We start from the raw sequence: 144179 nt of genomic DNA on the forward strand, positions 1-144179 counted from the left end.
AGCAGCACCCATAGAAGTGACGGATGAGGAAGTGGGAGAGACAGGGGTGGAGATTCACTTGGGGCAACGCCATTATCCAAGAGGCTGGGTTCTATAGCCTCTCTCTGTAAATATTGAATAAAAAAGGATGGTAGGAAACCTTCCCTTGTTTTATACTTTCCTGGGCAACCAGCCGGGAGCCGCTGTCAACATCCTGACAGCAAGCTTGTGCTCTTTAGAGGAAAAGCAGGATATAAGTAATAAATAATATAAAATAATGAATAATGGGATCCATATATATATATATATATATATATATATATATATATATATATATACACCCTTGTTTTAAATCTCAGTCTGCAGAAGTTGTAAGGAAACAGAACCACTTGTAGTGATTTGGATATGTTTGTGGAGTGGGAAGAAACCCAACGAAAGACACCACAAGGTGTTTCAATGCTAAACGTCCAGGATGTGAGAAGGGAATGCTGAGAAGAAGCCAAGGCAAACCAGAGCCCTGAATGGCGCTCAACGCCTGGCAACTACGGACAGAGGAGGAATCCTTTTATAAACGATACGATACAATACGATACAATATCTTTATTGTCATTGTCCCTTGCGGAACAATGAAATTGAAAAACTACATAAAACTACATAAAAACTACATAAAACTACCACAAAACTACATAAAACTACATAAAAGCTACATAAAACATTCAAAAACCCCTAAAAAACTCTAAAACCCCATTTTAAAATACACTATACTACAGAGACCCCTTATGCTGCATTTAGAACCAGAATTGCATTAGTGTAGAAACTGTTTTTCAGGCGGCAAGTCCTGGCCTTTATAACCCTATACCTTCTTCCAGAAGGCAGAAGCTGAAAGAGATCATTTCCGGGGTGCGTACTATCCTGCGCTATCTCTGCCGCTTTCTTATGGCACCTGGCAGCATAGATTTGATCTAAGGTGGGAAGAGTGCCCCCAATAATTCTCTCTGCAGTCTTTACAACCCTGGATAGCATTGTTTTTTCCTTGGCCATGCAGCTCCCAAACCACACACACAGACCATAAGTTAGTACGCTCTCCACAGTGCAATGAGAGAATGCCATCAACAGGTCCTTTGAGAGACTGTTTTTCCAGAGGATTCTCAGAAAATATAACCTCTGCTGTGCTCTCTTCACCAGGTCTTTGCTGTTCTCTCCCCATGTTATACCATGTTTATACTCAGAATTTGGCTGCTGGATATGTGCTAGGCATTGCATGGCGTTCCAACCCAATCGAGCTTTGCTTACATCAGACTTTCTCCTACATCAAGAGCACACTTGCCTCTGAGATGCATGATCTTTAAAACAAAAGCCTGTTTGATTACATGCAAAACTGTATACAAAAAGGTTTATCATATGCAAGATGCATATAAAAGAGTCAAACCCGGTGCAGTATGTTTCCTCAGCAAAAATGCCTTACATGCATACTTTTTGAAAACCTGGACATATATCCCATAATATATGTATTATAATGTGTATAATAATGCATGCAATATATAAAAGAATGTTTGTGCTTTTAGCAGAACTGGGGGAGAGGGAAGGAAGCTCACCTCACTGAGATTAAGGAAAGAGATGGAAATGAGGAATATTGATCAACACCAATATTTTCAGATTAGAATAAGAAAATGACCACATTAAATTCTTTTGATGAGTAAGCAGTGATTTGGCACAAAGCGTTGTACGTTTGTCAATCATGAGATTTTTTTTATGCTTGGCTCTCATTCATGCGCAAAAGATTATTGCTAGAGTAGATAACATTCAATATACCTACTGTAGCTGCTGCCCAGTGCTCATTCACAAAACATTCATGCTTCAAACACACATCCCCACTCCTGGAATCTGGAAGTGCAGCACCTCCACAACCATGGCCACAACCCCTCAGTCAGATCACCCCTTTATTTTATTAGAACATTCTGAAGCCCTCCACTCTGAAGTGCAAAAGGGCTTTGGACAGAAAAGCAACATTTTTTAAAAAACAGCAACACAACACAATAAAAGCAAATAATTGTTTTAAGAAACAAAGTTAACAAGATACACTGCAATCAACAGCAGTGTCTGCTCAACAGTTGTGGGCCTTTTTTTTGTTAGACTGCAAGTCAAGAGCAGTTGTAAACTTCATCGGGAAAGTCATTCCACGCTGTGGAATCCACAGCCTTGGAGCAATTGCAGGGAAGGTCTTAATCCTTGCTGCACACAGATGTCCTTATGGAGGAGGGACTACTGGGCAGAACATAAATAGAGACAAGACTTTATGGAGTCTCCACCCCAGAAAAGCTCTCCTGGCCCTAGGGATGGACAATGTCCATTTTAGTTTCTCTCAGCTTCTCACTTTTTTCAACCTTAGTTTCAGTTTCCACATTTCCACATCAGATTTCGATTTTTAAAAAAGAGAGAGAGAAGTCCTCATGAAAATTCATCGGCTTTTCAGAGTTAAATTATCTCAATATAACTTTTTTTGGGGGGGGACGCGGGTGGCACTGTGGGTTAAACCACAGAGCCTAGGACTTGCTGATCAGAAGATCGTCAGTTCGAATCCCCGCGATGGGCTGAGCTCCCGTTGCTCGGTCCCTGCTCCTGCCAACCTAGCAGTTTGAAAGCACATCAAAGTGCAAGTAGATAAATAGGTACCACTCCGACGGGAAGGTAAATGGCGTTTCCGTGCGCTGCTCTGGTTTCACCAGAAGCAGCTTAGTCATGCTGGCCACATGACCTGGAAGCTGTCTGCGGATAAACGGCGGCTCCCTCGGCCAATAAAGCGAGATGAGCACCGCAACCCCAGAGTCGGTCACGACTGGACCTAATGGTCAGGGGTCCCTTTACCTAACTTATTTTTGCATGCAATTTTGCCTAATGTACACATTTTCGCAAAGCAGTTTTCTCTAATACAGGCAACAACCATAGCACATGTATATTGCTATGGAAGTGGCAGGAAAAGGAGGCGGAACAGGGGCGGGGCAAAATGGGGGCGCGACTGCCTTCAGTACATGATTGACAGCCCGTATTTGGCTTCGAGGTTCACAAGTTGCTCCGATCTTCCTTAAGCATTTAAACTTCCACATTAGGACATTCGGCTGCCATCCCTTTTCTTAGGAACTGAAATTATATGTCCACTCTGTTGCAACCCCGTGTCCATTGTGAGAGTTTCCCATTATCTGACCCCCATTATATCAGGCAATTAGCATAGCATTGCTGCAAAGGCCTCCTTCATTTGTGGTTTCGTTTTGCCGACTTCTGTTTTTCTTCTTTGGGAGGCTGCATAAAAAAAGGAAGAGGGTGTGCAGCGCTCTGTGGTTTAGTACGCGAGTTCTTCTCTGTGGCGAAACTCGGTTTCCATAGCACCAGCATGCTAAAGGCATCGACCCACTCTGTGCTAAAACCACAACTTCTCCAGGGTAGTCGCGAGCTTCCTGATTCAAACCCTGTGCTACAAACTCAGAGCATTTATGTTACCTACGTTTGCTTGTACCTCAGATGACAGTAAGTTGCCCTGTCAGGCCCAGATGAATAAGAGTGGATCCACATACTGGTTTTTATTAAAACCAGGCCTATGTTGTTGTGTGTGTGTTTCTGGTGTCTGGTGTGTGTGTGTGTGTGTGTGTGTGTGTGTGTGTGTTGCCTAGCCTGTAAAAGAAACTTCTCTTCCCCTCTCTGGTTGTTTCCTCCAGAGCTCAATGGGAACTGGCCTTTAGTCTTGCCTGGGGTAGGAAGCCATAGCTGCTGTTTTGTTCTTCATAAATACATACAATTATTGGCGTTTTCCTGACTCCTGGTGCTTCCTGTCTCGCCAGAGTGATGCAAGCTCTAGTTATGTCCTGCTTGGACTACTGCAATGTGCTCTACGTGGGGCTACCTTTGAAGGTGATCCGGAAACTACAACTAATCCAGAATGCGGCAGCTAGACTGATCACTGGGAGTGGCCACCGAGACCATATAACACTGAAGGATCTTCATTGGTTCCCAGTACGTTTCTGAGCACAATTCAAAGTGTTGGCACTGACCTTTAAAGCCCTTAATGGCCTTGGACCAGTATACCTGAAGGAGTGTCTCCACCCCCATCGTCCAGCCCAGACACTGAGGTCCAGCTCCGAGGGCCTGCTGGTGGTTCCCTCACTGTGGGAAGTGAGGTTACAGGGAGCCAGGCAGAGGGCCTTCTCGGTAGTGGCACCCGCCCTGTGGAATGCCGTTCCATCAGATGTCAAGGAAATAAGCAACTATCTGACTTTTAGAAGACATCTGAAGGCAGCCCTGTTTAGGGATGTTTTTAACGTGTGATGTTTCATCCTGTTTTAATATTCTGTTGGAATATTCTGTTGGTCCCAGAGCTAATCCCCAGCATCTTAAGGTAGGGCTGGGAACTCCCCCTGTCTGAAACCCTGGTAATCCCTATCATCCTAGGTAGAAAAGTTTCCCCAATCCCTGGGCTAGACTGTTGGCCTAGGACTGGGAAGAACAGCATTTAAATCCCCAATCAGCCACACTGGGTGCTCTAAGGCCAGTCACCAATCTAAACTAGCGTCACTTGACATGGGCTGCATGCACACACCATTCATTTAAGGCACATGGCTTCCCCCTAAGACTTTTGGGAACTGTGGTTTGTTAAGGTACTGGGAATCACAGTTCTGTGAGGGTTAAATGACTGTTCTTGGGGTTCTTTAAATTATCTCTTTGAATGTATGTTGCATATTCAGCTAGTGTGAGATTAAAATTGAAGGGTGTGAGAGAATTATGTACATTGCCTCCAAACGCTTTGAAGGAAGAATGTAATTAAGCGCTGTGGGTTAAACCACAGAGCCTAGGACTTGCTGAACAGAAGGTCAGCGGTTCGAATCCCTGCGACGGGGTGAGCTCCCGTTGCTCAGTCCCTGCTCCTGCCAACCTAGCAGTTTGAAAGCACGTCCAAGTGCAAGTAGATAAATAGGTACCACTCCGGTGGGAAGGTAAACGGCGTTTCCGTGCGCTGCTCTGGTTCACCAGAAGCGGCTTAGTCATGCTGGCCACATGACCCGGAAGCTGTATGCCGACTCCCTCGGCCAATAAAGCGAGATGAGCGCCGCAACCCCAGAGTTGGCCACGACTGGACCTAATGGTCAGGGGTCCCTTTACCTTTTTATATTTTAATACTTAAAAGAAGGGTGGTAATATTACAGGATGGAATCTCTCTCTCTCTGTCTCTCTCTCTCACACACACACACACCCAGACACACACACACACACACCCATTATGAAACATTTTCTTTGCTGTGTGAGTGAACTTTAACCACACCATAATTAAATTTTGGTAGAGCCACTTGGAATCAGATAAAATGCTTTGTGGTCCAGATCTGGTCTCTGTGTTGCTAATGGACTGCCCCTGATTCAACAGGCAGTACAGCTTCTTTAATTTATCATTGTCTGTGCAGTAAAAAAAGTGGAGAGGAGGAGTCAGATGGGGGACACATGGCAGTCTTCATTCTGAACAGACAATTCAGACTTATCATTGCTGTTCTGCAACAGCAACGCCGTTACAATGCAAATCCTCTCCCTGCTGTAATCCTTTGAAGGCTCTGAAATGTCCAAAGCAGCCAAGGAATGATCTCAGCGGCAATAAAGATACCATTACAGCAAGGTTCGTACAAGAACTTTGTTTTCCAACAAGCTGTCACTCGGGATCCCACCATTTCTTGTTCCGAGCTTAATGGAACCTTCAGCAGCCCTTGCTGTCTCTGCATCTGATTCCCAGCCATCGTGTCACCAGCAAACAGGGCTCTCTAAACCACATTGCCAGTCTTATCTGTTTATCATGACCCAGATTTCTGAAGAAAGTACCTAACCTTTGCTGGCTGATAGATATCTAGCACCTGCTCATTCATACAAAGGCACAGTGATGGGGTTAGAGGAAAGATATCATTTTACCCTCTTGCAAACATCCTAGGTTTCTCAGCCACAGCAAACCAAGTGCAGCAAATTTATGGGTTTTGCCTTAAAATACATAAATGGCAGACCCTCCAAGTGCCCCTATTTTCCAGGGACATCCTTGATTTAGAGAAGCCGTCCCAGTTTCTGATTTCATCCTGGAAAGTCCCGCTTTTCCTTAGGATGTCCCTATTTTCATCGTAGAAATGTTGGAAGGTATGGAATTATCCCATCCCCTGAAGGCAATCCTATATTGGGAAGTTGTTGTTTTTTAATGTTTAATATTTTATTATGTTTTTATATATGTTTGGAAGCCGCCCAGAGCGGCTGGGGCAACCCTGTGAGATGTGTGGGGAATAAATAGTAAAATTGTCATTATGGAATGGGATGTCCCTATTTTCATTGGAGAATTGTTGGAGGGTATGAAATGGGCATGAACCAGTCAAAGCAAATCATTTCTACTTCTCATGGATTTCATTGAGACAAGTAGTAAAGGGACCCCTGACCATTAGGTCCAGTCGTGACCGACTCTGGGGTTGTGGCACTCATCTCACTTTATTGGCCAAGGGAGCCGGCGTACAGCTTCCGGGTCATGTGGCCAGCAGGACTAAGCCGCTTCTGGAGAACCAGAGCAGCGCACAGAAACACCATTTACCTTCCCGCCGGAGCGGTACCTATTTATCTACTTGCACTTGGACATGCTTTTCAACTGCTAGGTTGGCAGGAGCAGGGACCGAGCAACGGGAGCTCACCCCGTCGTAGGGATTCGAACCGCCAACCTTCTGATCGGCAAGTCCTAGGCTCTGTGGTTTAACCCACAGTGCCACCCGCATCCCTGAGACAAGTAAGCATGTGTATAATAGCATACCTTCCAATATTTCTCCAATGAAAATAGGGACATCCTATTCAACAACAACAACAACTTTATTTTTTATACCCCGCCCATGTGGCTGGGTTGCCCTGGCCACTCTGGGCAGCTTCCAACATATATAAAAACATAATAAAACATTAAAGTTTTTTAAAAGAAACTTCACTATACAGGGCTGCCTTCAGAGGTCTTCTAACAGTTGTATAATTACTTATCTTCTTGGCTCAGGGGTCACATAACTCCATACCCTCCAACATTTCCTACCCACCAATACTTTTCCTAAGGAAAAATCAGATACTCCGGGATCAAATCAGAAACCAGGAAAGCTTCCAGGGACTGTCCCTGGAAAATAGGGATTCTTGGAGGGTCCGTAATAGTGTGTGTAAATATTTCTCATTGCAATTAATGGGACATTGTTCCATAAAGAGATACAGATATCTACAGTCACAAAAATTATTTTGAAAAAAAAAAAAACTTTTTCTAAAACTTACTGTAGCTACTAGTTCAATCATATATATATAAGCTCAACTGATAAAAAGCACAATTAACAAGAAGAAAAAGCACACTCCCTTAAGAATCTTATCCAATGAGTTGCATTTTATTTATTTCCAGTGCTTTTTTTCTGGGGGGATGCAGGGGTACGCATATCCCTAAACATTTTGCGAATCTAAGTTTGGCCTCATTGAAGAGCAGTATTTCAATATGAGTAGGAAAATCAGAGTACCCCTAAACATTTTTTTTTGGGGGGGGAGCACTGTTTATTTCCATACTTTGGCCTGAAAGACTGCAGCAGGCGAGGGAAAATAAAAGGTTGCTTTTTTAAAGCCTACTTAGGTACAGAGTCTGTAAGAGTGGCCGAGTCTTTGAACGTCAGCTGTGGACTTTAAAAAGCCTATACTTTAGGCCCCAGATAAAGCCTTCGGGCAATAGCTGGGAGAACATGTGATTACATGCTCCAGTTACCCTCCTGTCTCAGAGACAGCATTGAGGTACATGAGCTAGGGAATTCACCAGACCTGTAAACATCTTCCCTGACCTTGACAACAAGCTATTTCAGAGGTGTACAGTGGCATTTCAGTTATTACCGGTGAGACAGGGAGAGAGAGAGAGAAAGAGAGCAAACTAGTACAAGGAAGAGGACATCAGTGCTATTTGTTTTATCAACAAAACAAACCTCGGTTTGTAGCTACAAAGCTAAATGTTTGGCAGTAGCGCTAGCGGTAAGACTGCCAAGAAAATAAACCCTGATAAAATGCTACCATAAAACAGCAAAGGAACATCTGTGGAGGACTAAAGTTTTTTCCTGACTATCCTTAGCAGGTAAATCTATATATATTTATATATTAAATGGTATTCACTTCTTTACAAATTCTCGTCTTAATGGACTTGCGATGCTTCTCTTCATTAAAGCTGAGGAGGTTTGACTGCAGGCAACTCTGATTCAAGGGAACAGCTTCAAGCAAATCTTTCTCGTGTTAGTTCCCAGTAAGAATGTGTGGGAACATTCGGTGAAGAGCGCTTTGCTCTTAAAGGGCAGGCCTGCAGAGCTGAGGAGCTGCTATATGCAATGCCTCCTCCAGGAAATGATAAAACTCTTGCTTTTCCTGTTTGCTCAGCGCTGGAAAAAACCAGGGGGTGGGGAGGTTGTTAAACACCCAGCAGGCCATACAGGTGCCCTGGGGCTGCATTCTGATGTGGAGTTTATTGGGTTAGTTTTGCTGATGGTAATGCTAGCACTTCTGTCCTGATCCCTAATGTCCCTTCTACAGTGGTACCTCAGGTTAAGTACAGTGGTACCTCAGGTTACATACGCTTCAGGTTACATACGCTTCAGGTTACAGACTCCGCTAACCCAGAAATAGTGCTTCAGGTTAAGAACTTTGCTTCAGGATGAGAACAAAAATCATGCTCGGGCGGCACGATATGCCTGGTACCTCAGGTTAAGTACATAATTCGTTCCAGAGGTCTGTACTTAACCTGAAACTGTTCTTAACCTGAAGCACCACTTTAGCTAATGGGGCCTCCTGCTGCCGCCGCACCACTGGAGCACGATTTCTGTTCTCATCCTGAGCAAAGTTCTTAACACGAGGTACTATTTCTGGGTTAGCGGAGTCTCTAACCTGAAGCATATGTAACCCGAGGTACCACTGTACACTGCGTGTGTGACATCCTGATGTCGCACACCTGAGCATGTCAGAGCATTGCACCTCCCTCCCTAAGCTGGGAAGAAGCTTCCAGGGCTTTGGGAAGGAGGCACGAAGGGAATATTATGGGGACTATCCTAATTCTCCTAGTTCACGGACTGCACACCACCGCCAGTAATCTGTTGTGTTACAGAACAATGGCTTTTAGATCAGTATAGAAACGTGTGCCAGTATATCACCCCAAATTTGAAAACACTGCAATTTTCTGAGTTGATGGGGTTGCAAACACGTCCCCCCCCCCCCCGCCCCTGGAAACAACGCAGAAATGAGTGATAAACTATCACTAAATTTTCAGAAGCGGCTGTCATGTTGCGTGAAAGATTGCACAAAATGCAGAAATTATCAGGTATGGAAATGTAAAGGAAAAGGTATTTTCCAAATGCAGCCTGCCTTTGCCTTTGTTGCCTTTATGTATTTATTTAATTCATTTACATATTTGCAATTTACGCTTTCATAAAAAATATATATCCTGGTGGTCTGTAACATAAAAGGATGAAATCGGCAAAAAATTATCCAGGAAATCTTACTTTAAGAAATCAATAAAACGTCAATAAATACGGATTCATTAAAAAGAGAAAAGTTATGTTGCAAGGCCTTTTCTGAATGATATGGTTTTCCAAAAAGTTGTATGGAGAAAGGGACAATAGAGGTTGCTGCTGAACCTCTATTGGCAGGGAGTTCCACAGGCCTTCTCACCAATGTTGAACACTCCACTCCCTCGTCTGTCTATTTTGGTCCTGGTATTCGGCTGGGTGTTCTGGGTGCTGATGGGGAATGCCATCAAAAGCCAGTACAAAACAATTAAAAAGCAGACAAGCAAATGGCTTCAAGTTAAATAACTGTAATCAAACAAATATTTCAATTCAGTGCCAGGCACAGAGCAATTTGAAGTATCTTTCCTGAAGGATAAAAAGGTAAAGGTAAAGGTACCCCTGCCCGTACGGGCCAGTCTTGACAGACTCTAGGGTTGTGCGCCCATCTCACTCAAGAGGCCGGGGGCCAGCGCTGTCCGGAGACACTTCCGGGTCACGTGGCCAGCGTGACATCGCTGCTCTGGTGAGCCAGAGCCGCACACGGAAACACCGTTTACCTTCCCGCCAGTAAGCGGTCCCTATTTATCTACTTGCACCCGTGGGTGCTTTCAAACTGCTAGGTTGGCAGGCGCTGGGACCGAACAGCGGGAGCGCACCCAACCGCGGGGATTCGAACCGCCGACCTTTCGATCGGCAAGCCCTAGTCACTGAGGCTTTAACCCACAGCGCCACCCACATAGCTTTATTACCTGCCTATATATTTCCTTTTCCAACTCCACAAGTAAGAGGGTTAGCAGTATGGACAACAGTGTAGCCAATGTTATTGTCTAAATCCCATTCATTTCAATGGGTTGGCTATGCCTTCTTTCTTTGAAATCAGTGGACCTTACAAGTGCTTAACTTTGGTTGGATCGCCCCCCCCTTCTTCTTCTTCTTCTTCTTCTTCTTCTTCTTCTTCTTCTTCTTCTTCTTCTTCGCTCAAAATTGAGAGAAGGAACAACCAAAAAATTGCCAAAGGGGCCCAGTCCCTACTCCTACTGAGATGAGTCACCTTGAGAGTTAGCCTCTTCCTCTGCCGATTAAGCTTACTAAAGAGGACAATCAAGCATTACTCAAACTTTTTAAGTTTTCAGGAAGATATTTTAAATTTTCAGTTGTCTGTTCTGCAAAGCTCTGGCCTTGCTTTGCAGAAGGAGGAGGCGGAGGAGAAGGAGAAGAAAGAATTCCATTGGCACGTCACCAGTTCACAAACCACTTTGCAGCTTTTGCAAATAGTTCCCGCCTGAGCACAGTACAAGGAAGTCCTGCTCCGCTGCCCAGATGTAAATAAACAGGGGAAGGGTTATGCATTTCGGTAAAAAGCAATGGGGGGGGGGGAATATATCACCTGCAGGTGGGTTCTATAATCATTTAGACAACAGAAGATACACACGCATTCTTACAGCTTACTTAGATTACTGTAGATATGAAATGAAAATAATATTTGGTTAAAATATAAAGTGGGACACTTTAAAAAAAAATGAAATGAGGAGCTCAAATGGAGGAATATTTCATTTTCACTGAACACTGCACTGAAGAAACAACTGTAGTTTCATATGTGTGTATGTGGTTCTTCGCATGTGAACTGGTTTTGTTTCCTGACACATGACTTCTAGCTCAAACGGCGAAGGGCTGCCGGATGTGGCTATGTTAATTTTATCTGCCGCTTGCAGACCCTACGCAATTGTAAAGAGCATGTGTCAGCTTGCAGTCCTTAGCAAGCCGTTGTCTCATTCCCACATTCTGCTGCTTGTAAGCTCACAAATGAATAAATATCTTTGACACTGAGGCGGGTAAATTGCTGCAGTGTGCCAGCACTTTAAGGTTTCATGAGAAGGGTGTCCAGGAATGAAACAGCCTGAAGCTTACTTGCCATTCATGCCATGTGATGGTTGGTATAAACACAATGGAAGTCCTCATCAATTGCACCTTCTCAACCCCAGTCCATGCAATGAAATACATAGTTCTTGTTAGAAGTGCAACACCAGAGATATGTAACTTAACAGTTAATTTTGAATGTGTTCAAGTCAACTAGCTAAGAGCAGAATGGCTGCTGCTTAGCAACCACGCTGAGTGGCGTGATGCTTACTGAAGTGGCACATGCCCTGATTGGCTGCGTAGTTCTGTATGTTCCCCTCTGTATGTTCGGCTGAATGACTTCCTGCTACGTACAAGGCCTGAAGTAAGAAAGACAAAACCTCTGTGTTCCTTTCACCTCAAATGATATACTGTTTTTGTTCAATTTACCCAATAATGTATAATCAGGTTCTTTTCTCTCTGGACTCCACCAAGTGACCATGCTAACAATTCTGACTATGTATAGTTCCTCCCTAACACGATTACCATTTTTATGGCAACCTGATACAGAAAGTAAAAAAAGCAAAGAGGAGGGGGGAGAGGAAGCAAAAGAAAATGTGGAAATAATGGGTGATTTTTTGGGTTCCTGGGGGCTCTAGGCATGATAAAGCAACAACTCAGGCATGCCATCAAGCTGCAAGAAAGCCCAATACAGTGGTACCTCTGGTTATGAATGCTTCTGGTTACGAATGCTTTGGGTTACGAGCTCCGCTAACCCGGAAGTAGCTGCTCCTGGTTGCGAACTTTGCCCCAGGATGTGAATGGAAATCGTGCGCTGGAGGTGCATGCGCATTGGGAGGCCCCATTAGCGAAAGTACGCCTCAGGATAAGAACAGTTTCAGCTTAAGAATGGACTTCCAGAACGAATTAAGTTCGTAACCAGAGCTGTCACTGTACTAAAATCTAAAGGGGAAGCTTTTGAAAACTGGGAAAGAAAGACAGTTTAGTTAAAGCTAAATGTTACCATTTAGGAGGGTTTATATGATGGTTTACACTGCATTTCAAGCAGAATGTGAGGGGTATTTTATAATACTATCATGAACAACTTCAGGATGTGACATAGGCCCATTTTCACAAATGGGAGCTGAGATGGAAAACCTGTTTATTGATGGTACCACTTCATATTCTAAGTGGGAGCTCACATGATTGAATCTTCCAGCATTTCAAAACAAACAAAGCTGTCACAGGTTTCATAAGTTGTATGAAATAAATAAAATAAATTCAACTAGGTGGTCTTAGAGAGACAGCTTTCTCTCAGTCTGAGCCCAGATCTTCAATATGACCCCCTTAGAGGAGTTGATGTAGCATTACAAATAAAACACTTCATGTTGTGAAGCCATTATATAAAATACTGTATTCATTTAAGTTCTCGCATGGCTTAGTTAACAAACAAATTGGCTCCCAAACGCTGAAAACCTGGAAGTAAATGTTCTGGTTTTTGAACGTTTTTCAGAAGCCAAACATCCAACACAGCTTCCACTTGAGTGCAGGAATGGATTACATTCGAGAACCAAGGTACCACTGTATTTTATCATTATCGTGGGATGATCACACAGTTCTGACCCTTGACAGTTCTCTAATCTGTCGCAGGAAGGATGTGCTAAGAAAGGAGGAACTTCTAGGTCAGAGATCATTCTATAGTCCCTCCCTAATATAGTTGTACCTCTGGTTATGTACTTAATTTGTTCCAGAGGCCCGTTCTTAACCTGAAACCGTTCTTAACCTAAGGCACCACTTTAGCTAATGGGGCCTCCTGCTGCCGCCGCGCCACCGGTGCACAATTTCTGTTCTCATCCTGAGGTAAAGTTATTAAACCGAGGTACTACTTCCGAGTTAGCGGAGTCTATAACCCAAAGTGTTTGTAACCCGAGGTACCACTGTATCATGGCATGTGGGTGTCCCTCTTTCTAAACATTGCAGTTACTGCTTATCTGCTGAAATACTCCATCTGTGGAGACTTGCATTACACTTCAAATATAAAGGCAAATCTACTTAATTCATACTTTCTGAAACACTCTGTGAAGCAGACTTAGAAATTTGCACTTTTATAAATTTCGCAGTGCAGATCAAGTAATGTGCACACGGAAGCATATGCTAAGTTGAACTGTGCATTAAAAATCATGTATTAGTGAAAGTTAATATACACAATTGCATTATATTAGGGAAAATAGAAATATTCGGGGAAATATGCAATGTTGCGTACAAAATGTGTATATTCAGAAATTTCAGTGGATGAATTTTCATGAGGATTTATTTTTTAAAAAATCACAAAGGGATGTGGAAATCTGATCGGAACTAAAGATGGGGGGGACCCCAGAAAATTAAAAGAAGCAAAAATCGACAGATTTGTCCTTCCTTGCTGAAGATGTACCTTTTACACCTGAGAGAAAAAGAGAGATTTTAGGACCAACCCTATTCTTCTGGTTGCAAATTGCTTTCACTGTTTTAAATAATGTGTTTTTATGTACTGTTGTTACCTGCTCTGGGACCCTATACTTAAGGGTGGGTAAGAAATCTAAACAACAATATTTTTTGTGGGTAAAAAAAATAAATTACATTTGGTGCAAGTACTTGATCAAAGCTTCATGGGCAGCAGCAGAAAATGACTGCCACAGACAACAAAAGCACTAACATCACAGAGGCTGAGGCACTGTAGTTAAAGCAAGTGGGCCAAAGTTAGCAGTGCCCTGAAAATCAGGAACCTGAGGTGGAGCCATGTTGCAGAAAGCTGAGGAGGAAGTAGGGCCCAAACGAAACTGAGCATAGGACAGCAGAAACTTGGTGCTATTTTCAGAAAGGGAAGTTTACAAAACTGAAGACTGGAGCCCAGGTAGGGAACAGGGCATAGGTATGTTATATATAGATTCTATACAGAAATATTTTGCCGGTTGTTGCTTCTACTGTCAATACAACGCTACTCACAATACCGTGAGCCTATTCTAAGGGGTCGGTGAGGGGGGAAACAATATGAGTTGGCCCACTAACCCTTTGGTTGAAAGCTTCCAGAAGCTTCTTTAGTGCCATGATTCTCACACTCTTTTGGTATGGACCCACAAGCCTAAATTTACTTCGTGTGATGACCCATCGGATTTTAGTCACATGAATTTTGGGCCTTAGGTCTTCTCTCCCGCCAACCACTGGAGAACGTTCTCTGGTTTTTAAAAGCTAAGGCTCGAGCCTTTCTGAGATTCGGTTACAAGTGGCAACACAGCTTTATAATAGGCCAACAAAACAAATAGTTTTAAGAGGCATTCATCCTACCGGTTTAAGATTATAGGCAATAATTATTTGGGGTTTACTTGTGACCTACAGGTTGGGAAACACTTTTTTGGGGGGGAGGAAATGGTTTTTTGCTAGCAGCTGTGGTGGGGATTGGGTCTGACTGGTTACCTGGAATATTTTTCCACTTACCCCAGGTGACCAGGAAAGTGACTAATTGCTTACCTGCCATATAGTTAACCCACTCAAATATGAAATATGGGCTTTTTTCAGTGGGTTGTTATTAGTGCAGTATTATGTACACTGTAGAGGGACGCGGGTGGCGCTGTGGGTTGAAGCACAGAGCCTAGGACTTGCCGATCAGGTGGTCAGCGGTTCGAAACCCCGCAACAGGACGAGCTCCCATGGTTAAGTCCCTGCTTCTGCCCACCTAGCAGTTCAAAAACACGTCAAAGTGCAAGTAGATAAATAGGTACCGCTCTGGCGGGAAGGTAAACAGTGTTTCCGTGCGCTGCTCTGGTTCGCCAGAAGCAGCTTAGTCATGCTGGCCACATGACCCGGAAGCTGTACGCCGGCTCTCTCGGCCAATAAAGCGAGATGAGCGCCGCAACCCCAGAGTCGGTCACAACTGGACCTAATGGTCAGGGGTCCCTTTACCTTTACCTATGTACCCTGTATCCCTGAGGTTATTACTGGTCGGATGGGGGCAGGAGATCCATTTGGGGCATGGCATATCGTGGTCTGCTTGAATAGATGAATAGTGCAGGGCAGAGACTTTGGAGCACAATGTGATGATAGTGGCTACTTTCCGGGGCTGCAAAAATTTCCAAAGCCTAGATTTAGTACAGAAATGTCTGCCCTTAGTACTGGATAAATATATGACAATAAGGGAAGTGTGATATTCATTGGGCTGTCACCATGTTATATTAAAATAGGGGACATGGTTGAGCTGTGACAGTTCATCATTTTCTATGGAATGGTGGGTTCTTTTAAATTATGGACATCTCTTAATACAGGGGGTCAGGCTGACAAAAAGGGAGACATTAGCACACCAAGCAGAAATGTGAGCGCTAAAATGGTTTCGTAATACCCAGTGCAATTCGTTTCTTCTTTAAAAATTCAAAGTAGCACCCTCAGCCACGAATGAGTCATTCTTTTGCATTTTAAAAATCTTAAAATGAGGACCCTTCGATGTAAAAATCACACTAGTCAGAGTGCCCTAATATGTGGGCCACTCTACTGTCAAATTAGTTACTAGGCAAAAATATCTACGGAAGGTCTACTATTGTTTGGCTCTTGGTGATATCGTTCTAGTGCAGACTTTGGCAAAGTGGCAGTAGTTTTATTTCAGGAGAAGATGGGAAAGACTGGGCTTTCCCCATCTTCTCTTTGGAACGTTCAGAAACAGGAAGGAAGGGAAAAGAACAGGAAGTAGCATGACGTTAAAGCAGGAACAGGAAGCTCACTAGTTTGTAAGTGGGACTCTTTCGGGTTGCATTCAGTCAGATTCACCTGATTCAATGCTCTTATCCCATGCAAAAACCAAAAGAAACCCCTGCTTTACTATGGGCCAAATGATTTATGCAAGTCATAACTCTGTAAGGGAATTCCACAACTTAGGGGCTGCCACGGAGGATGCCATCTCCTGGGCCGCCACCACCCCAAATTCCTGAGGAAGGTGGAACTACCAAGAGGGTCCCCTCTACCATTCATAAAACCTAGGGAAGAAAGCCACTTCCGCAATCAAACAAGGAGGTGGGGTTGCAGGCGTCACGGCCCTTCCCCACAGTCACAGGGGCTGGCTCCAGCCCCGCAATACCTAGGGAATCCCCGCCTGTGTCATACCCCGGACCAGCCAATCGGCTGGCTCCGGGTGCTGGGCCTCGGCTATTTAAACCTGCCGAGGCTCCTCCTCTTTTCCTCCGCTGCTGCAGCTGACCCGGTTATCCTGCCTAGCCCACCCCCTTTTTAGGTTAGGTTTCTGACGTTGCTATGAACTCTGGTTGGTCGCCGTCAAGGGGCCTGGTAGGAATTTTCCCAAATGGCAGATTGGCTCCAGCCATTTGCCTACCTCGTAGCAAACCGTCACAACTCTTCGGTATTGGCGGTTAGGCATTGGTAGGGGTACTGTCCTATTGTTATGCAAATGAAGGGGGAAGGAGCACCATCACCTTCCCCCCAGGTGAGAGTAGTCCAGTAAAGGATTCCGGGGGCCCTGGCCTTGTCCTAAGCCTTGGGAGGTGTGGGCCCACGGCATGCCCCCACGCGGTGACGCCCGAGGGAGGACCTAGTTGACGTGCCTCAGCAGGACCCCTCCCTCTGGTGATTAACCCTTCCAGCCTCTAGCCGGTTAGTAGTTAGGACCAGTGCCTAAGCCAATACCGCTCAATTCCTGTAATCAATAAAGTTGTGGCCTAATTCGACCCATTAACCTGAATTATGGTGTCCTGTGTCTTTATTTCCTCGGGGGGGGGGGGGGAACTCGCCATGCAAGGTGGTCTTTCCGATATTTTGGGCTTAATTTATTTAGGCTTTAAACCCTAGTGTGAACTAGATGTTAGGGAGAAGGGTTCTAGGAAGATATCGGGGGGGGGGGACTATGCTAATTAGGACCAGGGAAACGAAGCGAGCAGTCGTGGACAACGGAGCATTGTCACATAGGCCAGATTACAGAAATACAGGTGTTCTTTTCCTGACAAACGTATGGCAAGTTGAAAAGCTAAAACCGATAGTGATGATAAGAAAGATGGAGTCAATCCAAGCCATTCAGCTAAGTAGTGTAGATACAGTAGTTTTCTAAGGTCAGCACTGCTTTGGAATGTTATGTAAAGCCCCCCACACCCTTGCACATTGTGCTTTCTCGATGTGGTTGAGGTGAAGGGTCTGGGAAGATCAGTCAGGCATGGGATGCAAAATGTTAAGTATGCCTCCTGTAAAAATAGATAGATAACACCCTTGTATCCCATCAATGACTAGACACAACTGATGGAGGCAGGCTGCTGCATCCACACTATGTCACTGAAAGCACATTTCCCCTCAAGGAATCCTGGGAACTCCAGGTTACGTTTCTCTGGGAAGCTAAAATCCTCAGCACCATTACCAAATGACATTTCCCATGATTCTTTGGGAGTGGGTGGAGATGTGCTTTGAAAGCATGGGGTGAATATAGCCAATATGACAATTGTCAAAGAAACATATGTTATCTTGAAGAATCATTTCTGAAAGTGCTCTGCTCATGGAAACAGAAGTGAGAGTACATCTGTGGGAGTTCTAGGCAGCATACGCGCCATCCATTTAAATCACATTCTCCCCTCCAAAACAAGAATAATGGGAGCAGTAGTTTGTTAAGGGTGCTGGGAATTGTAGTACTGTGAGGGGCAAACTACTTGAACCAGGATTCTGTGATTTAAATGTGCTTTGAATGACATAAGTCACTTCTCCATCTGATCCTTGTACATGATAGTGATCAAATATTATAACATTGATTTTTAAAAAATATTTGCTTATAAAAAGCAACACTGCAATATCTTATCATAGAATTATAAAGCTTTATTTTCTGTATTGCTTAATTTTTGCTGGCACTATATAGATAAATTTATTCACTTATCTATTTATTTTTGGATTGATTAGATCTATACCTGGGCAGATAATGAAGATTCTCCCTTGCATGGACTAGATGACCCCGGGGTCCCTTTTAACTGTACAATTCTGTGATTCTATTATATACTGTACAATAGAGCATATACTGAATCACTACCAGAGCAATCTTGAAGTCAACAATTAATCATGAAAAGAAGACAAATGGAGCTTCAGCATTTTTATTCCTTTTCTTTATTGTTTAAGAATAAAGACCTCCTGACTCTTGTAGCACTGTCTGTATCGATGTAAATGAATTTCCTGATTCTAATGCAAAGTTCCAGTGGGTTTGATATGTCCTCTGCTGCACTCAAAAGGGATGTCTGGGCCATTTTTCATTACTCAGTAAAACTGCCAACTTCTGTACCTTGAAAACAACACAATGTACATACCTCGTATAAATTCATGAAACAAGAACCATTCCTCATTAGACTGTGTGACTGGTTGACCTGAATGTCCAAAACACTCCTTTTTCCTACAAAGCCACTCCGTCTTTCCTATTGTCCATTTCAATATAAAATCATTAGATCCCCACTGCCTTGCACATATATGCTAAATCCCATTTCCTTATTTAAAATGTTGACACATTGTGGAGTCTATTGTGCCATGACTCTCTGTCAGGACAGCAGCACTTCTCCTTCTGCGGTGCTCATCTCAAATAGCCTGAGAAGTTTACAGGAAGTGCATTAAAGGACTCTGAAGCTGGGAAGCCCACAAAGAATGACCTCATCCGAGCTCAGCAGATACTCAGCAAGTCTAAAACCACAAAGGCCTAACCTTATGGAGGCTGAGCTGGACTCAAATATGTCTTGATGCACTTACAGTCAGTTAAGACTTAACCAGCTCGAAACAACCAAGTGCGATCTATGCAATCAGTAGGCTGAGAAAAGCAAAGGAAGAAACTAAAAGACCTAGAGCTCAGAGGAAGCTATGAAGCTGTGAGTCTCCTGTGATACTATAATTAACTGCCTGGTAGCAACTTGCCCTTGGAGGAACTGAGATTACCAAACCAATCATGTGATAAGTATAGAGGGAATGCAGTTTCTCAGCAGTTGCAATAATGGGTGGCTCCACCACACTTGCTGGCTGTACAAAATTGCCTCCAATGATCACACAAAGTACAGGGTTTTCTGGCTATGAGACATTATTTGATTATGCCCTCCTTGAGTCCGGGCATGCAAGTTGTTAGAGACGCAGCAGTCACACACCGTAACACCAGGTGTATTCAGGCCCTGCTGAACTAGCGACGGAGGAGAAATTTCATTCAGGTGAATCTGCCAAATCTGCGCTTTTTGAAACAGTTTGTGAACCAAAGCACAGCCATGCCTTGAAATTTGTACTTCTCCGAATTTGGCAGTGTGCTTCTCCAGCCGAGCCGTTGTGCATAAAAATGCATATATTTGTGAAAATAGCTGCATACAAAAGTGTTTTTATGAGGAGAAATTAGCTGGTGAATTTTCACGGGGATTTTTTTTTAACCCACTAATTGTTACAGAATGTGAGGAACTGAAATTATGACTGAGAAAATGTGAAATTTGGGGGACCAAAACTGACGGATTAGTGCACCCCACGGGAGCATCAGGGACTGAGCATCCTGGACAAAACACATGAGGATTGTTGGGGAAGGTTTGCAGGCATATCCCTAGCTTCCATCCACTAGATGCTGGTACCTAAAGACAGCTTTACACACAGTTTGGCCTAGTTCTCCATATCCCCACATATGGCTGGGTGGAAAGGAAAATCTAAAGAGACAGTCACTGGTCTCTTCTGGCATACTCCATCCAAAATGACTGTCTATTCCTTGCTTTCTATGGCCCCTTTGGACATTATCCATGCCATGCTAATCCTACGCTGAAACCAAAGGGAACAATTTTCAAATTTTGGTTTTTCAAGTGGGCTCTTGCTTCTTACAAAAGATCAGACCAAACTTGGAAGAGCCCTAAACAGAGAGCATGACACCATATCCTTCTGTGCTTCAATTTATTGACGACCCAACCAATCTCCTTCCCTCTAATTACTTCAAAACACACTTCACTACTGAGGTCCATCAAAATACAAACACCCAGAAACAGCATAATTAATATCTGTGTTCTTCTTCCAAACCCATCTTGGTAGGAGCAAATTGTGTTCCCAGCATAAATTTCCCTAATAACATTTTGCTTTGTGATCCATCTAGTTCATTTAATGAACTTTAGTTGCTATAGGTAATACAGAACGTGGCTTTGATCGGCTGCCCTTCTCTCCTCACCTACCAGTTCTTCGGATGTTAGTTTGGTTTTTTTCCTTTCCCCTCCACCATTTGTCAAATAAAGCATATTTCAAAGGCGATTTTAAAAATTGCTCTGCAGAATCTTTTTGTGAGAGTTTTTTTTGGGTTTTTTTTTTGAAAAAGAGAAGAATTCATGCCCCCTACATACAATAAAAGATATGGCTGACGCTAATAACTTTCTCTGTAGAGTTGTGAATGAGGAGCAAAAGGATTATAAGTCTTTGAATCTACAAAATAGAAGCCAAGCAAGCATTCCAACCGAGGACATGTTGACACAGAGGGAATAATGGCAACCACAGAACATTGAAAGAGGGAATTATCAAAAGGAAAGCTAGAAAATAGCTCCTTTTTCAGTATAACATTATGTACATTGTGGACTGGTCTGAAACACTCACAGCTAGTTTTTTTTTATATTAAAAAAAAATCCTGATACCCGGGGCTGCAATTGGCTTTTATTTCAAAGACTGGAGGAAATGTCTGAAAATAGATAAATGGTTTAGCAGTTCTTGAAAGACCAGCAAGCATGACCTGTTTGCAAGGGTTCTGTTTTATTGATATATGCAGTTGGAACTCAGCAGACGGCACCTCTCGCTAGAAATTTATTATCCAGCTGTGCTTTCCCGTTTGTACCTTATGACCGCCTTTTCTCTTGGACTCAGAAAACCCCTTTAAAGTTAATAAACAGGATGATTTTTTAAAATGATATGGAAATCTGCGAGAGACACAGGAAATCTGTCTGCATCTCCCCAACGCCACACTGCCCTCCTCCACATTTGCAAACAGTGTTGGTTTTTTCCTGGGGGGGACGCAGGGGTACGCATACCCCTAAACATTTTGCTAATCTTTGTACTTTTGTTCATTTACTGTATTTATTTTTCCCAATTTGAAATATAAAATGGTGGGGTTTTTTATTGACTTAAGAAAATTATACAGACAGCAAAAAACAGACAGCCTAAATTAACATTGCCTTCTACCAATAAGAAATAATAATAACTATTACAATAATGAAAATACTAAAAATACATTCACTTTCCCTTTTGAACTTCTATTCTGGTTACAATAAATTACTATTCAATAAGAATCTATTATATCCTTTGCTGTACCATATATTATTTTATTTCCCAAATTCAACCTAACCCTCCCCTCCTCTTGAGCCAAAATGAGAGTACCCCTAAACGTGTTTTAAAGAAAAAAAGCACTAGTTGCACATATAAAATTCCTAAAGTCAGAAAGGGCGGCTTTCCCATCATTTAATATCTGTATCTATATAGATATATACACATATACTCACACCTTCTAGCAATTCCATATTTTGCTATTCCTGAGTTTTGCACCACTGCACAAAGACGTGTGACTTTGGCGTTGAAATTTGTATATTAAAAATTCCAGCCATATGCTAATTCCCCTTATTTAAGGGAAGCAAAATGGCTGAAAGTCAAATAATTCTGCTGCACACCAGAGGCAAATGCAGTAAATGCAGCTCTTACCATCATAAACCCTGACAATGGTGGAGATAAGAAGGGCATTTGGTTTACTCCTTGTGATGTCATCGGGTGGTTAAGTCTGTAATCCTGTGCCCATGTACATGGGAGTAAACCCCATTGAACTGAATGGGACTCACTGGGTGAGAAGGCATGTGGAGGATTCTGCTGTAATAAAAAATGGGTGTTGGAAGTGCAAAACTTAAGCAGTGTGTACTACTTATATCAGCATCTTAAAAAGCAGAGACATCACCTTGCCAACAAAGGTCCGTATAGTTAAAGCCATGGTTTTCCCAGTAGTGATGTATGGAAGTGAGAGCTGGACCATAAAGAAGGCTGATCGCCGAAGAATTGATGCTTTTGAATTATGGTGCTGGAGGAGACTCTTGAGAGTCCCATGGACTGCAAGATCTTACACATCCATTCTGAAGGAAATCAGCCCTGAGTGTTCACTGGAAGGACAGATCCTGAAGCTGAGGCTCCAATACTTTGGCCACCTCATGAGAAGAGAAGACTCCCTGGACAAGACCCTGATGTTGGGAAAGATGGAGGGCACAAGGAGAAGGGGACGACAGAGGATGAGATGGTTGGATAGTGTTCTCGAAGCTACCAGCATGAGTTTGACCAAACTGCGGGTGGCAGTGGAAGACAGGAGTGCCTGGCGTGCTCTGGTCCATGGGGTCACGAAGAGTCGGACACAACTAAACGACTAAACAACAACAACAACTACTACTTGTATATATTCTGTTCAAGTGTGTGTGTATGCGCGCGCATGTTAACCATAAGATGGAACATTTCAGACATTTCAGCCTGTGCACCACAACCAAATTAAAGGAGGGGGCCACCAGGGAAGGAGCCAGACCACCAAGGAAACCTTTTAACATCCCTAGACCAGAGCAGGTATCATGCAGGGCCCCACAAATTCTAGAGGAACTGAAAGCCAGCCATTGACTCTAGGGGTTAGTCAGGCTCAGCCAACAGCAGCCAATGAAGTGGCATGGATGCAGCCCAATTGCTTTCCAAGACACTGGGTTGCTGGAGCTTACCAAGAGGGCATGGGGAGGGGCAAGGAAGGTGATGGACTCTCCTTCATTGGAGGTTTTTAGGCAGGGGCGGGATGGCCACCTGTCATGGATGCTTTTGTTGAGATTCCTGCATTGGACTAGATGAGCCTCAGGGTCTCTTCCAGCTCTACAATTCTGTTATTCTATGAGGAGCTTTGCCCAGTGCAGTGCATGTCAGCTGAGCCAATCCAATGCTCCCGCTTTCAGCTTTCTCTCTTCATGCTCCACAGAGGCAAAGTGTTGGGTATCTCAGTGATGCACCTATGGATCAGGAGGTGAGATACCAAGAGCAGAGGTGGCAGCAGTGTGTTAGTTACAACTGCTCCCCTCTAGTGCCTGATGCTGAATTGCATTACAATACACAGCCTGACAGGGACGCGAGTGGCTCTGTGGGTTAAACCACTGAGCCAAGGACTTGCCGATCAGAAGGTCAGCGGTTCGAATCCCCGCGACGGGGTGAACTCCCATTGTTTGGTCCCTGCTCCTGCCAACCTAGCAGTTTGGAAGCACGTCAAAGTGCAAGTAGATAAATAGGTACTGCTCCGGTGGGAAGGTAAACGGCGTTTCCGTGCGCTGCTCTGGTTCGCCAAAGCGGCTTAGTCATGCTGGCCACATGACCCAGAAGCTGTACACCGGCTCCCTCGGCCAATAAAGTGAGATGAGCACCGCAACCCCAGATTCGGCCACGACTGGACCTAATGGTCAGGGGTCCCTTTACCCTTTACTTTACACACCCCGACACCATTTTGAAAGATCACTTTCTTCCTTCTGCTTTTGAAAAATACATTCTTTTGGTGGAATCTGCTAGAAATATTAGTCAGAACTACATTCCCGGTCACTATTAGTGGCTATATTTGTGGCCCTCTGATCATGAGGTACTGTTTTGCTGTATTTGTGGCCCTCAGATTATTCCTGATGTCTGTTTTACTCAGCATCCTGAACAATGAAGTTTCTTTCCCACTATTTCCTGTGGGACAAATGGCCTCATCTTCTCCCTGACATAGCTCTTGTTCTCTGGTTCTCTTTCCCCCTTATTCTCTCTTGTTCTCTCTCTCACACACACACACTTTACAGAAACTAGGTATGATATATAAATATTATTGCACCAGGCTCTATAGCTGCTTCAATAGTTCTCAAGTATGCAAGCCATGAAACACAGCAAAGGGGAAGGAAATTATGCTCGACTTCCGTTTCTTCACACACACTGCTCTTGCATCCCCCTTACCAAGGTAACCACCAATGTGGCTCGAAGGACTCTTCATCCTTTTACTGTAAACGTTCAAAAGTTCAGATCCTGATTTTCGGCTTTCCATTGGCATCTGAGTGGCCATTGTGAGAACTGGCTTTCAGACTAGATGGGTTCTTGGACCGACCCAGCAGGCTCATACCATATTCTTATTTGAGGCCATGCCCTACTCACCCCCCTTGCCAGCCCCCTCCACCTTCCCCCTATTTACCCTCAAGTGTTTCCCCTTCCCACCCTGTGTGACAGCTAAGCTCGCTTTTCACCTCCCCAAGCCCATTTCCGAAGCCTCTTCTCTCGTCTATTCTACAGCCATGTTTTCGCTTTCAAGCCCGTGCCCGTGCCTCTGACTCACCTTCCACACAAACCACCCTCATGGAAACCTACATGTTCCTCCTCTCACAGATTGCAACTGCTAAGCAACGGTTTCACCTTCTGTCCAGTTGTCAAGCCACCATCCCCTCCTGTTCTTCAGATCCTTTCGTGCCCCTGGTTTCCCTCTTCAACCCCCATCCCAGTGCCTCCTGCTTCCTCCTTTTCCACAACCCCCTTTGCACTCACATTTTCACCTTCGCTCCTTCCCTCCCCCTCCGCCTGCTTTCAGCTGTCCCTTGTGCACAGACCACCTGGTTTCCATGCCTTTTCAGCTCTCCTATTCTTCAGCCCCCTTTGCACACACACACACACACACACCATGCTGATGTATGCAACATCATTTAAGATGAATACACTTTTGAGAGAAAGCATGGCAGTTGGCTTGTTCAGTTAGAGAAGGTGGAGTTCAATTAATGGACATGGTGCACGTATGTGTGCTTAGTTGTTAACAAAACATCTCTTCTAAATTACTACACTGAAGCTAGAACTTCGGGTTGAATACAAAACATGGTAACAGGAATTAAATACATTCTGGGAAGGCACTATGGACTATTTGGGGGCTCTTATCTCTCACACATGAGGCAGCTGCAGAATGAAAGGGAAAAGTTTAAAACAGTCATTTCAGTGTGCCCCCTTTCTTGCTGTACTCAAACAAGAACAGAAGTGTGAATAAGGTGAGAAGAGAGTAATACAGAGACAAAAATTGTGGCTTTAAACACCTTAAAGGTTTGAGATAAGCAGGGGTGGAGAGACAGCGAGGAACTGTTTTTTAAAAAACAAAACACAAACCAGTTTTAACAAGGAGAAAAGCAGAGATGGGTACAATGGGACTGGCAAACGATCAGTGTGTATTCTGCTGTATGTGTGTGAGTGCGAGTGTGTGTACATGAGATATACAGAGGTATCTCACCTCCTCAATTAACTCCCTTTCCTCCATCCACACAGTGCATAGAGCTCTATGGCTGCTTCAATAGTTCTCAAGTATGCAGGCTTTTCCCAGTTCCCCTCTCACTGTATTTGGCAATTGTCACTTCTTCCCATGTCAGCCCCTGCTCATTCTCTGCTCCAGCCTCTGACATTGTTTCAAATCACCACTTTTAAAATAGTAATTCATTTATAGTAGTAATTATTATAAATGTTTTCACCCACTCTGTTTAACCAACCCTCCCCTCATCCAAGAAAGCAAAATAGAAGGAAAGAACACAGGGCAGAATAAGTTCAGAGAGTGAGCAACTAATCTTGATTGCATTTGATTCACTTTAATTTCCAAAAAGAATTGTGGATTGACAATAAATCTCTGGCACGACCTGAAATATCTTTGATGAGGCCCAGGGAGATGTAGAATTTGTTTTACTTTCATTCAAGGATTCTGGAGATATTATCCACATTTACGCATGGATTTGGGGTGTTCTAGTACCCCGAAGTCCAGCCCAGAATGACCTCCACCAGCTTATACTGTATTCTTCTTCAATCTTCTTGGTGAATTAGAGAGTGGTGTTTGGCTCCACGAAAAATGGAAACTTTTTTCACCCCACGTAAGGGAATGTGGCACATTATTTACATAACGAAAGAAACTGGTCTGACCATGGTGTAAATTCCTCCCCTTCTGGGGACTTTAATCTTAACAGCTATAAATTCGGAGAGGTGGATGGGATTGGTTGATGCATTAAAAAAGAAAGAGAGAGGGGTTCACGAGTCTTAGCAGAACATACAAAAAGCCCTGCTGGATCAAGCCAAGGACAGATCTGGTCTAGCATCCGGTTCCCACAATGCCAAGAAGACACTTCTGAGAAGCCAGTAAGCAGGACCTCAGTGCAGAACCTCTTTCCCTACTTCTGATTCTTGGCAGCAGAGTCTTAGACAGAGGCCTGCTGCTTTGGACAGTGGAAGAAGAATGTGGTTATCATGACCAGTGGCCATTGAAAGCCTTATCGTCCATGAATTTGTCCAATCCTTGCTTAAAGATAAAGTTGGTGGTCAGTGCTACATCTTGGACTCCACAGTGTGAAGAACAGGCACAGCCTCACTGGTGCACCTCAACCATAACAACACTCTATCTGTGCAGCACCCACAAGATTCTGCAACTGTGTAGCATTTTCCTTCTTTTTTTAAGGGGTTAATGGGTCTCAGCAGAATACCTCGGGTTAAGTACTTAATTCGTTCCCGAGGTCCGTTCTTAACCTGAAACTGTTCTTAACCTGAAACACCACTTTAGCTAATGGGGCCTCCTGCTGCTGCCACACCGCCGGAGCACGATTTCTGTTCTCATCCTGAAGCAAAGTTATTAACCTGAAGCACTATTTCTGGATTAGTGGAGTCTGTAACCTGAAGCGTATGTAACGTGAGGTACCACTCTACATGACCAACCCTTCAGTTATGCAAAAGCCACATTCCCACAACCAAAGGCAAAGCGACAAGACATCTACTGAACAAAACAAATTAGTGATCTGCTCAACGAAAGTTTATCTACTTAACTAAGTAAACAGGATGCGGAACATCCTTTATTATATAATGAACGTGTCTAAGTGTTAAAGAAATGAACAGTGCAGAAACAATGTATAAGTTCCGGGGGCAGGGAAGGGGCATGAACAATTTTACTTTCATATATGGGACTGGACAAATTGGGAGGTTCGGGAAGGAATCCAGACTACACACAGGATGACGAAGTATGGATTTGCTCATCACTAATTGTGCATAGTTAAGTGGCTATTAAAACTGGTGGATGGGCATGGAGGATGGCGAATGATCTAGCATTGTAGCTCGATGCCTACCTCTCTTCCCCAAACTTTCTGTTCATTTCCCCCTCACAGCTCTTCCCGCCACACACACACACACCTCCATAGTCCTAACTGTTCCATCTATTCAAGGCACATCTTCTCAAACCTCACCTTCTGGATGCAGCTTCTAGAGCTGCGAACATGCTGGGTCCACCTTGCCACTTTTGGGAAAGGGTTACAATGCTAGACCACACAGTGGCCAGGAAGCCTTCATTCTCCCCTCCCGAGAGAGAGAGAGCAAAGGAAGGAGGAGAGTACAGAAACAAGAGAATGCCATGCATTCACACTTAGGTTCCTACTTAGGTTTGCAGCCTACATCAGGGAGATTCCTTAAAGGATCATTAAAGTGTTTGTGAATGTAGGCATGCTTTTGGTGTTACTTTCCATCTCTGGAAACAGTTGTGTCAAGCCCTTTTCTAAAAATAAAACCAATTTTCCACAGCACCTTTGTATATTTTCCTTGTGGCTTTGTCAGGAAGAGAAAGTGAGGTAGCTGTCTTTGCCTTCTCCACTTCCGCCATATTTGTTGGGTTTGGAACACAGCGTGGAGAGAGAGAAATGCAATTGGACAAGGTGAAATGACTCAGTGAAGGGCACAATACTTCTTTACCTCCCTTCCCTTCCCCTGCATCACCTCTGCCACCCTAAGCACACAGAGCTTTGTGTGCTGTGTAGATGGAGGACAGAGAGTTATTTGAGGAAGTGAGATACCTCTGTAGGCCTCACTCGCGCACATACACAGATACACACTGATCATTTGCCAGTCCCATTGTGCTAAACCTGAAGCATATCAAAGTGTTTGAAGTGAGGTGCTGGCTGATATAGCTATATGTATACCAGCCCCTCCACGTGTCCCTATTTTCCAGGAACAGTTCTAGATATTTAGGAGCCATCCCAGTTTCTCATTTGATCCCAGAATGTCCTTTGATCCCTTAGGGTGTCTCTATTTCCATCGGAGAAATGTTAGAGGGGATGGAGTCATGCGATCCCCTGAACCAAGGAGATAAGTAACTATACAACCTTTAGAAGGCATCTGAAGGCAGCCCTGTATTGGGCCTTTTTTAAGGTTTAAGGTTTTATTATGTTTTTATATATGTCGGAAGCTGCCCACAGTGCCTGGGGCAACCCAGTCAGATGGGTGAGGTATAAGCAACAAAATTGTGATTATTATGGAATAGGAGGTCCCTGTGTTCATCGGTGAAATGCTGGAGAGTATGATATACATGGCGGTAAAGGGACCCCTGACCATTAGGTCCAGTCGTGACCGACTCTGGGGTTGTGGTGCTCATCTCGCTTTATTGGCCGAGGGAGCCGGCGTACAGCTTCCAGGTCATGTGGCCAGCATGACTAAGCCGCTTCTGGCGAACCAGAGCAGCACACAGAAACGCTGTTTACCTTCCCGCCGGAGCAGTACCTATTCATCTACTTGCACTTTGATGTGCTTTTGAACTGCTAGGTGAACAGAAGCAGGGACCAAGCAACGGGAGCTCACCCTGTCACGGGGATTCGAACCACCGACCTTCTGATCGGCAAGTGGTTTAACCCACAGCGTCACCCACGTGTTTGCAAATGTCCTCTTGATATACCCACCCTAATTTGTTGGCAGAGTTGTTGGCAGCACCCTTTCACCAAAGCTCTCCAAGGAGAGGAGGAATTTTCCAACGGCTTATTCCCCCCACTTTCTTCTTCCTTTGCTGCTGCTTCAATTGGCAACAGCAGCGACATTTTGGGCGGCCTAGTCTACCATTGTGCATTTTTTCCAAGGCCCCTGATCTCACGTTGCTCTGAGGCTTGGTGAGGGGTGGTGAGCTGGGAAATGGCAGCTGCCACAAAACAAATGGTGGAAAATACCTCGAGAAAATTGGCAGATGGAAGAGTAGAAGTATCTCTTTTTCTTCTATTTCTACTTGTCTGCTTTTTCTTCTTATTTAGTTTTTGATATTTTTAATTAATGTTCAATAATATTACTTGTACGTATGATTTGAGTGGCATGATATGAAGGTACAGAGAGAAGACTGATAGAAGATATCTGTGTGAGAGACAAAATAGAGTGGTATGTCTCAGGGTATGAGGCTGAGAAAGATGGGAGCTGTCCCAGGTGGGAGCTAGGAAGATGGGGATCTCAGTGAATTGAAGATTAAGATAGGAGGCTGATAGAATATAAAATTGTGTGTTTGTGTAGGTGCGTTTCTTTTTTTCCTTCCCTGCCCCACTCTCTCTTCGTTTTATTATTTCCCTCTCTTTAGATATTACCTTTGTTTGGGTTTTTATTGTATTATATGTTGGAAACCTTTAATAAAATTGAGTTTAAAAAGAGAAAATACTGCAAAACGGACTTCTTTTTTCTAGTTGGGGAAGTGGGAGGAGGGAGATAAATCTCAGAATTTTTCTCAGGGCAGAGTCGGGGGATTGAGCTCAGCACTAATATATGATTTAGCTGAGTAATTTAGCCTGCAGTCCTAACCCCTCTTCTCTGGATGAGCTTCTACAGAATTCAGTAGGGCAATCCTCTTAGTAGACCTAGTTAGGATTGAGCTGTACATCTGCAATCCTATGCACACTGGGCTGGGAATAAGCCCTTGTGAGCGCTGTCGTGTTTACTTCTGAGTAAACACACATAGGGTTCTGCCGTGCCAATAATTTCACACACAAGCCTCTTTTACATGAAGCTGTCTGACTGCCTGGGAAGAGGTACGAAGGGCGTTATTTTTAGAGAATAAAACACACACACAGTCCCTGAAAAAAAGGCAGGTTGACCTGCTTAAGAACAAGCACACTAGGTAAAAATATCCCCTTCAAAAAAGGACTGGTAACAAAGGGGGAAAGTTACCTTCTTATCTGCTTCACAGTTGTGAAATAATGTAATGCTCTTTCAGCGCCGCAACATTTCCTAAATCTTGGTAACTCTTAGGATTTCTATAGCAACAATTAGTTAGGATAGCACATGCCCCAGGCATCTACCTCATGCAGGCAAAGGAGATGAAAATCTGTCTTTTGAAGAAAACTATTGTCGCACACTCTCCCTTCCAGCCCCCTTCTATGCCTTCTCTGTTAGACATTGCATAAAGTAACAAAAGAGGTGAGTTGCCGAGACAGAACCTAGCCTACTCTTTCTAAAGAAAGGAGAACAGCAGTCAACTGTAGGAAGTCAGTTATAAAAATGAAGAACAGCCACAAAAAAAATTCACAAGAAAAGAATCCTGTTCTTTAGCAGCTTGGTGTGTGTTTTTTATCATATGCAAGAGTTACCTACCATTTGCCTCTATTTATTGCTCTTTTAATTTTTAAAAAAGGGAGGAAATGTATGCGCATAAATCGAAGTGAGCACCCTAACTGAGAATGGGCATCCTAAGTCTGAACTTCCATTTTGCATAAATGCTCAGAGGAATAAATACCGAGTATGAAAACGGTGACAAACCATTCCCCCCCCCCCCCACATTTGGTCTTTACACTATTGGGGATTTAAAAAATAAAATAAAAATGAGAACCTTTGTTTTAAATGGATGCTGGTTCAGAGACCGCTGTAAGATTTGACAGAGACGCAACATTTTAAAACCCAGAAAATCTAAAACATACTGCGACTGACAGCTTCGGAAAGATAAAGCATTCTTTCTTTGTTGATAAAGGGAAAGCTGTTGCTCTGTATAGTCATGAGCACAAATGGCAGAACCTCTTTAGTGTCTGTATGTTTTTAATATGCATATGAAGCAAAAAAACACTAAATTCCACTGTGTTTGGCAGTAGCTGCTGGACAGAACTGGGCAAAGTCTTTTCCCCATAATGTTAACTTTGGGGGCAGAGGGTAGACACGGACTTACTTACCGGGGAGAATCAATAGGCAGAAATGCCGTGCTTAACCCTTCCTCTCCCTTGCAAACTGCCTTTCCCCCCACAGCTAAGCTTCAAAACTGGAAGTGAACCACACTGGGGTGGGTGAGTAGGTGGGGGAAACCAGATTCAGGAAAACCAGCAGATTGTTTGCATTCTGTGCCCACTCACTGTCACTTCCCTACAAGTTGCCTTCTTGAGTTTCATTATATTAGCAAAATGCAGAATCAGGCCCATGTGTACTAATTTCCACCAGTGTTTATTGTAATCTCAGACTTAGAATTAATAATAATAATAATAATAATAATAATAATAATAATAATAATATCTTTATTGTCATTGCCCCCTTCGGGGACAACGAAATTACTTGGCTACTCCATAAAAACACTAATTAAAAAATATAGTAAAATACAGCAAAGGAGATTTGATGACTTTCAAAGTCCGGGCTTCCCATTCAGGGCCGAGATTGCTCTGGAGAAGAAGCTGTTCTTAAGGTAATTAGTTTCTGGGCCCTATTCAAACTGCTGGTTTTGACCTCTAAAGCCTTAGGTGGCTCAGGACCACGATACCTCAAGGATTGCCTCTTCCCATATGAAGCAAACCAGACCCTGTGATCATCATCTGAGGCCCTTCTTCATGTGCCTCCTCAGAGAGAGGTCCAGAGGGTGGCAACAGGAGAACGGGCCTTTTCTGCAGTGGCTCCCCATTTGCAGAATGCTCTCCCCAGGGAAGTTCAGCTGGCACCTTCACTATACAACTTTAGGCAAAAATGCTCCTCTTCAACCAGGCCTTGGGCTGATTAATATTCTATGTCTTTTTAATTGTGTTTGTGTGTGGGGGGGTGCTATTGGTTTGCTTTGTTTTTGCTCGTTTTTATTATGTAGTTCGTTTTGTATTTTTATGCTGCAAACCGTCCTGAGGTCTTCGGGTGAAGGGCGGTATATAAATTTATTTACTAATAATAATACATCTCTACTACTTCCCTGCCATATATTTTGTGGTAAGCTGTGCAGGTATTTCCTAAATATCGATATCTTTTGCCCCAGCAGAAATATCACAGTCCCTTCAGGTTAGGGGGGGGCAGGTGGCCTTCTAGATGTTGAGAGACTCTGAGGTCCAGCGCCGAGGGCCTTCTGGTGGTTCCCTCACTGCGATAAGTGAGGTTACAGGGAACTAGGCAGAGGGCCTTCTCGGTGGTGGCGCCCGCCCTGTGGAACGCCCTCCCAGCAGATGTCAAGGAAATAAGCAACTATCTGACTTTTAGAAGACATTTGAAGGCAGCCCTGTTTAAGGAAGTTTTAATGTTTTATTCTGTTTTTAATCTGTTGTGAGCCGCCCAGAGTGGTTGGGGAAACCCAGCCAGATGGGTGGGGTATAAATAACAAATGATGATGATGATGATGTCCCAGCCAACATAGTCAGTGATGCAGGGATGGTGGAAATTGTAGTCCAGCAACATCTGGACAACCATGAGTGGAAGAGAAAGCAATTTTGTCTCCCTTACTGGCCATTGGCTCACCAACTATGGAGGCTGAAGCATCCCCAAAGAATCACAACTCCACTGGGATTTCTGAAAGCGAAGAATAGTTTCGACATCCCCAATTATTGCAAGGCCCCTGTTGTCAAGACTAAACTATGCACTCAGCAGCAACCCTGGTCTGGAAACCTGGGCTACCATTTTTCTGCTGCAAAGCAGAGCACCGTTTCCAGGGGAGACACTTAATACGTACTCCCCCTCCCCCATTGCTTTCCTCTTGCAAGCCCATCCATCAGGTAGGCATCTCCGCAGCGAAAATTCCCCAGTGCATGTTTATTTACTTCTTCTGAATCACCCTGGGGTATTTTTGCATGGAAGACCTTAACCATCCATTAATAAAGTAGGCGAAAGAGACTGTTACTTGAACCTTGCAAATCATGACGACCTCCAACAGCTTTGCAGCAAAGAAGCAGTGCCCTGGGTTCCAGATCTCCGTTTACAAATAATTTGGTGCAGCGGAAAGGGACTAGGTAGCAAGTAATGTCGAGAGAGGTAGGGTGCATGGAGGAGCCCGAAAGGTGGGAAATAAGCAGCACAGGGAATATAAAGGGAGTGGGGGTTCTGTTTTGGAAAGGCACAAGGCGAAAGGTCATAAATGGAGAAAGAGGGTGCAAGACATGTCAATGACTACGAAGCTGATGACTGAATGAGGTTCCTTGAGCTCTGGGCAGCAGTACTGTTAGGACCCGACTTCAGGACAGAGGTAATCATAGCTTAGTGGAAAAGCACATCGTTCGTTAATTCATTCCAGAGGTCCGTTCTTAACCTGAAACTGTTCTTAACCTGAGGTACCACTTTAGCTAATGGGGCCTCCTGCTGCCGCCGCGCGATTTCTGTTCTCACCCTGAAGCAAAGTTCTTAACCCGAGGTACTATTTCTGGTTTAGCGGAGTCTGTAACCTGAAGCGTCTGTAACCCGAGGTACCACTGTACTGAGCTAGATGGATGAGTGGTTTGCCTTGGGATAAGGCAGCTTACTATGGTCCTAAGTCCAGGGCCCCACTCAGCAGAATAAGCAGGAGTCATCCTCCCGCCCCGACCGGCACACACATAAATGCAGAATGATTTTATTACCACCATCTGAAGCACACTGTCATCTAAAAAGGGGGGACATTAAAACAATTAAATCCAGGGACTCAAATTACCTAACTGGACCACTGGCTCTGGGAATCTGTAATTATATCCAATACCGCACACCTACAATCTGATAGTATCAGTTGAACACATTAAAAAAGAAACTTCGATGCAGTAGAGCTTGAAATTTGAGGAACTGAATACAGGATCTGAGATCAGGGAGTGGCTCAGAAGTTAATGGAGAAGTCCATTTTAAAGGGGAGGAGAGATAAACCCAGCTGTAATATCATTGCTTTAGAAAGTCTGAGAAAATGAAAAGAAGGTGTTTCCTTATGTAACGTTAAAGCGCAATCCTGTTGAGTCGTATGTATTATTTGAAAGAAGTGACTTGGTTCTGCAATCCTAAGCATTCTTTATAAAGTTGTCCCAGTTCTAAGCATTTTCAGACTTGAGTGCTAAATGCATCTATTTATTTTTTTAGATAAAAAACTATATATTGAGGCTGCAATCGTATACCCACACACCCGGGTGCAAATCTCATTTAACTCAGTGGGACTTCTGAAATGTGAAGCATTTCAGAATTTGCATCATGGGGAATCCTTGCTCGCCACGTTCAAAAGGAGTGTTGCCTTGATTCATTGTGACTATTTTCACAACGCAGACAACCCAAACTCCAAATGAAGAGGGACACTTAATATCACTACTTGGTTGACTACCCAAGATTCAGGATGGAGGGGAATCTGGCAATGAAAAACCAAACAGCGTGTTTGAGATTACCATTGCGCAGGTTATCTTAAAGCAGCCATTTTCCAATAGCTAACTCCTAACAAACTATTTCTGTGTTGAATTGTTAACCCAAGTAACTGCAGAGGATTCTGTGAACCTACTACAGGAGCTGTCACTAAGTGCTGGACAGACCTGAAGGTCTTGTATCAATTACTCCATCTCAACTGAGTGTGAGGCAGAAACTTCTTCCTACCCAGTGGTAATGATGACTACGTCACCATTCAGATAAATTAATTTGCTGTAACTGATATTCTTAAGATTCTGACACACCTCAGTCATCGTAGGCACTCAGACATATGAGATCCACAGACCTAAGACGTTAGACCCAATCCTTAGATCTTGTCAAGATGGGTTTAGGATAGTTCTTTATATAATTATAATAATAATAATAATAATAATAATAATAATAATAATAATAATAATAATAATAATAATTTATTATTTATACCCCACCCATCTGGCTGGGTTTCCCCAGCCACTCTGGGCGGCTTCCAACTGAATATTAAAAACAATACAGCATCAGGCATTAAAAACTTCCCTAAAGAGGGCTGCCTTCAGTTGTCTTTTAAAAGTAAAATAGTTGTTTATTGCCTTGACATCTGCTGGGAGGGTGTTCCACAGGGCAGGCGCCACTACCGAGAAGGCCCTCTGCCTGGTTCCCTGTAACCTTACTTCTCGCAATGAGGGTACCGCCAGAAGGCCCTCGGCGCTGGATCTCAGTGCCCGGGCTGAACGATGGGGGTGGAGACGCTCCTTCAGGTATACAGGACCAAGGCCGTTTAGGGCTTTAAAGGTCAGCACCAACACTTTGAATTGTGCTCGGAAACGTACTGGGAGCCACGTTTCCACGATAAGCAAAGTGAACAAACAAGTATCTGCCACCTACCTGAGTCCTGTCCATCCACAACGAGGGCCAAGCCAAACGCCAAGAGTTTAAGCCACAAAAACATGGTTACATCCAGGGCTCATGTGTATCCTCACAAAACAGCATGTGTGTGTCAGTCTCTGGAAAGCAAAATAATGGTTATCGCCCTGTGCAAAATGACTTGCCAAGGTCCAAATCAAATGTAGAATAGGCTATGCGCACGTACATTGCAATGCGTCCTTATCATTCAGGGAGCAGCTTCCTCTGAAACCCAGAGACTAAGCACACACACACACACACTTCACAGCAAAGTGATGTCACAGACAATTTTTGCCGACTTCTCTAAAACCACTCTTCTCTCTTTTTCTCTCTTGACTTCAGTTTCCAGGAAGTCAGAGGTTTTTCTGAGGCTGTTGCACTTGTTGCGACTTCCTGGTTGAAAAGCAGATGCCACCAGAATTTCTGAGGAACTGAGACGGGTTTCTCTGTCAAATGCTGAAAGAGTTAAAATGCTCGTGGCTGTGGAGAACGTCCCACCCCTACAACGATGTCGGGTAATGTTAAGAAAATTGCATGCCAGTATGCTTAACTGATGAGGCCACCGTTGATCATAGCTAATATCTCAAGTGTTCGTTGCTTTAAAACAGACCTGGAGAAGTCCCAGATGATGCAAAACGTTCTCCTTCTCCAAAAATGGCTTCCCTTAAGGTTTGATCCGTTGAAGTGTGAGTGCCACACCTGCACACAGAGGGATGGCCATCAAGAAGAAGAAGAGTTTGGATTTGATATCCCGCCTTTCACTCCCTTTAAGGAGTCTCAAAGCGGCTAACATTCTCCTTTCCCTTCCTCCCCCACAACAAACACTCAGTGAGGTGAGTGGGGCTGAGAGACTTCAGAGAAGTGTGACTGGCCCAAGGTCACCCAGCAGCTGCAGGTGGAGGAGCGGAGACGCGAACCCGGTTCCCCAGATTACGAGACTATCGCTCTTAACCACTACACCACACTGGCACAGTGTACTTCCTCCACCATGGAGGCCACTATGGGGATTGGAAGGTCCATGTGTATCTGCCATATCATGATACAACCTTCCCTCTGCCTAGGTACAATTGTCTTATAGTGCAATCTTATATATGCATTTTGGCTGGTAGGCATGGAACTGTAGCCTTAAGCTTGGAGAATGTGTACCCAGCCTGAATGGGGAAGGCTGAATGGGGGTACAGAGAAGGCAAATATAGACCTCTCATCACCATAATGACCCATTGACCCAGCCTGCACGTAACACTAAGCCAAACTATGGCTAAAGGTAAAAAGGTAAAGGACCGCTGGACGGTTAAGTCCAGTCAAAGGCGCCTATGGGGTTACGGGGCTCACCTCGCTTTCAGGATGAGGGAGCTGGTGTTTGTCCACAGACAGCTTTCCGGATCATCTGGCCAGCATGACTAAACCGCTTCTGGCACAACAGAACACTGTGACAGAAATCAGAGCAAATGGAAACGCCATTTACCTTCCCGCCACAGTAGTACCTATTTATCTACTTGCACTGGCGTGCTTTTGTACTGCTAGGTTGGCAGGAGCTGGGACAGAGCAACGGGAGCTCACGCTGTCATGGGGATTCAAACAGCCGACCTTCTGATTGGCAAGCCCAAGATGCTCAGTGGTTTAGACCATAGCGCCACCCGCGTCTAAACATGAATGAGCAAGTGTAACCAGAGCTACCCAGAGTGAAGCCAGCCCTAACCCTAAGAAAAAAATATTGACTAGTTTCTGGTTTGTTTGGAGTGAGACAAACAGTGAGTCTGGGTGCATATATGTAATGCTAACCCAAAACGTGGCTGAGCTCTGAGAGGTTTGGCAGCAACAGACTGGTGAGGAATGAAGCAACTGATTTTCACACTTGCTTGCCCAAACCCTTGCTCATCCATTCTTAGCCACAGTTTGGTTTAGTGTTGTGAGCAAACCTAGCCACTAGGCCATCAAAATGTGGTGAAGGAATTTGAGGTTTATTGCTTGTAAGCCACCTTGGGATTCATTTGAATGAAAAGCATTAAAGCAACCAAGTGTTTTTCCAAGAAGAAAATGCAGACATATGGTATTGTAAATGAGGTATAATCCAAACAGGAGGGTTTTTTTGTGTATGAAGCATCCTAGGAACATATGTAAATAAATTGATAGATTTCTGTCAGACAGACAAAGGAAGGTGCCATTTGATACACAAAATTATATAGAATCAGAATTTCAGTGGTGGTACCCTCTGTGGTAAAGGTAAAGGGACCCCTGACCATTAGATCCAGTCATGGCCGACTCTGGGGTTGCAGTGCTCATCTCACTTTACTGGCCGAGGGAGCCGGCATACAGCTTCCGGGTCATGTGGCTAGCATGACTAAGCCACTGCTGGCGAACCAGAGCAGCGCACGGAAACGCCGTTTACCTTCCCGCTGGAGCGGTACCTATTTATCTACTTGCACTTTGATGTGCTTTTGAACTGCTAGGTTGGCAGGAGCTGGAACCGAGCAACGGGAGCTCACCCTGTTGTGCGGATTCGAACCGCCGACCTTCTGATCAGCAAGTCCTAGGCTCTGTGGTTTAACACACAGCGCCACCCGCGCCCCTACCCTCTGTGGTTGATGTCGATGTCACCAAATCTACCCTCTGTGGTAGATGTCACCAAATCAAACAGCACTTTTCTCGCCTTTCTTCCAGACACCTACCCAGATCATGAGATTCTTACAGTGTTTAGCACACCCATAGCATTGAGTTGAGTCACAACCAGGGTTGCAAATCCAGGACAGTGTATGGTTTGCAGTCCTCATTTGGACAGCAGGTGCAAACTGTAGTTTGCAGCTTCAGAAGCTATTGCAAACTGTGGTTTGTGGATGGGATCCAACTAAGTTGAGAGCCAGTGTGGTGTAGTGGTTAAGAGCAGTAGTCTCGTAATCTGGTGAACCGGGTTCGCTTCCGTGCTCCTCCACATGCAGCTGCTGGGTGACCTTGGGCCAGTCACACTTCTCTGAAGTCTCTCAGCCCCACTCACCTCACAGAGTGTTTGTTGTGGGGAAGGAAGGGAAAGGAGATTGTTAGCCGCTTTGAGACTCCTGAAGGGGAGTGAAAGGCGGGATATCAAATCCAAACTCTTCTTCTTCTCCTCTAAGTTGTTGTTTGCATGACACAAGGTTCACTTCCACCATGGGATTGCCCCCTCTCCTTCCCCTATCCCCCATCCCCTAAATCTCATTCCCAGTGCACATAGCCCACTTGCAGCTACACTGAATTCCACCCCATGGTTTGGCCTTTGAAGCAATCCTTAACACCCACCTGGGGGTTGTGGGACCTGTAGAGGGAGTGGAACATCAACATCTCCCTGCTGACTTGAAATGGTGGCGCTTAGCTAGGGAAGAGCTACAGTGGTACCTCAGGTTACATACGCTTCAGGTTACAGACACTTCAGGTTACAGACTCCGCTAACCCAGAAATAGTGCCTCAGGTTAAGAACTTTGCTTCAGGATGAGAACAGAAATCGTGCGGCGGCGGCGCAGCAGCAGCGGGAGGCCCCATTAGCTAAAGTGGTGCTTCAGGTTAAGAACAGTTTCAGGTTAAGTACAGACCTCCAGAACGAATTAAATACTTAACTCGAGGTACCACTGTATATGAAAAGTTATCCCTCACACTTGACAGAGTTGGCTCACCCACATTTAGTTATGCATCCCTCATCAGGGTTCCCTACTGAGGATCTGTTGTGTTAAATTGAAGATGGCCCAGTTCATTCAGCCTTGTGTCTTGCTTTCACATTTCCCTGTGTGGTTGCGACAGATACTTCCAGACTCCACTTTTTGTTTGCTTTTCAACAATTCCTATGAATTTTTACGAGTTTATTCAGCCAACAAATTGTCCACATTGGCATGTTCGGTGGCAGTTATTGTGTACGCATAGCAACTTTATGAGTTTAGAGCATGTTGTTTATTTTCTAATCTGGAATTTTCATTTCCTTTTTTTGCATTCAAAGCATCTTCTTGTAAAAGTCACAGAAAGTAACTCAGGAAGGATGGAAACGAAACTTCAGACTCTCTGGAGTTCATCCTAAACCAACCACATTCTCCTGAACAAACCCTAAAGTTCTGTAAACCAAATTTATGGAAGTACCTTCCAAGCATCATTCAAGAGGGCAAGGCTGCATTTCTATCCACACTTACTGGGCAGTAAATCCCAATGAACTGTATTCGTCAGTAGACATGTATAGGATCACACAGTTAAATGATGGAATGGTGGAAAACTTCTCCAGTCTCCCTCCCTCCCTCCTTCCTTCCTCGCCTCCAGTTGTCAGGTGCATCAGGAAAAAGTAGATTGCTCCTTGATGCTGTCAACTATTCTGTAGTTGACACATCTCCTGCATTTCTTCGGTGGATGTGTGTGAACAAGCTCACTACAAGAGATTACAAGCTTCCACATGCACACATTTCTTCAGCCAGCAAGTGAAACTTGAAGAACAGTATATGTCCATGCTGATTTGTTCCACCCAGAATGCTCTTTGTGGCTGCCTGGAAAGAAATCATATGTTTATTTATATTTATATTATTTATTTTAAATTTATTTATTTGGTTTTTCAGATTAAAAATTTACAGTCACATATCCAACATACAACATAAAAATGAGATTCCAGGGAATCTCTTGGACTTCCCTCCTCCCCTTTGTGGGTCCTATTCTTAATCAGTTCCGCCTGCATCTTTTATGGCCATCCTAATCTTTCACCTCTCCATTGTGTCCAAAATTCACCCTTAAGCTACAAGTGACATTCCAATCCTACTAACGATTTTAACTGTTTACAATGGTCTGTAAGATAAGTTATAAATTTTTCCCATTCCTTGTTAAAATTTTGGTCTTCCTGATTTCTGATTCTTCCAGTCATTTTAGCCATTTTGGCATAATCCAGGCATAGGCAAACTCGGCCCTCCAGATGTTTTGGGACTACAACTCCCATCATCCCTAGCGAACAGGACCAGTGGTCGGGGATGATGGGAGTTGTAGTCCCAAAACATCTGGAGGGCTGAGTTTGCCTATGCTTGGCATAATCCATCAACTTGATCTGCCATTCTTCTCTGGTAGGGACTTTTTCTTCTTTCCACCTCTGGGCCAATAACATCCACGCAGCCATGGTCACATACATAAATAGTCTTTTCTGCTCTCTTAGGATTTCGACACCTGGAATTCCTTAAAGGAAGCCTTCAGGTTTTTTAAGAAAGGCTATTTTAAACATTTTTTTCCAACTCATTATATATCATTTCCCAAAATTCTTTTACTACCTTGCATTTCCAACACATATGATAAAAGGTGTCTTCTTTTTCCTTACATTTCCAGCACATTTATTTATATTTAGCTCTGAGCAATGATTCATCCCAAATCTGGTGATCCTTGGCTCCTACCAGATCAGTTCAAAAGCTGCTCCACTGCCACCTCTCAACCACCAGTCTGCTTCCATGTTGGCTCAAGTAATCCATCAGATGTAAGTCAGGTTGCTATCATTCCAAAGGGGGAAGGGGCACAGCTCAGCAGTAACGCACCTGCATTGGGTTCAGTCCCATGTGTCTCCAGCTAGGCTAGGAATGTCAGCCAGTGTGGAAAATACTGAGCTAGGTGTACCAATGGTCTGACCTGGGGCTAATCTACACTGGTTAGATACCGTATTTTTCCGTGTATAAGACGAGCTTTTTTGACCCAAAATGAGGTTCAAAATTTAGGCTCATTTTATACACAGGTAGTGCTGAGGGGTGACGCATGAATGGTTTTTTGGCACAAGCCCGAGATTGTAAGCTGTGATTGGCCGCTTGATTTGTGATTGGTGGCTGCTAGTGGCGATTGGGAAGCTGGTAGGTGGTTTCCGTTTGCCAGCAGCCACCAATCACACTTCCGCTTGCTGCGACAAGTGCAGCTGTCTATTGGCTGCCACAGCGGCAAATAGGAGGGCCAATAGTGGCGATCAGGCAGCTGCGACGTGAGCGGTTGTGTGCTGCGTTCCGGCGGGTGAGCAATTTTCAGCATTCCCGCCAAATAATCCTCCCCAAAAGCTCCACCCCCTTATTTTCTAAATTTTGAGGCCCCCAAAATAGGGGGCATCTTACAGATGGAAAAATACGGTATAACATCAAAAATATATTATGAAAATGTGACACCAGAGGCCGCTGTAGAGCAGTGATCCACCATCAATGGGGAATTACATTGAGAGCTATATTACGTTTGGCATTTTCTTAAAGCATTTTTTCAGTTCAGTGTAGATCCAGCCTTTGTGTGAGGCAGATTCCGATGTTCCACCCTGAATCCTCTTTCTAAGACACACCGAGAGAAGACAGCTGCGGAAAGATGGGGAAATATCTTAGAAGAGAAGGCAAGGAGAGGAGATGGACGGGCCCATAAGGGTCTGGAAACCAAGCCTTACAAGGAATGGTTGAAGGAGTTGGGTATGTTGAGCATGGGAAAGAGGAGAGTGAGAAGAGGTATGATAGCCATCTTCAAATATCTTGAGGGCTGTCACAAGGAAGATGGAGCAAGCTTGTTTTCTCCTGCTCGAGACTAGGATCCAAAACAATGGTTTCAATTTCCAAGAACTGAGATTCTGACTAAACATCAGGAAAAAAACTTTCTGGCAGTAAGAGCTGTTTGACAGTGGAGTGGACTCCCTCAGGGGGTTGTGGGCTCTCCTTCCTTGGAGGTTTTTAAGTAGAGGTTAGATGGCCATGGGACTCTTGAGAGATCCCATGGACTGCAAGAAGATCAAACCTATCCATTCTGAAGGAAATCAGCCCTGAGTGCTCACTGGAAGGACAGATCCTGAAGCTGAGGCTCCAATACTTTGGCCACCTCATGAGAAGAGAAGACTCTCTGGAAAAGACCCTGATTGTACTAACGCCGTTGAAAGAAGTTATGAACAACATTTTAAAAGAAAGAGACATCCCAGAAACTTGGAAAGAAGCATTTATTACATTTTTACCAAAACAGGACTCAGACTTAACCCAAGTTAAAAATTATAGACCGATATCATTATTGAACACAGACTATAAAATATTTGCAGGAATACTTGCGAAAAGATTGAAAAGAATATTACAAGATTATATTCATAAAGACCAAGCTGGTTTCCTTCCAGGCAGGCAGATGAAAGATAACATAAGAAATGTAATTAATATAATAGAATATCTGTCTGTCAGGATTGATAAACAAGCCATGATGATGTTTGTGGATGCCGAAAAGGCATTTGATAATATAGCTTGGGATTTTATGTTGAGAAATTTAGAATATATGGAAATTGGTGAAGAGTTCTTCAATGGAATTAAGGCAATTTATACAGAACAGAGAGCAAAACTGATAATAAACAATGTTATTACAGAAGAACTGAAAATCTCTAAAGGAACAAGACAGGGATGTCCACTTTCACCATTACTATTTATAACGGTGTTAGAAGTCCTTCTGAATTCTATAAGACAAAATGAAAATATAAAAGGGGTAACGATAGGACAAAATGAATATAAAATTAAAGCGTTTGCAGATGACCTGGTAGTAACAATAGAAGAGCCAACAACGACGGCCAAAGAAGTTATAGAGGAAATGGATAAGTTTGGAGAAGTGGCAGGCTTCAAGTTAAATAAGAAAAAAACCAAAATGATTGTTAAAAATATGGATCAAAGTGCAATCGAAACAATGCAACAACAAATTGAGATAGAGGCAGTTAAAAAGGTGAAATATTTGGGAATATGGTTAACTCCAAAAAACATTGACTTATTCCAAAATAACTATGTACCAGTGTGGAATGCAATTAAAAAGGACCTGGAAGTGTGGGGAAGAATGAAATTCTCATTCTGGGGAAGAATTTCTATAATTAAAATGAACGTGTTGCCAAGAATGTTGTTTCTGTTCCAGACTATCCCCATAATTAAGGGGATTAGTCTATTTAAAGAATGGCAAAGAACGATCTCAAGATATATATGGCAGGGCAAAAAGCCGAGAATACAATTTAAACTTTTGACAGATACAAGACAAAGAGGAGGCTTTGCCCTGCCTGATTTGAAGTTATACTATGAGGCGTCATGTCTTTGCTGGTTGAAAGAATGGATAAAACTAGAGAACAAGGAACTGTTAGATTTAGAAGGATATGATAATAGATTTGGTTGGCACGCGTATCTGTGGAAAGATAAGAAAAAAGTGCATAAAGGTTTTGGTGACCACATTTTCCGGGGGCCATTAATTGAAGTTTGGGATAGGTATAAAAACCTACTGGAATCTAAAGTACCACACTGGTTATCACCATTAGAGGTTATGAGTGTTAAGAGAACCAATATGAGAGGTGATTGGGCAACATATAATCAACTATTAGCGAAAGAAGGAGGAAAATGGAAAGTGAAACCATATGAACAAGTCAAAAAGTATGTATATGATTGGTTGCACTACTATCAGGTAAATGAAATGTTTAGGAAAGATGTAAGAGAATGGGGCTATGCAGACAAAGATTCAACATTCCAGACAGAAATAGTAAACAAGGAGGGTAAAACTCTGTCAAAAATGTATAATTTGCTGCTAGAATGGAATTTAAAAGATGAAGAAGTAAAATCGGTTATGATTCACTGGGCCAGAGATTTTGGTTATAACTTACAGTTGGAAGAGTGGGAAAAACTATGGAAGGAGAATTTAAAATTTACTGCTTGTATGGCACTGAAAGAGAATGTGATGAAAATGTTTTACAGGTGGTACATTACACCGGTAAAATTGGCAAAAATGTATAAGACCTGTAATAAGTGTTGGAAATGTAAAGAAAAAGAGGGTTCCTTTTACCATATGTGGTGGGAATGTAAGAGAGTGAAAGATTTCTGGGAAATGATATACAATGAGTTGAAGAAGATTCTGAAATACACTTTTATAAAGAAACCAGAGATCTTTCTGTTAGGTATTTTGGGAAAGGACATTAAGAGAAAAGACAGTAAATTTTTCCAATACGCAGTGACAGCAGCAAGAGTACTACTGGCACAAAGATGGAAACAACAAGAAATACCGACAATAGAAGATTGGAGGTCCAAGTTGTTAGACTATGCTGAACTGGATAAAATGACTGGAAAGATTAGATACTTAAGAGACCAAAAGTTTACAGAAAACTGGGGGAAGTTTGTTAAGTATCTGGAGAACATAAGTGATGGCCAAATAACGCTAGAAGGTTTTAAAAGAGCACTGTGAATATATGAGAGACATTGTCAAAAGGAAGGTGAGGGGAAAAGTTGGACAATGACAGTGGTTAAAAAAAGAAAGGCGGAAATTAATAATGGCTATGAAAGATTTACGGAAAAGCTGAAGGAAGTCCAAAAATCAAAGACTAAGAAATCAAAATGTGAAATGTGAAAATAATGTATGTTTTGTTTGTTTTATTTTGTTGTAAATTAATAAAAATTATTTAAAAAAAAAAAAAAGACCCTGATGTTGGGAACGATGGAGGGCACAAGGAGAAGGAGACGACAGCGAACAAGATGGTTGGACAGTGTTCTCAAAGCTACCAGCATGAGTTTGACCAAACTGCGGGAGGCAGTGGAAGACAGTGCCTGGTCCATGGGGTCACGAAGAGTCGGACACGACTAAACGACTAAACAACAACAACAAACAGGTGGCCATCTGTCAGGGATGCTTTAGCTGAGATTCCTGCATTGCAGGGGACTAGATGGCCCTTGTGGTCCCTTCCAACGATTCTGTAAGGAACTCTTGCCTGGAAAGATATTCTTTGACATGCAGTGCTCATGCCTCGTTGTCAACAACCCTCTAAGATTCTTTCTTTCCTTACTGCCCACACTTGTTCAAGGGCATAGCTGACAAGCAAGGGTAGCCGTGCCCCAGATGCCATTTCCTTTCTGCAGAAATCCTTCCCGTAATAAAATTACAGCCACCGAGGTTGCATTTCCCTTTGAATTTCACTTGGGGGGAAGGAACAGATCTCTGATGCGTTCGGCAAAAGGAACGGCTGCCTTGAACAGTGAGGAAGCAGAAGATGCCAAGTTCGCGCACTCTTTGCTGTCAAGTTAGATAGATTTTGGCTCCTAGTGGTTGCCAAGGGAACCCTTCTCTACATATGAAAATGCACTGGAAATTTGTGTGTCGCCTCGCTAACAATGCCTCCCACACAAAACTTAAGAGGGCTAAGACAACAGAGGTCATCGCAGGTGAGATTTTAAGAGACAAAGAAATTGTACGCTCCGAATGAGTGGGGGAGATAAGGCTTTCGATTGACTAAATCCATCCTAAAGAAAGAGACATGGGTGCAATGGAAAGTAAACATAAAAAACAGAGGGGGGGGGGAAAGACACACAGAAATGAGAAACAATTCAAGGAACTAATGAGAGGGGAGCTGAAAAGAAGTGGTATTGCACACCAGTTCCAGATTTTGGGGGGCTCCTAGCAAGATACCCTTAGCGAGCTTTCCTCCTCTCCTGCTGCCTACTTCCCTGTCCTCCCACTCTGTGCAAGGGATGGCAGCAAAATTCAGTTCAGTTTGCACTTAAAGGCAAACCTGCCTTCTATGCACTTTTCAAAACGGTACACAATTTGCAACCAAGTATGTGTACCAAAAAAATGAAGGTCTTGGGAAAAGGTGTACACAAAAGCATCCATTAGTGAAAACAATATTTAAAAATGCATTATATCGGAGAAAGCTGCTTTGGAAACACATATATATTAGGCATAAGTGCGCACAAACAATGTGTGTGTTGGAATAAATAAAGAGTGTGGCGGTGGGCCCTCTGTAGAAGTGTGGGGCTCACTAGATGCCTTAAAGTGCTTATAGTGGTACCTCAGGTTAAGAACTTAATTCGTTCTGGAGGTCCGTCCTTAACCTGAAACTGTTCTTAACTTGAGGTACCAATTTAGCTAATGGGGCCTCCCGCTGCTGCCGCGCCGCCGCCGCACGATTTCTGTACTCATCCTGAAGCAAAGTTCTTAACCCGAGGTACTACTTCCGGGTTAGTGGAGTCTGTAACCTGAGGCATCTGTAACCAAAGGTACCACTGTACTTCTTTCTTTTTTCCGTTTTATATGCTTTATTGAAATTAAAGAAAAGTATGGTGTGGGTTACGCTGTGGTCTAAACCACAGAGCCTAGGGCTTGCTGACCAGAAGGTCAGCAGTTTGAATCCCCACGACAGGGTGAGCTCCAGTTGCTTGGTCCCAGCTCCTGCCCACCTAGCGGTTCAAAGCATGCAGTGCAAGTAGATAAATAGGTACCGCTCCGGCGAGAAGGTAAATAGCGTTTCTGTGCACTGCTCTGGTTTGCCAGAAGAGGCTTAGTCATGCTGGCCACATGACCTGGAAGCTGTACACCAGCTCCCTCAGCCAGTAAAGCGAGATGAGCGTCGCAACCCGAGTCGTCCATGATTGGATCTAATGGTCAGGGGTCTTTTTACCTTTTTATAACAAACAAATGTATGAAAAATCCAAGTGAAAATACAAAAGAATATTGATATTTGCTCATTCATATCACCATAGATTCTTGTTAAAATTCCTATGACTTCCAATTCATTGCAATCAATATTCTTGCTGCTACTGTCACATACAAGAATATTTCTTTCGCATTTTTATGGTATGTCTGGGCCCAGATCCCAAGGAGGAAAGCCTCCGTGTGTGTTTTTTAGAAATGATACTTTGGTCATTTTTTAAAGTTCATCATAAATAACATTCCAGAATTCCTTAATTTTCTTGCAGGTCCACCACATGTGTAGCATGGGACCTTCCGCTTCCCCACACCTCCAACATTTACTTGAAACATTTTTGTACATTTTAGATAATTTTAGTGGTGTTAGGTACCATCAAAATTGCATCTTCATAAAGTTTTCTTTTAGGGTATAACATGCAGTAAATTTCATATGAAATGAAATGAAAAATACAGCGCTTATTTCTGACACTAGCTCTGTTTGTATCCTTGGACAAAGAATGGGAGGGATGCTCTAAAGGGTACAGACAGAAAACAGGATACGTACAAAGAAAAATAACCCCCAACCCGGAAAGAATTCTCATTCAGAACAAAGCTGTACATGGACCTGGCGTATATCCGCATGCTAAATGTCATAACCATCAATATATTTTGTTATAAAAGTGTTTGTAGCACTTTGGCAAGGTCTTAGGCAGACAGACAGATCTCCCTGCCCACCAAGGGGATAACAATTTCACCATTAGGGATAACAAGAGATGTTGGGAATGAAAGGAAGAAGAGAAGAAGAAGAAAGAAGAAGAAGAAGAAGAAGAAGAAGAAGAAGAAGAAGAAGAAGAAGAGAAGAGTTTGGATTTGATATCCCGCCTTTCACTCCCCTTCAGGAGTCTCAAAGCGGCTAACATTCTCCTTTCCCTTCCTCCCCCACAACAAACACTCTGTGAGGTGAGTGGGGCTGAGAGACTTCAGAGAAGTGTGACTGGCCCAAGGTGACTGGAAGAGGGAAGAGTAACAAATGGAGAGATGAAAGGGGCAAGGGAGCCAAGGAGATAGAATCAAGAAGCGTAGAAGGGATCACAGTGGTCTTCTAATCTAACCTTCTGAAACTTTTGCCCAACGTGGGGCTCAAACGCCTGACTCTCAAATTAAGTCTCACACAGAGTTACAGAAGCAGGGTTTGTTAGAGGGGGGAACGTGCAGTATTTCCTGTGATGGCAAAGTTTAGAAGGTGCTGTAACAGGAATCTGAGGCGTGAAGCCAATGAACTTTACACGTCTCTTTGCTACTGTTTCTACAACTGATCTCAAAAGAGTTTGCAACTGACATTGAAGCATCCAATAAAACAATCCAGAATAAAACATTACTCAAAAGTAAAGCATGCAGTCAAAGCAACATAATCAAAATTAAACATTGCAAAATTGGTCAACGACGTAATGCACTTTTACAAACCCTCCGACGTTCCACAGAAGAAAAATGAGAATAATAATGGCTAACATGGCATTCCAAACAACAACATTTACCATTTAAAAAACAACGTTGCACACATGTGAAAGAGGTGATGAAAAGTATCAACAATTTGTATAATATTAAAGCTGTGCTGTAGTACATTATATGGGGGGGGTTAACATAAAAATGGCAGCAGATTTTGAAACCCACTATTGCTCTTCAACTCCAGCTTGCATCCTCAAGTGGTTTATCTCTTTGTGCAGCTCCAATATGTCCTCATGCAAAGAATGATAGACTTGTAGAGTTGTAAGGGATCCCAAGGGTCATCTAGGCCAACCCCCTGCAACACATGAAAAAACTCGGTAACATTGGTAACCTTCACCACTGCTATACAATTAAAGGTGGTAATTTATTTATTTTAATGATAAGGGTACATCTGTGGTCATTTCTCACTTACATGTTTAATTCATTTTCCTCTCTATGCCCAATACGATTGCCTGGGCTTCTTACAGATGTGCACATCTGGCTTTCTGTTAGAGGTTCTGTCTGCTCAGCCACATCCATCGTCATGTTCTGTGGCCCATAGTTTTCATAATCTAGAAATAAGTCAAAATACTTAGTATGGAGCAGTCTTATTTATTTATGTTTATTTCATAAAATGTATATGCCGCTTGGTTGTAGAAATAAAAAATAAATTCTCAAGGCAGTTTCCAAAAAGAATAAAAGAAATTAAACACAAATAATTAAAACATTCAAAAGATAATTAAAATCAATGATAAACTAAAGACAGATTAAAGCAATCTGCAAATGTGGGTAGGCTTGTCTAAAGAAAAATGTTTTCAGCAGCCACTAAAGAGTCCAGTGAAGGCGCTTGCTTATGTCAATAGGCAGGGTTTGAAAAATCAATTTCATACAAATACAAAACAAGTATTAAATGGCATCTGTAACAATGGGTGGACCTACACTCGTTGTTTATAACGTTAAAGAGGCGTTATTAAAATGTGGCACAAGGGGGTGCTGCAGAGCAGTGAGCCATCGGCAATGGGAAACAGCAGTGAGCCTTATATAACATTATATTTAATAACGTTTTACAGGTCAATGTGAAACGCTGACAAAGAAGTCCATAAAAGAGCATACTGCCCAATCAAAATCTTTCAAATTACATTAAAGCAATTCAGATTACTAAAATCAGTACCACAATAAAAGTGATCAAACGTAGAATCAGGAAGACAGAACCTTAAAGGTAAAGGTAAAGGTACCCCTGCCCTTACGGGCCAGTCTTGACAGACTCTAGGGTTGTGCGCCCATCTCACTCAAGAGGCCGGGGTCCAGCGCTGTCCGGAGACACTTCCGGGTCACGTGGCCAGCGTGACATCGCTGCTCTGGCGAGCCAGAGCTGCACACGGAAACGCCGTTTACCTTCCCGCTAGTAAGCGGTCCCTATTTATCTACTTGCCCCTGGGGGTGCTTTCGAACTGCTAGGTTGGCAGGCGCTGGGACCGAACAACGGGAGCGCACCCCGCTGTGGGGATTCGAACCGCCGACCTTTCAATGGGCAAGCCCTAGGCGCTGAGGCTTTTACCCACAGCGCCACCCGCGTCCCTAAGAACCTTAAGTTGCACTAAAAGCTTAGTGAAGAGGGTGGAGTCTCAGCAGCTCTTCTTGAAGCTTAAGAGTGAAGTCAGTGGCATATTAGCCACTTGGCAGCACAGAAGTAGCTATGGGAGGTTCATCAGGCCAATTCCCTGATTCTCCAATGCCTGCATGGGTCTGTGAGGAACGTTTTTACCTTAGCATGCTTCAGGGTTCAGTACTGCTACCAAGGCATTGTCATGAGCTAGGCAGAAATATCAATTAAATACTTGCCCTTGCCAGAAGTAGGAGAATACCAACCTCTGTTAAGAGGTTGCATAGGTCCATCTTGATCCCTGTAAGAAACATAAACAGTTATGAAGGATGAGAGCAATGCTCCATGTTACTGAAGCTTCCTGCAACCAAATTCTAGGTATCTCCAGCCAGGTTGACGAGCGAGATCGACAGGCTCATCTCTGGTTTGGTCCTTTGTTGGAAACAGTGTCCTTAAATATCCTTAAATCGCTTAAATGTCCACGAAAACCCAGACATATTGGCTAATTTTTCTTTTAAATATGGCAACCCTACTATCAGCCAACTTTAGCATGAGAAGGAATCAGGAGGAGGCAAAGGGTTCACCTGGCCTCTAGCAGCGCCACTGCAGTTTACAGAGAGCGAGAGGGGTGAGGTGGCAGAGAGGAGCTTCCGTACGACTGAGCTGTAATGGCTCTCCTCCTCATCGTATCTTCAGAATCCATCAACCTCTGCTCCAATGGTGATTAACTACCTAAGCCTTTAATGAGACTTCAGGCATGCTCCCATTACGCAGAGTACCCGGACAGCAGCAGAAGAGCCAGAAATATGTGCTACATTGCTACGTTTATTTCTAACTGCGCAGGACAGAAAAGAATATGCGTCTGCTCTCTGTGAGAGACAGAGAACAACAAGAACAAAGAAACAGGAAACCAGTAACTTCAACATCCGTTTCCCGTCCCCCGTGAGACTTCCTACAGTCTGGAATGTAAACAGAGTCTTGTGACTCCAAAAATGCACAGTGGCATAACATAAATCTAACAATTGCCACAATGCAGATGCACTGGTTGTGCCCAACTGGTTTCACCAGTGCATTTGCACAGCCTTGACCTCCCTGGTAAGCTGCAGTGATGGTGCTGATGGGAGGCCATGAATGTCTTGATGTCCTTCCTCTCCAACCACTCCCAGGAGGAATTTTCACTTCTCTTTATCTTACTTTACACTTGGTTCCCTATAGTTATCACTGGAGAAGTAAGCAACCAACAGACCATGGTCAAAGGAAGCCACTGTGGAGCAGGGGTTAGATGGGTTGGATTGGGACCCTCGGAGAACAGCGCTCAAATTCCTACTCAGTCATGAAACGCTCTCTCTCAGTCTAAGTCACCTCGTAGGGCTGTTGCAAGATTTTAGAAGGGTGATTCCAGGGAATCGGCTCCGTTCCTCCCAGCAGTAGATAAGCAGAACAAAGGAAAAGGAGTCTTCTTACCAGTTAGAAACTTTAATCACAGCAAGAGAACAAAGAACATCTCCTAGACATGGCAGAGCTCCCAATTAAGTTATCCACCTCCTGCCCTCTATTAATCTACGTCACTTTTAGGTCTTGTAATCTGAGTTTGTACCCTCTGTGCTTTCTGTTCTGCCACTTTCTGGGCTCTCCGTGACTTTGGAGAAGGGAGGGTGAATGCTTTCCAGAAACTGTGAGTCTGTTAACAGTGCTTCTTCTCCTAGCTGTTCCCAATCCAGTATTTCCCAGCTTCTGCCTTCTGAACTATGTCCCTCTGCAAACCACTTCTCCAAATCTATACTGTCCTCCTGCCCCTGGGAAGATTCAGGATCTGGAGCAGGATCAGGGGGAGGGGGAGGGGGAGGGGGAGGTTTCCACCATTCCTCCTCAGTGCAGCCCTCCTCAGCATGCTCCCTGACAGGTGAGAGGAAAACTGCTGAGAACTCCTTGGAGCAAAGTTGGGATATAAATGTAACAGGGAAAGAAAGAAAGAAATCCCACACCATCACACATGATAGCAAATGAATTGTATCTTAGCCTATGCCTAAGAATAAAAATTAGGGGCGTGAGTGGGGCTGTGGGTTAAACCACAGAGCCTAGGACTTGCCAATCAGAAGGTCGGCGGTTCGAATCCCCGGGACGGGGTGACCTCCCGTTGCTCGGTCCCTGCTCCTGCCAACCTAGCAGTTTGAAAGCATGTCAAAGTGCAAGTAGCTAAATAGGTACCACTCCGGCGGGAAGGTAAACGGCATTTCCGTGCACTGCTCTGGTTCGCCAGAAACGGCTTAGTCATGCTGGCCACATGACCCGGAAGCTGTATGCCGGCTCCCTCGGCCAATAAACCGAGATGAGCGCCACAACCCCAGAGTCGGCCACGACTGGACCTAATGGTCAGGGGTCCCTTTAACTTTTAAGGAAAAAAAAATGTTGCGGTGTTCTCATCTAATTGCATATACTTAAGAGACGAAAGGAAGGGAAATAACCTGACCTTGAATTTTTTATGATAAGGTTGTGGATTTTATGCAGAAGAAGGAGCAAAGCCACGGACTTCCCAGTAATGAGGAATGCCAAACACGTCACTAGGTTTCCATAATTATTTACAACATCTAAAAAGAAGAGAGGGAGAGACAAGCTATGTTGAAAAGATTTTAGAAAATGTTAGCAGAAGTTAGTTCTGGCACATCTCTTCACTTTGCTTTCTGCATGTCATGTCATTTCTTACTCTGTGTTTTAACCTGTAAATTAGGTTAATCAGCAAATTAAAAGAAGCAGTTGAAACTTTAGCTTACGTCTTGTTCTTATTGGGTCAGAGATCACAGGGTCTGAGGAATATTTCCCATTGTAGAAAATAACCTGATAAACAGAAAGAACAGGGAATGCTGTTATTTTATTAGTCCAAAATGTATCACCACAAACAGTGTTGCAGACCTTCCAAACAGTTTTCCACCTAAACCAAAGAAGTGATATCATAAAGAGAGCTATAGTGGTACCTTGGGTTACGAACTTAATTCGTCCCGGAGGTCCGTTCTTAACCCGAAACCGTTCTTAACCTGAGGTGTGCTTTCGCTAATGGGGCCTCCCACTGCTGCCACGCCACCGGCACACGATTTCCATTCTCATCCTGGGGCAAAGTTCTCAACTCAAGGTACTACTTCCAGGTTAGTGGAGTTTGTAACCTGAAGTGTTTGTAACCCGAAGCGTTTGTAACCCGAGGTACCACTGTACTTTTAAACAAATGTAGGACGGTAAATACTTTGGCCACCTCATGAGAAGAAAAGACTTCCTGGAAAAGACCCTGATATTGGGAAAGATGGAGAGCACAAGGAGAAGGGGACGACAGAGGACGAGATGGTTGGACAGTGTTCTCGAAGCTACCAGCATGAGTTTTGCCAAACTGCAGGAGGCAGTGGAAGACAGAAGTGCCTGGCATGCTCTGGTCCATGGGGTCACGAAGAGTCGGACACGACTAAACGACTAAACAACAACAACAGGACGGTAAGGAGGTCCAGCAGTAGGTGGAGCCACTTTGAATGGCAGGCAGAGCAAACTAATTCTCGTTTTGTCTCCATGTTCATTTCTGCTGAGTTCTACAAGAGACAAAACTGAGACTCAAGAGCTGACTGGGGGCAGACTGAGGTTGATGGGGCAGTGCTCCACTTGTGCTCATAGACCAGCCTCTACTGCTTCTACTTGTGGGTTAGGTAATAATGGAAAATGTTGAAGGGGAAATAAAGTCATTTTGTTTAGTTGTTTATTTCTTACAACGGGATGTGTAGTTGGAGAAGGCTAAGGGATCCAAGAAAACAGGCATTCAGGTGGGTGAGTTTGGTGAAACTAGAGCCACCCTAATGCATAGCTGTCAACGTTTTCCTTTTTTTAAGGGAAATTCCCTTATTCCAAATAGGAATCCTCGCAAGAAAAGGGAAAAGTTGACAGCTATGCCCTAATGGGTTCTACTGAAGTACCATGTCTTTTTCTAAGGCCAGGAAGAATATGGCAGCTCCAGAACAACTGGTACGCATTGTGCCTCAAATTTTTGCCCTACTGACTTTAGAGGCAAAGGAGGTAATCTCAAGGAGATACAATTGGCCATTCAGTAAATCCCTAGATGAATCTTATGCTCCACGATTCATCCCGCAGGGGAGATCAGAAAGAAGATGGAAATCTGTGTGCATTCAGCCAATCTTTTTATGAGAGAGGCTGCTCTAGAGAAAAGTTGCCCGAAAAATCTGCCTGGAAATTAATAGAAGAGCACATCATTCTGTTTAAGAAATACTCATTCAGATACAGCTAATGGTCCAGGGGTGGACCAGAACAAAGCCTGCTCCACTCCAGTCCACTCTCTGACTTCTTCCAGGTCCAAAAGGACCTGCATATTGGCGATCACACGTCACTTGGACACACCTAAAATGGTCGTTGCCTGTAAGGTAAAGGTAAAGGGACCCCTGACCATCAGGTCCAGTTGTGACTGACTCTGGGGTTGCGGTGCTCATCTCACTTTATTGGCCGAGGGAGCCGGCGTACAGCTTCCGGGTCATGTGGCCAGCATGACTAAGCCGCTTCTGGCGAACCAGAGCAGCGTACGGAAACACCGTTTACCTTCCCGCCGGAGCGGTACCTATTTATCAACTTGCACTTTGACGTGCTTTCGAACTGCTAGGTTGGCAGGAGCAGGGACCAAGCAATGGGAGCTCACCCCGTTGCGTGGATTCAAACCTCCGACCTTCCGATTGGCAAGTCCTAGGCTCTGTGGTTTAACCCACAGTGCCACCCACGTCCCAGGTCGTTGCCTGTAGCTGACTGTAAAAGTTAGAATTAAGCAATTTACCTTAAACTGGTATGTTGTCGAATGACAGAGGTTTATAACTTCAAAGTAACATCTTTCGTTAGCTTTAATCATGGTCTCCGTGCCTAAGAAGTACAAATGATATTCTTCTTGAGGACCATTTATTTGTTCTGGCTCCCTGCACTTGATCTTAACAGCACTGATTTCTTGGTTTAATGGGTCGACTTGCAGTTCTCTCACTGGTGTTGGCTCTGTTTAAAAGAGAAATGGTTGATATTCATAGTCTGCATGCTAAAGCTTTTAGATCTCATGAATACATTAATAAAAAAATCAGTGTGGGCTCTGAAACACTAGGTTTTTAGTTTTATTTTCTTCTGAAAAAGATTGCTTTGCAGAATCTTTCATCCCTGTTTGCTGTGTGAGGGTGGGTAACCCTCCTTTGAAATCTCAGGACCCAGACCTCTTAGACTTGGAGGAATATGATAATCAACGGGGATAGCACACGTACTTAGCCTATGGGAAAGCAAAAGTTCACAGGAACTTTTCAAACTATTAGGAAATCCCTAATGACGGTTTGGGAGAGAGAGAATTTTCTCTCTGAGAGAGAATTTTCTTAAAATGCAGCATCGGTGGTATTTAACACCCTGGAAATTGTCCAAGATGTTCAAAAATGTCCCCAATAATTGCTGGAGGTGTAAAGAAAATCCAGGTACTTTATTCCATATGTGGTGGCAGTGTAAAGAAATCAAGGTGTTTTGGGAGGATGTCCACATAGAACTGGAAAAAATGTTAAAAATATATTTTAATAGGAAACCAGAAGCTTTCCTTTTGGGAACCACAGACTTGGATATTCCTAAAAAGGCTAAAGAGATCTTCTTATATGCTACAGTCACAGCAAGAGTTCTCATTGCAGCAAATTGGAAAAGTGATAAAGTTCCATCAATATTAGAATGGATTAAAAAAAACGACTGAATATGCGGAATTAGATAGCACATCAGAAAAGATGAAAAATAAACCAAAACAGGTATTTCTCTCAAAATGGAAAGTTTTTAAAATATACTTGAAAAATAATAGTAGTAGTTTAAGGTCATACGCAGCATTCAAATAATTTCAGTAGCAGTGTTAAAAATGTGGTAAAACCAATGAATGGATTAAGGGATATTGAAATTGAACAAAACTCGTTATGCAGTGGCAGCAAACAATTAATACAGATTCTGTAATAAGGAATAGACGGGAAAACTGGCACATAGAAAAAGACCACTTTTATTTTATGTATTTAATGTTTTGAAGGTTATTAGTTGATGTATTAATTCTCTTTTTTTCTTTGGTGGTTATGGAATTTATTTTCTTTTTCTGTATGGTGTGTTAATGTGAACGGTAACAATAAAAAAAATTAAAAAGAAAAAGAAAAGAAATCTCTGGAATCAGTAAAGGATTAGGGTTTAACAGTGGCGGACCAAAGCTGTTGAGCTTTTCTTAGGGGAGCCCGCAGCACCTGAGATACCCAGCAACCGCCATGCGGCCCTCCAGCTCCTCTGCCACTCAGAATCCCACCCCTGATGCCTAGCAGTGATCGTGCCACCCTACAAACCCCTTTGCCGCCCTACAGGACACACCCATGCCTAGCTACACTATTGGGATTTAAGAAAACCTCTCTTTTTCCCAGGTGCAGCAAAGGGTGAAAATAACACAGCCCAGCTTCCCCAAGAGATCGCTCAAAATATAAGCCATCCAGGGAACAGAAGGGCAGAGAGATAAGTGATTAAAGAAACAAAAGACTATGCCAAGCAGCAGAGGGGCAAAGCCTCTCCCCGGGCCCTGGTCTTCGTTAGTAACAGGCCTACAGTTTACCTGAAGAGGGTGAGAGAAAAATCTTTGGAGTCTAGGAGTGGCAAGATGGAGGAAGCAGAGTCAGAGACTATCTGAGTTTGACTCCAACATGGCGGCCATGGCAGAGACAGGACCCTCTTGGGAGCTGCATGCTCTGAACTTCCCCCTATGTAGGTTCTATTTCTAGAACAATATCAGCTTCATATATTTTGATTCATCAGCCTGTTACATCCTGTATTCACATCAAGCTACAATTCTCTTTTAAAATCTGCACAATAATTTTCTTAGGAATAAAAATGCAGTATGGTGTCATTCTGGTTGCTTCCTCAAATAATATCCAATGCCCATCAGGGTCAGCTTCAAAGATCACTATCATTGGGTACCTACTGATGCCCATGCTCAGCAGATCAACAACTACCAGTTTCCTCGGTCCTGTATACCTGAAGGAGCATCTCCACCCCCATTGTTCAGCCCAGACACTGAGATCCAGCGTCGAGGGCCTTCTGGCGGTTCCCTCATTGTGAGAAGTGAGGTTACAGGGAACCAGACAGAGGGCCTTCTCGGTAGTGGCGCCCGCCCTGTGGAACACCCTCTCTTCAAATGTGAAGGAAATAAGCAGCTATCCTATCTTTAAAAGACATCTGAAGGCAGCCCTGTTTAGGGAAGTTTTTAATATTTAATGCTGTACTGTTTTAACACTTGATTGGGAGCAGCCCAGAGTGGCTGGGGAAACTCAGCCAGATGGGCAGGGTATAAATAATAAATTATTATTATTATTATATATTCCAGAAGTCTGGGATTTGCTACTCCTCTTTCTTGTTGTATCTGCCTGCTAGGGATAGAGGGGGAATTGGTTCAGCCTGCTCTTTGCTACTGAGTGAACCAATTCAATGGTCCCAAACTTGCTTTCGGATCAGAATGCAACTTCCAATCTGACAGTGGGCATCACCCGATTTTGCAATGCACTCCCAGAGTGCAAACAGGTCACATGAAATGAAGTATTGTTGTGGTTAGGTATAAAAGACATGCTTCTTGGGAAACCATGTTGTAAAGCCTTGAAAAAATATGGACTCTGGGGAAATATGTGCCATAATGTAGATTATTTAAATGGTAACCTTTCAGGCATTCTTTGAAAAAAAAATCCACGCGAAATGGGTGGGATGGACTTATGATCGAGTGCCAGTGAAAATGTCCTCTGAGTGAAAGTGTAGTGACAGGAGTAAGGAGAAAGAGCAGGAGACTCTGCTTGTGGCTCCCTTTGGACTACCATGCAGTTTTGTCTCAGATCAGGAAGGCCATAAATTAAACAGTGGGGAGAAGAAGGTGGACCCAGCTGGAGAAGGGGCCCACAATGGACATCTTACCCAGGGGCCTCCAAACTTGGATCAGGCACTCCTGCCCAGATTATAATCTGTCACGGTAATACATTAAATCCTATTTGTATGCTTTTATTTATATGGGCACAAAGATACCCTTCATCGTTGTAAAAGTTTAGTTTCTGGGATGAAGGCAAGTTCATAAGTGACTAAGCATCATGTTGTCATACTCACTTCCATAATCTGTTGTTAGCTGTTTGCTGCCAGTTTTCACATGTTTGCCATTAAACCATATTTCTGATGAACAATTGTAGTTCTTGTTGGGTGATAAACCTGTCTCTGTACAACCATTCTGCTCTTCAGTGGTCTGAAAATTCTCACCTATAAGAAATTTCGAAACATCATTGCTCCGTACTCCAGGCATCCAGAAGCATCTATGCCATGGATGGGGAATCTTTTGCCCTCAAGACTCCCAACATCCCTTACCATTGGCTGTGCTGCTTGGGGCTTTTGGGAGATGAGTCCAAGAAGATATGGAGGGTCATGAAGGTTAGCTCTGATTGACAAAAAATCAAGAACATGCTACCCACTTTCTTGCTTCTTTCCCCTGACCTCACCTCCACGTGAGCTGCTATTTGACTGTAGCTATGTGTTTTAGGTCCACCCTAGCAAGCAGTTCTTTGGCACCATCCATATCAATGTTTCACACAAAATATTGCACCCTTGTTATCTACAGTAATCAAACCTGGAGAAACTATCAACAACTTGTGATTTTTTAGGGACTTGAAACCACTCGTGTACAGTAAGAAACTTCTGGACAGCAGGAGGTATTTCTTCTTACTATTTCATTAAGGTGAGAGAGAGGGGGGGGGGGAGAGAGAGAGAGAGAGAGAGAGAGAGAGAGAGAGAGAGAGAGAGAGAGAGACTCATACCTTTACCAGACTTGTTTGCCTTTCCACCTCTCTATACTTAATTCTAAATACGTTCATACACAGGACAGAAAAGCAAAGGTCCCCAATAAAGTGCATTTAATTCTCCAGCCAATAAAGACAGAAATTCAAAACTTCTAAAATCTCCTACCATTAGGAACACAGTAACACAAATATCTTAAATGGCAACGATGCTTATCATATCCACGATTGTTCCAAGATAAAGTCACACTGGTGTTACTTTTCTGTGGTTCTTCCAGTTTCCACTTATGGGTTTCTTCCAAATAAAGAAAAAGGAGAAAAATATCACAATGACATTCTGTTCAGTATTTCTTTTTTAGTTTTAAAAGCATGCTGGATAATATATTGCTTAATGGGTTGCATCATTTTACCCCAAATGAGTACCTAACACAGTTTTCAGTGTTCATCTATTCATTTTGAATTAGCGTACTTTTATGTGTTAGATGACTATGAGATACGATGGAAGGAGAAATAAAAACATTGCTTAGCTTTAAAAGCCTGTTGATGAGAGAAATCTAGTGAATTATCAATCATCTAGACTTGAATCAAGAGCACTGGGCACAAATCAGCCACAGTTGAGCATTTTAAAATCCTAATAGATTTCAAAAGGTTTAAAATTCCCTGCTGAGATCTATGGGATTTAGTGGTGCTTGTGGGTTATTTGTCCAGCACTTACTGTATTTTTCGTTCTATAAGACGCACCAGACCACAAGACGCACCTGGTTTTTGGAGTGGGAAAACAAGGAAAAAAATATTCTGAATCTCAGAGGCCAGAACAGCAAGAGGGATCGTTGTGCAGTGAAAGCAGCAATCCCTCTTGCTGTTCTGGCTTCTGGGATAGCTGCGCAGCCTGCATTTGCTCCATAAGACGCACACACATTTCCCTTTACTTTTTAGGAGGGGAAAAGTAAGTCTTACAGAGCAAAAAATACGGTAATTCTAATCATTACAGCATCATTCTAGAATCACTACAGTCCTTCACCTCTCGCCAGCTTCATGCATTCACTTAGTTGGCATTGCTCATGACTCAAGGGGCACAACTGCTTGCTGTTTTCAATATAAAACCAATACAAATCTGAACACAATAACTTGAAAGAAAATCTCTTCAATTTTGGTGGTGCATGACAACGACGTTTCCGATTATTAGTTGCACATTCTTTTATTCTAAATAGCATAGAGAAGCCATCAGAGTTACTATGCGATTAACAGTGGTTGGAAACCATAAAAAAAACAGAAAACCAGTATATTAGCTGACAGCAAAAAATTTAAAACTGACTTCCCGCACCCTCTCTAGCCCTCTGACATACATTCTCCCAATAGCTTAGCACTGGGGGGGGGGGGACACAGCTCATCAGAGTGGCTGAAAAACAAGAAGGCAGATTTTGCTTAAATAAATGAGAAGTATCTGATCTTACCAGGGGGGACATGAACTGATAATGTTAAATCATCACATCCATTAAAAGATGCTACTATCTTGTATTCGTCACATTCTTGAAGTCCAGCAAGTGTGCTTTGGTCCTTGTCCCAAGTACAGTGGGCATTCTCACAGCTAACATTTTGCAGCTCTGGCTTCTTCGTAACTTTAAGTTCTGCAGTGGCACCCTGTGAATTGTACTCATAACGAACCACTGAAATGGATCTACGACCTAAGAGAACAAATCAATGTTAAAAAGCTTGTTGCACTGGAACGTTTTAAAAACAAGCAAACCGCAAACAATGTTTAATGTGCATTAACAGTTTAAAGAGAGGCACAGTATGTGCACTACAGGTGAGACAAATTGTCCTTCTGCTGATCACTTAGATCTGCAGTTGCCTGTTTTCCTTCAGTTCATACTGGTAATATTTCAGTTCATTAACCAGATCTGCCCAACCTGTGTGACTCACCAAGCCAAGCACAGCTCATCAGCAATATATATAGTGGCCCATCAGAACACCTTGGCATCAGGCTGGGGTGGTGGTGGAATGTGATTGGGTGGAGCATACAGTGGAGGCTCGGGTTGTGAACGTGATCCATGTGGGAAGCACATTCGCAACCTGCAGCGCTGCGTGTGTGCACATGCGGGTTGCAATTCGGCACTTCTGCACATGATTTAGCGCTTCTGCTGTTGTTTATTGCCTTGACATTTGCTGGAAGGGCGTTCCACAGGGCAGGCGCCACTACCGAGAAGGCCCTCTCAGCAAGGGAACCTCCAGAAGGCCCTCGGTGCTGGACCTCAGTGTCCGGGCTGGATGATGGGGGTGGAGACGCTCCTTCAGGTATACAGGACTGAGGTCGTTTTGGGCTTTAAAGGTCAGCACCAACACTTTGAATTGTGCTCGGAAATGTACTGGGAACCAATGAAGATTTTTCAGGACCGGTGTTATGTGGTCTCGGTGGCCACTCCCAGTCACCAGTCTAGCTGCCGCATTCTGGATTAATTGCAGTTTCCGAGTCACCTTCAAAGGTAGCCCCACGTAGAGCGCATTGCAGTAGTCCAAGCGGGACAAAGTTGGTTTGCATTTCTAATCAGAAGCCAAAAGCTGCATTTCAGCTGGATGAAGATCTTGTTAAAGTTCATTGTATTTCACAAGTTGGATGTATTCTATAAATAGCAGACCCATTGAAATGAATAGGTATGATTAACAGTGCAATCCTAACATAGCTGTCAACTTTTCCCTTTTCTTGCGAGGAATCCTATTCAGAATAAGGGAATTGCCGTTTAAAAAAAGGGAAACTTTGACAGCTATGTATCCTAACTGTGTCTATTGAGACACAGGTACTACTGAATTCAATGGCACATACTCCCAGGTAAGTGAGGTGAGAATTGCAGCCCGCTATTGTTTTTGTTTGTTACTATGGGATGTATGTTTGTGTTTATATATTGTAAGCTGCCCTGTAATTAAGGGCAGTACGAACTTTAATAACAAATAAAAGCAAATAATGCTAGGTTTGTTCATTTCAGTGGGTATACTTCTGAATATGACTTAGTTGAATACAACTCCTATGCTATCGCTGTCAGCTGCTCCTAAAATATTTATTATTATTATTATTATTATTATTATTATTATTATTATTATTTATTATTTATACCCCGCCTATCTGGCTGGGTTTCCCCAGCCGCTCTGGGCAGCTTCCAGCAGAATATTAAAATACAATGATTCTTCAAATAGTAAAAGCTTCCCTAAACAGGGCTGCCTTCAAATGTCTTCTAAAAGTCCGATAGTCGTTTATGTCCTTGACATCTGATGGGAGGGTGTTCCACAGGCTGGGTGCCACTACTGAGAAGGCCCTCTGCCTGGTTCCCTGTAACTTGTCTTCTCACAATGAGGGAACCGCCAGTAGACCCTCAGCATATTGATTATGTCATGTTCCACTGCTTTTGGGGTGATATATATAAATATGTGGATATGTGGATCAACACAGCTCCTGAGTAACCGGGGGAGAAACTTAATAAAATTAATAAAATTAGAGTCACATTCGATCTTCAAGGAAACAATAAACTTACTGCAGTCCATGGGAGGACCGTGCACACCTTTAATCGAAGAACCCTTAGACATCGGAGGCAAAGGTGGCCCTGAAATTACATTCGCAACATCCTTTAGTGCCCTTGAATGCAGCCATGAAGCTCTGAATTCATTTAAAGTAACTAGGAGCTGAGGAGTCTAGAGGAGCTGGTGTGCCTTGCCTGACCACCCAGAGTAGCAGAAGAAGGGTCTGTGAAACTCACACAATTTTTGCACACACACCCCGGGCCAACCCGACCAATTGCTAAGTCAACCCCTGGTTATCAACATCATGCCCTAACCAACTGAGCTATACAGTGATTTTCAAACATCCAATTCCCAACAAACTCTTTCCACACATAAGTATTTGTTCAGGAAGAGAGAGGGTTCTGTGGTCCTGTCTATTGGTGCTCTCAATTTAAAAGAGTGCTGGCCAGACCTGAAGGCCTTATCTCAATTATTCCACCCCAACTGAATATGGTCCAGAAATTGTTTCCCACCCACTGGTAACGATGAATATTTTACCCTTAAAAGAATTACTGGTGCTCTTCTTTTCAGGAAAAACCCTCACTAAGATTTTGACACACCTCAGACCTAAAATTTCAGACCCAACCCTTAGATCTTTTCTAAGTGATTTGGGCACTGTAAGAAAAAGGACACTGTTTTATAAGCTGATTTTTTATAAAAGTATTGAAGAGAAAATTATCATTCAATGTTACACACAGACAATTTATATACTGCTTAATGCCAATAAAGGCTGCAAAGTGTTTTACAAAATATAAAAACCAATCAGAAACTCATAAAGATATAAACATCCATAATTAAATACACAATACAGCAATCTCATTAATGTATTAAAACCTAGTTAAAATTCCCTATGGTCCCTATAGAAATTAATTTTATTAGCTTGGGCCCAATTCCCTGGTCATTTTGAATTTTGATTCTGTCTTCTGTGGTATTAGTTACTCCTCCCAGTTTTGTTTCAACTACAAATTTCATGAGCATCCCCTCAATTCCTTCAACCAAGTCATTTATAAAGACGTTGAACAACAGCGGGCCATGTCTGAACCCTGCGGCACCCCACTTGTCACTTTTTTCCAGGGTGGCAAAGGAACCATTAATGAGTACTCTTTGGGTTCAGTCAATCAACCAGCTACAAATCCATCTAACCATTACCTCGTTCAACCCGCACTTTACCATCTTCCTTGAGAGAATATCATGGGGAGCTTTGTCGAAAGCCTTCCTGTAATCAGCAATTCTCTGATCCACCAAGTTTGTAATTCCATCAAAAAAAAGAAATCAGATTGGTCTGGCAGGATTTATTTTTGAGAAACCCATGCTGGGTCTTAGTAATCACAGCATCCTTTTCTAAATGCTCACAGACTGATGTTGAATTATCTGTTCTAGGACCTTCCCTGGTATTGATGTCAAGGTCACTGGCTGGTACTTACCTGGGTATTTGACGTAACCTGCCTGGACCCAGCCTGTAGGGAATTACAGTACAGCAATACAACAATCTCATTAAAATATAACCATCCATAATTAAAATACATATGTAACATCAGACCTTTTGTTCTATGGTTGATTGATTCTTTTTCATGGTATTTGAATATAAATACAGATTACAATACATTACACTGAATACTGTTGACTCAGAACTTGTTGTGTATGGCGAGGGTCAGGTTCAGAGATTGTGCATAAAGCTGAAATCGTGTATATCTGGAAGAATCCTGGAAACACTCACGCCTGGCACAACCATCTGTATCCTTCTAGAGATGGCATGTTTAGTGGTGCCCTACCCACACCAAGCATGGCAGAAAGTCTTAAAGCTGCTGACATTTTTCAAAGGCTACTACCATCATGGGCAGTCCTGTTCTGATTTTTCCAGCGTGTGTGTTCACCAGATAAAAATCCCTGAAATCAGTGTTCCAAGCTTCGGCAGGCAGACGTAAAAGGCCAAGCTACTAGCTAACTCATGGCCGCATTGGGTCTCCAAAGGATCCCAACTCCTGTTTGATGGAAGTGAAGAATGGTTTTGGTGTCCCTGGTTGTTGCAGGGTCTTTGGGGCCAACAGTATGCTCAGCAACGACATTCGTCTGGAAACCTAGGCTATCATTTGTTTGCTCCACAGTGGAGCAAGGTATGGTTTCCAGGGGAGAGGAATCAGATGGAGATTTAATTTTTTTCACACCTAATGACTTGAAAGCCCATCCTTCAGGTAGGCTTATTGCCCCTACTAGAATTCCCCAACACCTGCTTGTTTCATCAAACTTTTTTTAACTTCTTGTGAATCATAGAATCACAGAATTGTAGAGTTGGGGGGTACCACAAGGGCCATCTAGTATAACTTACTGCAATGCTGAGATCTCACCAAAGCATACCTGACAGATGGCCATCCAACCTCAGCCTTAAAACCTCCAAGGAAGGAGAGTCTGCAACCTCCTGAGGGAGACCGTTCCCCTGTCAAATATCACTTACTGTCAGAAAGTTTTCCCTGATGAATAGTCATAATCTCCTTTCTTGGAGCTTCAAGCCATTAGTTTGAGTCCTACCTCAGTGGCGGAGCTTCATGCTCCAGCACCGAAGGGCGGAGAGCAGGCAGGGGCGGGGCTCCTGTGAGTCCCATGGGCGTGGTGCTCATCCTGGGGGCGTGGTGTGCTGCCCATAGGGGCATAGCACCCAGCACAGACGGGGGGAGCCATGATGGCACCTCGCCAGGATCACTCTGCCGGGGGCGGTGCGCTCCCCCCGCACACCTCTTCCTTTGCCAGTGTCCTACCTTCCAGAGCAGGAGAAAACAAGCTTGCTCCACCTTGCTCCACCTTCCATGTGACAGCCCTTGAGATATTTGAAGATGGCTATCATATCTCCTCTCAGTCTCCTCTTTTCCAGGCTAAACATACCCAATTCCTTCAAGCACTCCTCATAAGGCTTATTTCCCAGACCCTTGACCATCTTGGTAGCTCTCCCCTGCACACCTTCCAGCTTGTCAACATCCTTCTTAAATTGAAGTGCCAAGAACTGGACACAGTATACCAGGTGTGGTCTGACCAAGGCCGAACAGAGTGGTACTCCAACCTCATCTGGACACTATAGGTCTATTGCTAGAGCCTGGAATAGCAGTCACTCTTTTTTCTGCTGCATCACGCTGTTGACTCATGCTAAGCTTGTGGTCCACCAAGACCCTTAGACTTTTTTCACAGGTACTGATAGTAAGCCAAATGTCACCCATCCTATACTTGTGCATCTGGTTCTTCCAGCCTCAGTGCAGAAGCTAGTTGAAATTCCTTATTGTACTTATAGAAATTCATTTTGTTAGCTTGTGCCCAATTCCCTAGTCATTTTGAATTTTGATTCTGTCTTCTGTGGTATTAGCTACCCCTCCCAGTTTTGTTTCAACTACAAATTTCATGAGCATCCCCTCAATTCCTTCAACCAAGTCATTTATAAAGACGTTGAACAACAGCGGGCCATGTCTGAACCCTGCGGCACCCCACTTGTCACTTTTTTCCAGGGTGGCAAAGGAACCATTAATGAGTACTCTTTGGGTTCAGTCAATCAACCAGCTACAAATCCATCTAACCATTACCTCGTTCAACCCGCACTTTACCAGCTTCCTTGAGAGAATATCATGGGGGACTTTGCTAAAACCCTTACAGAAATCAGCATTTCTCTGATCCACCAAGTTTGTAATTCCATCAAAAAAAAAGAAGTCTGCCATGACTTATTTTTGAGAAACCCATGCTGGGTCTTCATAATCACAGCATCCTTTTCTAAATGCTCATGACTGACTGTTGAATTATCTGTTCTAGGACCTTCCCTGGTATTGATGTCAAGGTCACTTACCTAGCTCTTCGTAGTCGGGGTTAAGATTTGTCTGGACCCAGTCTGTAGGGAATTACAGTACAGCAATACAACAATCTCATTAAAATATAACCATCCATAATTAAAATACATGTATAACATCAGACTTTTTGTTCTGTGGCTGATTGATTCTTTTTCATGGTATTTGAACATAAATAGAGCTTACTATACATTGCATTGAATACTGTTGACTCAGAACTGGGGAGGGGGTTCAGAGTTCAGGTTCAGAGATTGTGCATGAAGCTGAAGTCGTGTATATCTGGAAGAATCCTGGAAACACTCACGCCTGGCACAACCATCCGTATCCTTCTGGAGGTGGCGTGTTGCGTGGTGCCCTACCCACACCAAGCATGGCAGAAAGCCTTAAAACTGGTGGCATTTTTCAAAGGCTACTACCATCATGGGCAGTCCTGTTTGGATTTTTCCAGAGTGTGTGTTCACCAGATAAAAATCCCTGAAATCAGTGTTCCAAGCTTCACCTGGCAGAGGTAAAAGGCCAAGCTACTAGTTAACTCATGGCAGCACTGGGTCTCCAAAGGATCTCCAATTCCAGTGGGATTGCTGGAAGTGAAGGATGGTTTGGGTGTTCCTGGACTTATTTTTGAGAAATCCATGCTGGGTCTTAGTAATCACAGCATCCTTTTCTAAATACTCGTGACTGACTGTTGAATTATCTGTTCTAGGACCTTCCCTGGTATTGATGCCAAGGTCACTGGCTGGTACTTACCTGGGTCTTCGAAGTCGGGCTCAAGATTTGTCTGGACCCAGTCTGTAGGGAATTGCAGTACAGCAATACAACAATCTCATAAAAAATATAACCATCCATAATTAAAATACATATATAACATCAGACCTTTTGTTCTATGGCTGATTGATTCTTTTTCATGGTATTTGAACATAAATAGAGCTTACTATACATTGTATTGAATACTGTTGACTCATAACTTGGGGGGGTCAGGTTCAGAGATTGTGTATAAAGCTAAAATTGTGTATAGCTGGACCCCCCCCCCCAACCTGGCACAACCATCCGTCTCCTTCTGGAGATGGCACACTGAATGGTGGCCTACCCTCACCAAGCATGACAGAAAGCCTTAAAGGTCACTGGCTGGTACTTACCTGGGTCTTCAAGGTTGGGGTCAACATTTGTCTGGTTCCAGTCTATGGGAGCCCCACCTTTTCTTGAAGAATTGTCAAAGATAATTAAAGAAGGATCTGAAATTACATCCACAAGATCCTTTAGTACCCTTGGATGCAGCTTATCATGCCATGAAGATTTGATTTCATTTAAAGTAATGTAGCTACCAGCTGCATTCCTCTGCTGAGAAGTCAAAAGGATCTAGCGTGCCTTGCCTGACCACCCAGAGCAGTCTAGGGAACTCACACAATTTTTGCACACACACCCCCTGGGCCAACCTGACCAATTGCTAAGTCAACCCCTGGTTATCAACATCATGCCCTAACCAACTGAGCTATACAGTGATTTTCAAACATCCAATTCCCAACAAACTCTTTCCACATGTAAGTATTTGTTCGGGAAGGTGGAGGATTCTGTGGTCCCGTCTATTGGTGCTCTCAATCTAAAAGAGTGCTGGCCAGACCTGAAGGTCTTATCTCAAGTATTCCACCCCAACTGAATATGGCCCAGGAATTGTTTCCGAGCCGCTGGTAACGATGAATATGTCATCCTTTAAAGAATTACTGGTGCTCTTCTTTTCATGAAACCCTCACTAAGATTTTGACACACCTCAGACCTAAGATTTCAGACCCAACCCTTAGATCTTTTCAAATGAGTTTGGGTAGTTCTTTTAAAGAAGATTCCAAAATATGCAAATTGAACAAATAAGTAGTTGCCACCCACCTGTGTCTTGTGCATCCACAATGAGGGCAAAGCCAAACACCAAGAGTTCAGTCCACAAAAACATGGTTACATCTAGGGGTGTGTGTCCTCACAAAACAGCATGTGTGTGTCAGTCTCTGGAAAGCAAAATAATGGTTATTGCCCTTTGCAAATGGCTCACCAAGGTCCAAATCAAATGCAGAATAGCCTGTGCACATATATAATGCAATGTGTCCTTATCATTCAGAAATCAGCTTCCTCTGATACCCGGAAACTAATCACACAGATACACCGCACAGCTAAGGGCTGTCACGTATGATTTTTACCAACTTCTCTAAAGGCACTCTTTCTCTCTCTCTTCTATCTTTAGTTTCCAGAAATCCACAAAAGGTTGTTTTGTTTTTCGTTTTTTGCCATTCTTGTGACTTTCTAGTTGAAAAGTCTAGGAACTGTGAAGTGTTTCTCTTTCCATAGTTGAAATAGTTGAAGCGCTCGTGGCTGTGGAGGACACCACACTTCAACAACAAAGCAGGATAATGTTCAGAAAATGTTATAGGATGCACGTACAAACAGCTTTTCATGGGCTCTCCCTCCGAATGGCTCTAGAAGGTGTCTTTTGCCCTGGGGCATCCTGGGCTCTCTACCATCTGGATAATCATTAATATGTTCATCCTCATCCCTGAGTGATGATTTATCCCAAACCTGACATTCCTCAACAACTGTTGAATTTCCCCCCTTGATCAGTTTTTCAGCTGCTCCGCTATCACCTTGCAGCCACCAGTCTGCTTCCATTTTGGTTCAAGCGATCCATCAGCTCTTAGATGTAAAGCAGCTTTCTGTCCTTCCAGTGGAAGAAGATCATAGCTCAGTGGTAGAACACTTGCATCTTCTAGTAGGGCTAGGAATATCCTTTCTCCAAAAACTTGGAAATCCACTGCCAGGCAGTGTAAAGAAAACTGACCTGGCTGGACCAATGTTTTGACTTAATATAAGGCAGATTCCTATGTTCCATCATGAATCCTCTATCTAAGACAGAGTGAAAAGGCACCTGTTGACAATTTTATGGAAGATGGGGAAATATGTTGAAAAAGAAGAGAACACAAGGAGAGGAGATGGATGGGTGAAGAAAGAAACATCATCTGCAGAAACATTCCTTGACATAGTCCTCAGAGCCAGTGTGGTGTAGTGGTTAAGAGCGGTAGTCACGTAATCTGGTGAACTGGGTTCGCGTCTCCGCTCCTCCACATGCAGCTGCTGGGTGAACTTGGGCCAGTCACACTTCCTTGAAGTCTCTCAGCCCCACTCACCTCACAGAGTGTTTGTTGTGGGGGAGGAAGGGAAAGGAGAATGTTAGCCGCTTTGAGACTCCTGAAGGGGAGTGAAAGGCGGGATATCAAATCCAAACTCTTCTTCTTCTTCTTCCTCAAATAGTCTTTTTTTCTTTACCTCCACTAGTTGTCCCAACACTTGTTCAAGTGCATATTTAGGCAGTATTCAAACAGTGCTACACGTGCCATATCCTTTCTGCAGTAATCTTTTCTGTAATAAAATTTCAGCCATTTCCCTTTGGATTTCAGTTGGGGGAAGGAATATATCTCTGGTGCATTTTGCAAAAGGAGTTGAACAATGCTTTGAACAGTGGGGAAACGGAAGATGCCAAGTTCATGCACTCTCTGCTGTCACGTTAGACAGATTTTGGCTCCCAGTTGTTGCCAAAGGAACACTTTATACAAATGAAAATGCATTACAACTTGTATATTGCCTCCCTAATAATGCCCCCCACAAAACTTAAGAGGACTAAGAGAACAAAGATCATTGCAGGTGATATTTTAAGGGACAAAGAAACTCTGTGTCCTAAAAGAGTGGGGAAAGAAAGATTTCACTTGACAAAATCTGTCTTTATGAAATAGGCAGGAATACAACTGAAGCTAAAGATCAAAAACAGAGGGAAAAGGAGGCACAGAGAGATGAGAAACCTGCCCTACCACTCTAGGCAACTTACCTACTATGCACTAAAACCTAAACACAATACGCAAACCAGAACACAAAGTTGCACTTCTCTGAATTTTGCAACCAAGAAATGTTTACAAAAAATTCATCTACGAGGGTAAAGTGTGCTTGAAAATGCATACATAACTGCAAATAATATACAAAAATGCATTGTGATAGATTAAATTGCTTTGGAAAATGTGCATATTAGGCAAAATCACATACAAAAATGTGTATATTGGGAGAGATTTGCAATGGCTGGAGAGTTGCATTGCAAAAATCAGAGAAGTGCAAATTTCAAAAGATGTCTGTTTCAGTTTGCTTATTGTTGTGCAGCATGAACTGAATCAAACTTATTCTGCTCCCTCTCTCTACCCAAGTTTGCAATGTTCCCAATGCTGGGTTTACTGTCAAATAGCATTTATTTCCGCCCTAGTTTTCCAGGTACTTTCCAATCTGCCATATGACTGATTTCACTATATCTGAAAACTACCACCCCCCCCCCAGCAGCATGATTTCATTTGGGTTTATGGAAACTCCTTATTTATGTGGACTGTAACCTGTGGATAGGAATGTGTTCCCCATGGCAGTTTCCAGGCATTACAGAATGGAGGCAGAAAATGCCTTTTAGCAACAGTACTCGTAAGCATAAATCCCAGCATTTACATGGACGATCAGTTTGCAGTGATACTTCCTGGCTGGCATGCGAGAGATCCCTTCTTCTGTTGACATGATCATTCTCTCTGGGGATATCCATTTGAGTTAGACAGATGTCAGTGAAGATGGGCATGGGGGAGGCATTGCTTCTTGCTCAGTGCTTTGTCAAAGATGTATCATTAGTTAAGGGATGGCAACACAGAGGTTGCCCAGAAGCTTGTCCGGATCTGAATCCAGCAAAACTGAAATTATAAGGCTGCAGTGCTTTCGTGGCTAGTTCAGAAACTCATATTTGTTACTAAAAACATACTGTATCAGGTGAAAACCTGCACTTGTGAACACCACACATTCAATGTCATATAACCGCAAATATGTTGTTTTTAAATGGATTCAGCTGCCAGTTATGAAGTGTAGAACAAGCAATTAATGCATGGATCAGCTAAGAAACTGCATTGTTTCTTTCACTGGGGTCATCCCATCATTTAATTCAAGGCTCCTGAAGGTTATATTCCTTGGCTGAAAAGACTCCTAAATGCATAAGTTATTTAACCCTATGTGCTGAAACCAGCCAACAGCTGATGGAAACCAAAGCATGGCTCTCTACAATCAAGGCCTGGCTGAAAGTCCACTTTAGAACAACATCTAACTCCTTCTTAACCTCTATGCTTGAAGACCACATCTCATCCAAATGATATAGAGCAATTTAAGACAAACTCCGTAGTTTGGGCATTTTTCTTGAGAGTCTTGAAGCATGTGATGAAAATCACATAGAGGTACCTCAGGTTACAGACGCTTCAGGTTACATACGCTTCAGGTTACAGACTCCGCTAACCCAGAAATAGTACCTTGGGTTAAGAACTTTGCTTCAGGATGAGAACAGAAATTGTGTGGCAGCGGTGCGGTGGCAGCGGGAGGCCCCATTTGCTAAAGTGTGGTACCTCAAGTTAAGAACAGACCTCCAGAACGAATTAAGTTCTTAACCTGAGGTACCACTGTATTCCAATTAATCAAGCAGCGGCTCTACGACCACAAAAGACAGCGCTTGTTACCTCACACTCTGAGATCTTGTTCTCCAGTGGCCTTAGGTATTACAACACCCTATGGAACTTGTGCCAAATACCTAAAGGATATGCTCATGAAATTAAATGCTTTCCCTTCTGCAGCAACTAAAGGCAGATTCGTACACACTCCACCATATCAAGTCCGTTTGTATGCCTGCAGCCAAGAAGTACCAGATTCAATGGACCACATTCTCCTAGATTGCCCTTTACATAGCAGACCTTGGCAACTGATGCTGAGTAAAATGTTGGATCTCCGGCCAACAACTCTGAGAAGAAATCAAATGAGGTTTCTCCTGGCAGATCGAGACAAAGATACCACTGCTCTAGCTGCTCCCTTTTTAGCCAAAATTTTACCCTTCGGGAAATAGATTGGGCATTGCAGAACATCTAAGTGCACATGACCACAGTATGACCCTATAACCCTTGGCAGCTTCGCCCTTGTCCTTTTAATTATCCTAATGATTTGAAACAGATTATCTTGTGATGCCAATAAAACTATTTAATTTGACTTGACTCCTAAATAATTTGATAGAACACTAATCATCTTGGATGCCTTCCTGCAGACAAGATCAGGCTCCATCCAGATTTCTGTCTGGTTTGCAATGCGTCATGGTTTCACAGTCATGCTCTTGGGCAATAGCTGATACCAACAACCTACTAAAACCAGGATGTGTTTGTCTTTGTGACTTAGGATCTCCATCTGACAATACTGGCAAGCGGTCTGAGGTTTAATCTGTTAAAGGATTTTGCCTTCCCTACCATGGTCAATCTTCCGAGGACCACATGCCAGTGGAGGGCGGGCCAGAGGCCAAAATTGTTTGACAACAGTGGCAAAAGTGGGTGGAGCAACTGATGTGGTCTTTTCTTTGGACAGTAGGGTGTGTTCCAGCCATACACAAAAGCCAGGAGCATTATTACAGTTCAAGATGCAGGCCAGCTGGGCAGAAGCACCCAAGGGGGCAATAAATCAGGATGGATGGGTGGCGCTTGGGGGGGGAATTGTCATCCCGCCACTCCTTGGTGTGTGGAGTGCCCCAGGGTGCAATACTCTCCCCGATGCTTTTTAACATCTTTATGCACCCCCTCGCCCAGCTTGTCCGGAGTTTTGGGCTGGGCTGCCATCAGTATGCTGATGACACCCAACTCTATCTGTTGATGGATGGCCACCCTGACTCGGCCCCAGACACACTGATCAGATGCTTGGAAGCTGTGGCTGGATGGTTACGTGGGAGCCGGTTGAAGTTAAATCCTTCGAAGACAGAGGTCCTCTGGCTGGGACGGGACGATATGGGATTGAGGGGGCAACTCCCATCTCTAGCGGGGGTGCAATTAGTGCCAGCACCGTCCGTTAAGAGTTTGGGTGTAATCTTCGACACCTCCCTCTCCATGGAGGCGCAGATTGCAGCTATAACAAAGGCGGCATTTTTTCATCTCCGCCAAGCTAAGCAGTTGGCTCCTTACCTCTCTCGCCCTGACCTAGCCACTGTGATCCATGCGACGGTCACCTCCAGACTAGATTATTGTAACTCGCTCTACGTGGGGCTGCCCTTGAGACTGACCCAGAAACTCCAGAGGGTGCAGAATGCCGCAGCGAGACTCCTTACAGGGTCTTCACTGCGAGATCACATTCATCCGGTGCTATACCAGCTGCACTGGCTCCCAGTGGAGTACAGGATCAGGTTTAAGGTGCTGGTTTTAACCTTTAAAGCCCTATACGGCCTAGGACCCTCGTACCTACGGGACCGCCTCTCCTGGTATGCCCCACAGAGAAACCTACGCTCGTCAAATAAAAACATCCTGAAGGTCCCAGGCCTCAGAGAGGTTAGGCTGGCCTCAACGAGAGCCAGGGCTTTCTCGGCTGCGGCTCCAATCTGGTGGAACGCTCTGTCACAAGAGACTAGGGCCCTGCGGGACCTGACATCTTTCCGCAGAGCCTGCAAGACAGAGTTGTTCCACCAGGCCTTTGGTCAGGTCCCAGCCTGACTCCCTCCTCTGGCAACCTGCACAGAATTTTGCTCAACGGTTGCCATTAATTTGACTTTAATTAATTTTTATAATGGAATGTTTTTAGAATGTTTGATTATTTGATTGTCTGATTATTTAATTGTTGTTAGCCGCCCTGAGCCCGGCTTCGGCTGGGGAGGGCGGGATATAAATAAAATTTATTATTATTATTATTAATGGATAAGTGTGGTGGTCTGGGGAGAGAGGTTGTGGCCTAGAGGACCTCCTGAGGGTCGTTGAGGACCAGAAAACCACATTTAGGCCTGAGGATCCCTCCCTTCAGTTAATGTTTCCGTTGTATGTTGCCATCCTTTCATGGCAGGTCATGCCTTTTCTAAATCCCTGCTCTTAAGGCATTCTGCTGGTGAGGTCTCTATATCTTGACTTATTTTCAGATCAAATAAGTGAAGATTACTGCCATTACTGATATCTAGTAAGCGGCAAGCACTCCTCACTGTTTGAACCACCTCACTATTACCTTGAGTTCTACCATCTCTTAAAGGTACATGGAAAAATAATCATCTGCAGTTGGCTTAGGCCAGGCATAGGCAAACTTGGCCCTCCTGATGTTTTGGGACTACAATTCCCATTATCCCCAACCACTGGTCCTGTTAACTAGGGATCATGGGAGTTGTAGTCCCAAAACATCTGGAGGGCCGAGTTTGCCTATGCCTGGCTTAGGCATTGAACCTTAGTGGAGCATGGTGTTGTCTGGAGGGCAAGTATTGTAATAAAGGGTTAACCCTTAATGCAAGGTTACAGAATGAGGACATTTCATTTGGCATAAAAGCAGGGAATGAAAAAGGTACAATCTAAGAATAAAGCCACAACATAGAAAAGTGAAAAATCCTCTTTAAAATCTGCCTTAAGAATCTGGTAGACAGGTCTTGCTAGCCAAGATTTCTGAGTATAACATCATATTGTATAAAGCTCCACTTAAGCAATAGGGCATTAACTACGAGCATGTAAACCGTATATTGTGCAATCGTGACATCATTATTTAGCTGTTGGTGGTTTCTGATCATATGCTGATTGCCTAAACACTGGGGGAGGGAATCTTTTTTTAAAAGATGATAGAATGGATAAGAAAGCTCTTGCATATGACAAGCTTTCAAAACAGGGAAGAGTCAAATTAGCAATTGAAATCAAATTAGTGGCCCACTAATAGGAAACTTGGATAGGATGCACTCTTGGTATTCATCCAGATGTTTACAACTATATTTATTATGTTGATGGATAACTTGTCATTTGTTTATTTATTTGTTAGCTGCATTTTTCTAGCTGTCCCATAATAGGAAGGCAGCCTACAAAGCAAAAACACCCCAAACAACATAGAAGAATAAAAATTATACAGCATAGAAGAATAGAAATTATAACAAATGATTTTCCCCCTTTGGGTGTGAAACTGTTGTGGTTTTTTTTTTTCCTCTTTTGCACGATGAGATGAGCTCCCATTGCTCAGTCCCAGCTTCTGCTAACCTAGCAGTTCAAAAGCTCACCAGTGCAAGAAGATACATAGGTATCGCTGCGACAGGAAGGTAAACGGTGTTTCTGTGCGCTTTGACTTCTGTTACGGTGTTCCATTGTGCCAGAAGCGGTTTAGTCATGCTCGCTACATGAACTGGAAAGCTGTCTGTGGACATATGCCGGTTCCCTCGGCCTGAAGTGAGATGAGCACCACGACCCCATGGTCGCCTTTGACTGGACTTAACTGTCCAGCGAACCTTTACCTTTTACCTTTTTTATTTTGACTATGCTAGAAAGGTATTCACGTGGAACCATAAAGGTCACGAAAATGGCACTAGGTGAATCTCTCTGGGAAGCCTATTCCATAACTAGGGCCCCACTTCTGAAAGTGCCCCCTCCCTGGTGATCACTGCCATGCATCATTTGCTAAAGGAATGATGAAAAGGAGATGTAAATCTGGGTGTCTTCTGCATTTTGATAACACCCGTGACCAAATCTCTGGATAACCTTTTACCACTGATAGATGTGAAAAAGTATGAGGAAAAGAATGGAACACCACAGAACTCCAAAGCATGACTGCCAAGGGGTCAAACAGTGCTATGTGGTGGAATTGGCCATTCAAGCAAGAGGGGAACCATGACCAAATTGTGCCTCCCATATCCAACCCGATAAGCCTATCTGGAAGGATACCATAGTTGATGATGTTGAAAGCTGCCAATCAACAACTCAAACTCCCCCTGTCTTTCTCCCAGCAAAGGCCATCCCACAGGACAATCAAGGCAGTTTCTGTTCCAAACTAGGTCTGCAAACCAACTGAAATGGATCTAGATTATATGTTTCATCCAAGAGTGAAAGGAAATGGCTAATCACCACTTTCTCAATCACTTTGTCCAAGAAGGGAATGTGAGCCACTGTCCTCTGCTTGTTGACATCTTCTGGGTCCGGGCTACTTAAGTTTCTGCAGAAGTGGTTGAATTCACAACCCTCAACCTAGTGCCCCCACTATATCTTTTGGGGCTCCATCTCCCATCAGTCCCAGCTATCCTGGCCAATAGCCAGGGGTGATGGGAGTTGTAGTCCTTTTTCTGGATGGCAAGAAGTTGGGGAAGGCTGGCCAGGTTATGACTTATTTCCACCTTTCTCAGCAAAGTATTTACAACCTCCTGATCGATATGCACTGAAGTGGGAAGGGATGATATTCTTGTTTTGCCATTTGAAATTTGCACACAAAAATGACAAAACTGTTCTTTTTTTTTTCAAAAGTGTGCTTAGAAGTATAAGAAAAATGTCTATTTAAAAACTTCCTCAAATGGCAGAACCCTCACAGCATTGCTCTGGAGTATCAAAGTCTGATTTATCTAGTGTTCCACATGTAGGCTGATATGTGTGTTGTGCCTCCGTTTCCTTCCTCTCTTTCAGCAATCAGAGCTTTGCACGAAGTTCCCCTGCTTCGTAGTGCAGGCCATCATAAATAAGCTTGGTTTGATTGCATGGGTTTCAGACCACAGAGCAGAAATGGGAGGAAAAATACCCACTTGATGATGTACAAGGCCCAGGTACATCAGCAGCTTATTTCCTGTTCACTTAAGATGTGGCTCTTCAGTCAAACTCTTTGCTGAAGCTAAGAGTCATTATAGCCAACCAGCTGTAAACCTGTGAAATGAAAGCCGCAGGGTTTCGGTTTAGCCTCAGTTGGGACTTCTGTGGGCCAATTCAGAAGGGCACGGGGGCAGCCGACTCAGCATGCTTCTGCCTTTGCATCAATCCCCTTCTAGCTGGGATGGAGAATCTGTGGCCCTCCAGAAGGTGGTGGACTGCAGCTTCCATCTTCCCTGACCATTGATTGGCCACAAATAAATACAACCTGAGCCTGCTTATGAATTGGATCACAGCACCAGAACCCCAGAACGCACCAGCTTATTCCATCAGCATCCTTTCTTTGCAACCTCTCCTGCTCTGCAGGGCAAATCCTAGCTTAACTGTTCCCAGATTCATAGTGTGGGGAGTGCTGGGGGTGCCGTAGCAGGGTTTCACAAATATTACTCTAAACCGTAGAGAAAGAGTAGTACCCTATGGGCTGTGATTCTGAATTCTTTACCGCTGGTGGAACGAGTGTTGAGAAATGCTCTCCCTGCTGAAATACAAGTCAACGCATCAACACTGTAATTCTTCCAGCTCCTGAAAACACACCTGTTTGAGGAAGTATTTCCCTGAACTGAACTTGTGATTCCATTGTTATGACCGTTTTAAGCTTTTTAAAAATTGCTATGCTTTTCAATTGATTCTTTTATTGTGCATTTTAATTAAGGATGTTTTAAAGTCCCAGTGGGTCTGTTATTGTGTATTGATTTGATAGTTGTTGTGCATGTATTGATTTTGCAGTTGTAAACCACTTGGAGGCCATTTCTGCATATACAGTTGTACAGCGGTGCCTCGCAAGACGAAATTAATCCGTTCCGCGAGTCTCTTCGTCTTGCAGTTTTTTCGTCTTGCGAAGCACGGCTATTAGCGGCTGAGCGGCTTAGCGGCTATTAGTGGCTTAGCGGCTTAGCAGCTATTAACGGCTTAGCGGCTATTAACGGCTTAGCGGCTTTAAGAAAAAGGAAAAAAACTCGCAAGAACTCACAAGACGTTTCGTCTTGCGAAGCAAGCCCATAGGGAAATTCGTCTTGCGGAACGACTCAAAAAACGGAAAACTATTTCGTCTAGCGAGTTTTTCGTCTTGCGAGGCATTCGTCTTGCGGGGTACCACTGTACCTCGGTTTCCGAACTGCTTAGTTCTCAAATGTTTTGGCTCCTGGACACTGCAGACCTGGAAGTGACTGTTCCAGTTTGCAAACTATTTTTGGAAGCTGAATGTCCGACGGGGCTTCTGCAGCTTTCTGCAACCAATCAGAAGCCGCACTTTGGTTTTCCTAATGTTTTGGAAGTCGAACGGACTTCGGGAATGGATTCCGTTTGACTTCCAAAGTACGACTGTAAGTAGTATATTAATTAATTAATATCAGCGGTTATTAATCTGTCACGGCTCAAGCACACATACAAGGCAACAGCTGATGCCATCGTCGAGAAATAATGAAGGCACACATAAACACATCTTTCTTTTTTGTTTGTTGGACTGAATGTAGATTGAATATGATAGGAAGGAACATAGCTAGTAATGTGTAGGTTGTTTTTGTTTTTTTACAAAGTGGTGGCAGAGAGCCAGGATAGTAAAAGGCTATTTAAAATGATGTGTAGTGGGGAAAGGCAAACCAGAAACTGGGAAATGAAACACTTGGAAACTGCAGGCTGTGCTTCTTGAATGCTGTGATTTTATGCTCTCCTATCATTTCATTTCATTTCATTTTATTTTTTGCAATAAATTCTCAAAGAGCTCTGGCACAAAGTTTCTTTGCAACTGAGAGATGCTTTTAGAGATCCATAACAGTGGAATCCTGTATAATTGCAAGAGAGAGTTTGGGTGGATCACAATTAAACGGGCGAAAAGGAACACAATTAAGCATGTTTTTAAAAAGGGTTGGGTTTTTTTTTAAAAAAAATGCTATAAGCAAAGTTATAAAGATGGTCAGAATATTATTGTGATTTGCATGCAGATTAAATCATCAGTTTCTTCAGGTAGGGCTGGGAAAGACTTTCATCTGAAATCCTGGTCAGTCTGTTTAGACATCGCTTAGCTAAGAACATAAGAACTGTTTCCATCCCAGATGGTTGTTTTAAGAACTGCAACTAATGCTTGAGCTGCTTTTCCCCAACCACCTCCTCCTCTTCCTTCACCATACCTTTTTCCTTGTGTGTCATGACATTCAGATTGATCACCTGAAGAACAGGGGCTGTCATATTACTGAACCTAGTAAGCCCCTGGGAGCTCTTTTCAGCTAGAGCAAGGTAAAAAGACTGGGGCTAATGTAGGTACTGGGGGCTATGTGTAGTATAGAAACCATGTTTGAGAGAGGTTGCTTAAACAGTTTCCCCCTGAAAATGTTCCCAGGGTCAATTGAAAGCAGGTGTGGGGGAACGTTTGCCCTCCAAATGTTACTGAACTTCCATCATCCCTAGTCAGTGGCCATACTTGTGGGGCTGCTGGGGGGGGGGATAGCTTTGTGGGGCAATACATTTTCAGGGAGGGTTGTTTGACACAAAGAATCATAGAACTGTAGAGTTGGAAGGGACCCTGAGGGCCATTTAGTTCAAACTCCTGCAATAAGGAGTTGATCATCCCAGCCACCAACCAACACACACACACACACCCTGTTAGTTTTGTTGATGTGGACTGGAACTGAACAATGCTTATTTTGGAGTTGGCTGCACTGGGAGCATTTAGTTTGGTCTTTACACTTAGACACTTAGAGCAGTGCTTTTTTCTTTTCTTTTCTTGGTAAAAAAATGAGGTGCCAGCACTTGTATATCGGTAAGAGTGCCAGCACAAAATGGCTGCCATGGGCAGCAAAAGATAAATAAATAAGTGCCAGTACTTTATACTGGTGAGCAGGGCTGGCCCACCCATGAGGAAATTGAGGCTACTGCCTCGGGCAGCAAGATCCGCAGGGGCAACAGATTCTGATGTAGATCTTCACTCTCCCTTCTTCGCTAGTGGGGAGTGGGGCACCATTCTGTGGTTTGCCTCAAGTGTCAAATTATCCTGGGCTGACCCTGCTGGTGATTATTACAACAAAAAACCCCCTCACAAAACCCCTTCCTGCTTATGAGTAAGCTAAGAGATGACTGCTTAAGTCTGAGATGCATCATCATTCCCATTGGTTCCCACCCACAAGCATCAGGAAGCACTATTTGCATATCTCACTATGTTTCCTGTTTCTACTAGTCTAGCGGTGCTATACTTCAAAAGATGTACAGCATTAATTTTCTGTCTCTGTTACTTGGGGTACGAATCCTTGTTCTTCAGCTGGGAGAAAATATTTACTGGCAGTGGCAAACACTTGTAAGAGGGTGAGAAAAGCAGGGTGAGGCGAACATCCCCTTAACCTTTGCAGCAGCAAAATTGTTATCAAAGTCACTTAAATCACACAAATGGAGTCCACAGAAAAAAGAAACTTATAATGCTTCACTGGGTAAACTGAACAAAAGCAGTACACAATATAATACGCAGGGAGGTGTTGTCTTAGTAGTTCAGGCCTTGTTCATAACAGGAAGATATTCGGCATCACATACAGAGGGGAAATTCCCTCAGAACTAGCAACCAATCAGAACTCGAGTCAAGGATTATACAATTCTGGCTGGTTGCTTGGCAACACCTACACCTACCTACCTACGTATCTACCCACACCTCTCTCTTGGTTGGTTGACCAACTGTAAACAGAATTAGCCCTTGGGTTACTATAGGAAAGATCCCTAACGTTGTCCTTCCAACAAAAATGGCATTACTTTGATATTGATATTGATATTCATAGGATATGGCTTTTTGAAAAACAGTTTGCTTAAGAAACTTGTCAGTGCAAAACCTCAAGCAGCTTAGACCAGGGGTGGGGAAACCGTTTCAGCTCAAGCACTGCATTTCCTTCAAGGAACCTGTCAGGGAACTGCCATCGGAGCTGGAGGCGGAGAGGGTCCCAGTAGAGAGAGAGGCAGCCCATCCGCTGGGGAAGGAAATCAGCGTAACACCAGTGGAGAAGGGGGGCAGATGGGGGAATCGGAGAGGTGGCTCCAGGACTCCTCGCCGGAGACCAGCGGAGAGGGCACGGGTACTCCGCTGCCCACACCCTCTTTGCACAGAAGACTCCCGTGCAGGCAAAGTAGGAGGAGACTGGGTGTCAAACAGCTTCTATGCTGGAAGAGGTTCAAGAAACGCCCACTGACAGATTCTGCCAGCGACTGAGGCAGCCACGGAACTTGAGGCTGTCCAGACAGAAAAGGTTCAACCAGGCAACCTAGCCAGGAGTAGCGGCAACTTACGCATGAGCAACCCCTAGAACCATTACAGAACCTTTTGGAGTTGATGGTGCACGGAGTCACAATGCAGGAAGCATGGTTAGAGTTCATATTCCAGCCAGGCAAGGACAGGGCAAAGCTGGGTTGGTGATGGGTTTGACGGAGAGGGATGTGTGTCCTTCAGACAGTTCCAAGGGCCATATAGACAGCTCTGGGGGCAGTGGCAGACATTGAGCTCTCAAATTTCAGCACCACCTTGTGAGAGATTAAAATATGGTGCCCACACCTCTCACAGCATTGTTCTATAGCGTTGTTATGGTGCCCCCTGCAGCGCGGCCAAACCAATTGTGCTACCGTAAAACCGCCTCTGCTGTAGGGTTTCCTCTCCCTGTTTTAGACCAATGAACCATCCAACAAAATAATTGCACGTTTGCTTGTTACCGAGACAATGGGAAAACACCTTTTCCAGTCCATCACCAGCTCTAATGCTAATGCTGATCTTACAAGCATCCCCCTTCATGTCGACCCAAACCCTATGGCCCTGTCCACAGTTAATCCTTCCAAGGTAAAGGTAAAGGTACCCCTGCCCATACGGGCCAGTCTTGCCAGACTCTAGGGTTGTGCGCTCATCTCACTCTATAGGCCGGGAGCCAGCGCTGTCCGAAGACACTTCCGGGTCACTTGGCCAGTGTGACAAGCTGCATCTGGCGAGCCAGAGCTGCACACGGAAACGCCGTTTACCTTCCCGCCAGTAAGTGGTCCCTATTAATCTACTTGCACCCGGGGGTGCTTTCGAACTGCTAGGTTGGCAGGCGCTGGGACCGAATGACGGGAGTGCACCCCGCCGCGGGGATTCGAACCACCGACCTTTCGATCGGCAAGCCCTAGGCGCTGAGGCTTTTACCCACAGCGCCACCCGCGTCCCAATCCTTCCAAACTGGAGCATAATTCCGTTTGTGGCATTAGAAATAAAGTCATCCCAGAAGGCAACATACAATTTTGCTTATCCTCTGACCACATGGATCTCATAGGTAAGCTTCTATAGCTACTGCTGCCTTCCAAACCTTTTTGGACCAACAGCCTATGGGCAGCTCAACAGAACTTTCCCAGTGCCTAGCAGCATTCAAGGGAAATCATACAAACAGAATTACCAAACTTGTCTTTTGTTTACAATTGTCTTTCTTGCTCCTGGGGCCAAGGCATGAGAAGAGGGCCTGCATCTCTTGCCGGTGTGTTTTCTGGTTTTCTTTAAAGACCCACGAGGTACTGATATTGATACTTCCATTACAGCTTTTGGCTGAGGCAAATGAAACCTGATTTGTGTGGTAGTAGCTCAGACAAGGAAAGTCAGTGCCTCTTTGATAACTGGAGGTTCAGCATTATTATAGTCTGCGGAAACTGGGTTCAATCACAAGCAAGCCGTTAAACAGTGGCTTGAACAAATATATGAATAAACAACTGTTGACAGAGCCTTACCAGTGCCTGGGACCAGAGCTGCATCTTAACTGATTTACGATAAAATCAGGTCTGTGAATTACCCCTTCTTAAATTGTTTCTCTCCCGCTCTGTTGGGAAAACAAAAGATACATTGAAGGGCTCCTGCTACCAACACCTTCGTTTAAAATTGTCAGACATCATGGAGCCAAATTTGCACTTTTGTTAAAAAAAACACCCATCCTGTCAGAGCAACTGCCCTGTGGCTCCTCAAGGTGTGACAAGGAGAATTGTCCTCCTGTATATTGTTTTAAAGAAGAATAAGTTATTGAGGGTGGTGTATGTATGTCTGGCTCCAAAACTCATAAACACCTCATGAGAATCTTGAGAATCCTGCCAGGTGCTGAAACAGTTCCTTATTTATTTAATTATTATATTTGTTAACCACCCTATAACATGGTTTTGGGGGCACTGTTCAATAAATTTTTTTAAAGAATTTTAAAAAGGCAAGAATACATCTAAATACCACAATAAACAGCATAGTGTGGCAGTGTTGTTGTTGTAGGATTTGTTTAAAAAATCCTAATAACAATGGCTCTCAGATTCACTTAGTTGTAGGGAAAGCTGAAATAAACTCGTAAGAACTAAAAATATAAGAGCAGCACAGCCATGAAAAAAGCCAAGGCAAAATATCAATATCAGTCTTATACAGTGCTAATTAAGAGTGAGAGGATGTTAAAAGAAGCCAAATATGCCCAGAGGAGCAGGAAACTATTTGCCTGTTAATAAACATGGGTTTTTATCCAACTCAATTCTACTTAGAGTTTCATGGGTTTCCCCTGAGCATGACTAATGCTGGATGCAACCCCAAGATCGCAATCCAAACTAACTATATCCACTCAGAAGTAAGTTCCACTGAATTCACGAGGACATATTCCCAGATAAGTAGGATTAGGATTACACCCTAAGAGACATAACCAAGTGAGTTCTAGTCAGAGTAGGCTCACTGAATGAATGGACCTAAGATAGTTATGTCCATTAATATCAACAGGTCTACTCTGACCGACTGGATACAATTTAACTTAGAAGCAGCAGTGGAATTTATATAGCATATGTCAGACTTGAAGTATTACAGCTGTGTGTCATCTCCATCCTGAAGTCCCCACACTCTGTATCCATGGATGACATCCCCCAACACCTTCGAATACATCGGGGATGGGGTACTTCAGGTCCAGGGGCCAAGTAAGACTCTCCAGGCCTCTCTTGGAACTTCTCTAGGCCACGCAACCTCACCAGCCCCGCTTTGCTCCCTCCTTGAGTATTGGGATAGGGATTTTGAGGTCTTAGATATATGGTAATGTTGATAAGTGTACCAGCCAAGCATGTACATAGATCAGCACAGGAAGACCAACCTGGAACCATTTTGATTCCTAAACTGAGCAAATGTTTTCTCTGCAAGGTCAAAGTGGGAAACCTCCCCATTGTCTCTTTCCTCACAAATCCTGTCTTAAGGGCACATTTAAGATATGAATAGGGTGTGAGCCTGTGACCTGGCCCAGGAACTAAGTATTTATCATTACAAAAGACTGGCCAGGCTTCCCAGGCAATCCAATCAAGTAACCTGCCAGACAGGAGATAATCAATGACAGGAGAAAAACAACATTCAAATTTCTGTTGTAGACCACCTTTTCTGTGATATAGGTGTGATGTTTGTGTGGGGGGGGTAGTCTTGGGTTACATCCCTTCTGTGATGCATGTATGATGTATGGAGGAGTGGTCTTGAGCTCCAGGGAAGGGAATTTAAAATGTCTATATAGGGGCAGGCACACCTTGGTTCTGGGTTCCTCCTCCTTTCCTGTGGGTGAGGGGAGCATCCTATTGCAATAGATCAATAAAGATCAAGCTTACTAGCTGCTTTGCTTCTCAATATTCTCTGGTTGGCCTAGGTTATTTTCTCCTACCAATAGGGAACCTACGTAAGGACTCTATATGGGCTCTTGGATACCCCATAAGGGAAAAGGGCAATTTTTGTTTACAACAGTGTTTTTGCTTCAACTGGCTGGATGAAGAAGAGTGGTGGGAACTTGCCTCCCATGGAGGGCTCAGAAGATGGAGCCTGGTGGTGAGACACTGAAGAGCGGTCAGCAGAAAGGATGAGATGGGAGTTGATAGAAACAGGAGACTTCAGCAATGAAGGAGGGCCTTCTGGGACAGGATTAGAAGCTGAGAGTTGCAGAGTGTGTGCAAGCAAGCCAAAGAATGGCCTACAGGTCCATGATGCAGTTCCACTGCTGAAACTAAGCAGGTTGGGTCCTGTAATCTCTCTGAAAGGGATTGAACCTGAGATCCATATATAAGGCACCCTGAGCTCTGACTTTCCCCAACTTGTTGCCTTCCAGGTGTTGTTGAACTATGACTCCCATCATGTCTTGCACTGGCTGGCTGGAACTGATGGAAGTTGGGATCCAAAACATCTAGAGAACACCAGGTTGGAGAAGCCTGGTGGAATCGAATCAGTGACAGACCAGTCACCCTCATATCTGCGTCAGAGACAAAGGAGCATGAATGATGTGCCCCTCTGCTGATTCAAGCAGCCGTGAGTAGCCATAAATTTCTTTTCCCCCTATTATAAAAGAAAGGAGAGGAAAGAGAAAGGGGACATTTCAAGCATGCTGATTCAAACAAATAACAAAGATTAGCTCCTTTGATTTCAATCGTAGTAGTGACACTCTATCTTTTGGCACAATCACGAGGCGTTAGCTCTTTGTGGCTTCTGCCCACGGTGTGTTTTGTTATCTGCTTTTTGAGCACATTTAAAATAGTATCTCCAGGAGGAGTGGGGTGGTGGTGGGGAAGAGATAAAAGAAGCGGATGAACAGGTAGCTCCATTTGAGCAGTTCACAAAGATGATGGCTGCACAGACAAAATTCTGTTCCTGTTGAAATCAATGGGAGCTTGGCTCCCGACTTCAAAAGATGCACAATTTTGCTCGGATTCTTTTTTGTGTGTGTGCTTTTTTTGTTTTGTTTTAAAGCAACTAAATCTTTATTTATCCCACAATACTTGCGGACGACGGCGCTGTTCGCTATTTTTATGTTTCTCATTTTATGCGGGAACGGCCTGAGGATGTTTTAGAAAGAGAACAGGGGAGAGGTGGAAGAAAGGCTTTGAAGTCATTGTTCCAGGACTCAGCAGGGAGCTCAGAATACTATCAGCAACCCCAACCGCCAGCAACACGCGCTCACAAACTGACGGTATAACGGACAAATCTGGGGTCTCTTCCCTGATGTGAAACTGCCTCTAAGGAGTGAATAAAGAACATTTCACTAGGGCTGGGGGGGGGGGGTCATAACAAATGCATCCAAAGTTTTATATTAAAGCCACAGCTTTAAATTTTGTTTGATGGTGATGTCTTCCAGTGAACGGTTTGCAGTGTCGTGCATACAATCAAGTCTATACTCAACTTGAAATAATTTAACAAGAATTTTAGACTGGTGGGGGGAGCAAAATGCCACGTTTATTGAATTCAGCTACGAGGGGCAGGTGAAGGGCAGGGCCGCCCTGGGTGGGGGAAAAGGGGGAGCGGAACGCAACACAAGGAGTCTTGATTAAAAAATAAAAACGCTGTGTGCATCCATGTCTAATCTTGCCCCTTTCTAAAATGTATCTATTGGGATGTTTTTATTTTTGTAAATCTACCAATGAATAAAGTAAAATCAGGATTAAGGAGTTTTCTGAAGAAGAAGAAGAGTTTGGATTTGATATCCCGCTTTATCACTACCCGAAGGAGTCTCAAAGTGGCTAGCATTCTCCTTTCCCTTCCTCCCCCACAACAAACGCTCTGTGAGGTGAGTGGGGCTGAGAGACTTCAGAGAAGTGTGACTAGCCCAAGGTCACCAAGCATGTGGAGGTGCAGGGAAGCGAACCCGGTTCACCAGATTACGAGTCTACCACTCTTAACCACCACACCACACGGTGGAGATCATGTGTGCTGTGTCCCATTGGTGTGGTTGTGGCGCCACTCACCTTTCTTCTGCTCTATGGTGGGGATGACAAAAAATGGAAAGGTCAGGGAGGGTGAGTTGGGGGGAGTGAGAAATGTCCCTATTTTCATTTGAAGAATGTTGGAGGGGATGCTGGCTCCATGCCACGCTATCACACTTTTGCCCAAAAAGTTTGGCCAGCTCTGCCATACAGCAATTCTATAATGCAGTCAATTTTATCCCTCAAATTACAGCTGAGTGTCAAGGACTGAGACTGAAAGCTGTTTGCCTAAGGCCCCCTTGTGTGTCCACAACGGAGGTGAAATCTGAACTTGTGTCTTCCCAATTCATTATTCAGCGGACCGTACGATACCATTTCCCTTTAATGCACTATGAAGGTCACATCTGGACCCCGTTTTTTTAGAAGTGGCACTTACAAATTGATTCACAGATGCTTTTAACTTCACTTGGTTACCACATTGCTTGAGTGCCTAACAGCACTTGACTGCTTACGGCTGAATGTGTGGGATTACTCCATAGAAAAGCATTGTGACAGGGAGGATGTGAAGCGTCAGACCCTTCTCATGCTGCTTGACCTGCAACAGCTGCATTTAGACATATGTGATTACATTGTGGTTACATTGAGGATCCAAGATGGCTGCCGAATGCTTGAAGCAGGGTTTTGAGCTCTAAGGCCAACTCTAAGGCAAGTTTCTGCTCCATAACCAACTCTTAGCATTTGTTTTTATCCTCTCTCCCATTTTATTTCTTAACTCCTTTTAGTGCTTCACTTTGTTGTTTTAATTTATTGTTTTATCTCATTGTTTGATTGTTCTAACTCCCCTAAACTGTGAGGCTGCATGAAGCTGGGCTGGGCTGAGGACTTTGCTAGGCAGTGCCAAACGCAAGGTCGAGCCAAAGTTTACGAGATACTAGTTATAAATTTCAAGGGAACACAGAGCCTAGGGTTTGCCGATCAGAAGGTCGGCGGTTCGAATCCCCACAACAGGGTGAGCTCCCGTTGTTCAGTCCCTGCTCCTGCCAACCTAGCAGTTTGAAAGCACGTCAAAGTGCAAGTAGATAAATAGGTACCGCTCCAGCGGGAAGGTAAACAGTGTTTCTGTGCACTGCTCTGGTTCGCCAGAAGCGGCTTAGTCATGCTGGCCACATGGACAAACGCTGGCTCCCTCAGCCCATAGAGCGAGATGAGCACACAACCCCAGAGTCGGTCACGACTGGACCTAATGGTCAGGGGTCCCTTTACCTTTAGTTATAAATTTAGACATATGCTGTCCTTCAGTCCTTCAGTCCTTCAGTCCTACGACTATGTACAGGCCCGTCCCTGTCATTAGGCAGAATCGGGCACCCATTTCAAGCAGCAGATGTTGGGGAATATTGGGAAGCAATCATAGACATTCCTCTACAAGCCCAGAGGCATTTCCCAAGTTGGAGAACAGCTGTATATGCCACATGGCAGACCCTACTCTCACTAAGCTAGTCTTCGCTATCACATATGGTGGAGGATGCTGTCCCGTCAGCGGTGCTGAAGTCAGATTCAATAGCTGCTCCAGTTGACAGCTATTGCAGCTATCCGTACCAGGGTTGGCTCAAGACATTTTGCTGCCTGAGGCAAAGGACGAGATGGTACCCTCCCACAAGGCACACAATCCAAGTGGATTGCCAGTTGAATCTTACTCTGATAACGATGAAAGGAAAGTCTCTCCCACTGCACTTGAGGGTAGCCAACTAGCATAGGAGGTTCAGGGCAGGCCATGTGGCACTCACAGCTCTGTCCTCTCCCTGTCCCTCAGCACCTGCCACCTGAGGCAGCTGCCTTACTCTGCCTCATTGTAGGGCCGGCCCTGTTCTGTACATTGAATCCTGTCCTTTACCTCAGGAAACAAAATGTCTTGGGCTGGTCCTGAAAGAAAACTATTCTGGGCTGCAGGATTCTCCCGGTTAATTCCAAGAGCTGGAGTCTGTAGCTTCAAGCAATTGTTAAACGGAGTTTAGCGTTACATTTGTAAAAGAGAGTCTTTCTTGAATAGGAAAAACATAGAGAACACAAGCAAAAAATACTCTTATGAAAATTGGGACTGTTTGGCATATGCATCGCTTCTTGGGATATAATAGGGCACCATTTTCCTCCACACCCTGTGATAATCCCAATCAGCATTGTTTCCGTTCTGTTGCAGTTTGACTTCTACCAAATACTATGCTATTCGTCTTGCTGTTGACTGTGGCAGCACTACAGAGTTTACATAATTACATTGCCACTGTGTTATTCCACGCCATTTATTTCAATGCAAGGGAGATGCAGTGCAAACAGGGGGAGGATTTAATCAAGGAAGTATCATTTGCAGACTGAAAGCAACAACAACAGTGAATACCACTTATATTTGCCGGATTGATTTCTCTTCTGGACGTGGGATGAATAGGCTAACATCGGCAGTTTCTGCTTCCATTTCTGTTTTTATTGGAATTCTGCAACAACCCTAATTACTTCAGAAAACCTGAGATTGGTGAGTTATCCTGTTAGCTCATTCTAAAATATTATTTAAGGCAGGTTTACAACCACCTGCATTAGGAGCCGAGACTTGGAAGAGGGAAGAATATCATCATCAAAGTTAAAGAGTAATGTTCCCTTCAGGGCAAATGCATGTAATTGAAAGATCTTCCATTTGAAGACTTGCCATGGAGAAAAGTCAATGGGGTTTCGTTTAATTTTGCAGAAATTTCAAGTGCTACCATTGTGCAGCCTTTTTTTTATGAGGAATTACTTTGTCATAAGCACAAAGCTTCCTTTAAATATAGATGTAATCTTTTGAGCTTTTCAAAGCAACCCATTTCCCTTTGTGAGACTTCCATTATCACCTGTCATGCCCTGTATGAGAAAAGATTTAATATCCATGATTGCTGCTACCTTTGACTGCTAAGGCAGAGCAATGCAAATACTAATGATGTTCCAAAATGGTTATGCAGCACAGACAAAAGATTCGTGGGTGACACATATGTGGATAGTGTCATTAAGCCAGTTAGTCACTAGGTGGCACTGGACTCAGAGGAGTGGGTGGAGTCTGGGTAGAATCAGAATGTTCCTGCTACAGTTCTTGTCAGTTTTTCCTATCAGATTGCAGCATTATTATTACTATTTTGAAAGGATGCACAAAAGGGTCATATACACATTTATCCTAAGATATGAGTACCAGCTGCAGTTTGTGAACCATCCTCAAAGGCAGTCTCATATATGATGAATTGCAGAAATTACTAAGCACCATGAAACGGACCCCCCCCCCATTTCACCACCTGTGAATTTGGGGTGCAACTGCGGATCCAGTTTTAATATTCCTTAAAATTAATTTAATAAGAAAGCAATGCAATTGATCGTTACTCCTTCCAGTTCTCCTTTCCTTAGCCCAATGTTTCCTTCATTCGCTAATAAGATAAGAACTAAAAAAAATAGTTTCATCCACTACGAAAGCAAGCAAAAATAGTTTCCTAACCAACGTTCAAAAATTCTCTTTTCCGAGCTCCTCCCGAACTGTTAGAAAATGTCAATCCTCTCCCTGGAGAATATTTGGCAAATTTCATCACCCACAAATAATGCATTCTGAGAAACAATTTTAATTAGCCCTACATTTTAGTGGGGCTAAATTGGAGGCCGAGCAATCCAAACTCCCTTTGTGCCAGGCTGGGTGGGTGTCTGTCTGCCCAGCCCTGCCAGCCTCCCACTGGCTTCTGCCCACAGAGTGATGCCAGCGTTACTCTGCTGGTGAGAAGGTTCCCCTTCTGCCCACTGAACATACAGGTAAGTAGAAGTGTTGCCCTAATGATTCTCCAGGGTGAGCCTCCACCTACTCATCACTTTAGCGCTGTGGGTTAAACCACAGAGCCTAGGGCTTGCCGATCAGAAGGTCGGTGGTTCAAATCCCCACGACGGGGTAAGCTCCTGTTGCTCTGTCCCAGCTCCTGCCAACCTAGCAGTTCAAAAGCATACCAGTGCAAGTAGATAAATAGGTACCGCTCCGGCGGGAAGGTAAACAGCATTTCTGGGTGCTGCTCTGGTTCGCCAGAAGCGGCTTAGTCATGCTGGCCACATGACCCAGAAGCTGTACGCCGGCTCCTTTGGCCAGTAAAGCTAGATGAGTGCCGCAATCCCAGAGTCATCTGTGACTGAACCTAACAGTCAGGGGTCCCTTTACCTTTACCCCTGCCCACAGGGAAATGATATTTATTTCCCTTTCCTCCTCCTCTGCTGTCCCCCCCCCCCCCCTTGAGCTATCCTTACTCACCGCTTGAGTAGCTTCAACCTCCCATCCCCACTCCCCAAGCTTATGATGTTCTGGAGTCTGCCCTCAATGTTCAGCTGTTTGTTTGGTTTCTCTTTTTGCAATACTTATTACAGGTCATTTTGCAATAACATCTACACACAGAGAGACAAACAAACACACACACACTTTCTTGGAAACTCTGCAGTTTTTGCCAAGCACAGCTTTTCTGTCTGTTGAAACTTTTTTTATTATTATACTGTAACTATCAACTTTTATATTAAATGGCAGTAAGGTCCCACAAGGCCAATGATATGCTGGTTGTTTGTTAAAGTCACCATCTGGTGGGCGAACCCTGCTGCAAGTGAATTTCATTTAGTAAGAATAAAAAGGCAGCGCTGAAATTTCAATTTCGTTGCACAAACTGCTGTTCTTCCAATGCTGGGAGCTGCAAAATCAGATCCAGCCTTATCGTGTCTCTCACATTTGGGATACTGTCGGTCCCACCTCAACAATCTTACAACTATTGTATGCCCCTCACAGATCTAGAGTCTACCCAAAAGAGCAGAGCAATTTTAACCCCCGATTTCAGCATATCAAGCTATGGAAGTACCTTAACTAGGCTGATATCACTGTGACGCAGAAACAGAGAGAGAGAGAGAGATATCTGCTTTGTGTGTACATAAAGCACTGTAAGGCAGAGACACAAACGCCAAGGTCAGCCAATCCAGTGCCGTTCAGATATTGTTAGACTCCACTTCCCATCAGCTTGCATGGCCTACGACCAAGGATGAGGGGCGCTGTAGTCCCACAAAATCTGGAGGGCATCATGTCTCTTAGCTCCGCACTGAACTGTTATTGTGCTTGTGTGGAAGAAGAGGAGGAGGATTTGGATTTGATATCCCTCTTTATCACTACCCGAAGGAGTCTCAAAGTGGCTAACATTCTCCTTTCCCTTCCTTCCCCACAACAAACACTCTGTGAGGTGAGTGAGGCTGAGAGACTTCAGAGAAGTGTGACTAGCCCAAGGTCACCCAGCAGCTGCATGTGGAGGAGTGGGGAATCGAACCCGGTTCACCAGATTACGACTGGACCCTCCTGAGAGTTTCAGCTTTCCTTATACTGGTTTTGTCTAGGAAAGCACGACAATGTAAAATATACCCGTATCTCTGCTGCCAACTAGGGATAACTGTCCATGCTTGTAGATTTAGGATGGTAATGGGGGAAGCACTTGTGATCTAATTAGGTTAGATATGGCCCTTCTGCAAAAGACCCCAGAAATCCTCAAAGGTATCATACTCAAATGGAAATTCAAAATGAAAGCAATTAGCAAAGTCTGTTTCTGGCAATAATTGGGATTTACAGGTCCCTCGTAAGGCAGAGGCATCTATTCCCTCCTTTCAGTGCCCCCCCTGCCCTGCCCACACACCTGAGGAAGAGATTGTTGTAACTTGAAAGATACCAACCACGTTATGAACAGTATAGGGTCCTAGTAAAAAAAAATTGGGGGGGGGGCAGTGGATTTTGTTCTCTAAAGCTGTCTGGGTCTGCACTCCTCCTTTCAGCACCAGATATATGTTAATCCTGGTATCAGTCTCACCAGCAACACCCTCCTCAGGGCCATGCCATATCTTTTTATGGTGCTGGTCAATATTGGTGCTGACCTTTAAAGCCCTCAGCCCAGTATAACTGAAGGAGCGTCTCCACTCCATTGCTCAGCCTAGACACTGAAGTCCAGTTCCGAGGGCCTTCTGGTGACTCCCTCACTACGACAACTGAGGTTACAGGGAACCAGGCAGAGGGCCTTCTTGGTAGTGGCATCCCATCAGATGTCAAGGAAATAAACAACTATCTGATTTCTAGAAGACATCTAAAGGGAGCTCTGTTTAGGGAAGTTTTTAATGTTTGATATTTTATCATGTTTTTAATATTCTGTTGGGAGCTGCCCCAGAGTGGTTGGGGAAACCCAGCCAGATGGGCAGGTATAAATATTATATTATCATTACTATTATTATTACTACTACTACAGTGGTACCTCGGGTTAAGTACTTAATTCGTTCCGGAGGTCCGTTCTTAACCTGAAACTGTTCTTAACCTGAAGCACCACTTTAGCTAATGGGGCCTCCTGCTGCCGCTGCACCACCGGAGCCCAATTTCTGTTCTCATCCTGAAGCAAAGTTCTTAACCCAAAGTACTATTTCTGGGTTAGCGGAGTCTGTAACCTGAAGCGTATGTAACCCGAGGTACCACTGTACTACTATTATGGGTACTGATGCTGGACCTGCTAAGCATACAGTATAATCCATGCCCATTAGCATCCTTGTTGCTATATTTTGAACCAATTAAAGCTTTCAGACAATCTTCAGATGAAGCTTCACATACAGCACCTTCCAATAATCGAGTTTAGAAGTCACCTTTACGTCAATAATTCCATGGAGCTCAGGGTGGCGTAGAGTCACAACAACCCCGTGTAGCTCATGTAAAAGAGGGAAGTAGGGAGAGTCCTACAGTGACAAAGCTAACACTTTGTCCATCTCCAGCTCTGATCGAATCCTGAGCTAGAGGCAAATGCAAGGCGTTCTAAAGGTCCCGTTTCCTAGGAGGTGGGCTTTCATCCACCGACGTTCTTTGCCAAGCATCCAAGAAAATGATTTCGTCGCACCACTGTAAGGGTAAGGATGATAAGGAAATATCTTGCACATTCCAGAGAAGGAAGTCTGGAAACCTGAAGCCCTGTTTTGCAACAACAAACCAGTGCAACTGTGTTCAGATCTGCAAGTGCATTCATATTTGAAACACACAGGGACTGGGGCATTTTTCAAGGCATGCTATCAAATCCCAAGCCTTGCACCTCCTGGCAATGTCCTTATGATAGCCTATCCTGCTCTTCAGTTCATTGCCCTAAGTCTTCCAGGCCTCTTGCCATGGTGGTGGCATTCACAGCTCACAGGGACTCCAAAGTCAAGTTCCTCTCAACAGTGATGTTCCCACTGTTGTGGGTTTGGCAAGGAATGCAGGCCTCCCCTCTGCAACCTTCCTGCGGCCGTGGCGGCATTGTAGGACACTGTTATACTGCCAGGCTTCCTTAGGACTGACCTGAAGGGGAGAGGGTGGAGTAGCGTGTTGCTCCCTTGTGGTCGCCGCAATCTACGGTCTCTATGTTTCCCTTCCACCACCCAGATGCTGTGAGAGAACAGACTATAAAGGCCTCAGTGGCGCTCGGCCCCATGCTAAGAAACACAAAAGAATTTTTGTTCCAAGAATCAAACAGGATGTGGTTAGAAGTTAAAGTGAGAAAAAGCCTCTGCGAATAGGAGGAGAAACAGGACGCAGTAGGAGTCCGGTGTTGCAGAAAAGCAGCCTTAGTCGATGTGAAACTTCGAGACTTTTGCATTTCTGAGGTTCATACCTTTATCTGTTTGAAGAAGTTCTCTTGGTTAAAACAACAGCGATGGTTGGCCTCGTTTTGGTAGAATTAAACACACACAAACACACACACACATGCAGGTGTTTGCACAACCTTTTTCCTTTGGCTTTGATAACTTGCACTCAAAACAAAAAGAAAGCACATACAAATGCCCTCCCCCCCAGCTAGGCTCTTTGGCATCCTGCTGTTTTGACCCTTTCATCGTTGTATGAAGTCTGAAGCGTTGCATCTGTATTTGGAACAAAGGCTGCCTCCACTAACGACTGCCAATTTATGAACTTGCTAATGCAGCACACCTGCAAATGACTTAAGACCCAATAAGGCTGTGGTGGTTTCAGAGTGGAAGGCTCACTTCCATTTAGCCTGCCTGTCCCTGGACTTGACATCTGAGGTGCATAAGCCCTGGTAAAGTATCTGCCACTTTTCAGACATGCCGGATGGGAATTAGTTAAAGAGCTCTTAGTGCTTAACTTGTCTGTGGTCAGGAAATGGCTGTGGTGCATAAGAGGAACCTTCCCTTGTGATCTGGAGTTCTGGTTACATGGGAATTCCTTGAGGGGGTCAGGCTGAACCCCTGGGCTGTACTGGTCAGCAATTGACTGGGAAAATATGCAAAGTGGTTGTTGTTCTCCCGTTTTAGGCTTTCATTTTCTCTTTTACATTTTTATCCCCAAGGGAGGTAACTGGGAGGGCTGCATTCTGCTGTAGAAACCATTTTTTCCAGCTGGCCTGCACTTCCCCTTTTTGTATCATAAAATGCAGTCATTTTTTTATTTCTTAAAAAAGAAATGTGACAGTAACTCCTCCAAAAATAGAGGCTGCTGGGTGCTCTCTCACGTCTGTGAGAGTCACAGGATCCAAACCACTGAGGGAGGCTCCGGCCTTGCTTGACAGCTTTGCAGTGGTGTTCTTGGTCTCTTGGCAAAAGGTCTCGCTGCTGAGGTGCATGTGTGCTCACCTAGAGGCACCACATGCGTGGCTCACCCATGAGGTGATGTTAAGTGTCCGACTTGTCCTTCTTCTCTTACAGTGTTTTATAATGATGTAATTCACGGGCAAGGGATGTGGGTGGCTCTGTGGGTTAAACCACAGAGCCTAGGACTTGCCGATCAGAAGGTCGGAGGTTCAAATCCCCACGATGGGGTGAGCTCCCATTGCTCGGTCCCTGCTCCTGCCAACCTAGCAGTTCAAAAGCACGTCAAAGTGCAAGTAGATAAATAGGTACCACTCCAGCGGGAAGGTAAACGACATTTCTGTGCGCTGCTCTGGTTCGCCAGAAGCGGCTTAGTCATGCTGGCCACGTGACCCGTAAGCTATACGCCGGCTCCCTCGGCCAATAAAGCGAGATGAGCGCCACAACCCCAGAGTCGGCCACGACTGGACCTAATGGTCAGGGGTCCCTTTACCTTTACCTAATTCACGGGTGAAGAACCTTAGGTATTGAGTCCAGGCCTTGCTCTTTGCCCCCCTCCCCCGCTCCCCAAGCCATGCTCCCGCCTCAGCCACAATGCTCTTTCACAGACCATGTTTCATACCCTTTTTCTGTGGTTTGGCCTGGCAGGAGAGGGTCAGTTCACACCCCCTTGTCCCTTGTATATATATTTTTATTTATTCGTTGTCTCTGAACCTCAGGGGGGGAAATGTGACTGTGGGGATAGCCTGAAATATGTGACAGGCAATTATGCCACCACAGGGCACATTTTGTAACCCCCACATCCCAGGAATCACTTTGTAGGTGTTGGCATTTCACACCTTTCACATAAATTCTACTTTAGGCAGGGTTTCGGTCAGCCTTCCTCAGTGTGGTGCTCTTCAGATGTTTTGCGCTACAAGTCCCATCATCTGCCCCTGCCAGCACAACATCTGGATGCCACAAAGTCTAGATAGTAGCAGTGCTTGGCATGTTGCCACTGGTTCTGGCACAGAAAGGTAGATTCAACACATGCGGCAAATATGGGATAACGCTGATGGGCGTTGAATTTGTTTAAAATCTAAACGTGCTTCTAGACAATCATTGTTTCCTGAGCATTCATCCTGATACGCTTGTGCAGAGCTTATGTGATATTGTGTCAGGTTAATGTCATCCTGTGCTTTCCAGTGGTTTCACCTTATTGCAAAAAAAAAAGTCTGATCTCTTGGGGAAGCGGGTTCATTGCACAATCAAGGAACCGGCTGTACTTGTATTACCAGAATTTGCTGGTGTGTTAATTTCCCACTCGAAAATAGCAATGGTCTGAAAGTGTCCTGGGACCTGCTGGTACTCTAATTACTTTTGCTCTTAAAAAAAAAAAAAGGTCCACAAATATTATGGACAAACACAGGCATCAGATTTTCAAAACATTTCAGTGATCCTGTATAAACCAGAGGAAAGGAGAACTGGTCTGCTCGCCTCCCTTACAGCCACCTCCCAGAGCATGAATCTCGCTTCAGCAAGCTTGGGCAGGGCAAAGTGAATCCTCTTAATGTTGACACAACAAGACACAGCATAAAGTCCCCTTCCTCTTTCCCAGTCACCGCACAGCACCTCTGAAATCAAGGAGCCAGAATGACGAGCCAGTCTCAGGGAATCCAACAGCTTTTGCAGGCTGAAAAGCGTGCCAAGGACAAGCTTGAGGAAGCCAAAAAAAGTAAGTTGTGCAGCCCCTGGGCTGACTGCATTTCTTTGATGAATGTCAATGGAAAAAGCACAGGAATTTTTATTTAATGTATTTTTTTTTAGTTTTAAATAAGTCATTTACACATAAAGAGGCATAGACAGAAAGTCATAACAAATCTATCTGTTTAACATAAATTATACCGAGTGAGTAACTAAATTTGTAGTATTGTTATAAGTAAAGTTATCTCCTCGTCATATTATTCCTGCAGATTACTTCCAACACATATTTTATATCATTCTGATCATTTGTTTTCTCATTCCAGTAGCAAATAAACTTATACCAACAATCCACAGATTTTTATTTTTGCCCACTTATTCTTCCTGTCATTTCTTATAATAGTCTGTCGTGTGTATATTAGTCCATTATATATATATATATATATATATATATATACACACACACACACACACACACACACACACATATATATATATATATATATATATATATACACACATGCGCATGTGCGCGCGCGCACACACACACACACACACAAATATATTCTAGGCCTCAAATGATGAGTTATTTTTGTTCCAACTAATGGCCACTAATATTTCCACTGTAACTAACATATTTCCCATGTTTATTTTTATATTGGATCAATATTAACCGAAAATTAACCCATATTGTGTTTTAATTTGTTGGAAGCCGCCCAGAATGACTGGGGTAACCCAGTCACATGGGTGGCATATAAATGTTGGTGTTGTTGTTGTTGTTATTCCCATCCACCCAAGAACAAAACTGTGGGCTTTTCCAATTGCCCTCAGTTGCATTGATCACATTAATACAGAGTTGCTTTGCTACTTTACATTCCCACCCAAATGTGGTTAAAATCTTGACATCTTGCTTCTTTCTCCAGACTAGCTATTACAGTAGCTAGTACATTTTCCTTCACTTATGAGGAGTATGAAGTCATAAATATAAAATCATATGCCTTTTTGTTTTGCAGCAACATCTGTAGAATAAGCATAGGAATTCTGGCGCTAGTTCATCTTTACTCAACATTTTAACTTCTGCTTCCATTTCTCTCTTAAACTCTTTCTCCTTACTATCTTGGGATGTATCTGAAGCTGGGCTTTCAACCAATGAAATTGGCTTCAAGTCCATGAAATGAGAGTTTTGCTTGCAGTGTTTTTTGTTTGTGGTGTGGTTTTTTTAACCCATTCAGAGCTATGCTCCTTCTCCCTTCATTCACTTCCATTAAGTACTACTGTAGTTGACTGTAACCCACTTGTGGCCTTCGAGAGGTGGTTGGACTCTCAAGTCCCATCTTCCTCAACCAGCATGGTCAGCGATGATGGGAGCTGTAGTCCAACAACACAGGGTGTCTGCATTGACCCAAAGGCAAACTCTTCTGGAAGCACAGCGGACGCCATCTTGGTAGTCAAAACCCCTCCACAATTAATTGGTAGCTGTTATAGCAACGAGCTCATGTATATTTATATTCATTTGCTTTGATAATTGGATTCCTTTGATACTATCCTTATATGGGGGCTTGGGGTGCTGAGCTCTGAGTCCAGAAAGGGGAACTATCTGTAAGATCTGGGTATTTGCCGCCTGTGCCCTCACCTGGTCAGGCGGAGAGATGGGAAATCCAGGCCCAAGTGGCATATGCTGCTTTGTGTATAAAGAATGCATGAATGTTTGCTTGGGTGCAGATAAGCCATCTTCTTGCTGCTGCATCCATCCTACATCAGTAAACCCTGGGAGACCTGGCAGGCTGATTTGCTGTAAGTCTACACCTTTCCTTCATAAGGCACTAGAACTGATGACTCTGGTGTTTTGGACCTCCTTCTTTGGTATCCCTGCACCCAGCCACTCCCACAAGCCCTCCTTTGGACCAGCAGTTCAGAACAGCGTCGCACGGTGTAATGGTTCTAGGGGCTGCTCGTGCGTAACTTGCCGTTACTCCTGGCTAGGTTGCCTGGTTGAACCCTTTCTGTCTGAACAGCCTCAAGTTCCGTGGCTGCCTCAGTCGCTGGCAGAATCCGTCAGTGGGCGTTTCTTGAACCTCTTCCAGCATAAAAGCTGTTTGACGCCCAGTCTTCTCCTACTATCACTGCGCGGAAGTCTTCTGCGCAGGGTGGGTGTGGGCAGTGGAGTACTCGTCCCCTCTCCGCTGGTCTCCTGCGAAGAGTCCTGGAGCCACCTCTCCGATTCCCCCATCTGCCCCCCTTCTCCACTGGTGTTATGCTGATTTCCTTCCCCAGTGGATGGGCTACCTCTCTCCCTACTGGGACCCTCTCCGCCATCCCTCTGGAGCCTTCTCTCCGCCTCCAGCTCCGATGGCAGTTCCTTGACACACGGGTTGGCCATCTCCACTGCAGTTGGTACAGTTGACTCAGTTGGATTAACCAGATTAGCTGCAGACCACTCACCCGAACGGGCGAGCTGGTTTGCGAATTGCTTATACAGCCCCAGAGGTTTTTATGTTGCATTGTGGCCTGCAGAGTGTGTACAATCCAAAATTGCTTCCTCACTGAGTGCTGGGCTTTTAATTAGTAACCTGCAGACCAGTGGCACCCACCTCCATAAGCCCTTCCTTCAGAAAGCACCAGTTCCGAGGCAATCTGTTCCAGCCAGTTGCAGTCCGCCCTTGTTGGTGCTGGATTCAGTTGTCAAGCAAAACATTGAGCTTGCCCTTTCTCAACAGAGAAGGGCCTGACATGTTAAACTGGAAAACATGACCTTCGTTTTCTTGCAAAGAGGTTGTTGTGTGTTGAGTTTTTACAAGCTTCACCGATTGCTGCTTTTCTGTTCTGGGGAAGGAGGCAAGAAAAGGTATTTCTGAAGCCTCTTTTAAAGGCTTATGATCTTGCTGTTCAGCTAAGAGCTAGTAGATTGGAGGAAAGTTGGGATATGAACACCATGCTAAACATGTAATACTAACAGGCCAGGGAGGCCAAGTCATAGTAATAACAACAACTTATTATTTGTACCCTGCACAATTGACTGGGTTGCCCCAGCCGCTCTGTGCAGCTTCCAAGATATATAAAAACATAATAAAGCATTAAACCTTAAGAAGCTCCCCCATACAGGGCTGCCGTCAGATGCCCTCTCAAGGTTATGTAGTTACTCATCTCCTTGACATCCTTCCCTTATCTAATTTGGGTTGCACTGTGAGTAAGCCATGAGACCTTGTGCACAGGCCAGTGGGACATCCCTGCTGGCCTGTCATTGTGTAGTCAACTACCAGATGGCTCATACCTTCCATCAAACCAAAGCACTAGGATATTCCAGTGAACTGAACAGGCCTAACCTTTCCCCGCTGGTTCTGTTGTTCACTAGCACTGCCTCCTCCCTGCCCACTACTGCTGTTATCTTCTCTAACTGGGTCAGTCCTCAGGCACCTAGTGGTGTGTGCTTCTGCCACATGGGGGATGAAAAGGAGAAGGCAATAGTGATCAACGTGTGGAAGCAGAGGTACTTGGTGATCATTGGGGCCAGCAGGAAGGAGAAAGGCTTAGAGGCTTCAGCCAGCATAGATGTTGCTGCCATAGCTATCAATGCAAGTTTGAAGGTCAGTTTAGATCACATCTGGAGAACAGACCTGGAGATAGATTTTGATTCAACTTGTTTTTATTATTGCTTGTAAGCTGCTCTGAGCCCAGACTTGGCTGGGGAGGGGGGTATAAATTATTATTATTATTATTATTATTATTATTTTATTATTATTTTATGTCCACAGACCTGAAGAGGGGATTTGTTGAGCCAAATGCAGCTTTTCCCTCAAATTTTATGCCCAAGCTGACAACACTGCAGGCCCCAGATTGCATCCACATTAGATATATGTAAAGAAACCCTCTTATGCTTGTGGGTCGAGAGCCAGTGTGGTGTAGTGGTTAAGAGCGGTGGACTCGTAATCTGGTGAACTGGGTTCGCATCCCCGCTCCTCCACATGCAGCTGCTGGGTGACCTTGGACCAGTCACACTTCTCTGAAGTCTCTCAGTCCCACTCACTTCACAGAGTGTTTGTTGTGGGGGAGGAAGGGAAAGGAGAATGTTAGCTGCTCTGAGACTCCTTAGGGTAGTGATAAAGCTCCAAACTCTTCTTCTTCCTTGCTAGATGGAGATCCTGCTGTTACATTTCTTCTCCATCTTTCCCAGAGCTTTCTCCTAGTAATGCGGTAAAGCAATATACAGTGTGATCTGCGCTCCCAGAGAATGTGTGCAAACGCAGTGTACACATGAAGCTTCCATGCTTCCGCATAGCTTTGTCCCACACTTTTGCAGTAATATTCAAAAACCTCCACCATAGCGACAGAATTGGTCATATAGGCCCTTCCCAGCCAATCAATGCTTAGCAGGAAGAGAGGACAACGATCAGCCCAAAGGGAGCCACCCTCTTGCCAGCAGCATAGGATTAAGTGAGGCAACTCCTGTGCAACGTTGCTAAGGGATTTTTCTCACCCATTCAACACGTTGGCAGAAACTATGATTGGGTGGGAAAGGCAAGCTTGAATTGTCCCACATACACGGGTGCTTAATTGACACACACACTCCCAACTAATGGGTTTATGTGATGGGGGACTGCTATACCTCATTACTGGGTTTCTACCCTGACACTAGGGATGCGGGTGGAGCTGTGGGTTAAACCACAGAGCCTAGGCCTTGCTGATCAGAAGGTCGGTGGTTCGAATCCCCATGACAGGGCGAGGTCCTGTTGCTCGGTCCCTGCTCCTGCCAACCTAGCAGTTCGAAAGCACGAAGTGCAAGTAGATAAATAGGTACTGCTCCAGCGGGAAGGTAAATGGTGTTTCTGTGTGCTGCTCTGGTTTTCCAGAAGCGGCTTAGTCATGCTGGCCACATGACCCGGAAGCTGTATGCTGGCTCCCTCAGCCAGTAAAGCGAGATGAGCACCACAACCCCAGAGTTGTCCGCGACTGGACCTAACGGTCAGGGGTCCCTTTACCTTTACCTTTTACCCTGACACTAGTGATGGGAGTATGTGTGTGAACTTATTCCTCTGGGGCAAAATATTCTACCCACTGTGCGCACCTAGATAAGGAAAAGGGGGGGAGGAACCCTGGAAGAAAACTATTCTGTTGTGAGAAATGTATTGATTACATGATTATTATTTTTTGCATGGTTGTAATATATAGAGCAATCATCATCTGGCATTCAGCCTACTCACTTTCACCTATTGCCATATTAAAGCTCAGAAGGCACTGAACCTAAATTCATATCTCTGCCACCACCTCTTGCGTGATGAGATCTAGACATCTGGTATGAATCAAACGTCTGCTATATCCCGACCCTTGATGTCAGCTGTGTCCTTGAGTGACCAAACAACAGGCCCTTGTTTGTGCCGCTTAGTGCGTAAAAGAAAAGGTTAATGCGATCCAAACCTTTCATTAATTTTCGCTTTGCCTTGTGTAAAACAGCAGGTTTAGATCTAGGTCCTGTCATGAGACGCAATCAGGTGTAACACAGCCCAAGCCAGAGAGAGACAGTGGTTGAATCCATCCACAGCGCTGCAGTGCCGCTGCCAATTTACTCACAGTGTCCAAATTCAGTGAAATAAGAAACAGCAGGTCGCTGGTGTGACTGGACCAATGGCCGTGTGGGAAAACTTAGAGGCTGCTGTGCTAGCATGACATCCAGAACTTCGTAATATACACACCGTGCGTCAAGCACACCTTTTTTGATTTTGCAGGGTTAAAAACGGAAGCAATGTCATGAGACTACAGCTGAGAGTGCCCAGCGCTGCTTCAGTAGTTTATTAGACAATGTCGAAATGACTTATTTCTCTTAATATTTTTGAGGTGTTTTAAGAGGTCACATATTGAGGCCCCATCGAAATGGTCAAAGACTTAAGGCCTAGATTAGATGTGATGTTATAGCACATAAAGCACTTGTCTCTTTCGGCAAACCATGAATCTTTGCATCGTGTGCAAAAGGCATTTCCCATAATCAGTGGTGTAGCGTGGGGGAAGGGGTGCCGTGGCCCCGGGGCAGAATGCTGAGGGGGTGCAACCCAGTGCCCCCATGATGGATTCCCTCGCTGAGGCCACGTGATGGCCACCTTCCAAAGATGTGAGTTGCTCCTGGGCCAGGCCTTTGGGGCTGTGGCCGCGCCTTCTCCTCACAGAGAAAGGATGCCCACCAAACAGCCAGGACTCATCCTAGGCCTGCTGTGGCTCTGGCACTGCTGGGATGCCACTAGACCAGCTAAGGAGTGCCAGCTGCTGCTCTCACTGGAAGCTGAGTGGGCAAATGTGACCTCCCTGAGGAGCAACCACCACAGGGGCACAGTGAATGCCCCCAAGGAGGTTAGGGGATGCAATCCTTGCCTTGCCCCGGGTGCTGCCAACAAATGCTATGCCACTGCCCATAATAGTGCCTCTTCTGTTGAAATGCACTCTGAAATTTTGTCTCCTATATTAAGTCTGAGGAGTGTTTCCACTGATTGTATGAATGATGAATAGCTTTATGTCGTGCTAATGTTCACAGCCACCACCTTCTGTTCCCATTCCTTGGTGTGACTCTGGTTATCTTACTTCCTTCTCTGAAACCATAAGCTTTTAAATCTCAAGGGAAAGGATAGCACATTCTCTCCGATTCTACAGCTTGCCATGGCTCCACAGCAGCCAGTTTGTGTTATGCCACATTACCACGTAGCAAAACCTCTATGTCCAATAGGAACACACCGTCCTCATATTGAGGTTTGATAGATAGCATGAGCCTGAATCAAAATATTTGATTTCAGGCATCATGAAACATTTGCAGTGAGTCAGCCCAACTTCCAGGCCAGCGGCTGCTGGAGGCTTCGGCACAGTTGCTGAGCACATAGAAGCTCAGTCATATTCAATGAATGTTAACCCTGGGAAAACATGCACTTCAGGCTCTTTGCAGAAGGGGGGAGGGCGGAATAACTCTTCAAAATAGTTTGTGCCCATCTGTACATAATCCAAGAGATCACCCTAACATATAGAGTCTGGCAACTGCAATTAAATAACATGGGGTAGGCAGAAGAATGAGCATCCCAGAAGTTGAAACGATATTCAATAAATCCATGTGGTTCCTCGCCAGATTGTTTCTGCACTGGCGAGGCTTTGTATAATCACACTTGATCTCTCTTTGAATCCTGCAATAAGCGGAGTCAGCAAGACAAATGCCCGTAAATCGACTCAAGGCCTCAAAAGGTTTTCCTTTCGTTTGGTGTTCCCCGCAGCTTAAATCTACTCACGGAGAGACAGGTACTGACATGGGACTGCGCTGCCCACCGAGCGGATAATTTACCGCTGGATCAGTCAGTTCCATCCAGAGTCGTCTCAAGTCACAGAACCACGGACAAGACTAGTTTTTCCAAGCGTCATCCTCATTGCTGTGCCCAGAGGAGTTACATTGCTTCGTGTCACTTCCGATACAGCTTCACATGTGCGCTGCAACCTCATGCAATCCAACGTGGCGTGGCAAGCCAGAGAAAAACAGGGTGGGGGTGAGCAATCGCCTCAAGTCTAAAAGCTAAGCATTCATCAAATGTGGCTTCGTTAGGGTCTGAGTCTGATCCTTCTTACAGTGCTTCCACCCTCCTGATATTCGCCCAGAAACCTCCAGAGTTACACCAGTGGAACAGATACAGAAATGAAAGCCCGCCATTTCTCATAAGATGCCTGAAGACAAGAAACAGCATTGTGTGTGAGGTGATTTCAGTGAGCTGGGCTCGGTTAACAGGATTGCTTTCCTCTGGATACAGGGGAGAATTCCAGTATCGGAGTGCGGCTGGAAGGAGGAGAAGCTGTACTCCAGCTCTAACATATTTCAGACCCTCCAAGTGTCCCTGTTTTCCAGGGACAGTCCCAGATTTACAGAAGCCATCTCGGTTTTTGGTTTGATCCCGGAATGTCCCACTTTTCCTTAGGATGTCCCTGTTTTCTTTGGAGTAATGTTGGAGGGTATGGAGATATGTGTCTCCTGAGCCAAGGAGGTAAGTAAGTAACTAACTATACAACCTTTAGAAGACATCTGAAGGCAACCCTGTATAGGGAAGTTTTGTAATGTTTAATGTTTGATGATAATTTTTATTTTGGAAGCTGCCCAGAGTGGCTGGGGCAACCCAGTCAGATGGGTGGGGTATAAATAGTATCATAATAGTATAGTATAGTATAGTATAGTATAGTATAGTATAGTAATAATAATTTATTAAATAGAATACCCCCTGCCCGTACGGGCCAGTCTTGGCAGACTCTAGGGTTGTGCACCCATCTCACTCAAGAGGCCGGGGGCCAGCGCTGTCCGGAGACACTTCCGGGTCACGTGGCCAGCGTGACAAGCTGCATCTGGCGAGCCAGAGCCGCACACGGAAACGCCGTTTACCTTCCCGCTAGTAAGCGGTCCCTATTTATCTACTTGCACCCGGGAGTGCTTTCAAACTGCTAGGTTGGCAGGCGCTGGGACCGAACAACGGGAGCGCACCCCGCCGTGGGGATTCGAACCGCCGACCTTTCGATCGGCAAGCCCTAGGCGCTGAGGCTTTTACCCACAGCGCCACCCGCGTCCTGTATTAAATAGAATAGGAAGTCACTATTTTCATCGGCTAAATGTTAAAGTGTATGCATATTTCCATCATTAGATGGCTAAGAGCATGGGTAGGCAAACTAAGGCCCGGGGGCCGGATCCGGACAGTCCAGGAATCAGTGTGTTTTTACATGAGTAGAATGTGTCCTTTTATTTAAAATGCATCTCTGGTTATTTGTGGGGCATAGGAATTCGTTCATTATTATTATTTTTTCAAAATATAGTCTGGCCCCCTACAAGGTCTGAGGGACAGTGGACCGGCCCCCTGCTGAAAAAGTTTGCTGACCCCTGGCTAAGAGGATGAAGTCTTTAAAATAGATTAAAAATTGGGCTTTGGAAGTCAAACCTCCCAATTAGAGATAAACCTGCTAGAAGGCAATGTTAATGTGTTGTCAAAGATATATAAGATGCTAGTAGAATGGGAAACAAAAAATGAACAAGTGAAATCTTCAGTCATACATTGGGCAACTGGTATTAGTAATAATATTGAGATAGGTGCATAGGAGCAATTGTGGAATAATGATACAAAATAACTTTTTAATGCACATATATCCACATGCATGCATGCACACATAAAAAGGAAGGTGATCCGTTTTGGAAGATGGGGCAGTATCCTGCTAACTTCAGTCTCAACTCAGCCAGCACCACCTGCCTCTCTTTTTATTTACATCTGGTCTAGAGATATGGCCCTGGCTGTCAGCTCCCTCGTCCTTAGTGTCTGTGTTGCCTTTGTAGAACTCAACCAAAAGTACCATATTTTTTGCTCTGTAAGACTCACCTTTTCCCTCCTAAAAAGTAAGGGGAAATTTGTGTGCATCTTATGGAGCAAATGCAGGCTGCGCAGCTATCACAGAAGCCAGAACAGGAAGAGGGATTGCTGCTTTCACTGCGCAGCGATCCCTCTTGCTGTTCTGGATTCTGAGATTCAGAATTTATTTATTTTTCCTCCAAAAACTAAGTGCATCTTGTGGTCTGATGCATCTTATAGAGCGAAAAATACGGTAATATGGGGACAAAACCAGAATTAGCTGCCTCTGCCTACTGCTGGGCTGCAAACACATTTACAGTGGTACCTCGGGTTAAGTACTTAATTCGTTCCGGAGGTCTGTTCTTAACCTGAAACTGTTCTTAACCTGAAGCACCACTTTAACTAGTGAGGCCTCCTGCTGCTGCTGCCGCGCCGCCAAAGCACGATTTATGTTCTCATCCTGAAGCAAAGTTCTTAACCTGAAGCACTGTTTCTGGGTTAGCGGAGTGTGTAACCTGAAGCGTATGTAACCTGAGGTACTACTGTACAGCATATTCAAAGCACATTCCTTCCTTCCAAAAATTCTGGGCACCGTGAAGATTCCTTTGTCAAGCCCCCAACTCTGATCACGTATTACCTTGAAACTGCAGCGACAACAGTTTCACCCCCAGTAATCTGGTAGCAATCCTGTGGCAATATTTACGTTCCGTTTCATCACTAGCAGGACTATTGCACTCGCAGGATTCACTTTGTACCCTCTAAGTATTTGAAGCAGCCAAGAAGGCTGCAGAGAATCAAAGGCTGTCTTGTAATCAATATATGCTGCCGAGAGATTGTGCTTTCCCATTTACGAGTTCACCAAGATCACAGCATCCGCAGCGAGCTGATCGGCGAACCAAAACGCATAAGAGTGTGCTCTCATTAGGGGATTTGGGTCTGTGCTGCTCTTCTTGCACCTCCTTTGTGTTCCCATGTCATATTAGATGGTTTTAAACATCAGTTGTACATAGAATTGACATGGGCGGGAGGCAATTGTGCCAGCCTCCAAGCATTGATCCTAAATCTGCTGTTTATATAAACCGTGTGCGTGCATACTTTCTCCATTTGATCAGGAACTGATCTCTGCTGAAACAGCTTGGGATCGGGATATCTTAAGGAGAACCTGAGCCAAGTCCAGATTATCAATGGTCCACCTGGAGCAGGTACACCAGGGCCCGGTCTCCAAAGGGGGGAAGACTCTGAGCTTTCCTTTGTAAAAAGCAGCCGTAAGTTAAGGAGCCTCCTATTAAGAAAGTTAGGAAGCAAAATGTGCAGATAGATGAGCTAGCCTGGTTTCTTCCCCTTTCAGTGACACGGGTGGCGCTGTGGGTTAAATCACAGAGCTTAGGACTTGCCGATCAGAAGGTTGGCGGTTCGAATCCCCACAACGGGGTGAGCTCCCGTTGCTCGGTCCCTGCTCCTGCCAACCTAGCAGTTCGAAAGCACGTCAAAGTGCAAGTAGATAAATAAGTACCGCTCCGGCGGGAAGGTAAACGGCGTTTCCGTGTGCTGCTCTGGTTCGCCAGAAGCGGCTTAGTCATGCTGGCCACATGACCCGGAAGCTGTACGCCGGCTTCCTCGGCCAATAAAGTGAGATGAGCGCCACAACCCCAGAGTTGGTCACGACTGGACCTAATGGTCAGGGGTCCCTTTACCTTTACTATCATAGAATTGTAGAGTTGGAAGGGTCCCTGAGGGTCATGTAATCCAACCCCCCACAATGCAGGAATCCTGCCCACAACTGTCCCTGGGTGGGCTCGAATAATAATTTAATAATAATAATTTATTATTTATACCCCGCCCATCTGGCTGGGCTTCCCCAGCCACTCTGGGCGGCTTCCAACAAAATATTAAAATACAGTACATTCATACCTCGGGTTGAATGTGCTTCAGGTTGAGCGCTTTCGGGTTGCACTCCGCTGCAACCCAGAAGTAATGGAGCGCCTTACTTCCGGGTTTCGGAAATGACGTCATGCGCATGCACAGAAGCAGCAAAAGGACAACCCGCGCACGCACAGACACGCCATCGCGTCTTATGTTCCATTCAGGATGCGAATGGGGCTCCAGAACGGATCCCGTTCGCATCCCGAGGTACCACTGTAATGCATCAAACATTAAAAGCTTCCCTAAACAGGGCTGCCTTCAGATGTCTTCTAAAAGTCTGGTAGTTGTTGTTCTCTTTGACATCTGGTAGGAGGGCATTCCACAGGGCAGGCGCAACTACTGAGAAGGCCCTCTGCCTGGTTCCCTGTAACTTGGCTTCTCACAGTGAGGGAACTGCCAGATGGCCCTCGGTGCTGGACCTCAGTGTCTGGGTAGAACGATGGGGGTGGAGACGCTCCTTCAGATATACTGGACCAAGGCTGTTTAGGGCTTTAAAGTTCAGCACCAACACTTTGAATTGTGCTCAGAAATATACTCGAACCACCAACCTTCTGGTTAACGAAGTCAGAGCTATGCTTGAAGAGTGAATTGTTTCGGCACATGGAGATAGGAATCCCTTTGTCCTAAAGAGCTGCTCTTTTCTCCCTTCCCTTTAGTATAATTTCTTATTTCCCGGTCCATGGAATCTCTGCAGTTTGCCCAGGCCCAGTGACAGTGGTTAGTCAGGTCAGAGGAAACGATGTTCATTTGTAATTAATATAGTATAGCCTTGTTTATCTGATGTATCTCTCCCCACCTGCTACCCCGCCCCACAAACAAAGTAATTAATACACGGGGAGAGAGTTTGGAGGTTTGGGAGCAGGAAGTGATTTGTAGTGTTCTGTGTGAATGAAGTAGAGTCTTTGATGAAGTATAATGTGAACAAGGGTTGCATGTTAAGGTTTGTGCTGGACTTCTGTGCAAAGCGACGATGGTGACATGGATGAGGAAAATAGATGGGTGCTTTTAAAACTCTGAGGTTTTATTATTGGTTACTGATCTTTGTAAACCACTTGTGTTTTGCTGGAATCTCTGAAACACCAGAGGCCCATGGTATTCCTTGTAGTCTGCAAAAATTATACCATTGTTATTATTTAGTCTTTAAGATACCACAAGACTTAATCTGGCCTTGCCCAAGCAAGCAAGCCTTTTTATCCAAGCCTGATCACTGATATTGTCCGGAGCAGTGCAGACAGTTGTCCCCTGTATTAAAAGCCTCAATCACTTTCAGGCGTTTCTTGATGACATTTTTATGTCACTGTTTAAAATCTTCATGAGTAGCCAGTCATTTTGATGGTTATTTTGTTCTATTTTTAATGGTTTACTTTTCATGTTTTATCGTTGTATGCTGCCCTGGTATTTTATGAGACGGTGGAATAGGAATTCTTTTATAATTAGCTGTTTGCAGTGTTCCCAATAGCATATACAGAGCTTATGTGCAGCACAGGGGAAGACAGGAAGCAAGGTCCTGATGGCTGCCTCGGCTGTGAGACACCAGCTCCATTGGTCTTTCCATCCAAGCTTGCACTTAAAGGAGCTTTGTGATTTTAAGAATAGGTGTCTTGAGTTTGATTCTTTTCCTCATGCTCTACTCTCCTCATCCTCCTTTTGTGTGAGAGAGACTTTCTGATAGCTATACCGACTTCTGTTATCTCTTCGGTTTCCATAACATGGAAAATTTTACTTCTAGTGGGGTGATAAAAAGTCACGTAGCACTTTCAGGGTGAGTCACTACTGTAGACCCGATCTCTCCCCGCCCCCCAGTAAGTTTTGCTTTCTATTTCTTCTTTTTGCTCTTTCTGTGGTGCCTTTTTTTGTTTCTTCCGTTGCATTTGACGGGCATTTTGTTGTTGTTGCAGTTGTGCAGTCAATGTACACATACCAAGAAAATGAAGGCCCTCCTTCTCCTGACAGGATTGCCACGTCTCCTACTTTCCAGAGGAATCAAATGCAATATGCAAGTCAACTCCTACGAGCCAAGGTCCTTTTGCCCACACTCCCCCTAAAATATCTTTGCCCACACTCCCCCTAAAATATCTCCCCCTTAGAAGGGGACCATCCCTTCTAAGTTGATGGGCATTGCCATTCAAATGGTGTGTGTGCATCACATCATTGTGATCATTAGGGATGGGCCTTACCTCCCCCCCCCCCCATATTTTATTCAAGTTGGCATCCCTGTTGCAAGTGATATGCAACTGGCCACCCTAAACCCTAAGGAGCTTACAGCCTAAATTCTGACAGGAGGAGGCAAATAAAAGTTGTAGGAAACAAGGGATGAATGTGAGTGGGTGCACGTGGGCCTCATTTTAATTATACACTACTTAATTCATGTCGTCAGTTTGCATTTCTTAGTGCAGAAAGTATTGATCTGATGTGTAGAGATCTTTCCTGTTCTAATTGATTGAAGTGAGTTCTGGAAGCTTCTAGAAGCTTCTCTGTGTGAGGGAAACAAGCAGAAGGTTCGTGATGTTTGGGTTATTCCTTCAGAGAAGCTGAGTACAGCTGGTTTAAACTGGTTCTGTTATCTCTTTCCATCAAGATCATGCTTACTATAAAAGTAAGGCCAGAAGGAGCCTGGGTTTCACTTTCTCTTCCTACCTCTTTTCCTTCTGATGTGGCATTCTGTATATAGTGTTAAGTTTCATTTCATTTCATTTTGTATTTGTATGCCGCCTTTCCACAGTTAAAAACAATGCTCAAGGCGGCTTACAGCATGACAAGATTTACATGTTGCAAGTCTAAAATAAGTTTTAGACTTATTATAAGTTATTGTAAGTTTAAGTTAAGTCAGCTTGAAACTGGATTTCTTGTGGACAGTGCCAGTCCTGAATATATCGGATTTGTGACCACTATGCTCATTTGCCTTCAGTAGCAGTAAAGCTCTGCTGGAAGAAATATTAATCGCCTCTGGTCTATTTTGGGGGGAATCCTGCAACATGTTTAAGTTTTTATTCTGCTAACTATACGTTTGAGTTCTACTCTGGGTCAATATTGAGTAGACTTTCAATGACACATGTCACATTTTCAAAGAAAAGATACACTATCTGAGCAATCCTTAGAGTAGCCCTGTGAGCTGTGCCTGAGAAAATAGTGGCTTTCTTTACATCCTTTGGGCTGAGGTGAGATTCAAACTGGTGACTTCATAGCTCACAGTCTTCAGCCACAACAACAGCTCTCAACATCCACCTGCGACTTGCTCCTCTAAGCTGATACATTACAAGGACATGTGTGCAGCACTGCACCATAACATCACATCCTGTGTGAAGCGAGCTGTGCTGTTTGAATTTGCTTGTTTGCCTCTTCACGCAAGTGGGAACCACCTTGCTACAGCTCTTAGCTGCTGTCGTGTTACACCCCTTTTATGAACTGCAGGACTGTGCCATGAGTGGACTGACTTATGGGATCAACTTTATGTTTTAGCTTAAACTCCAAGATCCACCAACCAGGTACAAAATGCTGGCTGTGGGGGTGGAACCAATCATCTACTGCGTCCTATAAGCCAGGAATAGCCAATGTGGTGCCTTCTAGTTGTTGTTGTTGGACTACAGTTATCGTCACTGACGATTGGCTGTGTTGGCTAGGGCTGATGGGAGTTGGAGTCCAACAACCCTGGAAGATCAGCCCATTGGCTATTTGTGCCATAAGCCATACACTGGAATAGCCTGCATGCATGTGTACAATTCTGCAAGGGTTTTGAACACAGAATTCTAAAAACTGAAGGGAAAAAGCCAGTCCACAAAAACCAAACAATTTTACTTCATATTACTAAATTTTTGGGAGTCATAAACTCAGCAAGTCACCGAAAGGCTGATTTGTAGAACATGTTCTGTCTCATGCCAACCCCAGTCTGTGCTACTCTTCATGTTAAGAGGAATGCAAGAGGCTGCCATGAATTGTCAATCACTTTTAGCCCACAGAAGCAAACTTCATATTAGTAAACAATCCAGTTTTCCCTCCTGTCCTGGGCACTTATGTCCTGTCCTGGGCATGTCTCTGCCTTTTGCAAATGGAAGGGTTCTCCCCTCCCTGCTTTCAGTATAGCTTTTATTAAAGGGATCTTACCCAGTAAGATGGAGCACCCAACTCTCCACTAGGGATGGGGGAAGAAATCCAATTCAGTCCTCATTCGAAGGTGAACTTACCAGATTTGCAGTATCAGAAATAATATGGAAACCGAAACACAGCTATCCTTTGAAATTCACACTTCTCTGAAGTTTGGCGTGCAGGTCTCCAGTCAAGTAATGTGTACAAAATTGCATATACTGGGATAAAGTGTGCATATAATTGTGTGTATTAGCAAAGAGTAGCATATATCAACACATTCTACTGGTGAAAATCGCTTTACACAAAAATAAATAAATCATGGAGACTTTTTTTAAAATCGCAACTGATGTAGAAATGTGGAGAACTGAATTTCAGATTGAAAAAAAATGAGAAACTGAAATGGACATATTTTTCCATAACACAGATTTCCCTCCCTTGCTGAAGAGGCCATGGAAATGGTTAACTCTCACCAGGGAGCCAGAGGTCCATTTACTAGATAGATAGATAGATAGATAGATAGATAGATAGAGATGATAGATAGATGATAGATAGATAGATAGATGATAGATAGACAGATAGATAGATGATAGATAGATAGATAGATAGATAGATAGATAGATAGATAGATAGATGATAGATAGATAGATAGATAGATAGATAGATAGATAGACAGATAGATGATAGATAGATAGATAGATAGATAGATGATAGATGATAGATAGATGATGGAGAGATAGATAGATAATAGATACAGACAGATAGCCACGCATCTGACTGGGTTGGCCCAGCTATTCTGGGTGGCTTCCAACAAATTATAAAACCCCAGTAAAATATGAAAGGAATCCCTGAACGCTATGCTTTCAGGTTCCAAAAAAGTCATAGGATTTATTTTTAAGATTTCAACCTACCAATCCAAGTAAACAAATGCAATTCACTCAGGAATGTGGGCACTTACCTGAGGCTGACCCATGATAGTTTGCTGCCTCAGATAAAGGACACAATGGTCTCCCCCACCCCAGTTCGGCACACAGAACCAGTTGAACCTTACATCGACACCAGTGGAGGAATAGCATCTTCCACTACACCTGAGGCATCAAACCAGATTAGGGGGCTCAGGACGGGCTACGTGGCAGCAGAGTGAAATGTCTGGAGAGGCCAGGAGGAATGGTGGCCTGGGAATGCTGCTACTGCATCACCAGCATCTGCTGCCTGAAGCAGCTGCCTCATTTTGCCTAATGGTAGGGCCGGTCCTGTAGTAACCCGGGTCTTTGCAAAATTTACAGTGCAATCCTTTTTAGAAGTAAGTCCTACTGAGTTCAATGGAATTTGTTCCCAGGTAATGGGATGGCGGCCTTGTTTTTAGTGTTCCCTAAAGATTACCTTTAAGATCGTCACTTTCCCGTCCTTCATTTCGTGATTTGTTCCGCCCCTTCTCGACTTTACCTTCGCTTTCATGTCGGCGGCATATTTGTGCTAGAAACCTCCTTTGATGTCCCCACCCACCTTTGCATTTAGCAAGTGTTGAGAAAAGGGAGGGGGGAACCCCATAAAATGTAAATGTTGCAACTCAGCGAGCGGCTGAACTGTATCTTTGTAGTGCCTTGGAAATCTGCCAGCATTAAATAGAATCCAGTTGGTGTTGACTGAAAGGCTCCTGGCTGCAAATCAATATGGCAAATCTTGCAGAATAATGTCTTTTCTCATCAGCGACAACTAAAATCTGTTCTCTGGCTGTGGCTGTTGGAAATTGGGGGGGGGGGGAGAGAGAGAGAGAAGAAATGTTTGATTTGAAGCTGAAAGCATGATAGGGAGTCATCAACGGTTGCACCAAGGAACGCATTGTGACAGTGCCCAGTGCCTTTTCGGTTAGGGAGCCTGGGAACATTTGAGTTGCTGATGTGAGAGCTAGTAAATAAAGAGTTCCTGATCATGGAGTCGGCACATAATCAAAATGCCCAGTAAACTCCATACGAGTTTCCTTCCTGTAGCCAGCAGGTGGGGAACAGAGGAAGAAGACAGGCTCAGTGACAATGGAGGCAATTGTGCTTCCTCTCGGAAGTTTATGTACGTTGTTAAAAAGGCAGACTCACTATAGAACTGATAGAAAGGACTGACAGAATCCAAGACCAGGGAGAAGAGACGGTGGAAGAAGATTGGGGGGGGGATTTTTAAACCTATTTAGAGAAATATTGTAAAATTAATGAACGTTGGGAAATGTTGGGATGAAATTACATGACTTTAGTAGAAACATTATAAGGAGTTAAGTATAAATAAATTTTAAGGTTTTGATGGTAAGATAATGTTAAAATAAATTAAGATAATTAAATGACAGAAAGCAGTGAAAGAGGGAAAGGATTTGCTGATATAGTTAATAACTGGAATACAAAAAAGGGAGGTGTGAGGAGGTCGAGGAAATAAGTTAATGAAAGATAAGGATAAATATTGGATGTGTTTTTAATTGTTTTTGTTTTTCTTTGTGTTATGATGTATTGTGTTTTTTGTTCTCTTTTTATGTATTTTTTACTTTTTCTCTCTCTTTTTTTCTTCTTTTCTTTTCTTGTGCTTTTTTTCCGTAACTTTTAAACTTCTAATAAATATTTTTTTTAAAAAAAAGGGCAGACTCAATAATAACAATAATAATATCCTCCCTTTAAATAAATAAAAGAAATAAGACACTATGCGCTGCCTCAATAGCTGATCTCAAGATGAAAGATTCACACAGTTCAACAAATTTAAACCGGGCTGAGAACCTGTGCTCCTCCAGACGCTATTGGACTACAAATCCCATCATCCCTGGAGTCACTGGATCAGGTGTAATACAATCTGGAGACACGTTACATTAATTGATGAGAAGCCATTTTGGACTTTTTGAGTGACAAAAGAGGAAGGTTGGGCCTGGAAGGGAAACATGGGGAAAAATACCACTTAGCAGAATAGCACAGAAACTGTCATTTTTATCACAACCAAAAGTTTTCTAGGAGTGTTTATATGAAATCATATAAACAATGGTAGTATTAACAATGGACAGAAAGTATTGTAGAAGTACTTTTCTTTTATGACTATTTCACCCAGCCTTATTGGAACTCTTATTATTTACATAAACTAGAGATTATATCCACAGACAAACGCCAATTAAGGGATTGGTGCCACTGGACAGAATCACTATGTGATCTGCAAGGATCAAATTCTCTAAATGTTCTCCTTGGTTTCCCCTTCTGAAAATGGTCCATTTTAGAGCCAGTTACCTGTCAAATCTCTAGCCAGCTTCACTTAAGATTCACTTATACTGAGCTGTGTTTTCAAGCTTTTACTAGCTGTGTGCAGCCTGTTTTTGTGCCTCCTGTTTCATGAGAGGGGAGCCTGCCATAGCAGGAGGGAGGACACACCTATGACTGTTGACCAGCCTAACTCATCTCTACCTCTTGGCCTCCTTCCTCTTACTCACCTGCTTCTGCCTCCGATTCTTGACTTCTCTCTGCCACAGACTCTCCCCGCTCACTAAGCCAAGTTACCCCGTCAGCATCCAACACCACTCTTCCCAGTCTTCTCCCTGCAACCGCTCATCATTGCCCTACCACTGCTCCCTGGGTTCCGAGCCTTCTTCCCTTCGTGGTTCCCCGGCTGGTTCCTCCCACCACTCCTCTGTTGTCCAACCAGCCCATGACATCTTGCCTAATCTGCCAGAGATTCTACTGCGGCTCAGACTCATCTCCTGTCCTTTATCCATCCCAGTTTCACCAAGAGGAACAGTGTTTTTGAAATCAAAAGTTAGCAACCCTGGGTTATTGATGTGCACACCAGGCAGAGGAACAGGAGAGCTCGAGACTTGCTCCCATGTCACTCAGATACGAAATACCAGGAGTCTCTGTGAAATAGCCCTGATAAACTAACGCGGGTGGGGAATCTCATTCCTTATCTCTACACTGGGAGCAAAGATAACTTGTAGTAGAAATGTTGTGTTGCGCGTTGAACTCCGGCCGTTGAATCCATTCTCCACAAGGTGGTTGGTAACCTAACAGGTTTATTTGCAGGGTTATAAACACTGAATGCAAGCCCGCAGCAGAGTTTCTTCTAGTCCAAGGGGAGGCTAATGCTCAGTTCAAAGGGGTGGCGAGCAGCAAGTTCGCTGTGTTTGAATACAAGGATGGTGCTCTCTGTGCCCTTTCTAAGCCGCAGGCTTGAGATTTCCAGGCATGGAAGAAAGGCTATGTAGAAATAATACTAACTTGAGAGCCAGTGTGGTGTAGTGGTTAAGAGCAGTGGACTCGTAATCTGGTGAACTGGGTTTGATTCCCTGCTCCTCCACATGCAGCTGCTGGGTGACCTTGGGCCAGTCACACTTCTCTGAAGTCTCTCAGCCTCACTCACCTCACAGAGTGTTTGTTGTGGGGGAGGAAGGGAAAGGAGAATGTTAGCCACTTTGAGACTCCTTAGGGTAGTGATAAAGCGGGATATCAAATCCAAAAAAACCCTCTGTAATAATAAAAAAAGAAATAATATTAACTTGTACTGCAATGCCAGCTGAATCACCTCTCCTTTTCATTTTCCCAGGAAAGGGAAAGAGACTGAAGCAAGCCAAAGAAGAAGCTACAGCAGAGATTGACCACTACAGGCTACAAAGGGAAAAGGATTTCAGACATAAGCAGTCCAATGTGAGTAAGAGTACCAAGGGAAGATTGGATAAATTAAGGGTTGCTTCTCACACTTACTTGGCTGAGGATAGTCTCTCTGTGGAATGTCAACGAGCATGTGTATTTCACCTCTATGCGTGACTGGTTACATGCACCCCAGATGCTTAGATGCATAGGTCCAGTTCCCACAGTGCTTCCTGTTCAAAGACCCAACTCACATGCTTGCAGCTAAAGATACTTTCCATTTGTTTCCAGACACACTACATAAGCTAGAGCATGGGTAGGCAAACTAAGGCCCAGGGGGTGGATCTGGCCCAATCGCCTTCTAAATCCAGCCCGCAGACGGTCCGGGATTCAGCATGTTTTTACATGAGTAGAATGTGTCCTTTTTATTTAAAATGTGTCTCTGGGTTATTTGTGTGGCATAGGAATTTGTTCATTATTATTATTTTTTCAAAATATAGTCCGGCCCCCCACAAGGTCTGAGGGACAGTGGGGCCCCCTGCTGAAAAAGTTTGCTGAGCTAGAGTAATCACTCTAAATACATCTTCCATGCACATCAAACCATTGTGGGTGTTTCAATTCAGGGGTCCCTGATGCCTGACGTTCCTTCTGCAAAGCCCAGCATGAAAGTGAGAGACCATGGATGGAATTCCAGTCATTATTTGTAGTCTACCAGCAATTCCTCCCCTCTTCCAATTCTTTTCATGTGTGAAACCTTGGTAGGCTGAGATAAGGGACCGAACTCAACTAACACAGTGCGCTAGTACTCCCACTAGAGCAGCAGGGCTCCCCCCTCTCCTCCCTCTGCACCTACCCCAAATCTTCTCTGGTTGGAAGAAGCCCCAGAACAGCATAAAGGGATGCGAGAGGGGAGACCATTTCTTCTGGCAAGCAGAAATGCTTTTACTGGTGGAATGACCAACTAGCACAACCTTGAATTCCACCCATGGTCTCTCGCTTTCATGCTGGGCTTTGCAGAAGCAACATCATACATCACTGTACACTACGTGTTATGGAAAGGGGAAGCACTGGGAGAGATTTGTGATGCTCCTTTCCATAGCTTGGTTTGTAGCGAGAGAAGATATCCGCAACTCGCTTCCTCCATGTTGAGTGTATGTGCAGAAGACTAAGGGAGGAGGTTTCTCTTTCTTGTTTTGGGCCTGTCTTTCAAGAAACTGGCACAAGCTTGTTCATTTCTTCCTGTTTCGTTTACGGGACATGTCTTGTTTTGCCTTTGTAGATCATGGGCTCTCAAGGGAACCTATCGACAAAAATAGATGAAGAAACCACAGCAAAGATCCGGGACCTCACTAGTAACTATCATAAGAACATGGAGAGTGTGATTGGACGCCTCTTGAACGAGGTGTATCACATCGACCCGGAACTCCACGCAAATTATGCATACACCATTTAAATCCTTCCATGGAAAAGTTCCCAAAGGAGCAATGCCATCCCTACTATTTGGCAGAGTGAATATTTCCAATTCAGGTGGCAGATTTGCGGGTACCGTTCCAGGGCAGTGTGCTGTCAATCATTACATTTTAAGCACTGGTGAGAACTGGGCAGGAGCCATTTGGATTTTCTGCCTCTGACACCACAGCTGTCTTGAGCTGCCTTTGATCAGAAAGCATAATTTCCCTGCCTTTATTGTTTTCTGTTTTCCATTGTGCCTGCGATATACACAAAAGCCCAAAGCATGTAGATGTTTCTAAGACATGTGATGTGACCAGTTCCTGCAAGGTTTCGCGCAAACATTTGGTCGGATGGATTCTCCCCCACCTTCTCCTCCACCACCCGTCCACACATACCCTTTTTTTGGTAGCAAAGAATGTGTCACTTAAATATGGGCAATGGCAGAATAAAGAATTGTTTGACACCAGCAGCTTTTCAGTGGGTGTATTTTACTTCTGTACTTATGTTCCCCACTACTTAAAACGTGTTTGCTTTGCATGACTTGGCCTGTTGCAGGAAATCTGTTTGTCACAATATGTGGAGGGTTTAAAATAACCGAGTGTGCCATCAATATTATAGATATATAATTAGTTTTAAAATTAAAAACATTTGTTTCAAGTGTGGCTGTGGTGCATATGGAGAGGCAACAATCATCTACACTAGGTAGCCTTACAGACCAGACAAAATTGTGTAGAAATGATGTAGGACAAGAAAGTCGTGTCTGTGGCTTTATTGGTAGTTAGAATAATTGCCCTTTCCCCTTTTATTGTTCTAAGACAGGAGTCTCATAAGACCTAACATTGATAGGCTTCATACTAGGGATAGATGGATCACCCTGCTCCAATCTGATTCCCAGCCGAATGTGTGAATTGGCCAAGCTGGTCAGGCATCTGCAAGCTAGTCTAGGAACTTCCAGGTACAGCTTTAAAACTATGTTCTGAAACAGGAAGCATTCCAGCAATGCCAGCGAGCCATCCAGTTCTGATGTAAATATAATGTTGAATATCTGGGTATAGGTTTTCTGATTTTGCACCCCCATTGCTCCTTTAAAGGGAGTCTTCTGCGGCAGTTATAGATTATCCATGTTATTGATCAAAGCAGGCTTTGTTCTCCTGCACTACGATGCATAGCAGCTGGTCTTTCCATATTTAGTCATTATTTTGTGCTTTTCGTAAGCTGCCTAAAACAGCATATATGCATGAGTAGCCAACGTGCTGCCCACCAGATGTTGGACCACAGCTCCCATCATCCCTTGCTTTTGGCCATGCTAGTTGGGCTGATGGGAGTTGTAGTCCCAGATATATATCACATTGGCTACCCCTGCTGCTAAAGGGAAGGTTTTTACATTGGCAAGACAAGGAAGAAGGAATAGGGGTCAGTTGGGAAAGGTTTTGAGGGAGGGCAAGATTGGTGCTGCCAAAAGAGCAGAGATTATGATGTTGATGCTGACAATCTCTTGCAGGCTAGATAATCTAATATGTCACTTGCAATTTTAAAAAGGAGCAGCCATCTCTCAGACCCACTCGCGCAATACAAAGTTAATAGAAGTGGATTACATTCGCCTAAGAAGCATCAGCAAAGAGATCATTATTACTTTCATAATGTTATGTTTTGCTAATATCAGAATGAGAACAGGTTAGTCCCAAGCCCCAAGGCATGATGATACAAGTCACCTTTGATAAAAGATCCCAATAAAAATGGGGAGGAATGGACATCAATGTGTGAAGCTACAGGGTGATGCCGCAGCCAAAAAAAGCTAATGCTATTCTAGGTTGCATCAAAAGAAGTCTAGTGCCCCAATCAAGGGAAGTCAAAATCCCACTCTGTTCTGTCTTAGACCACACCTAGAGTACTGTGTCCAGTTCTGGGTGCCACAATTTTGAAAGGGCTTTGAGACACTAGATGATGTGGAGGAGAGGGCAGCCAAGATGATCAAGGGTCTGGAAACCAAACGTTATGAGGAAGTTGGGTATGTTTAGCCTGGAAAGGGGGAGAGGAGATAGGATAGCCGTCTTCAAACAGATAAAGGAGTGTCACATAGAAGATGGAGCACGTTTTCTCCTGCTCCAGAGGGTAGGACCCGTACCAATGAATTCAAGTTACAAGAAATGAGATTCTGGCTAAACACCAGGAAGAGATTTTTGACAGTAAGAGCTGTTCTACAGTGGAACACACAAGCAGTGGTGGCCTCTCCTTCTTTGGGTGTTTTTAAGCAGAGGTTGGATGGTTATCTATCATGGATGGTTTCACTGAGGTTCTTGCATTGCAAGGGGTTGGACTAGACCTCTTCCAACTCTGCAGCTCCATGTTTCTAAGAAAGGAATTTGCCCTGGCTGTGCCTTATGCATCCATCTCCTCACAATGTGGAGAATCTGTGTGGCTCTCTGAGAAGAGCTGGAGGGAAGAGATTGGGAGCTAATGTCAAACGAAGTGGGTTGGTGTGGTCACCTGCTGGGCAGAATAGCAAATGAGATGAAGTACTTTGAAATGGGGTGAGCTTGCCCAGCTGGATTTGAGGTCCCTATTGCTCATTCTTCCCCCAAACCCTGCCGTGACAAGACAAAGAAGTCCTGTATGAGGGTGATCATGAGGTTTGTACTGGGAGTGGCTTAGATTAGAAAAGGGCAGGGGAAATTGCCAGAAGGAAGGAGAGTTCAAGAGACTTCTTCCGGAGGAAGAAGAGAAGAGTGGCTCGAACCAAAAGTCCGTGTTCCCCTGTATCCTCTTTTCAACACAAGCCAACAAGATGCTTCTGGGAAGCCCATAAACAAGGCGCAAAGACAACAACAGCCTTCCTCTCCGGTGGGAACTGATGTTCCGGTTCCATCACGGCTAATTCCCACCAACAGATTTACCTTCTGTGAATGCACCTTTTTCATTCATTCATTCATTCATTCATTCAGACTTTATTGGCGTAATGTAGACAACAAAAAAACCCCGTCCACAAAACATTAATAGTCCAGACATATTAAACACATAAAACATCTAAAAGACTCAGTAGCCATCATTAAGTCAGATTAAAAAGTTTTAAATTTGTCTTTAAAAGATCTCAACTAAGTATCCTGAAACAATATCATCCCTCAGCAGCTATTGGATGACAGATTCTTTGCATTATATATATACAGTCATACCTCGGGTTACAGACGCTTTGGGTTGTGCGATTTCGGGTTCCGCACTGCGCCAAACCCGGAAGTACCGGAACGGGTTACTTCCGGGTTTTGGAGCTTGCGCATGTGCAGAAGCGCCGAATCGCAACCCACGATGTACCCAATCCCCTCAAAATCACTCTAAACTCAGAGCTCCTTAATCACCTTCTAGCAGAAAGTTTTGGAAATCTTAATAAAGAAATAATTATTACAAATTTAGCCACTGAGGAACACCTTAATGGGATCAGGGCAAGGGGAAGAGATTGTCTTTTACTGGCGTGTCCCATTCTTGTTTTAGCTCCCATTTGAACTCCAAATAATTGAAATATGTTGCCACCACAAACTAAACATACCTGGAAAACCTACCCTCATCCTGCTAGTTGAAGAACTAGAGGGCACTGCCACCAATGGTTCCTCGCTTGAGCCCAAGCTCTATGAAAAAATAGAGACATTGTGGAATTGTTTCCCCAAAGCCCAGTGGATGCAAAACTAATGGAATCTTGAGAAATATTTGCCACTTAATTTTGCAGCCTTTGCACGCGGGGAAGATTTTAGTGAGAAACTCTTCTTCAATGAAGCCAAATATTCAAGAGAGGTTTATTAGGGACAGGGGGCAGTGGAGGGGAAATGGGGAAGGGTGCAACTGTGCACAAGAGGTTTCAAAACATGTGCAGAGTTCCATGCAGGTACACCAAGAGATTCTGAGAGAGAGCATCTTTGGACTCCTGGTCTCGGTGTTTCCAAGGAGACAAAGGACTGGTGTTAGTGCTGCTGGTAAATGAAAGCTGTAACACACACAGGCCATAAATAAGGGGAAGCAGGGAAATCTCCCTTGCAAATAAAATAAGCCCTGCTATCAATTCAGGTGCATAGTATGCCTAGCTTTGCAACCTTACAGCAATCAGTGTGGGGAAAACATGAACTGCTCAAACCTGTTTAAACACGGTAAAAGAATCTGGAAGATCAAGAGAAATATAAACATGCTGAGGTTCTACAAATCACTGCGTGTGGCGTTTGCTTCCTCTCATTAAGCAGCAAAGAGGCAAGCATGCTCTGTTTTGTATATACACGGCAAAACAAATCTATATAGGTTTATAGGACATCGCAAACAGATCTGCACCTAACCACGGTTTCAAGATCACTTCAATTCTGTACTATCTATATTTATAGCTACCAGTGGCCTCTGATGCAATGTTGTTTTCTGGCCATTAACAGAGTGGCTCGCCCTTGTTTACAGTGCAGTGTCCCTTATTTTGAGACAGCAAATGCTTCAAACCACTGCGCTGTGAGGCACATAATCATTTGTTGTGAATACACGGCTCTTGCAAAATGCTTTGAATACCAGGACTGGGAGTATCATTCCAAAACAAATTGTGGGCATGCATACAGAGTTTTGCCCTGTCTTGCAAACTTATTATCATCTCTGAGGTTTCTGCAAAGCCCCCTTCCAAACCTCTGCAATGCAGGAATATACAGCTGTCCCATGCGGGGATCAAATCTGTGACCTTGGTGTTATCAGCACCACACGCTAACCAACTGAGCTATGGCTTGATGCCTTTTGGAAGTTAGGAGATGGGCTACTTCAGTGTTAACTACTGCTGGATACCACCCTCTCCGTGCCAGGCAGAAAATATTCTATAGTTTGTGCATACAGGGGGAGATGGGACCTTTTCCCTTTTTGAGGGGAATAGAGAATAAAATCTTGAAGTGGCAGTTTGGCATAAATGAGCCTTTGCATTGCAGCATCTTCCACTGCTCCTGAAGGCAATTTTAGGGTCCCAGGACAAGCTATGTAGTGTATGCAGATTTGTCCTCCAACTGCCAATATGGTGGTGGCATGGACAATGCCTAAGGAGCAGCAGCCATGGGGACTGCTATTGCTGCCGCCTTACTCCCAACATCTGCCACCAAAAGCAGTTGCCCATTTTGCCTAATGGTAGGGCTGTTCCTCAAGCTTCTAGAACATTCTAACTTGGCAGAAGATGGCCTTTTCCACCGCGGACCTCAATGGGAAGGAACGTTCTCGGTTAATGCGATTAATGCTGTGTGAATAACTTTGCAAAAGACATCTTCTGTTTCTAGCATCGTGTTCCATTTTCAACCACTGGGAGGCTGGTGAAGCAGAAACCGATAATCCAGAATCTAAAGCAAACTCGCTTACAGAAGAGGCATTATCTTTTCCTCCCATGGAAAAAGGTAGCAGCAGCGCGTTCAAATGGCCACTCTGTTCTGCCATGCTATTGTCATGTGCCAAATTTGGAGTAGCCATTTCTTCAGAGGGCAAACTTTCCCAGGGACTTTTCAGGGCTTTAACAGAACTGAGGGAAGAAGTCTTTTCTTTCTTTTAAATATAATTTTGCTTTTCCAGAACAAAAAAAATATCACTGAGAATTTCCACTCCCCCAAAAGAAAACTGGTCAGTGTTTTTCAGCTTATCTACCTACCTATCTAGGGATGCAGGTAGCACTGTGGGTTAAACCACATAGCCTAGGACTTGCCGATCAGAAGGTCGGCGGTTCGAATTCCCACGACAGGGTGCGCTCCCGTTGCTCGGTCCCTGCTCCTGCCAACCTAGCAGTTCGAAAGCACATCAAAGTGCAAGTAGATAAATAGGTACCACTCTGGCGGGGAGGTAAATGGTGTTTCCGTGCGCTGCTCTGGTTTGTCAGAAGTGGCTTAGTCATGCTGGCCACATGACCCGGAAGCTGTACGCCAGCTCCCTCGGCCAATAAGGCGAGATGAGCGCCGCAACCCCAGAGTCGTCCACGACTGGACCTAATGGTCAGGGGTCCCTTTACCTTTACATCTATCTATCTATCTATCTATCTATCTATCTAATCTATCATCTATCTATCTCACACTGATATAGAAGTATTTATTAATAAATCATTTATTCAGGATCATTAAAGTGGGATAGGAACATAAGAAGCAACCTTATACTCAGCCCATTGGTCTATTTATCGCTCTCGACATGGACTGGTATCAGCTTTTTGGGTTTTCAGACCTGGGTCACTTCCCCAGATCTGCTGGAGATGGCGATCTTCTGCACGAGGCTGCCAAAGTGGGAGAAAAGGAAAGAAGGATGCTTGGGCCAGACTCCATCATTTCTGCCTGAGGTGTGTGATGGCATCCCACCTTGTGTGGAGCACTGAAGGCAGCGCCGAAGAACATGTCAAGGCAAGGTCCAGGGTGAGTGAGAATTAAAGAAAAAAAGATAAAATCCAAAGACGCCAGACCCTCCAAGTGTACCTATTTTCCAAGGAAAGTCCCGGATTTACAGAAACCGTCCCAGTTTCTGATTTGATCCCAGAATGTCCTGCTTTTCCTTAGGGTGTCCCTATTTTCATCGGTGAAAATAGAAGACATCTGAAGGCAGCCATGCATAGAGAATTTTAAAAAAAAAATGTTTAATGTTTATATTATGTTTTTATATCAGTTGGAAGCTGCCCAGAGTGGCTGGAGCAACCCAGACAGATGGGCATGGTATAAATAATAAAATTATTATCATTATGAAATAGGACATCTCTGTTTTCATCGGAGGGTATGAGACACTGAGTCACTGTGAAGAGGAGCTGTATTTAAGATTGAAATATACTCTGAGTCAAGAGTGGATTTCATGCTGTTTATTCAGCTCACAGTGGTGAGGAGGAATGGATGTCCCCTCAAAGTATCTGCTTTATATACATTATTTACACAATGGGCTGCACGTGATTGGCTAATTCAGGAATTCTCCTGTAGGCCAATCAGGTTGTGGATTCACTTGAATCTGGATCCGGATTGGGTGGCTCCTGCAGACCAATCATACTGCTGCATTGTTCTAGGACCAATCAGACTGCGGCATTCTGAATCCTATTGTTCTAGGACCAATCAGACTGCTGCATTTTGGATCCTATTCAACTCAGTACATAACAAAGATGGTGACCAATGCCTTCTGTTTTTGATGCTCACTTTGAAATGAGCATATTCCATGAAGCAGAACTTTTTTTTTTTTTCCTGGAAAATATTATTCCTCCTTCTCTTCCTCCTCATTCATGGTTCAGTTTCCTATCTCTGCTGCCTTCCTGGGGGTACCTTCCAACTGTGGTTGCCTTGCTTTTACTGTATGAATTTAAAGCTCTTGTTCAGGCATCAGTTGCCTCCACTGAGAAATACAGAGAAACTAAAATATCTACTCTGTTCATCTCTTTGTTCTTCTGCCCTTAATTCTCACGTAATATATGTACACACCATTACCTGTAGATGAACTGCTTTTCTGGGTTGTTGTTTTTTATCCCACAGATAAAGAGGAAACAGAAGTAAATATTGCAGTTCACCATTAGATGGCGCTGCGGATTTAGCAAAGTCCTAATCTCCTCACTTGTGTCCATTTCACCCAAAGAAACAAGAGGATATTTTAGAAATTATACACTGATTTGACATATTTTGACATGTATAAATTATGAAATGAATCTCTGTGGTGCCAGCTTTCTTCTGCCTGCCTCCCTCTCCCTCTTTCTCTTATAAAATAGCCAGTGTGTGGTGGATCTTTAGCAGTGAGGTTCACCACAACTGCTATACCAAAAAGGCCGCTGACTACATTCTTGGGGACCTATTTCGTTTTCTCACCTTTAGTTTCTTGGTTTTTCCCATTCCTCTTGGTTAGATGTGTCTCAGAAGAGCTCCCATGCCTTGAAATGGAATAGCAAAGGAATTAAGATACGATAAGTAAGCCTGTAGACCACAGAAAAGTGGAAGCCATTCGGCATTTGCTTCCTCATTCTCGGAGTCTCTTGATTTGGGCTCAGGAATTGCCATTTCTCTCAATTCCCCTGTACTCCAATCTTAAATTCAATTAATTCTATTTCCACAGCAGTTTGTGATTTTTCTAAAGCCTGCACAAAAACCAGCCAGCATTTTATTGATTCTTTTGTGCGTGTTTTTCCCCAATTCATATCTCACCCATCCTCGCAAAGGAGCCCAGAGTGGTAATTTTTATACACATTCCCCCTCACATACACATTTTGTATGCAGTTTTGCATGTTTCTGCAACACATTTCACAAATACATGCATTTGCATGCGTGCTTCCGGCTAACGTGCACATGTTTTCTTGCAGAATGTGGAGACATGCTTACTAGCCCCAGAGGAGGCGTCCTTTAGGGAAACGGGTGGCATGACTGAACTGCTTCTGGCGCAATGGAACACCGTGACGGAAACCAGAGTGCACGGAAATGCCGTTTACCTTCCTGCCACTGGTGTGCTTTCGAGTTGCTAGGTTGGCAGGAGCTGGGACAGAGAAATGGGAGCTCACCCCGCAGAAGGATGGCGGTTCGAATCCCCGCAGTGGGGTGAGCTCCTGTTGCTCTGTCCCAGCTCCTGCCAACCTAGCAGTTCGAAAGGACGCCAGTGCAAGTAGATAAATAGATACCGCTGTGGCAGGAAGGTAAACAGCGTTTCCGTGTGCTCAGGTTTCCGTCACAGTGTTCCGTTGTGCCAGAAGCGATTTAGTCATACTGGCCACATGACCCAGAAAGCTGTCTGTGGACAAACGCCAACTCCCTCAGCCTGAAAAGCGAGATGAGTGCCGCAACCCCATAGTCGCCTTTGACAGGACTTACCATTTACCATTTCCTAGGTTCCACTGCAGTGATAAACTTGTGTGTAGGCTGTTCTAACTCCCCTCACATGGAAAATTAACAGAATGGGGTATGGCTAGGCTAAAAACCTGATATCTAACTTTCCAGATGCGGGGTTTTTTCCTCTTGTATATAAGTATTCAGGCATATGAACCTCTACCTGTGATCAGATGTAGAATAGCCAGGATACAGATTTAGCCCCTTTGTGACAGCTAGGCCATTTTGCCCAGTTGCATGCATGCTTCTCAGCCCAACGATGCCAGGAAACAACCCTGTGGTTGCTGTAGTAATCTGGCAATTGAATCCTGGAAATAATTGTGGGGCTCCTGAGGTGACCTTAAGGATTTGGAGAATTAAAGCAGATGTTTCGAGACTTGTTTGGACCCCCAGTTGTAATTAGAATTGCGCTGCTATAGCATAATTATTAACAACGCAATCCTATCTATATCTCCTCAGGAGTAAGTCCCAATGAGTTTAGGGAGGCATAGGGAAGTGTGTATGCAGCCTACAAGAATAAGCAATCAAAACAATTATTTGACATGGCATTTTACCCCCACCAACTTCTTCTAAAATGCTCCACACAAGCGTACATGTCAACAAAAACGTAAAAAAATGACATGTGGCCATAGCTCAAAAACTTGACCTGACTGAGCAAAACCAATGTGATTTTTGGATTCAGCGCATCAGATTCGTCCTAAATCATCTGAAAAAACGCAGACAACAAATTTGTTGTTGACCAGTGTAATAAATCATGAAAGTTCATCAGCGTTTTAACACAAATCTCTCCCAATATTTGTGTTCATATGGAATATAAACATTTCTGGGGAGCAATTTCCTCTAACATAATGCATTTTTGAATGTGATTGTCACTCAAATATGCATTTTTACGCCACACTTACCTCAGTATATGCATTGTTATGCCCAAGAACATGGCTGGAGAACTGCTTTACAAAACCTGGAGAATTTTGAAGGATGGCCATGTTTCAGTTCTTGTTCTGGATAGTGTGAACTGGGTAGAGTCACATTTAAATGTGGACTGAATTCAGGGCCGGCCCATGCATGAGGCATGGTGAAGCAACCACCTCAGGCGGCAGGATCTGCAGAGGCAGCAGATCCCAGTGTTGATTTTTATTTCCTCCACCACCACCCTTGTTCCTGATGAACACCCTCACTTACCCTGTCTGGCCCAAAATGTCCTGGGCCAGCCCTGACTGAATTGAATCTCTCCCCCATCTGTAGTCAGGATGTCCCTTCTTCAAATCCCAGCCCTGCCTTTAGGCCACTGCACCCATGTTTCAGCTGCCTGGCCTACCACCACCTGGTTTGTGGAATGAGGTTGGAGGTAGCAGCCAAAGGATTACTGACATAGTGTATATGAAATGCTTGGAGCACTAAGGAGAATTGAAGGACCAGTGTAAACAGTGATGTCTGCACTGGTTGTTGGGAGTTAGGATTTCCTTATCGAAAATTCATTTCCAGGGCTTTTTAGACTCGTCTACCCATGTACAATGGGACGTGGGTGGCGCTGTGGGTTAAACCACAGAGCCTAGGACTTGCCGATCAGAAAGTCGGCGGTTCGAATCCCCGCGACAGGATGAGCTCCCGTTGCTCGGTCCCTGCTCCTGCCAACCTAGCAGTTCGAAAGCACGTCAAAGTGCAAGTAGATAAATAGGTACCGCTCCAGCGGGAAGGTAAACGGCATTTCTGTGCGCTGCTCTGGTTCACCAGATGTGGCTTAGTCATGCTGGCCACATGACCCGGAAGCTGTACGCCGGCTCCCTTGGCCAATAAAGCGAGATGAGCACCACAACCCCAGAGTCGGTCACGACTGGATCTAATGGTCAGGGGTCCCTTTACCCTTTACCTTACCCATGTATTATCTGAAACCAAAGGGGTGCATTGGTTGCCATATTTGAATTCTCCCCCCCCCCCAGCTCTCCTAGCCCAATAAAAGTCAAACAGCACCATCCTAGGCATGTCTACTCAGAAGTAAGCCTCACTAAGTTCAGTCATACTTACTCTCAGTGATATATATATTCAATAAATAATAATAATAGTAATAATATACAGGACTGCAGCCTTAGTTATCCTCTGTGTGGTTTAGCTGCTCTACATAGCTCAAAAAGCATCGATGCCGAGCAGGCTAATGTGCAAAAAAAGATCGCTAGGAAGGAGTAAAGCCTTCTTATCTGCAGTTGTCTTTGAGATACAGAGGTCTGGCACTTAAAAGATTTACTGAACTACTGGCCAAATAAACTACCTAATGGCTTGAATGCTCACCTTACATTTAAACTACTTTAAAGAATTTTGGGAACTGCCGTTTGCAAAGGGTGCTGGGAATTGTAGTTTGGGGGTTAAGCTACAGCTCCCAGGGCTCTTTGGGGGGAGTCATATGCTGTAAATCCGTGGCGTGTGTGTATGCAGCCATGGTTTTATGTTCCTTTGGTCTTCTTGGGGACCTCATTCAATTCAATTACTCTGAGCTTGGGTACCCAAGACGCAGGCTGAACGATGCTGGCAAAATGACTCCCGTCTCTCTGCCTACCTAGCTGACCTCAGCCTCCCTTCCTCCAGAAAAGCACACACACACACATCACCCACTGATGCTGAGTGTAAGAGGAGATGCATATCTTCCATGGGTGCCAAGCTATACACAAGATGAGCTCGCCCACCATCAGACTGTGCTGTCTTCAAAGATATAAGCTTTGCACTTTCCCTATACATCATGTAGGTGTGTGACGCCCTTCTGCCCATCTGTTACTTTGAGGCTTCCTGCCCTCCTCTCCGCCTCTAGAAATTTTCCTTAAGCCTTCACCAGAGTCTCGTATCCCAACACTGACATTTATAGGTTAACTGGATCCCTTTGCATCCCAGGATTTTTGTGACATCACATAATTGTAATAACTAGCTGCGTTGTGTTGCATCATTATAGCCTTAACCCTATAGACATCTACACGAGGCATTTAATTTCCCCACGCAAGGCTTGAAGAGGGAGATATAGTTGAAAGCCGTACAATATGCAAAGTGTTAACCTCTTCCGATTGTATCAGGATCTTCTTTGAATTTTCGTTCATTACCTCCAGGAAACGAAGTGATGATAAGCCTGACGTCTGAGATTGCCAAAGACGGAATCTGTAATGAAAGCGGGGAATGCGGTAAACAAATTCTCTTTACAAATTGTCTCATGAGGGACTGTCTGTGCCCTAATGAGGCCATGCATACTATTGAATATTTTCCCGGGCAACCCTTTCCACCTGAAAAAATAAAATAAAGGTCAGCCCATGGTCTCAGAGGAGCATGAGTCCATCCAACCACAAGGCATCAACTCAAAATCGGTTGGCCGGATCTGATCAGCCAAGGTGAAATCATGTTTTGTTTTGTTTTAATTGTAGCAACCCCCCCCCCACCCCCCACCAAAGCCTCGCTTACTGGGGTTATGCAGCGGCTTCTGGCGAGATCTCACGAGAGTTCCATGAGATCTCACAAGATCTCATCAGAACCTGCCGCAGCGACACAACCCCAGCAGTGGGCACGGTGCCTGAGGGAGCATTGCATAAGGAGCTGACAGATGAGCTGAGATTTCAGAAGAGAATGCATAAGAAATGGAAGAAAGGGGAAATCGCAAACGAAGAGTAAGAGTAATATTATTATATTAATTCAGAAGACATCTTAAGGCAGCCCTGTTCAGGGAAGTTTTTAATATGTAACGCTGTATTGTTTTTAACACTTGATTGGGAGCCGCCCAGAGTGGCTGGGGAAACTCAGCCAGATGGGCAGGGTATAAATAATAAATTATTATTATTATTATTATTATTATTATTATTATTATTATTATTGAAATTGGCTTATACCAACTGGAACAAGGAAGGAAAGAAACATCAGCCACAGCATCCTATATCATCTCTACACAAATCTGGCCCCGTTGAACTCCGCTGCTGCGTAATCATGTGATGCGCTGCCGTTTGGCACCAGGAAAGAAAGGAAGGGGAAAAAACCCACTAGGGTTTCACCAGGTGTGTTAAAAGAAGATGGCGTGTGTAACACATCACCAGATGCTTACGGCGAGATGATGTTCAACAAGAGTAGGGTGCCTTCGTTGTTCCGTTCTGAAAGAAGTCACAGGCCAGCCATCCTTATTAGAACTCCATTTTCACTTTCGACGGAGTTCAGGTAACAAGCCGGACTTTCTCTCTATTACGGAAGACCCTCCTTCATTCCAACAAAGGAAAGCTTTCCGGGGAAACTGCCCTTGCTCCGCTTCACCTAGCAGCGTGGGGGTTTGTGGCGAAAGAAGCAATTCTCACAAAGAATAAGCTGTGAAGTGCATTCCTTAAAAAGTGTTTTATTGCTGTTCCTTTTGGGGAGCCCCAGGTTGGGGGTGCTCATCTTTCCGCGACACGCCGTCCCATGTGCCACCGAGCAGGGTGACAGCTCGAGGGGGGTGGGGAGGCTGCAAATTGGTTTTTGAGATTTGAGAGAGAGAGAGAGAGAGAGATGCCATCAAAGAAAGCATCTATATATTTTGAACGCAATGGTTCAACAAGAGAGTATCAAGAACTCCGTCTGTTGATTTCGAGAGTAACTGTGTCGTTTTTAATAATAGCAAAGTTGCAAGGTAAGGGGCAATCTGTTTTGTGGTGTGAGATGCAGCTGCAGAAGCTTGTGAAATTTATGTTCACAGTGGTGACTCGTTCCGTTAATGTTTCCCCAAGCACTCTGAAATTTAATTTTGCTGTATATCTTTGGTCACCCAAAACTAGTTTGCATTGCCAGGGTTTATGCCCTAGGTCAGGAATAGCAAACCCTCAAGGGGCCAAATGTCCTCTCTGTTATGTACTGAAGTTCTCACCCTGGGCCAGCAGAGGGATACTGTAGTTTTCACTCAGGTCCACATATGCAAATAAGGGATCGAAAGTGACGTTCAGTGATTGGATAGTTACAGAAAATGGTTACTGTTGCGTTCTAGTGGAGCTCTATATAAGCAGGCTGGCTGAACCCTTCAGTTCAGTTCCGTTCTGGCCTGTGAATAAACAAGAGCTGTTTAAAGAATCGCTGTGTCGTCTAATATGTTCACCCACAACTTAACACTCTCTGTCTGGCCGTTGGGTCTCTTGCCCAGGTCATACTAGCTAGAACGACCAGTAGTCCGAGATGGTGGGAGTTGTAATCCAAAACAGCTGGAGACCCAAGTTTGAGAAAAACTGTTTTAGACCTTCCTCTTTCCACCTAAGGCCACTGCCACTACAACCAAGCAGAATGAAGAACCAGCCAATGAAAAGAGGTGTCACTGGACACCTGACCTCCCATTAGCCACATTGCTGTACTGACACGGTGCCTCACTCCTCCCTGACAGTCACCCCAGTGTATGTGAGAGAGTAAGTTACCCCTCTGGGACTAGTAAATTCTTCCTCTTAGACACTCAAGAAGTCAGCTTTTGGGGGGTAAACGAATGAATCGTGCCTCCAATTTTAACTCGGAAGAAAGTACAGCTTCTGAGATGGTGACTTAATGCCTGTTCACTTGGCTACATCAGTCAAACAAAATCATAGAATCATAGAATCATAGAGTTGGAAGAGACCACAAGGGCCATCGAGTCCAACCCCCTGCCAAGCAGGAAACACCATCAGAGCACTCCTGACATATGGTTGTCAAGCCTCTGCTTAAAGACCTCCAAAGAAGGAGACTCCACCACACCCCTTGGCAGCAAATTCCACTGTCAAACAGCTCTTACTGTCAGGAAGTTCTTCCTAATGTTTAGGTGGAATCTTCTTATTTCCTTTCCTTATTTCCTATTCCAAATCTTGGGGTTCCTTTCCACTCTGCCAAATCCCGCCCAATTCCTCCCGGGCTATCCCTCCTGGCAACCTCCTACCTATCGTCACAATCTCAGGAAAAGGGGCCCTACTGGACGCCCGCGCCGTGCAGTGCCAGATTGGGTGATCCCTGGATAGAGTTTTGAACCGAAAACCCCCCTTGCTTTTGGAAGCGGGCTCACGCACGATACACGTGTTACGTGGCACAGACCAGTGCGGCTGGGATTGAGACAGAAAGCAAGACCCCTTCCTGCCCCCTTGCTGGGCGCTAGGGAAGTTCGGAAAGAGAGCTCCAACCCCTTGCTTTCAAATGAGATGGCTGTTGCGGTGAGTCGGCTGTCTTTCAAGCCGGTTCTCTCCGTCTTACTTGGGATGCCAACTTGAATAAGATATTGGAGGGGCCCGAGTAAACCCCACTCCACATAATCAATCACATGACGCAGTACACGCACACCATTTGAATGGCAATGCCCGTCGATTTTGAGGCCCAGCCCCCTCAAATATTTTATTGGCGGGTGCCAAAAGACCTCAGCCTCTATGGTTCCTATGCTATGTTGAGAGCCAGGCCTGTTCTCCACACTGTATTGAGCAAGGAACTGGGTGGGTGGGTCATTTGTTAATTTCAGTTTCTCATTTTCCATTCTTCAGCTCTAAAAGTAAAGGTAAAGGGACCTCTGACCATTAGGTCCATTCGTAACCGACTCTGGGGTTGCGGCGCTCATCTCGCTTTATTGGCCGAGGGAGCTGGCATACAGCTTCTGGGTCATGTGGCCAGCATGACTAAGCCACTTTTGGCAAACCAGAGCAGTGCACGGAAATGCTATGTACCTTCCCGCTGGAGCGGTACCTATTTATCTACTTGCACTTTGACGTGCTTTCAAACTGCTAGGTTGGCAGGAGCAGGGACCGAGCAATGGGAGCTCACCCCGTCGCGGGGATTCGAACCGCCGACCTTCTGATCGGCAAACCCTACGTTCTGTGGTTTAACCCACAGCACCACCCGTGTCCCATTCTTCAGCTCTACATATTTTTAAATCAGTTCACATGTTCCATTAAAAAAAAAAATAGTCAGAAAAATTCATTGGCATTTTACTGAAAAATTCTCCATAGATACACACTTCTGTATCCAATCTACCTGATGTACAGACTTCCTCAGAGCAATTTCCCATAATGCAACACACTTTTGTATGTTACGGGCATTTCTGTGCACGCTTTCTGTGCATTTCTGCCCACATTACTTGGCCAGAGAACTGCCTTGAAAAATTAAGAGAAGCGCCAATCCCAGACGATCGCCGTGCTTCAGTTTCCGTGTCCACCTCTGAAAGTGTAAATTAGTTAAATGTGCCTGTTCTGAATTTCTCTCTCCCTCCCCCCTCCACATCCCATTCAGAATCTGATCTCTGAATCTGTGATCTCCTAGCATTGCGTAGACATGCACTGCATTTCACAGACATTTCCCAAATTGGACCGACTTACTTTCTGCAAGACATCTCAAGCCTGATCGAGCCGCCCGTACCGCACAACACGGACTTGGCTCCATAGATGGATGAGCTGGCAGGTTGGAGCTGCTTGCAAGTTTCTGTCACTACTATTATTTCCCAGTGCCTGCAGCCATCTACTGTCGCCACACACAGATGCTCAAGACACCAGAAGGTGCTCTACCATTGAAAGGAGGGGCGAAAGGAATGCCCAACCGTCACCATAGTAACGGAAGCGCATGCCAGGGGGAAGGTCCATGCGCAAGAAAGAAGTGCATTATACCAGAAATACGTCGCCATAACAACAATGTAACTCTGATGGGGGGGTATGTATGTATGTATGTATGTATTTGTTTATTTATTTATTTATTTATTTAAACAAATAAAATAATACAGTGGTACCTCGGGTTAAGTACTTAATTCGTTCCGGAGGTCCGTACTTAACCTGAAACTGTTCTTAACCTGAAGCACCACTTTAGCTAATGGGGCCTCCTGCTGCTGCCACACCGCTGGAGCCCAATTTCTGTTCTTATCCTGAAGTGAAGTTCTTAACCTGAAGCACTATTTCTGGGTTAGAGGAGTGTGTAACCTGAAGCGTATGTAACCCGAGGTACCACTGTAAATCGGTCCAGGAGTGCAATGGCCCACAAGGGAAGCTGGCTGGGACACCAGTTGCCGGCTTAGTTTTTATAAACTAAAGATGATGCATAATAATTCGCACGTCGCAGACTGTTACAGCCACTTTAACGTGGCATGGAGGACATTCAGTAAACAAAAAAAGCTTAGAACTGGGTGCAGAACTTGCCTAAATAGGGAAGGGCAAGCCAAGACCAAAGCATTCAGTATATAGAATTTCACTCTAGGAAAGTTGTGTTGTGGATGAAAAAGAAACCCACGTATTGTGGGTTTGACTGAGTACTGTAAAAGTTAAAAACTCTTTTCAAATGCAATGAGCAAGAGTTAAGTATCCGGTTACTGAATCAAAGAGTCACCTGGCTGTGACAACAAATGCTATATAAATTTTATTATTTATACCCTGCCCATCTGGCTGGGTTTCCCCAGTCATATATATATGAATGACTCAGGAGCGGCAGAGGAAGGGCACAGGAGGCTAATAATTATTTGATGTGGAGGACAAATTTAGCTTGCTGTGAGCTCCCGTTGCTCGGTCCCTGCTCCTGCCAACCTAGCAGTTTGGAAGCACATCAAAGTGCAAGTAGATAAATAGGTACCGCTCCAGCGGGAAAGTAAACAGTGTTTCCGTGCGCTGCTCTGGTTTGCCAGAAGCGGCTTAGTTATGCTGACCACATGACCCGGAAGCTGTACGCCGGCTCCCTCGGCCAACAAAGCGAGATGAGCACCGCAACCCCAGAGTCGGCCATGACTGGACGTAATGGTCAGGGGTACCTTTACCTTTACCTTTATTACAGATAAAAGTGGATGACTGAAGACCGATTCAAATTTTGACTGACAAAACTCCAAGCTGAGCGTTTTGAGTTAGATGCTTTTCAGTTGCCATCTTTCAGCAGGCTTAAGAGATCATAAACTGTTTGTCCTGTTGAAATATTTAGGGCTGTATCCAATTCTCCACTAGAGGAACCCCACTTTAACCCTCCTCTCCCTCCCATCCTCGCCCCACCCAACTCAGCCCCAAAGGGTCCCCCAAACCTCCAGAGGTAATTCTGAGAGTGCATGGAGGATGCAGGAGATAGGAGAGGAAGGGAAAGCTCACTTCTGCAAGCTGGATACTGCCCTTGGCATGCTTTCCATGATATGAGGTGAACTATACTAGGATTACTTCTCCGCCGTCAGATACGATGTACCATTGTTACCCAAGATGTAGAGTGCCCAAATTACTATTGCCAAATAGAATTAATCAGGTCTACATGTTAAGTGCATGCCAACAACCCAAGGCGATTATTTCACTTTTATTTATCTCCTGGTATGCCCCACAGAGGACCTTAAGGTCCATGAATAATCATAGTTTAGAGGTCCTGGGCCCTAAGGAAGTCAGACTATCCTCCACCAGGGCCAGGGCCTTCTCAGTGATGGCTCCGACCTAGTGGAATGCTCTGTCCCATGAGACCAGGGCCCTGCAGGATTTAACTTCCTTCCACAGGGCCTGTAAGACAGAGCTATTTCGCCTGGCTTTCAATTTGAACTTAGCCTGATATTTTATCCCCCTTCCTTCCTTCTCTTCCCTCCCATTTTATGAAGATTACCTGCTCTGGGATCCCACAGCTGATTCTCCCCTGGTCTCCTTGCTGGCCCAAATAGGACTAATTTAGCCAGCTAGCCCTGGTGATCATCTAATGTTTATTGGATGGATTTCCCCCCTAAATTGATTTTTGAATTCTGAATTTATTGTTATTCATGTTTTATACTGTATTTTATGCTGTTTTCTGTTGCATCAATTAAGTGTTTTAAATTTGTTGTTAGCCCCCCTGAGCCTGTTTTTCTGAACCGGGAAGGGCGGGGTATAAATAACAATTTATTATTTATTATTATTCATATGTCTATTTGAGGTTATAAAAAGGAATCACAACAAAATACTAATTTATCTAGTATGTAGATACACACAAACCTTTTAACTCTTGCTAAAAGTCATATTTTTGCCTCTGAAATTTGAAAGCGACACTCCCAGACAGTGCTCATGCGGGACATTATGCTCTTTTTCATAGAGCTGTTAAAGTCAGAAAAACCAGTCCTCTTTTTCTTCATCCTGTGCTAGGTGTGTGAGCCCTTTTCTTCCAAGTGTCAAGTCAGAATGTCTGCACGGCAGAATGAGACCCACAGAGAGCATTGTGGGAGATTGCCTGGCCTTCCAAAGCAATTCCTTTCCCTCCAGGGATCTTTTGCAAGTGGCCTTCCTAGAACTGGGAGACAGCATGTACTCAAGTGTTATTCTGCAACTTGAGGAGTGAGATGTGTAGAGAAAAGAAAGGGAGTAAAAAATGTTGAGTACATGGCAAAAATTAGAGGGACGCTTTACCTCAGTCTGCTAGTCTGGGACTGGAGTAGCCAATGTTGCAAAAGCTTTAGGATGAGAGGAATTCTCACCGTGTATATGGGCTCCAGGCACAGATGGGTCCCAATGCAATCAAAAGCAGTGCTGGAGAAACAATATTCTGTACAGTGAGCTGCCGACCTATGCAACGCCACAAAGCAGATCAGGTAACACTCAAAGAACTCCCAAAGATTAGTGAGACATGAATTACCCTGGTGGAAGGCATGCTTTTGCTGCTTCACCAAGCCTCCCTCTTCAAAATTTATTTATTTGGTTTTTCAAACTAAAATATTACAGAAATGTATCAAACATAAATCGTAAAAACAAGATTTCAATGAATCTCCTGGACTTCCATCCTCCCCTTTGTGGGTCCTAAATTCATCATTTCCTCTCGCATATTTTATGATGATCCAAATCTTTTACATCTCCATTGTGTCCAAATTTCACCCTTAAACTTGTTGTTGTTGTTTAGTCGTGTCTGACTCTTCGTGACCCCATGGACCAGAGCATGCCAGGCACTTCTGTCTTCCACTGCCTCCCGCAGTTTGGTCAAACTCATGCTGGTAGCTTCGAGAACACTGTCCAACCATCTCATCCTCTGTCGTCCCCTTCTGCTTGTGCCCTCCATCTTTCCCAACATCAGCGTCTTTTCTAGGGAGTCTTCTCTTCTCATGAGGTGGCCAAAGTAGGAGCCTCAGCTTCACGATCTGTCCTTCCTTAAACTACAAGTGATATTCCAATCCTACTAACAATTTTAACAGTTTACAATGGTCTTTAAGATAAGTTAAAAATTTTCCCCATTCCTTGTTAACATTTTGGTCTTCCTGATTTCTGACTCTTCCGGTTATTTTAGCCATTTCAGCATAGTCCATTAACTTCATCTGCCATTCTTCTCTGGTAGGAACTTTATCTTCTTTCCATCTCTGAGCCAGTAACATCCGTGCAGCCGTGGTCACATACATAAATAGTCTTTTCTGCTCCCTTGGGGTTTTGGCACCTAGAATTCCTAAAAGGAAAGCTTCAGGCATTTTAACAAAGGTTATTTTAAACATTTTTTTTTCAACTCATTATATATCATTTCCCAAAATCCTAGCAAAAATGTGTAAAACATGCTCAAAGTTTGGAGCATTGTCTCTGGAAGACGAAGCTCTTACTACCTCCACTACCGGAGGCAGGAAGTTTCTGATTCCTGGGGTGGATCTACACACAGGGGTGGAAACCCCACTATAAATAAGTCAGAAATTAAATCATTATAGCAGGCATGTCCAACTCTCAAGAGACTGTGATCTACTCCCAGTATAAAAAAAACCACTGATAGTGATCTACCCAATGTCATTGGAGGGAGGAGGAACGTGCATGGGGTGGGTGGATTGCCCAGAGTTGTTGAGCTTTTTGGGGAAGATCCCACGATCAACTAGGATCAACTGGGGATCTACTGGTGGATTTACTGGTTGGACATCTCTGCATTATAGCACAGAAGCCAATAGAACAGGAATTAGTGGGAGTAACTCAGGAACGCTGGTCGAGAGAGCAGAGTGTGGCTGGAAGCTTTCTGGGAAGAAAGACCAGAGCAGATTGAGGATGCAGGAGGAAATCCAGTTGAGCAAGGTGAACCGAGCAGTTGGATAAAATTTGCAAATGAGGAAATTGAAGATGTAGAGGATTTTCTGAGAAACCCTCATGTTCCTGGGGACATGGCCCTGAAAATCGAGGGAAGGGTTAGTGCTGATCTCATCCCGGAAGAATTTGAAGTCAGAGGCTATGAACTTGTATCACCTGTTCTGTTTCCAAAAGAATTGGTTTAAAAAGCCTCGCTGTACGATGAGGCACTGCTGACGCCGATTCTAGATGAAGATGTCGTTGTTCGGCAGCTCCATTTTAACCTGTCAATATGACATATTAAGAGATGGACTGTTGTACGAGAAGCAACAAGAGGACAATCAAATGCCTGTGACTTGGAACCACACAGAGAATGCATTCCATGGACTTCTGTCTTTTACTGAAGCTGGGCTGTTTGAATTTTCATGCACAAAAGCAGCAAATAATTCACTTTATTAGAGCAATAAGTGTGGGAGGGGGAGCGGAGAGTTCTGAATCCAAACTTTTGCATAATTATGCAGCTACGATCGTAAAATGTTTAGCGGTTCTTTCATTTCCAATGATTTCTCCACCATTCCCTATAGTAGTGGTTTTCAACCAGTGTGCCATGCCTGTAACACTGGCCTCTGTCCCTCTTTCCTTCTCTCCCTCCTCTGATGCTCTCTTGCATCTCTGTCTCCCCAAGGCTTGCACAGCTGTTTGTTGCAGCAGAGTTGTTGCAGCAACTCTGGCTACAAGCTCCACAGGCGAATGGTGCCTCTGGGTGCTGGTTGCCAGGAGCTGAGGCAGCCTTGGAATAAGCAAGCGGGCGAATAAGCAGCTAGTCCACCAGCCCTTGCTGTTGGGAATGGGCAAAGAAGTCCCAGACCCTTGTGGGGCAGTGTGAGGAGGCACCTCTCTTTGGGGTGGAGTGGGGGGCAGCTCAGAGACGAAGGGCCGCAGCAGTGGCTGACTGGAGAACTCCCAAGGAGCAGGGATAAGAGAGGAGGCTGAGGGAACACTCCACAAGGGAGGGTGTCCAAAAACAGGTAAGAGACTGCTAGCTCTGCAAGCAAGGGGTGACATAACTGGGCTCCTGAGCCCCACAGGGCTGCCGCAGAAAGAAGAGTCAAGAGAGTCGTGGACTCAAAAAGGTTGAAAACCTCTGCCCATAGGAAGCTTTTCATATACAGTGGTACCTCAGGTTGCAGATGCTTCAGGTTACAGACTCCACTAACCGCAAAAACACTGAAAGACAACAGGACTGCTTAAGGTGCCCTAACTACAAAATTGTAGAAATCGGGAGATATATAGCTGCACCAGCAGCATATATCTTTTTTCTTGTATTCAAAAATGCAAGAAGGGTTTTTACACTTGCCAGAAGCTTGGCTCTGCCCTAGTCAGTCTTGGAAGGATCCTTTAAAAAAGTCCCATATGAACAGAGAATTTGCGCCTGTCCTTTGGGGGATATAGGAAGCCCTGAACACATATTTTTTAGATGTCCCTTTTACGATGAGGCACGAAGAGAAACCATTGACCCCCTGCTGGTGAGGTTTGCTGACCTCCCGGTAAAGCAAAAATTCAATCTTCTCCTGTTAGGCAAAGACCACAAGATGACCTGGATTGTCGCCAGATTCTGCGCACAGATCTATAGGCGCAGACCATCATCTGATTCAATCTAGTTTGTTAAGAAAATTCCCAAACCCAGATCCACAGGCGACTTTGGGTCATTCCTCTAAGGCAGTCTATTTTAAAGTTTTTATGTGTTTATGTGCACTTTTAAACTTAAAATCCATTGTTGTATATTGTTTTAAATGTTTGTTTTGCTATTGGGATTGTAGTTCCATTTGTGTTTCTCAAGCTGGTCTCTGACCGTAAGAAATTTCATGTTCATGACTCCACTAACCCAGAAATAGTACCTTGGGTTAAGAACTTTGCTTCAGGGTGAGAACAGAAATCATGTGGTGGCAGAGAGGCGGCAGCGGGAGGCCCCATTAGCTAAAGTGGTAACTCAGGTTAAGAACAGTTTCAGGTTAAGAACAGACCTCCAGAACGAATTAAGTTTTTAACCCAAGGTACCACTGTAGGCTTTGACCACTGTAGGGACGCGGGTGGCGCTGTGGGTTAAAGCCTCAGCGCCTAGGGCTTGCCGATCAAGAGGTCGCGGTTCGAATCCCCGCGGCGGGGTGCGCTCCCGTTGTTTGGTCCCAGCGCCTGCCAACCTAGCAGTTCGAAAGCACCCCCGGGTGCAAGTAGATAAATAGGGACCGCTTACTAGCGGGAAGGTAAACAGCGTTTCCGTGTGCGGCTCTGGCTCGCCAGAGCAGCGATGTCACGCTGCCCACGTGACCCGGAAGTGTCTCCGGACAGCGCTGGCCCCCGGCCTCTTGAGTGAGATGGGCGCACAACCCTAGAGTCTGTCAAGACTGGCCCGTACGGGCAGGGGTACCTTTACCTTTACCTTTACTTACCACTGTAGGCTTGGTCCAAAGCACTGTGCAGCTATTTCTGCACATGTCCTAGGATTCTTTTAGCCTTTGTCTCTCCATGTCCCTGGAATAGATGCTCATTATTATGAATGCAATGCGGCTACCTCAGTTTGATAATGAATTATATGCAAAACAGCTTACAAAAACAAAAAGGTAAAACAATAATCTGTTAAAATATACCCAAAACACAATGGATCTGCATTGCCTGGCCTGAGAGCTCCTCTGTACTTCCTGGGCATCAAAGAATTGCCTGGCTGAGCACTGCAGCACAGGGGACACTGGTAAAGGTAAAGGGACCCCTGACCATTAGGTCCAGTCGTGGCCGACTCTGGGGTTGCGGCGCTCATCTCGCTTTATTGGCCAAGGGAGCCGGCGTACAGCTTCCGGGTCATGTAGCCAGCATGACTAAGCCGCTTCTGGCGAACCAGAGCAGTGCACGGAAACACCATTTACCTTCCCGCCGGAGCGGTACCTATTTATCTACTTGCACTTTGACATGCTTTCGAACTGCTAGGTTGGCAGGAGCAGGGACCGAGCAACGGGAGCTCACCCCGTCGTGGGGATTCGAACCGCCGACCTTCTGATCAGCAAGTCCTAGGCTCTGTGGTTTAACCCACAGCACCACCCACGTCCCTTGAGGGGAGACTGGGACCCTTCCTCAAATCAGGGAACATAAGAATCTGCTGCCAGACCCTGGACGCTCAGTATAGTTGCCGCTGATTATCAACAGCTCTCTAGGGGTAATGGCGAGGGTCTTTTCCTGCCGTACCTAGAGATGCCCACGACAGAGAATCTTTTCTAGTGCTCAGCCCCTGAGCTATGGCCTTTCTTCAAAGGCCTCAAGACACGACCGGTTTTCAGGGAGCCAGAGTTCTGGTACACACAACTTTGAAGTAGAAGAGAAAACTGCTAGGCCCAGCAGAATTTCTCTGTCTCCTCCACACCACCCAACGCTTTGGTCAACTGTAGTGGGATGACTGCAAGAAAAGTCCACATTGTGAAAAATCCAAAGCGGTTTTTTTTCCTGCAGCCTATCACCACAGTTCAATTACTCGCAGCTTTAACACGGCCAATTAGCATTCTTCAGAGCTAGATTTCTTTGAATGACAGGTAACCATGGAGAGCCACAATCCAGTAACCGACTTTCCGTTTTCTTTTTAATGAAGGGTAAGATATTTGCACGGGCCATACCTGCTATTGTTTCAGGGTTGCCAAGCTAGGGAAAGCATTAATGCTATATCAGGGGCAGGGGTTGTTTCTGATTTACGGAGGAATGAAATCAGGGGGATATAGAGGGAGAATATTTCTGTCTATGCATTTCATGTCCCTCTCTCCACTCTGCTCCCCTCCCCTTTCCAGGCAACGATGTACAAAACTCTAAATGGTAGCTGTTTCTCTGGGGTGGGGTGGAGAGGGCTCTCAGACGAAATGCGGGGCTATTCTTCCCACATCGCGGGTCTGTCCCAATTTATTCTGCTTTCTAAAAAGGCCTTTTGTTAATGTTACCAAGGACCACACTCAAGGAAGAATTACCTAGAAAACCAGTATGTTTTGCAAAGCATTCCCTCCGCACACATTCAGCTCACAATAAGAATCAGCGGCATTCTTCCTCGGCTGCCGCGTGATGAAAAGAGAATGGCGAAGACTATGCCAGGTCACTGGCAGCAGGAAACTGCGTACTTAATTGTGGGATGTGTGAAGTCATAATGAAGAGACAGCTTTCCTGAGCATGTACAAAGGACTGTAGGGCAGGCTTCTTGAAAGATGAGCGCATGTTTTGTTTTAAAAAAGAGATAGTCTTGATTGTCTGGCGTCTGTCTCAGGTTTTTTGTTTTAAATGGAGGCCCCTATTTTCACCTTATTTTGTCTTTTAAAACATTTGCTACTGTGTTGTTGATTTTGTTGTTATCGTTGTAATTATTATTATCATGCCACCCATCTGACTGGGTTGCCCCAGCCACTCTGGGTGGCTTCCAACAAAGTATTAAAAAACACACAAAAACCTGCAAACATTAAAAACCTCCTTCTTCTAAAAGTCAGATAGATGTTTATTTCCTTGACATGGAAGAGTATTCCACACGATGGGCGACTCTACACATACACACACAAACAAACAAACAAACAAACACACTGGGGTTTCCTTTATTCGTGTCTCAGAAAGCGCTTGGCAAAATGGCCTCCCAAGATTCTCCACACTATTTGTGGCTGGTTAAGTTGGGGATGGGTGAACATTTTGCCAAACAGGAAATTCTGCAATGGTTCAGAAGCAGATATAGATACTGTAGATCATAGATGATAGATAGATATAGATAGATGATAGATAGATAGATAGATGATTGATTGATTGATAGATAGATGATAGATGATAGATAGATAGATAGATAGATAGATAGATAGATAGATAGATGATAGATAGATAGATGATAGATAGATAGATAGATAGATAGATAGATAGATAGATAGATAGATGATAGATAGATATAGATAGATGATAGATAGATAGATAGATAGATAGATGATAGATAGATAGATAGATAGATAGATAGATGATAAATGAATTGCCATAAAATTATTTCCCAAGAAATTTGGGCCAGCCCTCAACTCTAGTCTCTACAGGGAGAGCAGGGGAAAGGGCCTCCTTCCTGCCCCAGAACTGTTCTCATCACCCTACATGAATTGGAGGGTGACCCTTTCAGAACCTTTCAGGGGTCTAAAACTCTCTTGGATGCCCCCT

The 144179-nt window shown here is 44.3% G+C and overlaps 3 protein-coding genes and 1 long non-coding RNA gene across 8 annotated transcripts in view; 1 reads left to right on the forward strand and 3 right to left on the reverse strand.

Annotated features, from left to right (window-relative positions):
- PTPRC (protein tyrosine phosphatase receptor type C) overlaps positions 1 to 35939 on the reverse strand; it is an 84307-nt gene extending 48368 nt beyond the window's left edge. Inside the window, 2 exon segments of the mRNA XM_083445433.1 lie at positions 35592 to 35710; positions 35797 to 35939. Coding sequence (XP_083301559.1) covers positions 35592 to 35655 — 64 coding nt within the window. The 5' untranslated portion in view covers positions 35656 to 35710; positions 35797 to 35939.
- A 12325-nt stretch (positions 35940 to 48264) lies between these two features.
- LOC310679745 (receptor-type tyrosine-protein phosphatase C-like) lies at positions 48265 to 68262 on the reverse strand. 5 transcript variants are annotated; one of them, XM_083445400.1, is made up of 11 exons: positions 68143 to 68262; positions 66814 to 66932; positions 60356 to 60586; positions 59071 to 59196; positions 58225 to 58371; positions 54887 to 55095; positions 52848 to 52911; positions 52547 to 52664; positions 50343 to 50377; positions 48907 to 49045; positions 48265 to 48789 (listed from the first exon to the last, which is right to left on the reverse strand). In XM_083445400.1, exons 6-11 carry the CDS (start codon positions 54956 to 54958, stop codon positions 48777 to 48779), a joined length of 441 nt encoding a protein of 146 aa, XP_083301526.1. In that variant the 5' UTR covers positions 54959 to 55095; positions 58225 to 58371; positions 59071 to 59196; positions 60356 to 60586; positions 66814 to 66932; positions 68143 to 68262; the 3' UTR covers positions 48265 to 48776. The 5 variants fall into 5 exon arrangements, 4 of the variants coding, with proteins under 4 accessions (XP_083301526.1, XP_083301525.1, XP_083301524.1 ...); XM_083445399.1 differs by having other exon boundaries at positions 50316 to 50377; XM_083445398.1 differs by lacking the exon at positions 66814 to 66932 and having other exon boundaries at positions 50316 to 50377; positions 68033 to 68262.
- Positions 68263 to 85129: 16867 nt separating this feature from the next.
- ATP6V1G3 (ATPase H+ transporting V1 subunit G3) lies at positions 85130 to 118751 on the forward strand. Its single transcript, XM_083445427.1, has 4 exons — positions 85130 to 85222; positions 96815 to 96931; positions 116787 to 116887; positions 118110 to 118751. The coding sequence occupies exons 2-4, from the start codon at positions 96850 to 96852 to the stop codon at positions 118281 to 118283; spliced, it is 357 nt and encodes a 118-aa protein (XP_083301553.1). The 5' UTR covers positions 85130 to 85222; positions 96815 to 96849; the 3' UTR covers positions 118284 to 118751.
- An 11274-nt stretch (positions 118752 to 130025) lies between these two features.
- LOC310679781 lies at positions 130026 to 134537 on the reverse strand. The gene is made up of 2 exons (XR_014512530.1): positions 134370 to 134537; positions 130026 to 130212 (listed from the first exon to the last, which is right to left on the reverse strand). It is a non-coding gene; the product is annotated as an uncharacterized lncRNA (long non-coding RNA).
- Between the last annotated feature and the right edge of the window lie 9642 nt (positions 134538 to 144179).

The sequence above is a fragment of the Podarcis tiliguerta genome (assembly GCF_965153285.1).
Source record: "Podarcis tiliguerta genome assembly, chromosome: 6".
NCBI classification, from domain to species: domain Eukaryota; kingdom Metazoa; phylum Chordata; class Lepidosauria; order Squamata; family Lacertidae; genus Podarcis; species Podarcis tiliguerta.

What these genes read in the sequence shown, in the direction of transcription:
- LOC310679745 (XM_083445397.1), bottom strand. Translation starts at nt 58,414, where the DNA reads ATGCCTGGAGTACGGAGCAATGATGTTTCGAAATTTCTTATAGGTGAG. An exon ending in CGACAACATACCAGTTTAAG is followed by an intron (nt 52,912 to 54,886) that starts GTAAATTGCTTA and finishes TCTGTTTATCAG; the next exon opens with GTTATTTTCTACAATGGGAA. An exon ending in TGACCCAATAAGAACAAGAC is followed by an intron (nt 52,665 to 52,847) that starts GTAAGCTAAAGT and finishes TCTTCTTTTTAG; the next exon opens with ATGTTGTAAATAATTATGGA.
- ATP6V1G3 (XM_083445427.1), top strand. Translation starts at nt 96,850, where the DNA reads ATGACGAGCCAGTCTCAGGGAATCCAACAGCTTTTGCAGGCTGAAAAG. An exon ending in GCTTGAGGAAGCCAAAAAAA is followed by an intron (nt 96,932 to 116,786) that starts GTAAGTTGTGCA and finishes TCATTTTCCCAG; the next exon opens with GAAAGGGAAAGAGACTGAAG. An exon ending in TCAGACATAAGCAGTCCAAT is followed by an intron (nt 116,888 to 118,109) that starts GTGAGTAAGAGT and finishes TTGCCTTTGTAG; the next exon opens with ATCATGGGCTCTCAAGGGAA.